This window comes from Canis lupus, chromosome 30, assembly GCF_048164855.1.
Source record: "Canis lupus baileyi chromosome 30, mCanLup2.hap1, whole genome shotgun sequence".
Taxonomy (NCBI): Eukaryota; Metazoa; Chordata; class Mammalia; order Carnivora; family Canidae; genus Canis; species Canis lupus.
Window position 1 is genome coordinate 29,177,794 of NC_132867.1, and position 144,179 is coordinate 29,321,972.

The 144,179-nt window shown below is 36.8% G+C and overlaps 6 protein-coding genes, 1 long non-coding RNA gene and 1 pseudogene across 18 annotated transcripts; 2 read left to right on the plus strand and 6 right to left on the minus strand.

Annotated features, from left to right (window-relative positions):
• Nucleotides 1-11,235: 11,235 nt before the first annotated feature.
• Nucleotides 11,236-46,905, minus strand: KRTAP24-1 (keratin associated protein 24-1). 8 transcript variants are annotated; one of them, XR_012021287.1, is made up of 7 exons: nucleotides 46,770-46,888; nucleotides 45,800-46,016; nucleotides 41,397-41,496; nucleotides 16,816-16,942; nucleotides 16,133-16,270; nucleotides 15,483-15,556; nucleotides 11,236-12,807 (listed from the first exon to the last, which is right to left on the minus strand). XR_012021287.1 is itself a non-coding variant. In XM_072806703.1 (2 exons), the coding sequence occupies exon 2, from the start codon at nucleotides 25,106-25,108 to the stop codon at nucleotides 24,347-24,349; it is 762 nt and encodes a 253-aa protein (XP_072662804.1). In that variant the 5' UTR covers nucleotides 25,109-25,210; nucleotides 46,770-46,884; the 3' UTR covers nucleotides 23,494-24,346. The 8 variants fall into 8 exon arrangements, 1 of the variants encoding a protein (XP_072662804.1); XR_012021290.1 differs by having other exon boundaries at nucleotides 16,133-16,296; XR_012021288.1 differs by lacking the exon at nucleotides 41,397-41,496.
• Nucleotides 31,806-46,905, minus strand: KRTAP25-1 (keratin associated protein 25-1). 5 transcript variants are annotated; one of them, XM_072806709.1, is made up of 3 exons: nucleotides 46,770-46,869; nucleotides 41,397-41,496; nucleotides 31,806-32,531 (listed from the first exon to the last, which is right to left on the minus strand). In XM_072806709.1, exon 3 carries the CDS (start codon nucleotides 32,479-32,481, stop codon nucleotides 31,849-31,851), a length of 633 nt encoding a protein of 210 aa, XP_072662810.1. In that variant the 5' UTR covers nucleotides 32,482-32,531; nucleotides 41,397-41,496; nucleotides 46,770-46,869; the 3' UTR covers nucleotides 31,806-31,848. The 5 variants fall into 5 exon arrangements, with proteins under 5 accessions (XP_072662810.1, XP_072662806.1, XP_072662809.1 ...); XM_072806705.1 differs by lacking the exon at nucleotides 41,397-41,496 and adding an exon at nucleotides 34,903-34,999 and having other exon boundaries at nucleotides 46,770-46,812; XM_072806708.1 differs by lacking the exons at nucleotides 41,397-41,496; nucleotides 46,770-46,869 and adding exons at nucleotides 34,903-34,999; nucleotides 45,800-45,818.
• LOC140621550 (uncharacterized) lies at nucleotides 32,242-57,871 on the plus strand. The gene is made up of 3 exons (XR_012021293.1): nucleotides 32,242-32,502; nucleotides 41,648-41,789; nucleotides 56,661-57,871. It is a non-coding gene; the product is annotated as an uncharacterized lncRNA (long non-coding RNA).
• A 9,745-nt stretch (nucleotides 57,872-67,616) lies between these two features.
• On the minus strand, nucleotides 67,617-68,423 carry KRTAP26-1 (keratin associated protein 26-1). The gene has a single exon (XM_072806416.1). The coding sequence runs from the start codon at nucleotides 68,395-68,397 to the stop codon at nucleotides 67,828-67,830; it is 570 nt and encodes a 189-aa protein (XP_072662517.1). The 5' UTR covers nucleotides 68,398-68,423; the 3' UTR covers nucleotides 67,617-67,827.
• A 19,207-nt stretch (nucleotides 68,424-87,630) lies between these two features.
• KRTAP27-1 (keratin associated protein 27-1) lies at nucleotides 87,631-88,251 on the minus strand. The gene has a single exon (XM_072806451.1). It carries the CDS (start codon nucleotides 88,249-88,251, stop codon nucleotides 87,631-87,633), a length of 621 nt encoding a protein of 206 aa, XP_072662552.1.
• A 7,190-nt stretch (nucleotides 88,252-95,441) lies between these two features.
• On the minus strand, nucleotides 95,442-95,966 carry LOC140621416 (keratin-associated protein 13-3-like; annotated as a pseudogene).
• A 20,291-nt stretch (nucleotides 95,967-116,257) lies between these two features.
• On the minus strand, nucleotides 116,258-116,692 carry LOC140621315 (keratin-associated protein 13-2-like). The gene has a single exon (XM_072806417.1). It carries the CDS (start codon nucleotides 116,690-116,692, stop codon nucleotides 116,258-116,260), a length of 435 nt encoding a protein of 144 aa, XP_072662518.1.
• A 22,914-nt stretch (nucleotides 116,693-139,606) lies between these two features.
• LOC140621316 (keratin-associated protein 13-3-like) lies at nucleotides 139,607-140,119 on the plus strand. Its single transcript, XM_072806418.1, has one exon. It carries the CDS (start codon nucleotides 139,607-139,609, stop codon nucleotides 140,117-140,119), a length of 513 nt encoding a protein of 170 aa, XP_072662519.1.
• The last annotated feature ends 4,060 nt before the right edge of the window (nucleotides 140,120-144,179 follow it).

The window sequence follows — 144,179 nt, forward strand, 5'->3', positions numbered from 1 at the left end:
ATTTTCTTTATTGTCCACAGTTTGATCAAGGTTTACTCTTTAATCTTTCTGAAGGAAGTTTAGGGTACTGAATCAGAGGTAAATCTAATAAAGCAATTCAGGCCTCATCATTTCCCCCGGTAGGTTATTTACCTCCAGTGGCTCAAAATCAGGACATTTCTAATATCTGAAAATGCTGCCCTTTCTAACTCCCAGATAGTAACAACAGGGCTTTTCAGTGGTCACCTCCCTCCAACCCCCCCTCCCCAACCCCCACTACAAAGCTTCATGCCGACCTTGATAAAACAATAGTCTTTCTCTGTCCCTAGTATCCTGGGCCCAACTCTTAGAAACAAAAATGCTTGGTAATGAGCTGTTTTCTGGGCTGTCCATCGCAAACTCAAAAGGTTAGTAACTGCCCCCTGCTGGTAAAATGTGTGTGCCTTTAGGAAAGCAAAGACTTGGTTACTTTTCTAGGGGCAGTAAGAAACACCCTTCGTTCTTCCTAAAAAGATCACTGTCACTGTGCAAAGTCCCATACAATTTCTCAGTATGAAGCTGATACTTCAACTTCTCATTCACTATCACTGCTTTATATTTCAACTTTAAATTCTGATGCAGTTACTCCGATTATATGCTCAAAGCAGCTCTTGGGTAAAGCCATTCAGCTGGGCCAGGTTTAGTGGCAAATGTGACTGGGGGAAGGGCAATCCTAAAGGCATGTCAGCCTGGGCACCAGACTCAAGACCAAACCCTGTTTTTCTGAATCCCAAACTCCCAAGTGATGTGGAATTAAGAAGCATGGACAAAAAGTTAATTGGTTGTTTCCAACAATTCCCAAGCCATGTTTAGGGCCCTGTCACCTAAAACTTTCAGGGCCTACTTAAAACATCTTTCAAGTGGCTGTGATTTTCCCTTCCAAGATGATGAAATGGCTGGCAAGCAGAAGAGTGTCAAGCAGTGGTTCACAACCAGGGTGATTTTGCTCCTCAGGGGACAACTTGGTAAAACCTGAAGATATTTTTTATTTTCACATCTTACAGGGGCTGGGGTGGTGCTGAAATCACTGGTGTCCAGTGGGCAGAGATCAGAGATATTGCTAAGCATCTTATGATACATTTGTCCCCCAGACAAATGATCCCATCCAAAATATCATTAGCTCCAAGGTTGGGAGACACTGGTATAGAGGATCAGAGAATCAATTACACTTGCTTCATATCCTAAATCTGCTATTAGGTTCTCTAAAGCCTAAGTGTCTTCACATGTAAAATAGGAAACATAAAAATTCTTACATTAGGGTGGAGTGATAGTGAAACAAGATAATCCATTCAAAGCTCTGGTCATGGTGGCCCCAGAATAAGCATTCTATATATATGTTATCACCATCATTATTTTTATTAACAATTGTCAATTGATGAAGAATAAAGAACTTCTTGGGTTTAAATGAGAGGAAAATATATTCAGGAATTCTAATAAAGATACATTTTATACACAAAATGTTTATGTACAATTTTAACCATCCTGCATTAGGAGTGAGATCTTTTTTGCATTGCCACTCATTGGTACCGTGACGTGCTTCAGAACCGTTTCTCACAACAGAAAGTTGTCCCAGAGGTATTTCTAACTTATAGCAAAGAAGTGACTGACTCAGTGTATTTGCAGACCAGTTGCTTTAAAATAGCAACTATTAACAAGTATTAGCAAACATATTGTTTCTCTCCTGTTTCAGCTCTACCTTGTCAAGAGTCAGTATTCTTGAATTTGTTAGAAAGACTCTATTGTCAGTATAGATGGTGCCTCCTTTTTTATTTTTTTAAGATTTACTTATTTATTTGAGAGAGAGAGAGAGAGAGAGAGAGAGCAGAGGAAGGGGTAGAGGGAGAAGGAGGAAATCCTAAAGTAGACTCCCCACTGAGCGAGGAGCCCAGGCTGGGGAGGGGTGCTATCTCATGACCCTGAGATCATGACCTGAGCAAAACCAAGAGTTGGCTGTTTAGCTGACTGAGCCACCTAAGTGCACTAGATGTTGGCACTTTTGAGATATCTTATGGCATAACATAACTTGCTATCTTTACTAAGGGTGCAGAACATGATAGGGTTTTTTTCTCTGATGCTGGGTGTCCTTTGAGCACAGGCCCCCAAGCATCTCACAAAGTCTGTCATGAGACTGGTTTCTTTAATTATTTCTTTCTTTCAGTCTTCATTTCTTACAAGCAACTTCTTATGTGCTTGAAAAAAGTTCCTTTTCATAGTAATAGCAAATAATTCAGAAACAACTCTGTGCCTACATCCCTTTAAACAAAACAAAACTCTATCCTTTGCAACTTCATCCTAATAAAAACATGCAGATAAAACAATAATTCTAGTGATATTATTTGATTAAGCATAAGAATTTATTTTCTCAAAAATCAAAGAACTTTATAATAGAAACTTGCTTCATATTTACATATCTAAAAGACTAATGGTTTATATAACATAAAGACACAGACTGTCCTGGGAACATGGCAAAGTCTTTATGTCTGAGGATAGAACATTGATTCTGATTTCTTTCCTCTCTCCCTCCCCTTTGCCAGCCCCACCCAATGTCAGATCTGATTAGATAGAACATCTTGTTAGGTACAGCACTTGTTCAGAACACAATCGTATGGATTTTGAGTGTTGTCTTCACTTTTGATAAGGTGGCAATCATGTCCTAGTCCACATTAGTTTATAACTCTTGCTGGTGGAAGTCATGGGGCCAGAAAATTCTGCATTGGAATGACCCTTGTAGATCAAAGAACACTGGATTGGAATATGTTTTGTAAACTACTGAGTTCTAAATTTATATACAAGAAAAGCAAAGCAAAAGAAAGGAGGTGATATAAACAGGCCCCACAGCTAGGTAGTAGAAAGTTCTTAAGTCTATCCCAGGTCTCTACTACCATGCTGCCTGAGCAGAAAAGAGAGAGATAGGAGTCACTGAACTTAAAAAAAAAAAAAAAAAAAAAAGTGTCTATATAAAAACCTGGCTTAAGAAAGAAGTCTAAGACACACCCTGAACACAGAATTATAGAGAACCTGAATCATAAACGCATACCTGCTAGCTGACCTGCTCATTTAGTCATAAAAATTGAAGTTTCAAAAGAGTCTTAAAGGTTATATCCTCCACCCTCTGTCACCCAATGGTTAGATGCCTTCTGCTACATAGAGAGGGGATAGTCAGGCACTATTATTGAACCTCTCTGAAAAAGACACATTCAGTTCAAATATCCCAGTGTCACCCTCCTACTACTTTCTATCTGCTGGTGGAGTTCTGATATATAAATGACTTCTCCAGATCCAGGGGGTAAATCCTAGATGTCTCAATTCTTCTGCCAGTGCTGAAGTTAGGCATGGACATGTAGCCCAGAGCTAGACAGTAGAACTAAAGCACAGATCATCTGTGAGTCTGGTATCTTTTTTGGTCAGCCATTTTGTTTGTATGTGATACATACATACATACACTATGGAAACTGTCTTGAACTTAGAAGGGAATAAACTTAGAATTTCTCCCCCTTATCAAAGATGGCGAAGATGAACAAAAGCAAAAATATTGATCCTTAATGATATCATACTGCTATCAGATTAATCCTGGCAAATCACTACCACAGAAATTTATTTTTAGTAAAATTATAAACCAGGTGGTTATAAGCCACTTTTAATTAGCTATTCTGTTACTTGTAGACATAAGCACCTTAATTAATATGCCTTCTTATTTTAAGGCTCCTACTTGCTTCTCAGAGGGCACTTTGGAAGGCAGGACTTGCAGTTAGTTCAGGATTTTATTTTTTCCTACTTATTGAGCTGAAATCTCTCTCTTTGACCTCCACTCATTGGGTCTAGCAAAGTCTGTGAAGGTCACACAGAACAATTCCAACAAAGTAGATCAGTGGTCAGTTTTTACTTTGCAAGATCCAAACACATGTAAGACATGGTCAGCGTCTGATTTCCAGGAAGAGAGCCAGGATGCACTTTTAATATAAAAATGATGTCAGCTATAGGAGATGAAAGATAAAGTGCACTGAAAAGTCATAAAAGTTTAAGGTTACTTCTAGCTGGGCAATCAGGTGAAACTATATGGGGAAGATAAAATCTGAACTGGACCTAAAAGCAAAGTAGAATTTAGTATTTGAAATTATGGGTGCAGATGGGAAAGGAAAAAAGAATTCCAACATTCCAGGCAGAGAGATAAATGGGTTGGATTGGACCTTGTTACAATAGAAGAAAAACTCTACCTTTTGATAGGGAAGAAAATGAAGAAAACACATATCAAAGCATAGAAGAAATCATGAGAGTATAGGGTGGGTGGGATGGGGGGAAGGGGGTAGGGGAAGGGAAGAGGAAGAAAGACCATTTCTGATATTTCTGGTTCCATTGGCCTTGTGAGGTCTAGCCATGCCTCTTGCATCTCTATAACAAATTCTTTGTTTTAATCTTCTTAAGTGGCTAAAGGGGATTCTGTTCTCTATAATTAAATTAATCTTGATTAACACAAATATATTCAGAATATGCATTTGGTCATGTGGTAATTTGGAGGAGTATATAATATATATATACATGTACATACACACATGCTCATACCACTATATTCTTTCTAAATTAGCTAATATTTTCTTTTTAATTAGCTAATACTTAACAACAGTTTGGTCTTCATTATTCCATCAGCTGTTGCCAAATTGCCTCGTTGATTGGTTTAGCTTTGGGGTACAGGCCTGGTACAGGCACTCATTTTCTAATCCTTACCACCACTCTTCGAGGCAGGTATTATTAACCCCATTTTTCATAAAAATGAGCTAAAGCTTAGAGAGGTTAGGGAACATCCTGAAGCTCCCATAGTTAGAGAGCCATTTTTGTGTCTGGTGTTTCTCATTGCAATGCCTCCATTCACAGAGCATATAGAAAGAAAGAATTTATTCTTATGGTCTTTGGACAGCAGAGAGCATTTAAAAGACAGAAAGAATCTAAAGTAAGGAAAAGTGGAATGAAAAACCATTCTGAGAAAGCTCCATGAACAAACAGAAAGAAATGTGACAATAGAAGGTATGTTTTCTTGATGTCTCAATTTGTTTGCTATTTCCATCCAAACTCTAGGCAAATTACAAAAACTCTCAAAGGCTTTTTAAGAAAATAAAATTTTTAGGGAAAAAGAATATTCTACAAGATTATTAGGGACAAAAAATAAAGCAGGGCAAAGGATTCCAGAAAGTTTCATATCCCCAGAATGAATGGCTTTCCATGCTTTGCATAGAAGAATCGAACATATCTGTATCAATTGGCTCAGGTTGCTCCTAGAAAGCAAAAATTGTTTCCAAATAATCCCTTCAGCCCCCATAAGCTCATGTGCAAAGCAGATCCTTAACAGACAAATGTTTGATCAATTATCAAATCAAAATAATAGTCTTTTGCATGTTCTTTTTAAAAGCCTTGCATCTCTGTCTGAAAAAAACATTTGAGGGAAAGTTAGCATTTTGGAGGTCTTCATATCACAAAACTTTGACCTTTGTCTATGTACTGTTTTATGTTAATAGTCTTGAACTAACCATAATCTGTCTCCTTAATATCCACCATTGACCTGCTGAGTGTCACAGAAAACGATGATGTCACAGTATGTTATCAGTTATGACATGATTTTATCTTGTTCTCCCCATATATTTCTGTGCCTGATATGATATTTATGTGTAATAAATACTTGTTCATTGAAAGAGAAAGACTGGGAAAAGAAAAATCCAGGGACAGATTGGAAGAAAGGCTTTGAGTTTTCAAAAAGCAAATATCTTTTTATTTTCAAATTCTAGAAATACAAAAGAAAACAAATGATTAAGCAAATAAGAACTCCTAATGCTTAGCAGTCTCAGGTTTAGTCTGAGCGTTTTCTCAGACTAAACCTATTTCTTGACTATTCTACATATAGTCAATCTCCTCATTCTCTCTTTTCTGTATCTGATGCCCACCTACTTCTGCCATCTTCCAATTATTCCTTTGCACTCATGCTTAAGACACAACCATGAATAACTTATAGGTCTTTTATGAAATTATTTATTGAGTTTTCGGAAGGCGATTCTATCCTATTAACTTCTGCAATGAAAAAATTGAGAGTCTGTGGTCTCCTTAAAAGGCAAATAATTTAGGAAGGAAAAGATTCATCAATTCTCTTCCTGTCATTTGCCAGGAAAAAAAATTTTTGAATAATTTAGTACCAAAGTTTCCTATCAGTAAATCAACATTCAGCATAAATAAATGGTTTCTTAAAGCTAGAGTTGCCCTTCTCATCAGAAATAGATAACCAAGGTCTTTAAAATTTGGTGGTAAATGAGCTTTGTCCCAGATATTTAGCTTCTTAAGTGAAGTTAAGTGTCCTCTGGTTCTGCTTTGGACACCTTGCCCTAGATTTGAACACTGGCAGAGGGGGAGGAGTATTGTTAGAAATGAAATGACCCCAGAGATCTCAGCCAATATTCACGATGAGGATCGGAGGTAGTCAGGATATAGGCAGGGCTTTGAGATGTCAGATACTTGGTCGATATGTTAATGCAGGCATTATCCACTCCATGGCACGATATATCATATTCTGTCTACTGTGCATGCAGTGGGCACTTATTAAAGATGAAGGGATGGAAGGTGGAGTGGATGCATGAATCAAGTTTTGGATGATAGATTTTTCATCAGAAAAAATCATCATGGCAGTTCTACATAGATTTAGCAATGATTAGCACAATTTACAACTTCTTTCAGGCATTACATAATACTTTATAGCAATGATGCTGGAATTCCTACTTCCAACTTGAAAATTTAGAAGGCAATTAAAAAAAATAAAGATACTGTCCATGGGGCCCTCCACAGAATCTGACCTATTCACACAATTGGCTGAAACTAGCGGGGACTCCAGGAAAGTATGTAATAAAATCAACTCCCTCATCAAGTAAAGTCTAGAAGGAGAGTAAGCACACCAACATAAACTCAATTCCATAGGCAACTGGAATTCTTATTTTAAATTATTCCTTAATAATGAATTTTATTTTGTAAATAATTCATAAAAGTGTTTGCACTGAAATAAACTCACACATACTGGTAAAGACAAGTAAATTAATACTCCTATCCCCCTCTCACGTCCCACTACATTTACTTCTAAAATCCTTGTTTCTCAGTTGCAAACAACATTCTGGTTTGCTGTGTATCTCTCCAGAACTTTATGCATTTTCATACATATTTATGAATATTTAGAAATTTATAAGTGTTTGAATTTTTCTCATCCTCCTTCATATAATGTGAATTAACTACACTTTTGTGCCTTGTGTTTTGTTTTCTCTTGCATCATGTCTTGGAAATCAGGTCAATATGCATGGACCTCACACAACCTCATCGCCAAGGCCCGTTAAAAAAGTATGGCTGTATTATAAGTAATTAGCTTTCCTCTTTATGCTTTTATGGAGGAGGGGCTTGGAAAAACTATATTTCTTAGTTCATGGTATGTTATAATCACTGGTGTTTGCAGGACCCTTTCTTGTTGGGTTTGACTTCTTTACCTTCCAACCTGATTTTCAGGAAAGATACTGAGATAATGTTGCTTGTCATGGGCTAAGAAATAATCTTTCCAGGACATTTAGGAGTAAGAATATTGCACAAATAAATCAATGTCCTCTGACCTTTCTCTCTATTTCTGGCACCCAACATTCTGTTCTAAGGTGTCATTTTCCTACACGTGGACAGAATTATCTACTCATTCCCCCAAGTGTTTCTCAGAGTGTTTCCATAATTTTCTCAGTGGTATCCTCATCCCTTTCTCTCTGCAGTTATGCCACACTTGGCTGGCTTTGTGAGAGTTAATATCATCTATTTGTGATCTATCCTCTCTTACTTTCCCATTTTAATTCCTCTTTTAATACAAATTAATCACTATTAGCTGACTTCTTACTATTTGCCTTGAAGGCTCTATTGAATGAAAATCCTTAAACATGTATTCCCTGAACATGTTCACATATTTACCAATAACAGTAATAACTGTTACTGAACCTTGGACCTTCCGACCTGGGGACTTGAGACAGGCTCTGCACTCTGCTGACACACCTTGGGGTTCCTGCTGCCAGTGGCTTGAGGACCCTGCACCAGAGCCTTGCCATTAGTTTCTAAAACCTCTTCTGCTGCCTCTTGCCTGGACTCACTGGGGCCTGGCCACCCACCCAGCAGAGACTCCGGGGGGTCACAGCCATGTTCCCTGTGGGCCTGCTCTGGCCAGCCCAGGGGAGGGCTCCATCCAGGACTTCCTGCCTCTCTGCCTCAGGACAGCCACAGGAGTGCCCGTGGGAGCAGCTGTCCAGTTCCTGCTGCTACTGATGGATGCGCTGAAGGCCCTGCCCAACTGGCGTGACCCCATACCCTGCCCTTCCACCCTCAGGGTCTGTCCTTGGCTCAAACACTTGACCCCTCGCCCTAGCACTAGGGCTTCCAGACCAGCCTCACCAGCGTTTCTGGACTTAAAAAAATCCCTTCCCTTTTTATTTTTCAAAAATAAATAATAAAAATAAAAATAAAAATAAATAATAATAATAGAAATAACAGTAGCAGATAGTATTCATTATGGCTACTTTATGCCTGGAACATTTATAGGTTTTTCAAAACATGTGTATTTCAATCGCTCAATGGAGTAGATATCATCATAATCCTTACTATTTTATTCCTCATTATAGATCGATAAGCTGGCCATGAAGAGGCAAAATCAACTGTCCAAGGCCATATTGGAAAAATTACAATCCAAGCCCAGTCAGTTCAGTTCCAAAGACTCGCAGTGACTATCACTCAGTACTTTACATGATACAAAGAGTCTACATAGTCCAAATTTTAACAATTAATGTCAAATTGCCCATAAATGGCTCTCTATAAATTTAATTCCCAGTGAGACCTAAAAACAGTGGCACATTTAGTCTTTTACTTTTGTTTATCTCATCAGAAAAAAAAAAAAATCTTAAGATTTAAAATGTGTATCCTGCTGTCAAATCTTTAGGTATACAAATACATTGAATTCTTCAGAGCATTAACCTGAATTGTTGAATATTGGTCTTAAAAGAGGATACAGAGATTTGCACTCTAGCCTCCTATTTTATAAGTGAGAAACCTGTCTGAGAGGTTATATGACTTCCATAAATTCCCACAGAGAGTTGGTTGCAAGATTTGGGTGGAGCTCAGGTGTCCAGTCTCTCTTTTTTATGCCATTGCTATGAATCCCCACTGCTTCTTCTCACAATCTCCCTTGGTAATCATACCTACTTATAGGATTCCATGTTGATTATCATATGGTTGCACCAAGATACTGCACTGGACTTCCAATACTTTATTAAAGTACAAAAGACACGTGGAAGGCAGGAACTAGGATAACAGTCTTGTTTTCTAATCTTTGGTTTTATCTTCAGGAAGAATAAAATACCAAGAGAATGGAAAATGAAGGGCAATCTACCCGTAGAATCAGCCCATGTCATTCTGACTGCCCACTAAACATGTTTATTTTAGCATTTGTTTATACTACAGGCTCCATGGTTACATGGTTGATTTTGTCAGCCATAGTTTCTGCACAACACTAGAGAAGCATAGAGAAGACTCAAGAATTGTAAAACTGGAATGGATCCCAGAATCCAGTTAGCGTTAGGCTTATAACTCCATCTGACAGATGAGTTATTGAGGTCTAGAGATGTCAAATGACTTGTCAAAAAGTAACACTGCTAGTTAGTATCAGACCAGAGTTTGAATTTAAGTTTTCTAAGTATGAATTTCCATCTAAGAATCAATCAACTAGGAATAAACCGATGTTTATGAAGTTATTATTAATCGTCAAATATTGACCAAGGCATTGAAGATTTGATAGTAAGACAATCATTGTCACTGTCTCCACAGAATTCTGTCCAGGGTGGAGACAGGATGAGGAAAACGACTTGTCCTCAGCTCTTGGTATTTATTTCCACATGGTGGGAGTTCCAACAGAGTGGACCTTCTAGGCTCCATCTGCCCAGCAGGCAAATGGATGGAAATTTTCTTGTCTGATTAGTGAGTTTGCATAAGGAAAGCAGCATACTTACACCTTCTCTCCTTCTTGTTAGGGGGCTTTTGTTCTGCCCTGCTTCCCTCCTAAATATGTTTTGGACTTCAGTGAGCCAGTATCATTGATTATGGGAACATCAGTCTGTTTAACTTTGTACTTAATATCAGGAGCACCACTTAGCTTCAGATAGAGGCCCTCTTCTCCAAGGATAATTATTTTAGTAGTAAATGTGGCAATTTACTCTCATTTGCTTATACTTTTGTCTTGTTTTTCTATTGATTCAGATGTTACTGAGGAAGAGGGATGCTATTATTTTTACCACCATTAAACCCTAACAAATCAATCCAGATCAGTTACTGATGATAAAAGTCTAAGGCCCTAGAGAAACATGTAACAGGGATTCAGAAGATAGGAAAGTTGTACAAGACAACTAATTTTAGGTCATACATTCATTTCATTCGTTTTTTAATAATGGGCCAGTCTTGCTTTAGAAACAGGCCTCTTTTACACTGAAATAATAGTATAATTCATTAGGGAGGGATTCATTATAATACGCATCTATCCTGAAACTCATAAAAGAGTTTCTTTGGTGACATAGCTATGGGGTGGTGACAGAGTTATGGCAAAGGGCTAAAGTATTTTGTTTTGTTTTGTTTTATTTTGTTTCATTGGCTTTTTAAAATTTATTCACTCATTTATTTTATTTATTTTATTTTATTTATTTGAGAGAAAGAGAGAGCAAGCAAGCAAGTGAGCATACAGAGGGAGGGGCAGAGGGACAGGGAGTCTGATGCGAGGCTCAATCCCAGGACCCTGGGATCATAACCTGAGCCAAAGGCAGACACTTAACCAACCTACTGAGCCACCCAGGCACCCAAGTTTTTTTTTTTTTTTTAAGGAAAAATTTTTTTTTCAGACATACCAATTACATGTACTTATGACTTTACAGAGAGTATAAAATGACAAATGTATAGCATAGACAGAGTTTACTCAGAAAAGTACAGTTTGTGATGGTTATTAAACTATCATCTCTTAGTTTTATTTATTTATTTTTTTGGTTTTATTATTTTTTTATAAATTTATTTTTGTATTGTTCAGTTTGCCAACATACAGAATAACACCCAGTGCACATCCCACCAAGTGCCCCCCTCAGTGCCTGTCGTCACCCACTCACCCCCACCCCCCGCCCACCTCCCCTTCCACCACCCCTAGTTCGTTTCCCAGAGTTAGGAGTCTCTCATGTTCTGTCTCCCTTTCTGATATTTCCCACTCATTTTTTCTCCTTTCCCTTTTATTCCCTTTCACTATTTTTTATATTCCCCAAATGAATGAGACCATATAATGTTTGTCCTTCTCCGACAAACTTCACTCAGCATAATACCCTCCAGTTCCATCCACGTTGAAGCAAATGGTGGGTATTTGTCGTTTCTAATGGCTGAGGAATATTCCATTGTATACATAGACCACATCTCCTTTATCCATTCATCTTTCGATGGACACCGAGGCTCCTTCCACAGTTGGGCTATTGTGGACATTGCTGCTAGAAACATCGGGGTGCAGGTGTCCCGGCGTTTCACTGCATCTGTATCTTTGGGGTAAATCCCCAGCAGTGCAATTGCTGGGTCATAAGGCAGGTCTATTTTTAACTCTTTGAGGAACCTCCCCACACAGTTTTCCCGAGTGGCTGCACCAGTTCACATTCCCACCCACAGTGCAGAAGGGTTCCCCTTTCTCCACATCCTCATCTCTTAGTTTTAAATCTTCCAGTCTAGTCTTGGCTTTAAGAGATTTTCCTGCTGAGATTCTGAAAGCCACAGTTTCTCCTCTGTGAACTGTTCCCGTTAGAGTCTGTCAATAGGGGGCACTAGAGGGAAACAAAGTCAGCCAAGAAAAAAGGAGACTGCTTCTTCCCGTCTGTTCCAGTTATCCTCACCCAGACAATGGCAGTTGGGTCCAGTCTTCTCCTTCCACCCTCTGAAGTGAAGAACACCCCGCTGAAACCTACCTCCCCATTGCTCCAAAGAGACAAGCTCTGCTGAGCAGCATTGCCCCCTCCTCAGGGGTCTAGCCCTGGGCTTCAGGGTCCTCCAAGCCCCACCAGGACACCAGCACCCCTCTTCAAGAGATCTGACTCTCAGGCACCTACAGCTACTAAGTTCCAACAATCTCAACTTCTCTTTGTCCCTGAATTCTTGCAGTTACTATTATTTGCTCTGTCAATTTGATACTTCTCTTTGTTTTTCAGTTCCATTACTAATACTTATTTAACCAGTTCTTTCTTTTTAATTGTCATGGCTTCTATTCCTCTGCATGGACCCTGAGCAGCTGTCAGAATGGGAGTCGTACCTTACATTCAGGAAAATAAGTTAAACTCTCAAATGGTCATTCTCCAACCATTCTGAGTCTTTAGTTGACAGATCACAATGAATTCAATATCCAGGGGCGCCTGGGTGACCAGTCAGTTTAGCATCTGCCTTCCACACAGGTCATGATCCCAAAGTCCTGGGATTAAGCCCCACATCCGGCTCCTGACTGAAAAGGAGTCTGCTTCTTGTTCTTCCTTTTCCTCTGCCCCTCTTGCTTAACTCATGTTCTCTCTCACTGTCTCAAATAAATAACATTTAAAAATCTTAAAAAAAAAAAAAAGAATTCAATATCCAAATGAGATCTAGAATCTGTCAGCATGGATCCTTCATCACATCAATGAACCATGTGCACGTCGTGGTGTGCAGCAACATCTGTAGAGGTAAAATGCTTGAGAAACAGTGAGCAACTCCCTTTATCTGCAATTAGAGCAAGGGTCAAAAGTAGGGATCTTGGCAAATGACCTGGTTGCTAGAAATTAGTTGAGAGTAATCATGCACTATTAAAACTTGTTTCTCAGATACATTATTTTACAACCCGTGTTGCCTCCAGGCAAGAGTAAATCTAGAGAAGGGGAAAAAACAAAATAAAACAAAACAAAACCACGTGTTCCTACTTTGCATTGAAATCTCATCACTTAGAGTGATTTAGCAACAAAAACTCACCCTAAGGTTTAAGGAACTAAGTAAAAATTCTCCACACTGCTTCTTAGCCTGTAAAAAATTGCACCACTTGAGGATAATTTATCCTGGTGTCTCTGCTCCTCTATCTGCCCCTGTGATCAGGTTATATTCTGGTGCCTGGTTACCATAAATGTTTCATCTTTGGTGTTCCCTTGAGTTTCTGAGTATGATGATTGCATCGATTAGCTTGCCTCTCCTTTCTTTGTGTTTTCTTTTTATTTTACACTTTCAAAAATAAGCAGATGATATCTCTGGATCTTCACATGAGGAAAAGAATGTGTGAATTAGTAATCTTTTTCACCAACTCTTGGAAGAAGTCCAGATCCCAGCCCAACCAAACCCGAGTTAATATGTTGCTTGAAAAAAAATGTGTCAGACTTTTTATTATTTTACTCTTTTGAAAGGTTCATAAGTGGTAGAGATTGAATGGTCAACATTAGTGCATACCTTATTATTTATTACCTTATAATGACAGTAGTGTTTTCAGTTGTGACATGTGATTCGTCAGATGTCAGGAGCTGGAATCCAGTGAAAAGCTATAGCAGTCTGGCCTGAGGGCTGAGGCTCATTTTACTAGTGTACCTGGTGTACATGTTTTACAAGAGGGGTGGGGTCTCTGAGTTAAAATGATTGGAGTATGTGGGTTCTTCTCAGAAAATTAGCTCATGCAGAAAATTCAGCTCTCCTATGGGTATTTCCTCTGTTTCTGCCCCTTTTCACACATAAACTAGCATTAGCTGAAGGCTGTGTCTTGTGGAAGCAGATAAATTAGGTGTAAAGTTTCCCATTGGTAACTCTTGGCAATTTAATAATTAGAATGTACCAGAACTAAGAGCATCTCTCATGATGTAATGATTTATTTTCCACATGTAATTAAAATATGCCTATATCATTAACAGACATTGGCTAGGCTTAAGTGGATCTTGATAAGCACCTTGGGAAAGGAACAGAGGGAAGGAAAGCATAGTCAAACACCATAAAAAATTTTAACACATATTATATCTAGAATGATAGAATCATCATATTTTACAGGTGTATGGGCTCATTAAATTTAACCTTTTCGTTTTACTGGAAAGGAAACTGAGGCCCACAGAGAAAACGTGCTTTTATCTTAGTCACACAACTATTTAGTGGCAAAATCCAAACTGGAGAATGGTCTCCTGACTCCACGCCTGGTTTCCTTGTATGATCAAGCACTGTTTTTGCTTAATCCCTAGCCATCTGTCCAACTTTGCTGCAGTGACAGGCCAGACTATACCCGCTTCCCACCAGCGTGCAAGCTTTCCCAGGCAACCATCCAAATGGCCCTTAGTATTTATACAGAAAAGTTGAAAGACTGTTCATTCTAAAAAATTCATTGTCTTTGTATTTTTTAAAGACATACACATACACACACAAACACAAAAAGACTTGGACATACATGACTTTGTTGGGAGTGCTTTTTGGCTCCATGTTCTCTAGCAGGATGGCCAAATCGATCGAGACCCTCATGTGATCAGAGGCAGACATTTTCAGGTCAACACACTGTCCCTGAAGCCCTTGTTCATTGACACTTGCTCCCTTTTGGGTAGTGATCATGAAAACCCTCTGCCTTTAACAGTTTGTTTTAGAACATGTTTACCTTGAACTTCCTAGTTTCTTATGAGGAAATAATGGCAAATATTTGCAAATTTTCATGTGTGGATTAAAATTGTAAAACTTGGGATCCCTGGGTGGCGCAGTGGTTTGGCACCTGCCTTTGGCCCAGGGCGCGATCCTGGAGACCCGGGATCGAATCCCACGTTGGGATCTCTGCATGGAGCCTGCTTCTCCCTCTGCCTGTGTCTCTGCCTCTCTCTCTCTCTGTGACTATCATAAATAAATAAATAAATAAATTGAAAAAAAATAAAAAATAAAATTGTAAAACTTGGTAAACAGATATTGATGGCATGAAGTGTTCTTACAACCACTGGAAACAGAGATCTTTAGGGCCTGAGACTCTGAAGTTGAGGTCTTCTTACACTATTGATTAGCATAGAACATGTATCAATTACATTGGAATCAAGAGACTGAAATTGAGTCCCATATTTAGATCAGAGAAAAAGGATTTGGGTCAATTTTGTGTCTGATTTAACTGTCATTACCTGAAAAACATTTTTTCCTCCTTCAGTGATGCTTCCTCGAGAGTATTTACATAAATTTCTCTTCCACTGTTCAGCTGTAATTGGTGGCCTTCACTGTGCCTTTACATTCAGGTGGGTCAGGAGCTTTTAGACTAAAGAGTTCATGCTTCTTCCAGAATGAGTAGAGATGGCTTCCTTGAAAATCACCACAACTATTTCTGTCAAATAGAGCTATCCTACCATTTTGGTGGATACTTATGCTTTTATATTATGTTTCCATTAATATTTTATAATAGCAGTCTATCTTACCTGAAAGCAACGAGAAATGTAGATGTTCTAAGCCTCAGGCTGGATTGTACTTTTATGCTTAATATCTCTATTACCTATATTTCAAGAGAGACAAGAAGAAAAGGAAAAATGTATCTTGGGTCAATTCTCTTTATCATCAGTTTTCTAAATTATGGAGAAGATACACTTGTGATTATTACACCCAGGTGTTAAACTGATAATTAAAACATAAGTGGTAAAAAAAAAATAAAATAAAATAAAATAAAATAAAATAAAAAAAGAAAAAAGAAAAAAGAAAAAAACATAAGTGGTGACTGGGTGACGGGCACTTAGGGGAGCACTTGACAGGATGAGCACTGGGTGTTATACTATATGTTGGCAAATCAAATTCCAATAAAGAAATATACAAAAAAAAAAACCTAAGTGGTAAATATGTATTTTCAAAATATATATTACAAAATATGTGGAACCAGGACTTCTAGATACACACACAGTTTAAGAATCATGATAAAAAAATAGATGTGTATATGTAGACATACACATATATCTATAAACATATTTATTCAGAAGCATTCATAAAGTTAGTATAACTATTACCTTTATTAGTTCTAGGATAATTGTCAAAGATCACACTGGTTTTAGCAATAATTCAAAATTTATTTGTGACCCACCTTAATAATCTTGCAAGAGATGAAATCCTGGGGAGTCAGATGTGGCCCACCAAGGCAAAGAGGCCCAGGTCAAGATGGCATTGATTGATCATGAGCTTAAGAGCTTGGTAGCTTATTAGGATGCCAGTTTAATAATTCCTATATAAGCGGAGGAAGAGGGATTTCTGGAAAATAATTAAAGAATACCTTTCCCTTCCCTTTTCTTTCTTTTCCTATCCTTTGCCTTCTCTTCCTCTTTCCACCCCTACTTCCATTTCTATCCCCATCTCTTTCCCTCTTTCCACCACACTGCCTTCCCCTCTGACCCTCCCTCCTTTTCTGTCTGCTTCTCTTACCTGTTTTTATTGTTGATGGTAATAAGTACATGCTGTGTGTTCCAAGCCAAATTTTAAGGGCTGTACTGACTCAAGTTAAATCTCTTTCTTTGAGAATGTGTTTATTCTCCTCCTAGACTATCAGCTTCCTCAAATGTATACAAGATCAGGATCACAAGTTCTAATTCTATACAGTTCTCCAAATATTTTACTCTGTTTGATATCCAATTTTAAAATATTTTTCTCCTATAAGTATTACCCCCTTTGACTCATTCCCATGTAATATCTTTCCCTGAATTATGGATTGTAAACTCATATGATTCAGTACCTCAGAACAATGTCCTAACCTAGAGGGGAAAGGTTACATACACTGGAGATTTGTTGTTCTTGGCATCTTTCCTGTAGGTTCCTTGCTTCACGGAATCAAATGAAGTTAAATGGCACAATCTGATCTTGGAATGACAAAGTTAGGTGGTTTATAATAATTTTATTGGATCTAAAAGATTTATACTTTCCTTATACAGTTCCTGTTCTGTCACCTATGCCTCTAGCCATAGCATTGGGCTAAATATATATATATATATATATATGATATATATGCCATGTGTGTATTCTATCAAATAAATATTTTTCCAGTTTAATGTTCAATTCACTTCCTATATTTAATAACCACAATGGGAAAAAGAGGCCATCATGAAATGTAGTACTGTTATCTGTTTTACTTTACCCATGAACTTGGTTTAAAATAATTACATACTGGTAGTATTCTAGAGTACATCTCTTCATTAATGAGTTGTTTCTTAGAGTATAGGTAATCTTCCTTAAGTGATAAGCTGTGTGACTTATTTTAGAAAGCACTATTGGAGTTCTGAGAGACTACTTGTTACTAAGTGAGTTCTGAACACTTAAAAATCAAAATTGAAGAAAATTGCAGGCAGAGAACACACATATTTATCCCCTTTATTATTGATAGAAGCCAAGTTGTAGAATTAGGACTTTTAAAACAAATAACCTTGCTGACTCTGAACCCTAGAATTTATTTACATCAGGACAGCTTGGGTCTGGGAGAAATTTCCCACAATGGAGAAAGCAGGAAGGAAGAACTCCCAAGATGGGAAGATCAAGGCTGAAAGGCAAGTGCCCCATTATTCTTCACATTTATCAATCATAAAGGTTACTCATTTCCCCAGGGGCCTAGTGAGAAAGGATTGAAAGAGTAGTCAGGTGGGCATTAAGGAAAAATTAATTCCTCATAGGAACTAGTGAGGATAAGACTGCCTGCCCTGCTAAAATACTGGACTAGTACAAAGGGAATCTAGATTTTGGTTCTTGCTACCCAACTAACTAGCCCTGGAACTTTGGATTCTGGTTTTCAATCACATCATCTGCAGAAAGACACCTGCTGTTTTAATAAGTTTGAGGATCTCTTTGCTTGTTTATGTAATAAAAATGCCTGCTATTTGTTGAGCACTATTCCCAGGTATTGGGTCCAGGTGTTTTATAAACTAGTTCACTTACTTGTCAGAAAGCCCCTTACTTTATAAAGGCCTAGAGGGTTAAGAGACAGCTTAAGTTGCATAACCTGTAAGTGGCAGATTCAGGATTTAAACTCTAGTTCTAAAAATAAATAAATAAATAAATAAATAAATAAATAAATAAATAAATACCCTAGTTCTTCTGCTAATCTCTGTGCTACACTCATGATGTGTGAGTCATGATGTCACACACAAAACTACATGATGAAACAAACACTTAGTATATATCTTTGAGTACGTTGGCCAAAAAAATATTCTTTGAAGTGACTCAAGATTCATATAGCACCCAGTTTTTGTAGGACAAAGCAGAGCTCCAATGTATTCCCCAATCCTGGACGGAAGAGCTCACAAAAGCCTATTCCTTGCTAGAGATGGCTGCTAGAAGATGCATATTGATAAAAAAAAGAAAAGATTCTGGGATAGTATGATTTTTAATCCACCCATCTCAGTGCCCACACTCCAGGTGAGAACAGTTCACAATAAAAAGCAATGATAAATGATAATAATAATTACCTTTGTCATAATTATTTCTTGAAAGAAAGGATTCTGGACTTAAAATCTTTATTTTTTTCTTTCTTGAAAAAAATCATTCTGATTTTAGAATTTTTATTCCTTAGGGAAATTTTAACATTATTCTTTTAGATCAGATTCCAAATGTAAACTTAGAGGTTATATATATATTATATGTAATATATGTCAATATATATTATATATTATATATTATTTTATATATTATAAATTTATAAATTATAATTTATGAATTATTTATAATTTATAATATATGTTTAATTAAAAGAATATTTCATATTTTTGGATAACATTTCCTTTAAGTTTTAAGGCCTTAGAATGAGAGCAGTCAAAATAGAATCATCTAGAAATTTCAGGACTACAAACGGTAAAGCATAGAAAACAATGGTGGGAGCTGAGATTCCATTCTTTTCCCATCTGTCAGTGACCTGATTATAGATACACAACTTGATAATTTCCTGAGTCCCACCTGTCAATTGTATTAAAATAACAAACAAAAAGAGCAAGCATAGTGAGCATAGTGAATACTTGAAGAAATAATTTTATTAGCTCTGAGACAACAGGTACACACATCTGATCAAGGATTCACTTCACTTCTGATTCACTTCTGAAGTGAATCTAGAAACTATAATTTCAGCAGGTGCTAGTGTAGGTGGAAATTTTAGTATGGACCGCATAGTGTCAGTGGTTATGAATAAATATAGAGTTACATGGTTTTGAGATATTCTCTGTGATATTGAGAGTGACAATATGGTTAATTGAACTGTCAGGTGAGACTGCTAATTCATCAAAGACCTCTTGGTGGATGAGATCCATTTTTCTTAAACAAATCATGTGTAGCACACCCACTGTATATTGAAAGCATTGATAGGCATTTCATGCAGAACTCAAAGAGAAAGACACAATTGAGAAACTCAATGGAACAAAAGTTTAAAAATCTATTAATGTTTACACTGAGCTTAGAAATGATATGGGTTTACTTCTGATCCATTAGAAAATATAGTAGTGAATGGGTGACGGGCACTGGGGGTTATTCCGTATGTTGGTAAATTGAACACCAATAAAAAATAAATTTAAAAAATAAATAAATAAATAAGAAAATATAGTAGATGAAAGAAAGATTCAAAAAGATATTGGCTAATTATATAGTTTCGAGATAGTAGATAGAAACAAACAGGAGAACTATGCAATTTTATTCAGGCCTTTAATAGCATGCCAAATGCAGTAGCTTCATCAACTATCTAAAATTTTGTTATAAAGTAAATTGTTAATCATCTAAACATAGACTTTTAAGAATATAAATTAGACTGGAGACTTTAATCATCCATTAAGTCAATTGAGCACTAAATAAATTCCAGGATAGAGTCGTTTGATATATAGCATTTAGAAAATAGATGTATATGTAAATTTATTGTATTCCTTGCTCTGCTGTGTATGAAAGAGGGAGATAAGCATAAAAAAAAGACATTTATATTTGGATTTGTAAAACTTTTACAACTATAGAAAGTAATATTTTAAGTCTATAAGTAGCTTGTTTAAACAAAAAATAGTTGTTCTCCTTTTATTTGGGAAGCAGAAAGTGTTGGTCAGCTGTGCAGTGAAATGTGTGGGAAAAGTAATAATTCATTTGTCTACTTTTAAGCGCAAATTTAAAAAGACCTTGTTGGATTCTACAAATTAGCTGCTATCGGAGCTATGGACATTGTATTTTATTTATTAAGCATATTTTATGCCTAAGTTAAATTGAACAGACATGTATGAGACTTTGCATTCTCTGGTTTTCTAGAAGACAATGTGTTATAGAGCACTTTGCTAATTAATATTTTTATTAACAGTAGTGTAGGATGGGACACCTGGGTGGCTCAGCAGTTGAGCATCTGCCTTTGGTTCAGGACATGATCCTGTGGTTCTGAGATCGAGTTCCACATCGGGCTCCCTGCATGAAGCCTGCTTCTCCCTCTGCCTACTTCTCTGCCTATCTCTGTGCGTCTCTCATGAATAAATAAAATCTTAAAAAAAATAGTAGTGTAGGAGAAGTTGTTGATTATATACTTTACAAAGCCATAGAATGGGACCAAATTTAATTACTTAGGGAATCAAAGCAGGACTGTTAAGTCTAAAAATCACTTTGAGAATCACCAACTACCATTTCTAAAACTCCCCCAAAGCTAACATAACTTAGGTTGTGTTTTTCTAGAATTTTTTTATTCTAATCAGATACATAGATGCCTAGATAAATAGATGATAAATAATTTTAAGAAATGTTAATTGATAAGTGTGAGATTATACATAAAAGTCACACGTTATCATATTTTTGTAATCTTATTTTTTATTTTGTAATATATCTTTCATCATACAACGCATATAGATCTACATGTTTATGTGTCATATGGATCCACTGTTTTTAATTCTTGTAAAATATTGATTAGTATGACTACATTACATTTAATTTGTTACCCTTTGGTGAACTTTTCCATTGCTTCTAATTTTTCAGTATCCAGGCAGTACTGAAATAAATATTGTAGGACTTGAAAGAATGTTTCTGTAGGGGGGACATTAAGAAGTGGAAGTATCTGGTCATACAATATGTACATTTTAAATATTCACATATAGCAGCTCTGTCAAATTCTACCACCAGCTTCAGTGTGTAAGAATATGTTTCTGAGTTGACAAAACTAAAATGTTTGCCAAATGGATGATTAAAAATAATGTCTTGCATTTGTAATACCAATGACTACTTGATGGAACAATTTTCAATATGTTTACTGGCCACTTGTATTTATTTTATGAATAATTGCTTATATTTTTTAAAATATTTTATTTAAGAGAGGGAGGGGTATTTAAGAATAAGCAGAGGTAAGGGGCAGTGAGAGAGAGACAAGCAGACTACTCACTGAGCAGGAAGTCTGACACAGGGCTCAATCCCTGCACCCAGATCATGACCTGAGCTGAAGGCAGACTGATAACTGACTGAGCCACTCAGGCACCCCTAATTGCTTGTATTCTTTACCTCTTCTTAAGTCACTAGGGCTTTTTTTTTTTCTTTTTTTGTAGTTCTTAAATATTCTGAACAATAATTTTATGGTGCAGGTTATAACTATTTTCTCTCAATCCTGCTTTTTTGTTTGTATGTTTTGTTTGTTTGGTTTATTATTATTATCATTTGGCTATAACTGACATATAAGAGGTGTGATGATTTTCCACTAGGACTGTTTGTTAGGCTTTAGATTTACAAAAAATTTGAGTGGAAAGTACAGAAAGTTCTCAGACTCCCTCTCACCCCCACCCCCCCATTTTTGCTTTAATTTCATTATAATGTCTCCTGCTACCAGGAGCTTTTGATCTTGTTGTAACCACATTTACAAGTCTTTTATTTTATAACTATTATTTGTCTATTCCTTTTTAAGTAACTCTTTCCTATCCAAGATATTTATTTAATCCAATGTCTTATATTTTCTCCCAGTTTTTTCCCTTACTGATGATCTTATGTTTCCTTCCCTTGATTTAAACTAATCTATGCCTCTTTTTAAGAATATATATTACCCCCACTCTCCTTTTTCTTCATTGCATACTCATACCCCAGTCAGCTCACATTCAGGTGTCACTCCAATGCTCTTTCTTCCACCAAGTATTCTCTAATTCTCCTGTTAGAGTCCTCCTTATGATTCATTTTATATTGTACTCAAAATGGTTGAAGCAGTATTATGTTTGTTTCAGTATATTACTCCTCTGTATAGTCCTTGAGAAGAGGATCTATAAATCTTGATATCCCCAAAGAATCTCATTCGACGCTTCAAAGAATAGGTTTTCTATTAAAGTTTGTAAAGAGAAAGAGTGTATGTTTAGTTTTGGACAGCTGAATACTCGGTCGGGACAACAGTAATTATTTTCAAATACTTGAACACCTGTTCAATGTTAAAGGAATTAAAATGGTCCTATATGGTCAATGGATGGTTGCTAAGAACAATCTGATTTGTGTCAATATAAAGAAGACATTTTCAACAAATAGAATTCTCTGAAAATGAAATGAACTCACAAAGGAGTGACTCGAGTGTCCACAGACAGATGCAAGCAGAAGTAATGCATTAATATTCCTTTTTTAAAAATTAATATTACACCTTTCTTTTTTTTAAGATTTTATTTATTTATTCATGAGAGACACAGAGAGAGAGAAAGAGAGGCAGAGACACAGGCAGAGGGGGAAGCAGGCTCCATGCAGGGAGACCGATGTGGGACTAGATCCCAGGACTCTGGGATCATGCCCTGAGCCCAAGGCAGGCACTAAACCACTGAGCCACCCAGGGATCCCCTCTATAAGCTTTTCTTATCCATAGTAGGACTACTGAATAAATAAAATGGCAGCTCCTTTTGTCTGCTTCAAGAGTTTTAACTTTAGACTCCTGATATTGATGACCATCTTCCATTCTTCCAATTTCCAGTTAACACCCATCCCCACAGGCCATTTTATTTGACTTTAAACATGATTTGCTTTTCATTTACAAAAATTCTTAGGATAGATGTTACTTTTTACCACTGAGATGGATGATTTTATTTTCACTTTTTGGAGAACTTTTTAGAGGTTAATTTCTCTCAGGGTTCAATATTAAATCTATTCCAAAGCCCAAACTTTATCTACAAAACCAATAAATACACACATTGTGCATGGAAATATATATACATTTAATACTTTATACAATTTGCACTAAATTGATTTATTTTATAAATGTTTCTCCCAGCTTTTCTATAGGCATATCAATCACAGACACTCTCAGAGAAATGTCACTCAGTGTGTTAAAAATAGAGCAAAACAAAACAAATACAAGTCCTAGGAATTCATATTCTATCTTCTTTATATTTTAAATTAGGCTGTTAAACTAAATGACAGAAAACTGGTACTTCTACAATGCTATGCATTTTGCCCAGAACATTGATAAAACTTTGGTGAATATGAAATAAGCACAATGCAAAATGTTATTTCCCAATAGAAATTTGTTTATTAACTATGAACCAGAACCTTTTGTAGAATCAGAAAGCATAATTCAGCAAGGGAAGATTATAGCAGAAACATGAACATAGATCATCACTAATCATGAAGAATCTATAAGAGTATTTTGTCATTCTTTCAACAAATAATTCTTGTGCTGCTGCTACTCCTGGAGCTCTCTCTTAGGCATTGGGAATAAAAGCCAAATACCAGACAATTGAGGGCTTTTGGGCTTCTTTGGAAGAGAAGGGTTGCTGAAGGTCTTCCGATTTTGAGCTGTAGTTGGACATTGCTGCTTTCACATCCTTATAATCAGTCAGTAGGGGATGGATGCAGTAGCTGAACATAACATATTTAAAGTAATGCTATCTCTTAGCTTCTTAGCACGATGCTAGTTAAGCAGTCCACAAAACCATTGATAAAAAGCAAAATAATCTGAAAGACTGTGCTGGAATCATCAGTCAAACCAAAAAGGCCCCTCTTCATCAAGAATGTAGGGGGTACTCCCATTGGCAGACAAGGGACAGCAACAGCCAACATAAAAAAAAAAACTGGCGATGGTTGTATTTTTTGTGGAATCTCTTCATTGTGTCCATTGTAGGAATCTCGGAAACAATACCACCTTCAGGATCAGCCCTCAACACAAAGGACATTAACAGAGCAACAGAGAAAACAAGCTAGCAAGTGATTATGGCTGTGGTTAATAAGTCCTGGAGTTGCACTTGAGGTTAATATAAAAAAAAAAAATTCTTAAGACACATGAAGTAATTCAGCAGAATATTAGAGAAGGTGACTACTTGGTAGAATCAGCCCCATGGGCCAATTTCCAGTAGCTATAAATGCAAAACATTGCTCAATAGCAATTCAGAGGTCTGCAACCACTGCATAAATACCTCAGAGGAGGAAAGGTACTTGGAATGCAGCTCAGAGACTGGAAGTTTCTAGAAAAATATCTCAGCGGTTGGCAATTCATTGGTCCATAACTTGAGTATCGGCAATTTCTCACTAAATAGTTTTGGGATTGGCAGCTTCTGGCAATATTACACGATGGTGAGAAGGCCCTGGGGATGCAGGGAAGATGCTGGTAGCCTCTATACCTCAAACTACCCAGTCCACAGTGGTTTAGGGGTCGGAAACTGTTGGACCAGCAATTAAGTTCCCCAAAGCATTTGAAGCCATTGCTGAAACTCTGGAAGGCTTTAGGTGCACATTGGCTGGGTCTGTAGCAATTAGATACATACCCCTTCTTCTGAGTGCATGGGCTGCAGCTGGGTTTGGGTCCAATGTTGGTAGTTTCACAGGCACTGCAAACTTGGCCCGCTGTTGGAGAGTTGCAGGGCACACAGGAGTTTGATGGGTCACAACTTGCGGTGCAGGTCTTGAGCTCACAGCTAGGAGATTCACAGCTTGGTGCTTCACCAAAGGTTTCTTGGCAGTTATCCAGGAGCCAGAGATTTCCTTGGTAACTACTGGGTAAGCAGAGCCCAAGAGTAGGGCTTACATCACTGGAGCAAAGAGTAATGGAAGGAGTTACTGGGATATAACAGTGAGTTCTGTAGGATGTGCTGCTGCAATTCCCAGAATAGCCTGAGAGAGACATGGAGCCTGACTGCATGTTCAGTGATGGCTGTGGAAGTATGGTGATACTGTGGCCCACGGAGTTTTTATATCTTTCCTGGAGATTGTCTGCAGCTTCTCCAGACTCTCTTCCTTCTCACTGCCTCGGACAACAACACAACATCTTATTAATGTGTTGTTTAGCTACAGCAGCTGACATCTTTGCACTCCTATAAAAATAAGTTTATTTTGATTCTTCAAAGTATCTCTCATCGCCACTTTGAGCATCACCCATCACCCATCATCTGTAGACCATAGCTTCAGTGAATAGTGATTTTAACATTAATAAGCAAACTCTCATCTGTCAATCATTGGTTAACAAGAGTTCACGTGTCTATGGGTTTCTGCAGCTAGTCGTTAGAGGGTTAATAAGGATTCCAGCAAAACAAGGAACCTGTATTTTCCATTCTTTTGGCTACTGTAAAATACTGTTGGACTTAATCCTATATTGTGAACTGAGCTGAATACTTTGTCTCAATACTGTTGCTTAAAAGAGAGGGTAAAGCATTGAACTATTAATAGAAAGAATTGTTCCCCCAAAATATGTACTATGCTCTTAACTGTGCTAGGCCATATATTGGTGATGACTTCTCATCTGACATATTTGGAGAATTCCCCCTCTAAGACACAGTAATCCACGTGAGATTTAGTGACCTAACTTGTGCTCATGGGTCAGTGGTTGCTAAGTAACCGAGACTTCTATGAGATTTCTTTCTTAGAGTTTCTGCAATATGTAGTATCAAAGAAGGCCAGTTTCTCAAGATTATGTCTTCCTAATTGGCTAAGATTATATATCATGCATTCCATTGTCCCAGCTGTAAAGCCCAATTCCTGCCAGATGTATACCATTTTTCTGTTTCTCCCAAAATAAGTTTGATTTATTCTTGATTTGCTTCTTTTTTGTACATAGACTTTATCTTATTCCTGTGTTGAAGAGTTATTTTTTTCTATACCCACAAAAGAGAATAGCTATGTTTAAAAGTGTATTTGAATAACATATAGTTCCTATAAGTACTGTACATCTTAAATGACACTTTTTGCTCCTTATGGTGAAAGTGGATGGAAATATTTTATTTAAAGATTTTAATTCAAACTGAAGAATTGGCATTTTGTTCTTGAAAATATAAACTATAATTCAAACTTACAACCTACATTGAATTGGAAACAGGAATGCATTTATTAACAGTGATGAGTTCAGAGAGAGGACAGTACCAACTTATTCAGGGAAGATAAGCTATGAGGATAGTTTTTAAAATACACTGTCCTTACAGATGACAATTAGATTTCTCTTCCTATTCTCTGCTTCTCAGCTAGATTTTTAAAATGCACACCAATTTAAATCTACAGACTTTCTCCATTTTTCTCAATCTGAGTTTTCTCCATGCTTCTCTCAATATTTATTCTGTAAGCAACTCTTTATTAAACATGTTTTGCTGTCTTGTGAAGTGTCTCTCAAGTGAAAAGGGTCAGGATCAGGGAACTATATTTTCAGCAAATTGTTTGGCTACAGAGTGTCCTGGGATTTTGTGCAGAAATGTTCAGTCCTGAGGCAGGCAAGAGAAGAAATCAAATAAAGAAGGCAGCTGATGGCCAACTTTCCACTGAGTTTCCAAATTCTAGTGATATATAGAAGAGCCCAGAGGTTGGTGGAACTTTATTTCTGTATTTCTATATGGTATCTCGTCTCATTTTTCCTCAAAGTAGATTTGAGGCGAGGGTAAAGGAGAACAGAATAAGTCAGTCAGCTGTTAAACCCACATGCTTTCCTTTGAATTTAGTGTTAAATAGTATTTTAAATTAATACCATTCGCACTAGTGTAAATCCAACAAAAAGTATGTAGAACATCACACAGCATAACCAATATTCACAACATGAGACTTTACAACATATTTAAATTTATTTGGTACAATAATATTCTAGACAACCAAATGTTGAGATTTGCAAAAGTAGTGTTAGCTCAACTCCTCTATTTTTTAAATTGAATTATAGTTAAAATACAATGTTATATTAGTTCCAGGTGTGCAATATGGTGATTCCACAATGCTCTACATTACCCTATACTCAACAGGATAAGTGTAGCTATTATCTGTCATCATACAAGGTTATAACAATATTATTGACTATATTCCCTATGCTTTTCTTTTAGTCCCATGACTTATTTATTTTGTAAGTGGAACTTTGTACCTCTTAATTCCCTTCACCTACTTCACTCATCCCCCCGCCCCCAAGCCCTTCTCCTCTGGCAACCACCAGTTTGTTTTCTGTATTTATGAGACTGTTTTTGTTTGTTTATTCATTCTTTTGTTTTGTTTTTCAGATTCCACATATAAGTAAAATCACATGGTATTTGTCTTTCTCTGTTTCACTTATTTCACTTAGCAAAATACCCTGTAGGTCCATCCATGTTGGATCAACTCCTGTCATTTGCTTTTGTTTTGCCATCTTACCTACCCATCACAGTCACGGGTAACCATTATAACCATTCACACACCATGTTCTGTAATTGATACCTCTACAGAATTGTCATCTATTTTAGTCTGCATCTTGGCAAGACACAGAGATGATAGCATCAGTGATAGAGCAAATAAGCTCATCACAATAATAAGTTTTAGCAGAAAGTAAAAACCATTTGGGTGTCATTGTCTTCTGAAGGATTTGGAGAAGCATATGAATACCTCTATTTTCACTGAATTATTAAAAAGATCTTTCCTTCCATTAATTCCTCTATTTGTATTGTTTTTTTCTGCATGAAAAGCTAAATAGAAACCTGCCCACTCACCCAAAATGCCCACTTCCTAATTCTTGGATACTGTGAATGTTATCCTATGTGGCAAAAGGGACTTTGCAGGCATGATTAAGTTAAAAGTTTTGAGATAGGTTTCTGGGGGAGCCTGATGTAGTCATGGTAGTTCTCCTAAGGAGGCAATCAGAAACCAGGCAGTCTGATGACAGAGGCAGAGAATGGAGTGATGCTGACAAAAGTGAAGGAATGATGACAATGCTGGCAACCTTGAGAAGCTGGAAGAGGCAAGGAATGGATTTTCCACTCGAGATTTCAGAAAGAACCAGCCCTTTTGACATCATGACTTTAGTGCAATAAAACTGATTTTGGACTTCTGGTCTCCAAAATTGCAAGAGAATACATTTCTATTATGTTAAGCCATCAGGTTTGTAGTAATATGTTATAGCAGCCACAGGAAGCTAATACATTATGTTAAAGAATCTAGGTCACTCAATTAGTTAGTCTTTATGTAGAGTTTGGGCTCTGTATCCAGGGCAAGTTTAAGATGCAAGGAATAAGCTCCCTAATATCAGATAATTCAGAGAAATTCCCACGCCTCTGAAGAATAAGAAACAAAATCCCTTTATCTAATGAGGCAGCAGATTCCTTGTAACTCATTAAAAAAGAATTATGGAACTCTTTCCCAATTTTTTTCAAAGGTTAAAAATCCTTTAGGGTAAACACAGAAGATCAAAGAAAGCTAAATTTTCCAGTAAATGGCCCTTAAAAAAAGTAATGGAGGTCACCTTCCAGCCTTTTAAGTCATGATAGAATTTTTATCTTCCTTTTTTGCCACCACGTATATATTTGTATTCTACTTCCATTTGCCCCAGTGCTATTAAATATTGCAACAGTGATCCCATGATTTAATAAAACAAAATGTATGCAAACCCATACTTACATAGCAATTAAATTGTAACTATTGAGTTCAAATGATTCTTAAATTTTAGTGGTAACCTAAGATGGTGGATACTGTAGCTACATTTACCCTATTGGCTTTATAGATCATTAATTGGTTCAACAACTGAAGGGCAGATGAGCAAAATTAAAAATTTAGGAAACAGGAGTAAATGAAGATGAAGTATTATGAAAATTATAACACAAGTGTGTGACCAGATAGAAATACAAGTCTGATTTGTGCTTATCTTTTCAGGAAAACATTGTAAGAATATCAAGAGATATTGCAAGTAAGAGTTAAATATTTTGAGATGGAGCTGTCAAGACTATGCCTTCACAAATTATGAATCACTCTCTTACTAAGTACTACTGAAACATATTTATTTGTGTGTGACCTTGGAAACTTGTTATCTCTCAGTACCTCACTACCTTCTGACATAAAACCCGAGCTAATAGCACCTACTTTGCAGGACTGTTGGGAAGACAGAATGAGATAAAAAATGTGAAAATACTTAACAGAGTGCTTGGTACATAGTAGATGCAAATCAAATATTACTTTTCTTTCTAATTCTCTGTAATTTAAAAAGAAAATTCTAGCCAACCATTAGACTAAAAAAAAAAAAAAATTCTCATTGTTAATTTACTTTGATGTTGCAAAGACATGTTCTTCAACAATCTTGTCTCTTCTAAAAGTTAATGCCATAATGGACATTTCTACCCCATGTAGTTAAGAAAAATGCTTTGCTTGACATCAGATCGCTAATGACTTCTTACTTCTGTGTTATGGTCATGAGCTAATTCCTGGAAGGCTGCATATACAGTTATTCAGAATAAGAGCTCAATACTCAGATTTCATAGATTTGTAATCTTATCTCTGATGCTCACTTAGAATATCAATTAACTACCAGATGTTTTCATGACTCAATGTTTATATCTTCAAAATGGAATTAATAACATTGTATTTTCTCCACAGATGATTCTAAGGATTAAATTAGTTAATCAAGAAGAGGTTATGCAATATACTTAGTATGGTTGATGTTAGCTTTTATCATTATCACTAGCCTACAATCTTTTTTAGTGGTATTATTATTATTAAATATTATTACTTTCATCATCATTATTATTACTGGATCTCATCTAAAACCTCCTGCATTTTAGGGATGCCTGGGTGGCTCAGCAGTTAAGCATCTGCCTTCTGCTCAGGATGTGATCCCAGAATCCCTGGATCGAGTACCACATCGGGCTCCCTGTAGGTAACCTGCTTCTCCCTCTGCCTAGATCTCTGCCTCTCTCCCTGTGTCTCTCATGAATAAATAAAATAAAATCTTTTAAAAAAATAAATAATAAATAAAAAGAACTACTGCATTTTATAAGAGTACATCATAAAAAGAGAAAAAGAAAAAGAGAAAGAGAAGAAAATGCACTAGAGAAGGCTAAGTTTTAGGCTAGAAAACTTGTATATATAAGTTCTATATCAAACACACACACATATTTATATATATATATATAACCTTCTAATAAATAATAATAACCTAATAATCCTTCTAATAAATGTGTGTATACATATATATAAATATATGATTTAGAGAAATTTAATATGATGAGGATATTTCCTACCATCTACATAGGAAGTAAGACTGCAGAGAGGACATAAATGTATGTACCATTAAAATTAGTCAGCATCCTAGAGAGATGGGTGGGCTGTGGCTGAGACAGAGAAGAAATAGTTTTGTTTTCAGTTTAGACTTGGCAGTTTTAGAGTTGAAGGTCATGGTTCCCAAGGTATTGACAACTTCTGAGAGGCTTCCAGATTGCTCATTAACTAAATGGAAAAGACTATAGGCCAATAAAAAAAAAGGAAAAAAAATAAAAGACTATAGGTAATATGGAGAATAAATGAATGCCTTTGGAATTCAACTTAACTGGGTCTTTTGGCAAGTTGCTTGCCCTATTGGACTTTTTCTTATCTGTAAAAATGGGGGAAATAACATTTTTTCCTAGTGGTGGTCATAGCAGGTTTCTGATTATGTACTGGTACCATGACGTATTGAAATTATCAGTATGGTAGATATGAGAAGTTGTTTGTAGGAAGAGAAGTCTCACTAAGTACATGGAAGAATTGAATTAATTAGTTACATACGTATAAAAGAGAGAAATAAGTTCTAAGTAACAGTGTTCTCTAGGTAAGAATCCATGAGGAGGTAGGAGGAAGCACTTGATAAGTTTAATTCAAGGGGGAAATATTATGTGCTTTCCATTGTTCAAAATTAAAATATGTAAACCTTTTGTGGATTATCCCATAAGGTAAGGTGAACATTATAACCTGCTCTGTTCCACAATATGTTGAAAGACATATATAGAGAGTTGACAGGTGACTCTCTTGCCATCTTCCCTCTGTCTCTACTGGCAACATTTCCTATAGTGAAGACTCCCTACTCCTGAATCTGAGAATGAGAATGATTTTGAAGATGAAACAATGAATGTGTATTATGAATGATAAATAAACCATTGTAATTTCAAGCTTTTGGAATTTTGAAGTTATATATAAGTTACTGTGATAAAACAAAGTCTGTTCTGACTCAAGAACCTTCATAATTCCCTGTTTAAGTTTTAGAAAATGCAGATGCATATTTAATGCTCAAGTGGTATCACATATTCAATCAGGACCGCAAAAGTATCTATCTTGTTCACTTTATTCAGACACTCCTTTTTTTTTTCTTCAAATATATTTGGTTTAGTATAACTAAAGGCTTTATCTTCATGAAGGATAATAAAGAATTCAAAAAGTATTGTTTTCTGAATTATTTGAAGTAAGTTTATTTAGAGATAACCACAATTTTTTTTCAGAAGAACACATTAATGGCATAGAAATCAAGAAACCAGATATCAAGAATATTCTAGTGAATAAGCAAACTATTAAAATCACTTAGAATCTGATCAAATAAGAGTACATTTTAAAATAGTAACTTAACTAAAAGCACGATGACCCATCAGCCTAAAAACAATCCATCAATCTAAAGAAAATACTTCTTTACTAGCAAGATGCAAGAATGACAGTTCAGCAAGATCTTCTAATAAATGGAGATTGCCAAGTCCCAAAGGAGGAGCACACTGGTTGGAAACTGTTGTAAATGTAGCGAACAGGTTGAAACCTGTTAGACACATAGTCCAGAGGTCTGAAGCTGCTTAAGGCATAACCAAGAGGTTGACTGTCACAGGATAGATATCTCAAAGGATGGCAGGCACTGGACACAAAATTCAGTGGTCGATACCCACAGGAGATGAAGTTCTGTGGCTGACAGCCATAAGAGAGGTGGATCTGTGGGCGAGAACGACTGGACAGACAGTTCTGAGGTCTATGATGCATTGAAGGTTGACAGAAACTGGAGAGATAAGAACTGATGGGAAAAAAACTGGTTCCTCTGCAGGGCCTGGAGGCACAGTACATAGTGGAAGGGTAGCAAGAAATTTCATAGGTTGTGGGCACACGGCTGGATGGTCGATACCTGGAAAGTTTACCACAGGTCTTCATGTTGTCCAGAAGCCATGTTTTGTGTTGGCTGGGCAAGCGGAGTCTATTACCACAGTTCATAGCAGCAGTGTAGAAAGTAGTGGATGAGGTAACAGGAACATGGCAGTAACTCCCGAGAGGAGAACCATAGTTTCCAGAAGAGCAAATGTTGGATGGCATGGTGATATGAACACACTTCAGGTAAGCAATGAAGAGCACCTTGTCTGAATCTGCATGGAAGTAGACCAGATTGCTTATATACCTTGGTGGTACATGCCCAGACTCTTCTCTACCCATAGTTTAGATCGGTTAGCATCATAACATCTCATTAGTTCCTTATTGTGCTGCCTGAGAAAATGACCTCCCACTCTTCCATAAAATAAGTCCAGTTTACATGTCCTATGTATCCACCATCCTAATCTTCCCCTGTTATCAGGCTTGAGAATTTATGATGCAATCACCTGTGTACCTGTTTTCCTTCTGTTCCCACCCCTAAATAATGCTTGTAAAAGGAGTCCATTTGAATGGATGTTTACCCCAGTTATTATCTACAAGAAAAAACATGGTTAGGAAGACAGTCCTCACCTTTGAAGAATTGACATAATGTAATACTCGGAGGAAGTATTTAATGTACTGAAATAGATCCTACTTACTAACACTTATGGGATTTTCCAGATGAAAAACCTCATACTATTCCATATTTTTAATACTCAGCTGACAATCTAATTATGTGGTGGTGTTCTCTGTGTATTTGTCTTGGCAGTCGATTTCAGTTTAGCATCTTAGAGTACATTTTAAAGAGCTACTACACCCTGACAACTTGATATTCTTCATATTTAAAAATTGGGTTTTATTTCCAAAGACTTGAGGGAATGCATGTGATTTTTCCTACATGGTAACACTGATGACATACTTGGTTTTACTAGTAAAAATATCATCCATGTCTGTTGGTGACATTCAACTAAGAAGATAAATGATATCAAACGTCATCAGCTTGTGTACTTGCATTCCAGAATTAATGGCTGCACCTGAGATAATTTACTAAGACACCTGTCTTCATACAATTAAAGTGAACAAGGATTAGGAAATATTTTAGTGTCACATGAAGAAAGATATGTGAATGGTTCTTACTTGGACACCTGTAAGGAACAGTCTCTGGGCCTTATTTTGGATTGTGCCTCTATCTATCTCTCTATCTCTCTATCATCTATCATCTATCATCTATCTCTCTATCTCTCTATCATCTATCATCTATCTATCTCTCTATCTCTCTATCTCTCTATCATCTATCATCTCTCTATCATCTATCTATCTATCTATCTATCTATCTATCTATCTATCTATCTATTCCCTTGGGTCAGTAGTCATCCAGAACCAGAAATATCTCTTTTCAAACTACAACTCAGGAGGTCAAAGACGATGTAGTTGGGAATAACTGGAGAAAGGTAGATATTCCAATAGTAACTTGATCCTTTTGGTGGCTGTTTTCCTATCACACTAACATCCCAGTTCCTTTGGGGAATACGGCCATAGGGAGGCATGGTAACATCAGTAACCATGAAGTCACTTCCCCTCTGCACAATTCTCTTTTCCCACCAATGTCCATCGTCCCTATATTATCCATCAAAGAGTCCAGAAGACTGCTGTGATTTTTCCCTGAGAAAAGATGTTTTAAAATGTTTATAGCTTTCATAAAGCTATGTAACCTCTATGTAAAGCTATGTAAAAAATGTAAGATTTAATGTACCCATGCAAGCATGCAAAGGGGAAGGGGGTGATATGAACACACTTGTGATATATATTTTTTAAATGTTTTATTTTATTTTTTAAATGTCACAGAAAGCACGACCTTGGTGCAAATGAAATATTAGTCTTTCTCCTGAATTTCAACTTTTTTTTTTTGTTTCGAGTAGTGGAGGAAGAAATATTTGATGTCTCATGTGGGGTGTTTTCCAATTCAGTATACCACATTCTTTCTCAAAGAAAGTCTCAGATAATTTCCCATTGTCCAAAGCCTGTTACTGGCAAAAATAACAGGATATTGAGTCATCAAGAGTTGAGAGTTTGAGAAGTCTATTTGATAAATTGCTTATCTCCTCTAAGAGCTTTAAGCCTTTATAGATAAATGAAATCTCTTAAACTCTTATTTGCTTCCAAAAAAGATTTCTCCTCTCACCTTGATAACTTTCAACCAAAATAGTTTTTTTGTGTCACATCTAAATTCCTCATGATTTAGTTCAAGATTCTCTTTTCTTCTTTTGTTCCTTGCTAAGTTCAAAAAGAAGTGATAACCCACTAGTCTATGAAATGTCTTCCCCAGCATGTAGGCATGCTGCATATGAGTTTCAAAAAGATAACTGAAGTCTTTCATTTTAGTCCATAGTAAAAAATAGATTTAGTCTTCATATAACTGCTATTGAAATGTATTTGATAACTGGGACACAGCAGAGGCTATAGTTATCAAGTTGAATGTGATCCCATCATTAATTATAAGTAATTAAAATGTAAGTTAGATGCAGGACATGGAACTGAGAGAAGCCTGGTATCATCAAATCTTTATCACATTTTCATGACAGATGCAGGAGAGTATAATACACATACCTAGCTGACATGTGTCCTAATTTATTATCTGTAATTCCCCTTGATGTCTACCAAGACTTTCTTCACATTTGTTGCAACTCTATATAGTCTCAAGAGCCTGAAATGGAAAAAAAAAAAATACTGAGGAATTCTATCTTGTGTTAGAGATGATTGGTTGAAGATATGATGAAATAACACAAGATAATGAAAATCACATCGAGAGTATGTGATATTTTCATTCTCACATAATAGTCAATTAACATTTTCAATTAATTAACAAAATATTATTTAGAGCCCATAAGTCTAATACATTCTCCATTTTTTCATTAGAGTTCATTAGAGGGAACTATTTGCATTAGAGTTTCATTAGAGCCCATTATTCTGCTCCACGACACCCATATTTCAGTTTTATTTAAATATTCAATATGTCCTGAACCCTCTTTTTTAAATCTCAGAGGCTGTACAAGTTTCTCCTTTCTGGAACATCCTTCTCTATTATGTCTTCTGGGAATGACTGTGCATTCTTTACAGCAGATCCAGAATCACTATCTCAAAGATATTTCTTCATCTTTTTACTCACTTCCATGCATGATGTTTTATTTATATTTATTTATTTATTTATTTATTTATTTATTTATTTATGATTTTATTTATTCATTAGAGAGAGAGAGAGAGAGGCAGAGACACAGGCAGAGGGAGAAGCAGGATCCATGCAGGGAGCCTGATGTGGGACTCGATCCTCAGTCTCCAGGATCACGACCTGGGCTGAAGGCGTTGCTAAATCGCTGAGCCACCCGGGCTGCCCCATGCATGATGTTTTAAACGTTCCATTTGATTCTCCCCACATTAGTATAAAAGCTGCAAGTCATTTTTATATTGGCCTATTTGTCTTGGTTGTTTGCAGAGATTAGGAAAGACTCCACTTTCTCAATTCCTCACCTGTCCTTTCTAGGAAATACTGTGACTTTCCTCATATGACCCCAGCATCGAAATTTGAATTTCTTTGTTCTTGTTATATGTCTATCAACCTGGCTGAGCACAAATAGTGTTCACTCAAGGATTTAGTAGCTCTATCCAGGACATTGCCACATTTTAATAAAATAGCCTAATAATTCTAATGTATACAGTAGGAAAATATAAACTATGAGTCATATCTGGACGATGAATGCTCCCTAAGACACTTTACTTCATTTTGCTTTCCTTCTTTTTTCCTTCCTCTACAGAACTTTATTTGCAAATTAACTAATGCACTTATGATATTGAATCTATATGCTTAAAGCCTCTCTTTCCTGGTATCACCAAAACATTGACTTGCTTGAGGTCAAAGACTATGTCTTATTCATATCAACATCACCAGTTGCCAGTTTCTTGAACACAGTAGATGCTCAATAAACATTTTAAAATGTTGAACAAATCACATATTCTTTATACTGAGATAAGATTTATTTTTAGTCCAGATGCTTATTAGACATCTTGCTTTTGATGACTTTTCTTTCTCTTTTAGTCAAATTTAGCATCCACAGTGGAATTCTTGATTTCATTCCTCCAAACGTTCTCTCATATACTTTCCCATCTTAGTAAGTAAAAAATTATCTACTGGTTTCTTAAGCCAAAGATCTGCACATCAACCTTGGTCCTTTCCTTTCCCTTACCACTTTACAAACAATAAGCAAGTGCCGAGTTTCTTTCTTCTCAGTAGATCTCAACTGTGTCTGTTTCTATCCATAAATATTTCCTCATTGCAGTTCCTCAAGTTGTCATCATTTCCACATCTCCACAACTTACCTGCTTCCACTTCTTATCCTTCTAATTTGTTCTTTTCACTATGGTCAGAGTGGTATTTATTTATTTATTCTCTACTACACTCCCTTTTTCTATGTAGATGCAAGTATGTGGCCTATATAACTTTCCTTCATTCTAAAGGATTTATTTTATTTCTTGCAAGGGAGGTTTACTGATGTTAAATTCTCTGTTTTGTATCTGACCAAATCTCTATTTCTCTTTCATTTTGAATGATAATTTTGCTGTATCCAGAATTCTAGGTTGATGCATTTTTCCTTTTAATACTTTAAATATTTCTCTCTATTCTTTTTTTGCTTACAAAGCATCTGAACAGAAATCTGATGTAATTCATATTCTTGCTGCTCTATAGGTAAGATGTTTTTCTTCCCTCTGGCCTCTTTTAAGGTTTTTAAGTTTGTTTTTTGTTTGTTTGTTTGTTTGTTTGTTTTGTTTGTTTTGTTTTGTTTTGTTTTTTTGCAGGTTAAGTATGGTATGTCTAAGTTGTAGCTTATTCTGGCATTTATCTGGAATATGTTCTCTGAGCTTCCTTGATCTGTGGCTTAATGTCTTATCATTAACCTGGGGCACTTCACAGTCATTATTGCTTCACATAATTCTTCTATTCCTTTCTCTTTTTCTTATGGCATTTTCATTACATGCAAGTATGTTACACTTTTTATAATTGTTCCACAGCAACAACTTCCAAGCTTGTTATATGCCAGACTGGAAACTGGAAGTCCAGAACAACATTTTAGAACCAGTATCATTCTCTTGTTTAAAACATAAACAACATTTTCATTTCCTGGGAATACAATGAAAAATGTACATTCCAAGACCTTGAATAGTCTATACCTTGACTACTTCCACAATCTCACATTCTACTCTCCTCTTTCTTCATCAATTCAGCCACTTCAATCTCTTCTGACCTTCTCAAACTTACCAAATTCTTTCAATCACTGGTCCTGGCACATGTTTCCTAATCTTTTTTTTTTAATTTTTTTTTTATTTATTTATGATAGTCACACACACAGAGAGAGAGAGGCAGAGACATAGGCAGAGGGAGAAGCAAGCTCCATGCACCGGGAGCCCGACGTGGGATTGGATCCCGGGTCTCCAGGATCGCGCCCTGGGCCAAAGGCAGGCGCTAAACCGCTGTGCCACTCAGGGATCCCTGTTGTTTCCTAATCTTGCACTATGCTTCCCTCTGCTCTTTGTACAGCTACTTCCTTTTCACCTTCCAGGTGTTAGGACTTCTCTACTCAGAGAGGATCCCACAGCCCTTCCAATCTCATTGGCAGCCCCTCTATCCAAATTTCACATTATCTATAAATGAATTTAATTTCTTTCATAATACTTATTATGAGTCCTAGTTATACATTCAGTTATTTATTTTTAAGTTCATTGATCATCATCTTTACTAGATGTCATGGTCCATGAGAGCAGGAATTATTCCTGTTTGCTCACTGCTGTATTACAATAAATACAATAGTGCATGTCACATAGTTGTTAGCCAAAAGATATGTTTTGAGTACAGCAATGAATGAAGAAAGTCATCTCTTTTTACAAAAAATTCTCTGTAATTTACTTTATATATCTACAGATCTGGAAAAATAATTATATGAGTAATTGACTCAGATACCATAAGTATGGACATGGTGAAGCAATCTGAATGTTCTACAGGATGACTGTAGCATTCCAAGACAGAGACTTCCAGTAAACTGAAAAGTATTTCACAGTTGAAATGTGCCTTTTGTATTTATTATCTAGTCACATTTTCACATATCAGCTTATATTTTGTAAATGGGAATGGAAAGAATCAAAATGAATGTATGATAGAATTAGTGACGTAATTCTGATGTTTACAAAGCATACTTATTATTCATATAGACTCAGCCATTCAATTATGTTGAATTTCAATTCTCCGTATGGTTGATATTTGATTTTTTCTTTTTTTTTTTTCCTCTTTGGGTACCAGCAACAAAATCAAAATTCATAATCAAACTGTCAACAGACTAATGTTAGCATTCAGCTACATATAAAAAGAGTAATAATACTGTTTTGATTTCAAATTTGTACTTTCTCACTTCTTAGTAATGAGATCTTAGGCTAGAAGTTTAATCTTACTGAGCCTATTTCTTCATCAGTAAAGCAGAGGTAAGACTTCTCAATTTGTGACAAAGATTAGGGTTAATATATATAAAATGCCTGGCACTAGCAATGTGGAATAAATGACATATATTTTTTCCATGATTTTCCTTCTTTTTACAATTTTTCTATAAATTATCAACATTGCATAAGGCAGTTGACATAACCCAATGGAGTAACTAGACATGAAGTAAGGTACAGCAGAACAGGAACATTTGAGACTCAAGTAAATGATTGCAAACAGGACATAAGTACCAGAACAGACAGATGTGGATTTGAATTTCAACTGTTCTTTGAAACTTTATATTTTACACACACATACACACACACAGGCAACTTGCTTGATTTTTCTGAACCTAAGTCTTCTAGATTATAAAAACAGTGATAGTTTTGGTATAAGAGAGTAGTGATGAGGATTAATGTGGTAATATAAAGAAGTGACTGGCATGTAGTAGTTGTTCTCTGTGCCCTATGTCTAATAGTAAACACAATGTCAGCACTGATTAAAATCAAGCCATAATACCTGGTTATGGACATCAAACTGATTTGGCAAAGGGTCATATTAGTTAGATTTGACAGTTTTAAGTTGAGATGAGCAAACAAGAAACAAATTTGAAAGATAGTAATTTTAGGAAACAGGACTGTATTCCTATAGCTGCAAGTTGAAAAATAATATGGAATACAACAGGATTTGGTAAACTGAAACAGGAGCATCAAATATCTGAATTCTGTAAAATAAATATAATCACTTTTTTTTCACAGTTAGAATTTTAGGTATAATATGGCAGGAAGTGGGGATTTTCTTTTTCTTCCCAAATCTATCTCAAATTAGTCCCTGTTCTAGGAAATTATTAGATGCTCTACTAATTATATGTAACCCTCGTCTTCATGAATACATGTTATATGTAACAGCCTCTCCTATGGTTATATAAGGCTAAGGGACTGAGTTCCATACTTGACTAAAATGGAATGCAACTCTTAGGGCCATGTTGGTAATCACAAGTCGAGTTTCTGTCAAGTTTCTGGAGTCAATTCCCTATCAGTAAACTCTAAAGACTGTATAGAATATGACTTCTCTTCTGACCTCTTTCTTTGCACAGTATTGTTAGAAAAACAAGGATGTGTTTAAATCATTATATATTTGGGGATTTATTTGTTATAATGCTTAACCTATTCTGACCAGTAGCATCCCATGAGGCTAAATTTACTATTATCTGAAGGACCCTAAAGCCAAACCCCAAATTAAGCCATGTACTACATGAATACTTCTGTGTCACCAAGTCACATTGGTCCATATACTTTAATATTTTTTTTCAAAGTCATCTTAATGAATCATTTTCTTAAATTCTGGACAATTTCAATACTCTCCATGAATAACCTAGAATACATAGCATAAGGCAGTTGATGTAACCAAGAAAATAACTAGACATAAAATAAGGTACACATAAATGATAACACATGTAAAGCATGATATGTATGCCAAGCTGTACTTTAATTGGAAAGAAAATAGAGAAAAGGAATTTCATCTAGGTAGAAAAGATCAAACTTTTTTATAAAAATAAGTGATAACTCCTAAAGCAAAGAAAATCCTTATTGAAGAAATTTAGTATAGAATTAAAAGAGATCACATAATTTATTGATGTGAAGCTGAGTGATCTCTTGAAGACAATGAATAAGAGGCTGTTTCCAGCTATTTATGATCATTTTTAATAAGGATACTTACTGCCAGTCCTCAAGGAAGAGGAGTATTATTGAAACTTGCTGTATGCATAACTTATGGGTTTCTAACAGTTGGACATGTAGCTTAGAGAACAGCATTGATAAGATAGGTAGTTCAAGGGCTGAGGATCATAAGAAAGCTCAGTGGCTGATGTCCTGGGTCAGTTAGCTCAATGCTTAACAGTCATAAGTCAGGTAAGCTCAGGGGTTGATGATCATAGGACTGGTAACTTGGAAGATGGAAGCTCAAAGGTTGTCTACAAGATGCTAGATGGCAAGAACTGGAACCACAGGATGTGAATGGGAGACAGCTAGTTCCTTGATCAGATCTGAACATGTTCGAGACAATCAAAGAGTGGCCATAAGGGCAAAGACACTGTTCTCACAGCTGGTCAGTTGGCCACTCATGGGTTGGCCACAAAGCTTGTGGCAGTTGTCATGGAATACGTTGCTGCCTCGGCTGCTACTAGAAGAACAGAGGGCATCCCCACAGCTCACCTCAGTGGAGCAGAGAGCTCTGGGTGAGGTGACAGGAACTTGGGAGGACTTCCCAAAAGAATGAGAGTATAGTTTCTAGAGCACCAATTGTGAGACATGATGGAGTTGGAAGATCAGTCCTTACTTAAATTGCAAACAGCAGGTTGCTGAAGTGTGACTCTTACTAGCTGGACATAGAATTTATATATCACGGCTGTTAAGAGTTGGCTCCCTCTATGCCTATCCTCCTGCTCATATTTCAAAACCATTTCTATGGCATCTCATTAGAATATTTTTTAGTTGTCTACCAACCAGTCCTCCCATCAACCTATAAAATACATATTATCTGAATCACATCCTTCAGATAACTATCATTCTGAAGTCAATCTTACCTCCCTTGCTAAATCTCTCTCCCAGTATGAGTCAACTGCTTCTTTAGGAATCAGGTTTGTTTACAGGCCTTGACAATTCCTTGAAGTTGCTGTTAAAAACCTTCAAATGGATCCACATAATTGGGGAAAGTTCATTTATGGCCATGTTTTTCATAAAACAAAAAAAAATATATGTAAATACTTTATTTTTAGAAGTGATAAATGTTGAAAACTCTTAATTTGGGAATTGAAATTTATTTTGTCTTCTTTAGAGACACAACCCAAATTTAAAGTCTAATTCATCTTCTGGAAATCTTGACATGGATATCATAATTCAAGTCTATCTCTCCCAATGAAGAATAGTGACCTGGAAAGTTTTGACAATCTTTGCTGAGATCCATACCCAACAAGATGGTATATCATTTTCTATCTTTTATTATTATGAAACTGAAGGTGTTAACATATCTATTTTGATAGATGCTATTTAAAAAGAGAGGTCATATCTCTTTGGATGCTTACCTAAGTGGATTTCAGCATATTATTCCACAAATGAAGAGAGGATTTACATTTGAAACCTGTTTCCATCTTAACATTTTTCAGTATCTTCCACACATAAACACTTTTGAGATAATTTATATTTTATGATTATTTAAAAATGACAATCTAATTTATGATTGATTTTCCAAATTTTCAGTTTATTTGTCTGTTAACTATGTGGACTTAGAATGTATTTACACATGGAAAGGAAGTGGAAATTCTTAGACTGGTCTGCCAAAAAGAAAAATGTCTTAGCTTAGTAATGTTACTGAAGTACATAACTCAACCTCAACTACATTATTTGGATAAATGGACTTTTTAAGTTCCTTGAGGAGTTTCATTCAGGAAGACTACTTGTATTATTGTGTCTCTGGAAAAATGCTTTTGGTGATATGTACTGAGGTCAGAAAATAATACATCTGGAGAGTAGAATTCTTTCTTCTAATTCTCAAAACTATTGGAATCATCCTGAATGGTGAAGCAGCAAGAGATAACATAGTTGGTCTCACTTTTCTCACATGCAAAGTGAGCACATTATATGCTCTCTCACTAGAATATTTCAGGATTTAATGAAAAGAAAACGTATATGAAGGACCCTGACCATTGTCCACCTAGCACAACCTGAGTGAAGTGGGTTTGTGATCACTCTGGCTGAGACATGAGACATAGCAATCATGGTCAAGGTGAATTTGACTGAGCCAGCTCTTAGGCTGCTGACACACACTGCCTTTTTAAAATACAGCTTGTGGAAGAGGCAAACCTTCCTGAGAGAGGGGGCATTCCTTATTAAGAGTCCCCAAAACAGCTGAACTTACCTGATGCTCTAAAAAGTGACTTATTTATGTGAATTTAGTAACTAGATGAGTCTCCTCTTCACTTGTAACATCAGGAAACTTGCACAGTGGCATCTAGTACAAATCTCCTTCCATGTATACATATTCAGAAGTCAGATTTATATGGAATCCCTGTGATATTGGTAGTTATAAACACATCTTATGATCTTTAGATAAACTGAAAATGGAGTGGGTTAGGTTTAATTGTCTTTATTGAGTAAAGAAGTGTCTGTTGTAACTAACAACATACTCTATCCTCTTTACATTAATGCTTAGAGAACTTTTTTAAGGTGAGACAACTAACCATTTAATCTAACAAATGGGTACCACAGGAAACATTTTTTCTAAGTCAGGAAAGTGATGTTCTCTAATGATACATGATCCTCAAAACAATTAAGGTCCAAAATACTTGCAATAGCTCTAAGTATTGGGGATCCCTGGGTGGCTCAATGGTTTAGCTCCTGCCTTCGGCCCAAGGCGTGATCCTGGAGTCCTGGGATCGAGTCCTGCATCGGGTTCCCTGCATGGGGCCTGCTTCTCCCTCTGCCTGTGTCTCTGCCTCTCTCTCTCTCTCTGTGTGTGTGTGTGTCCATGAATAAATAAATAAAATGTTAAAAAATGTTCTAAGTATCTTCATGATTAATGCCACAGGGTAGATTTATCCTTTAAATTCATTAATAGCCAATAATGGAATTGTGTTATTCTCTTACTGGATAGAGAATATTCTGGATTATTATTCTGTATAGTTAGATCCCTGCTATTAGATACCTGTAACCTAATGAATTTTGCTTAATTGTAAATATTCTGATTTACATCAGTACATTTATTGTTATTATTACATTTTGTTATTCAGTTAGTACACAAATCCTTATTTAGTGGATTAAATAATGTTGACTTAGGGACACCAGGGTGGCACAGTAGGTTATGCATCAGATTCTTGATTTCAGCTCGGATTGTGAACTCAGAGTCATGAAATTCCCCCTAACACCAGTCAGGCTCTGGGTTCAGCAGGTAGTCTGCTTGGGATTCTCTTTCTCCCTCCCACTCAGCTCTCCTTGAGCTTGTACATGTGCACTCTCTAGTCTTCTAAAATTAATCAACATATTTTTTTAAGATTTCATTTATTTATTCATGAGAGAAACATAGAGAGAGGCAGAGACAAAGGCAGAGGGAGAAGCAGGTTCCCCATGGAGAACCTAATGTGGGATTTGATCCCAGGATCCTGGGATCATGATCTGAGCAGAATGAAGATGCTCAACCACTGAACCACCCAGGTGCCCCAATCAATAAATCTTTTTAAAAATATTGCTGACTTTAATATATTGACCTGTTTCTGTATAGATAAAATGTCACAAATAATAAAAGAATAGAAATATTGTTATGGCTCCCCTGAGGCCACACAAATATAACAGGAAAAAAACTCTGCTATTTATCATCCATTCACTGCCCTCTAACATGAGTTTACTTAAGACTTGGAGAGGGTTAAATTTCTTTTAAAGGGAAAACAAGAAGATTTTGGAGTTCCCCATCAATCCAAATAAGAACAGAATAAGGAAATGAGTGCAGAGGAGCTGATTTGAGAAGAGATGTGATGTATGTATTATTAAATGACCCACGATGTGACCAATCTTCACAGTAATATCATTAACTCATTTTGGAAAGTAGTGAAGGGCTGTGTATAGCTTCTGGGTAGATGATGAGCAAAAGAGTGGCAGCAGAAACAGTAAGCAGATAGGACAGTAATCCCCAGGGAATTCATAGAAATAGCAGGATGGTGCAGGATTTTCATGAATTATAGAAATGGCAAGAATTAGAGTCAAGTATAGCCAAACATGGGAGGACAAAATTTTGTCTCCTACTGGAGCTCTGTCTGTATTTCATTTGTGAATTTGTAATGCTAGGAAAGATCTCAATACATCATCTTGTTTGTTCATTTTATTTAGTGTTTTTTGTTTGTTTGTTTGTTTGTTTTGCCCTGTTTCATTCTGGATAGTTTCTATTGCTATGTCTTAAAATTTATTACTGCTTTTTTCTACAGTGTCTAATCATCTGTGAATACCATTCACTGTATTTTCTGCCTCAGTCATTATAGTTTTTATCTAAGTTTCATTTGAGTTCCATTTATACCTCTTACTTGTCTATTTAACACAAACAATATTTCCTCTAACTTCTTCAACATATGAATTATAGGTATACTAGCTGCTTTAACATTCTTGTCTAATAATTCTATCATCTGTGCTATTTCTGGATAGTTTTGATTTATTTTTCTCCTTTATTATAGGTATTATTTTCCTGCTTCTTTGCCTCTCTAGTAATTTTTTTTTAATGTTTTATTTACTTACTTATTTTTGAGAAAGAAAAAAAGAGTGAGAGGGTGAGGGGGAGAGGGAGAGAATCTCAAGAAGACTCGAAGCTCTATGCTGGGCTCAATCTCAGGACCCTGAGATCACTACCTGAGCTGAAATCAAGAGTCTGAAGCTTAACTTCCTGTGCCACCCAGCGTCCCTAAATCAGCATTATTTAATCCACTAAATAAGGACTTGTGTACTAACTGAATAACAAAATGTAATAATAACAATAAATGTAATGTAATTAAAAAATAAAAACACAAAAGTAAACTAAACAATTACAAAGGTATGTCAAAGACACACAAAGTCAAATGAAAGAGCTCTTCATGACCAACACTGAAATAATTCAAATAAAAAAATAACATTAGATTATATCCCAAAGTATAAAATACATAGGTGTGTATCCATCCAGAAATAAATCAATCATAGTATAAATAATAAGTAGAGAAGAGACAAATCTCCTATGTAGAAGGATTCCAAGTAATATATGTACAAGTTTCTCCTTTAAAGTAGTGGAGCACAACTTCCTCTTAAGCAGGGACTACACACAGTAACTTCCTTTCAAAGAGCACAGTTTAGATAGAGGGAAAAACAAGTACTTTACTGAAGAGAATCCTGACAAACACTATTTCAGCCAAGTGATCAAGGTTAATATCAATAATGATAAGTCATATTGATTGTATGTGTTCTTGATATGGAACTTTACCTCTATGGTGTTTCTCCTTAAAACCCATAATCCAGGTCTAATCTTGAGGGAAAATGTCAGGCAAATCCAGATTGAGAACCCTCTACATAATTCCTGATCAGTACCTCTCAATACTCTCAAGGGCATCAAAACAAGAAAAATTTGAGAAACTGTCACAACCAAGAACATCCGAAGGAGACTTGACAATTAAATAAAGTGTGATATCCTGAATGAGATCCTAGAATGTAAAAAGGACATTAGGTAAAAATAAGGAAGTCTGAATGAGTATGCATTTAAGTTCGTAACAATAAGTCAACATCAGTTCACTAATTGGGACAAATGTAAGTACCAATGTTAGCTGTTAGTAATGGAGAGACTCTGTGTGGAGTATATGGAACTTTCTGTATTACTTTATCACTTTTCTGTAGATCTAAAACAATTCTAAAATAAAAGATTTATTTAAAATGCAAACCTCAGGCTAAATTCTTTACTACTGAAAAATCAAAGAGATTTGTTTATTTCATCTCTTTATCAGTTTATGCCATAGGCTTTGGGGATTTCTTTTGTCAAATAAGCTACCATTTAATAACTTACATTGTGATATCATTCAGATACCAAAATAAAGCCCTTTCTCATATTTGCATCATTTAATTTCTGTAGCAGCTTTCAGAGGCAGGATGGCAGGTTTGTTTCCCTGATGAGAAGATAAATTTAAAAATGTATTCAATTTGTCCAAGTCACAGAGTTATTAAGAAGCAAAGCTGAGTCTCTAAGCCAGCTCTTACAGACTCTTACTCAGTATTTTTTAGTATTTCCCTCAAGCATAAGCCATTGTTAAAGGTGATTTTTTTTTCCCTTTGAATATGGTCAGAGTGCAAAATAATATGTTACCATACTGTTTTTGAATGTTAAATAGCACAGCCGTAGCCTGAGAAACAATGATGCCTATATACTTTGCTAGGTAGCCACCCCCTCATATTTCTCTACTTACACTCTAGGAATAAGAATGGAGCAACTGATTGTAGCTTCACTTATATTTCATTTCTCAGGAATACAGTGGGCTTCATGGTGAGAAATCTTGTTGTTAAGCTTCCAACATACCACCCAGATGTATCCAAGCAAAGAAGAATTTAACATTTGTGACAAGACAATCCATGGTTCTATTTGTGATGAGTGGACAATAGATTAAACACACCAGTGGATGGGTATCTCTCAATGTCTTCATGAGTTTTGGGAGCTATTACTTCAAAAACCACACGATTTCCTACTTTTTAATAGAAAAATTATCGAAAACCAATGCATTGTCAGAAAGTTGAAATGGGGCAACTTGTAACATCACTCTGTACCAATATGTACACATGTGACTAATTTACAAACACTAGTGAATAAAACACTGAGAAAAATATAACCTTCTGTATATAATATATACTTCTCTGTCAAATTCTATTTCTATTTAAACTCCCAGGATGCATACTCTTCAGTAACTGGTACAATTAATTAATTCTACAATACCACTTTGTAAATATTTTTCCCAGATGCAGAAGAGTTGATGGAACTTCAACACATACTAATTTATTCTGAGGGATTTACACATACATTTAATTCAATAATCACTGAATGCTCTTTCACACGTACACCCCACAATATTTAGTTAACAGTTTTTATATTTTTAACCACAGTGGCCACTTGGAGACCCATCAACAAGATTACACAACTTTAATTACCTGCCATCTTTGAGAGCCATAATTAAATAGAATAAACTCCAAGTACTGTCCTCCTCATCGAAGCCTGTGAACTACCACTGAATGATGTTTAATCCTTTCTGCTCTTATGCCCATGAGAGCCTCAGAATTAGAGAATGACTTTAATCAGAGTAGTGCATAAATGTTAAAAATATTGATGTTTAGGATTACCAACATCCAAAAGTATCCAAAGAAAATAATAGAGCATAGGTATCTGACACAACTTTGAATTGAATAAAACTGAATACAACCATGAATAAGTAAAAAAAAAATCACTCAGGTTACATTTGTCATTCATTATTGAGTGGACAGAGCCCTTTCATTAATTAAAAACATTAAAAATTCAATATAATCAACAAATGAATTTTAGCAAAAGCCATAGTTATAGTACTTGAGAAAGCACATTTAGTAAGAGTTAAAGCATGTGTTTTTTCACATTCTGGAAGACATGCAAACAAAAACTGAGTTAGAAATTGTCATGTTCAGGGATGCCTGGGTAGCTCAGCAGTTGAGCATCTGCCTTCGACTCTGGGTATGATCGTGGAGTCCTGGGCTCCTTGCACGCAGCCCGTTTCTCCTGTCTCTGCCTCTCTGTGTCTCTCATGAATAAGTAAACAAAAAAATCTTAAAAAAAAAGAAAGAAACTGTCATGTCCAGGAACATCTTGAAACAACTGGTACCAAAAAACTCCCCCCAAAAACTATTGATCTATTATCTATCTCTTCATCTTCAGAAGAGTTTTATAACTGATATATGGAAAGACATTTTTAGCAAGAAATCCCAATCCAAATACTGATTCTACTCAACCAAACTTACTGGAAGATAAGTGATACCAGTGTTTCAGATGGGACATGAGCTTTAGAAATTGCCAGATACACTGGCCAGAGGTATAAAGTTACTGGACAATAAAGTTAGTGGTTGGCCACTGCTAGGCACTAAATGATTCCAACAACAGAGTCATAGATTAAAGGTAAGCCACTTACCAGATATATAGTTCTAGAGACCTAGAAGAAACAGGAGAGGGAGATCAGGGGGTGGCCACTATTAATTGGGACCTTGAGTGTCTGGTGTTTGTTGGTATATTGGTTCACAATCCCCTCAGGAGCTTCCCTGGTGTAATTTAAACCGGGCCTCATACTCAGAGAGCAGGAACAGACTGAAGAAAGAGGTACAACACTCCAGATTGGTAGGTATCAGGTTTAATGAGCAAGAGAACCTACTTATTAGGCTTGTCTTGGGCATCACAAGATGAATAGATTCTCTTCACCCTCCCACAAAATTTTAAATTTATATAGAGGCCTTAATTGAGTTTAGTCACATATACCACCTAGATAGTCTCAACACTGCATATCTATCTCAAGACTGTCCTTGGGGCAGCTTCTAGGATCAGGGAAGGCAAGCAAAATGCACATTCCAAGAACAGAGAAGAAAGTGAGGAGTCTCCAATTGCCCATAGCTAGCTCACAGGTCAACTGGCAGTCATGTCTTTTTGATGACCTCTCCCAACACTCTACCCCTCTACAATATCTCATCTTCTCTTCTGCAGTGTGCCCTGAGCTACTAACAAGAAGTTTCACTAGCATGGAGATGGTTCATTTGATGGTTATCTGACTGCACTGGAGACAGAAATCACAGTACCAATATAGGCACAGACAAGACAAAATATAGGTTAAGACAATATTTCCCAAACTCAGTGACAACTCTTCTGCCATAAGCCTCATGATCCAAACCATTGATTTATTAAGTTCCCTAGTCTGGGGATCAGATTACTCAGGGCTTTCATTTGTGTTTTATATGATTTTATAAAGACAACACATTAACAAACTCATCAGGTATAAACACACCACACTCTGTTTGGTTAGTGGCAGAGACGCAAGGAAGCAGTGAAAATGCCCAGGGCCATTCTATTTTGGAAGACAGCTTCTCTTACAGACATTTCAGTGTTTGATAAGGACACATTTTGTTGGCTATCATTCAAGTGTTGTTGGGTAAATTTAGTAAGGGCTATAACATTCTCAGGCCAATGGAGGAAACAGAGGTGGCAGCAAAATGATTATACCAATGAGAAATAGAATATGTCCATATGGCCTTGAGGAGAAGGAGGCTGACAGCTCTAGAAACTTGACTTGGTTGTATATATTGTACATCCTGACCAGGGGAGGGAGCATTGTCAGGGATGAGGAGATGGGGATGGGGTATGCCAGACTAGAATTCCCACCTTTTCTCTCTTTTAATGGTGCTTGTTCCATTTCAGGTATAATGCATTACAACATATCTAGTTTGTGTTTCAATCAGATCCCAGTGGAGATTCAGTAGTACCCTCTCTTCTAGGGGCACAAAAGTAACTCACCCATTCCAGTAGGATGTCCCGTTGTGAATTCTACTAAATGATTCTTTTCTCAGATGATGGAGCTTAGTGTTTTCAGCAGCATAGCGTATTGATCCATGTTAAGAGTCAGGCCAATGGTTATTTCCTGCCATTTCTATATCTTTATGGTCCTGGGTACTTTGGCAGGAGTCCCCTATCTGGGGGGCAGGCCTACTGGTTGATCAAATTTATCAAAGCCTGGGATAGTACTTTAGTCCACCCAGCTGAGGTGGATTTACCTGTTAGCAATTTAATCCACTGTTTGTTTGTTTTTCAGTAATCTCTACACCCAACAGGGGCCTTGAATTTATACCTCGAGATCAAGAGTTGCACAGCTGTTTTAATATTCCATTTTTTTCCCCACTAACTTTGCTTCTTACAAGTTATAAGGGAGACAGAACCTCCATTCAGTGTCATGTTCTTTGTCCAGTCTTGCATATTATGACCTTTGAAATGTGACCCCCAATGTGACTTATTTGCATGCAGTAGCCAGTGTTTCTAACCCCCTAACAGCAACAAAGGAAAGCTTGGTTTAGGCTAGATGCAGTGACCACACAAACTAGAGCATATTTAGAACCCTCACTTAGAGGAAGGGGTCAATATAACCAATTGCCAAAACCTCTTTAGTTGGAAACTCTGGTAGGTGGCTTCAGATTATTTTGGCAATTGCCTTGGGCATTGTTTAGAATACACATGAAATTCTGTTATTAAATTAACCAAGTGATTGTATTTCAAGGCCCTCCATCATCTTTGACAATATACCACCCCACCCAGGTATTGCAGTTGCCACTCTTTCTATGCGTCCGATCTGCTATATCTGCTAAAGGGTCAGTTGTTAGGGCTTATGCTCTAGTTAAGAGATCAGCTTCCTGATTACCAGGGAGTGTCAATGCCTTATGAGCTACGAAGAGGAAGAAAGTGAGGATTACCTCAGGCTTCTGCAGGTGAACCCAAATGTCCCTCCACGTATTTCAATCCCACAAGGGCCTATTCAAGAATCATCCACCCCTTCTCATATCCAAGCCACAGGATTAATCTCTTTATAACTGCGTGTCACGTGTCCATGTGAAGGGTTCATGGCCAGGGCGCAGGAGTGATCACCAGCCAAACCACTCTGAGTTCAACCCATTGGCTGCTATGGTTGTTCCTCCATGAGAAGCTCCACCTGGAGGAACACTGTGTACACTTGCTCTATGGGGTCATGTGGAGGTTTTGTCCCCTTCTAGACTGGGACAATATCCTAGGAACATACTCACTCCTCTTGTTATGTCTCTGTCACAGTGCCCGATCCATAAACTTTAAGAGCTATGGAAACATCTAATTTAAATGATAGCCTTGTTTGGGAGATGTCCAGAGCTTTAATCTGCTTCATTAGTAGTTTTGCTTTCTCAATAGTGGCCTGCTGCTGTGATCCCCAGTCCCACATGTCCCTTTCTTTACCCAGAGGCATAAGGGACAAAGGCACCATTGCAGGGAGGGAACAGAGTTATTTAAAAATCCCAAGTCCCTACAAAAACTTGTATCTCCTTTACATTCTTAGGGGTTGGATAGGCTTGTGTCTTATCAAATATAGCTTCTGGAGCAACATATATCTTACCTGCTCAAATAACTCCCATAACCTAATGGTAGTACCTGGGGCTTGAATTTTCTGTGGGCTCACTACCCACAGAAAATGGTAGTACCTGGGGCTTGAATTTTCTGGGGCTCACTACCCACCTCCTTGCTAATGTTCCAGCAAAACCTTCATAGTGCCTTGCAGCAGAAGGAAGTTTTCACATGTTACCATTGTATTTTACTTGTGTGGGGATAAGTCTCAGGCTACAATCCCACAACAGATGGTAAGGTGTGCAGGTAGTCTTGGGGAAGCGCTTGAAAGATTCTTTATTGTCCCTCCTACATGAAGGCAAATCGATCTTAGTTATCAGAAACTTGTCAAAAGTCTTTTCCATGAATCTCCTTGAAGAAGAAGTGTTTTTGTGGGAACACCTTTGCCAAAGCATCAGAGTAAAACAATAAGTGTCTACAAAGGACAAAAGATTTAAAAATGACCATGGTTAAAGATTTGGCAAGAGTTCATTATAAGGCAATTGATAAGAGAATTTGCTTATTTCTGTGGAATACATTTTAAAATTATGATTGATAGTATTATACCAGGACATATCAGATTTTTAGAATTTTATGTAAATAGGCCCTAAAAAAGTTTAGCATCACTTCTTATGTTTCCCATGAAAATTAATGTATACAAAAGTTACACAGTTGTAAAAAAAATAAAATAAAATAACTCTTTTAATAGAGAAGACTCCATTTTCTTAAGTAATCAAAGACCAGATAAAGACAAAACACAGAATCTTTGTTTTCTAGGCAGATTACATTAAAGGTAAAGAAAACTTTTGATTACAGTTTCCAATTTAAAGCAGAAGAGTAATCTAAAAAACTTTGCCCTTTTATCAGAGAAAACCAAATTCTCATTTTGTACCAGTCTACTTTTGATATTAACCCCCTACTTTTTTCTTTTTAACTTAAATAAATCTGTTCCAATCTTAGCCTGACTATGCATAAAATTCCTTTCTCAATATTCCTTTTCCATAAAACCTTCTGCGACTTTATATATCCATTCAGTTTTTGCCCTGTCCTCTTTATCCATCCTGGAACAAACCACTTACTTTAGGAAAAATTACTTTCTTTACCAAAAAATCCTTATGTCCTAACTCTTTCTTTACCCAAAAATCAGCTTCTATTTTTCTTACCTACTTTCTATATACTATCATTTTCTTTTACCCTTATCATTTTAGTAGTTTTGAAAAAACCTAAGCTCTTTTATCAATCAATTTTGGCAATACATTCAGAAGTAGAAAAACATCATATATACATGATAGGCGTGTCTAGATGCACCTAACACAAACAGAAACAGCATGAATCAGGTGCCCAGTCACAGGGCTAAAGCTATTTACTGATATTTCTGGTCTGATGGAGGTTGTGGGCCTGATTATTTTGGTCAAATGAGCTTCTACAATAATCTATTTATAAAGCTTCATGTCCCACCCCGTTTTCTTGAGTCTTTTTGGTCAATGTATGGTTACCTGGAGTGTTTACATCTCAAAGACATGATAAGATCTACAACTCCAAAGGATAGAAAAAGAATGTAAGTTTTCTCCCAGGTGTTTGGGGATAAATGCCATTTAAAACTTTCCTTTGGGGCAGCTGTAAATGACCTGGGGCATTTTGCTTTATTTCTCCATTAATCTCCACAACATCCTGTTCTTCATTCTCATTATTTTCCCTGGGATTCTGCTTCTTAGGGTCCCAATCAGGCTTTGTCCCAAATTCTCAGACCTTAACCTGCTTGAGCCCTCCTAGCTTTGTAAAATGACCCACTAAGCTCTCCATCTGATTCTTATCTGCCAGCCCTGAAGCCAATTGAGTGGGAGATACCTACAAGTCTTTCTTCAATTGCTCTTCCTACTTTCTAACATAAGTTTTGGCCTTTGGTCTGGCATCAGTGTGCAGCCAACAGTAGAGGCCGGCCGCTGTGCAGCCATGCTCTCCCCTTCTTTCCTGTGCAGCCATGCTCTCCCCTTCTTTCCTAAGGAACTGCTCTGCATAGTTCCTCAAAGAAGTGCATTAGGCTAGACAGAATTTTCAGGGTGTCCCCATACTCATGCAGTGATCCACAAACATCCAGCAAATGGGTCACCCCTCTCAGAAATTCCTCACCGATGCCTCTTTCACAAGGCCTATTTATTCTGTCTCCTGGCTGGCTCATCAGTTGCCAGTTCCCAACCTTCCTGGGAGCTTCCTGGGTGAAATCTCCAACTGAGACCCCCTAAGCAAAAGGCAGGGAGACATCAAAGAAAAGGGAGGCCACTCCAGGTTGACAGATAGCAGAGGTTACTTTCCTATAAGGCTTATCTTGGCTGCTGCAAGATATATAGACTCTCTGACCCTGCCCATGAAATCTTAAAATTTTATCTAGAGGCCTTAACTGAGTTCAGTTAGATACTCAGGTCAGAGGCCTCAACATCATATTTCTATCTCAAGGCTGTATCCTTAGGACAGTTTCAGAGAGTGGGGAAGGCAAATGGAATGGACAGTCCACAGACAGGGGAGGGGATGGGAGCCTCCAACGCCCTCCAGCTTATGGTCAACTGGCAGTCATATCCTCTCGATGACATCACCCAACAGGGCAGATGGCCTGAACTGAAGACACAGAAAGTAATAGAAACAAAGTCAGTTTCTGCAGGGACATACGGCAATTAATAAAAGGACATCAAGTTGCTGGGTCATAGTTACCTGGTTGGCAGTTGGTGGGCTCACCACAGTGCTCTTGACTGTAGTCCAGAAACCAGGGTGGCAACTATTGATTAAACAGAGGCTACTTACACAGACTATTGTTCTAGAGCAGAGGACAAGAGATCTTTAAAAAAAAAAAAAAAAAAGTAATATAGTGATGACTCCCAAAAGAGATGGGGCTACCATTTCCAGAGCAGCAGTTGTTGAAAGATGTGAAGTTATCAGAGGGAGTTTCAGAAGAATTATAGAGACTCTCTCAAATGTGATTGTTTCCTGTTAGGCAAATTTTCTATATATCCTCTCTGCTTCCTGGCAGTTCCATACACACACTACCTTCTGTCTTGCTGAGATGCTTTTACCTGACAGCATTACGTTAATGGTTGTCCAGATGCCAGTGAAAATACCCTCCAACCTTGTCATAAAGTCTTACTTGTTTTTTTCAAATATTTCTGTCCCAGATATTTACTCTCATTCTTCCTATGACTTGCAGCAAAGTGCAGGGTCAGAACTAGCAGAAAGGGAATTCCTTCTCCACAGTCTAGTCTAAGAGGGGAGGGAGAAACATAAGTATTTGTATCCCTAAGTGGTCAAAGACGAGGCAAGGGGCTTACAAAGCAAGAATGACTAGTCATCTTTGATGTTATCACAATTCTGGTTATCAGCAAAATGAGAAAAATATGTACAATGTGGTGGAATTTTATAAGCAACACTTTTCAAAGTGAAATATTGCATTTATTCTAAAACTAAAACCAGGTTATATCTACATGTAAATTCTCCATTAAAAAATACTGGCATATAACAATCCAAATAATTAGAACACGCACTACCTGAGGTGAAGTGGCTTTGAAAGGCCTGACAGACTTTGCAAATGTTTCCATAGATCCCCATAACAACGAATGAATCCATTAGGATTTGTTTGGAGGCTTGCCCATATTTCTGCTTTATTTCTGTTTAGTTTATTATTTCTTTAAAAAAAATCTAACATAACCAAATCGTGATATATTTTAAAAGCTCTTGATATGTGTTTCTAAATCCAATTTTTTAAAAAGATTTATTTACTCATTTTAGAGAGAGAGAGAGAAAGAGAGAGAATGCAAATGGGGGAAGGGGCAAAGGGAGAGAATCTTCAAGAAGACTCTTCCATGATTTTGAAGCCTGACACAGGGCTCAGACTCATGACCCATGAGATCATGACCTGAGCTGAAACCAAAAGTTGGTCCTTAACTGACTGACTCATCCAGATGCCCCCCAAAGCCACATTTCTAACACGGTAGATTATTAGACTTACCAAATGCTCAGTACTATGGAGTATTGTTACTATTATTTGTTTTTTGCCAATTTGATAAGAAAAATGGTGTTATTATTGATCTAATAAAATTTTTGGGTAACTGATGAGATTTCCTATTTTGGTATATTTGTATTAATAACTTAACTTTCTAGTTTTTGGATCTTGATTGTCAGTTTTAACATCATTTGTTAAACATATTTCATAATATGAGATTCTCTTATTCTCTTAAGAACCCAGAAGAACATGAACATCTAGAAAAGGTAGTTTAGATTATTTATTGACAAATCCAACTTTGCTTTGAAAAATATGGTGAGTTTTTAGGGGGAAAACTAAAGCAGATTCCTGGACCTATGACTTAGAGGCTTGTATTCTTAGTCATAATTGGCCCCACGAACCTGATTTATTTTTGCAGATGCCTCTACAAACCTGGTTAGGGACCTACTGGACAGGAAAATTCCTTAGGCATTCACCAATTCTCAAAGTCTATAATCAGCCATGCCTAAATAAAATAAAAACAAACCCACTGCATTCCAGATTTTAAGGAACTCTTTTCCATTTTAAAAAGTTTATTGCTGGTAAAAGTTCTCATAGAACGTTCTGCAACTTTTAACTTTTCCAGACTTTTCCAGAAAATGTCCCCCTCACCCCCCAGTCAAATTGCTTTGCTGTTTGCTCGGTAGATTGTACAGCAATACATTGGATCAAAGCTTTATGGAGATCTGCTTCCAAATGCCAAAGCATCAACATGGTGACAATACTGCTTGTTTAGAGACATACATGATTCAGAAGTTTGTCTATCCATGCAAATAAATCATGTCCAGTGTATAATAACAACTCAAAAATATCTGTTGAATACATGATGTTGAATAAATTGCATTTGGAGATACAATGTTAAAGATATATGTGGTAGCCCACCAACATAGTTTGAGATTCACCCCTGGGCCATCTTCGTTTTTTCCTTTCAACCTCTCCCTCTTTTTATTTCTTTTTCTTCTTTTCCACCCTCTCTGCACCCGACTGTAAAGGAAAAAGAAGTGTTGTATGTTACTGCACTTTCTTCCTAATAATAAATGGAATAATGGAGAATAGGTTTCTCTACAAGAAACAAGATGCCAAGTATGATTTAAAATATAGCAGTCTTTTCACCCTGCAGCTGAGAAAGTTCTATAATCAATTCATAAATGTGTATTACAGATATATCTTGCAGGCCATCATCACCTCCAGAGATACAGCTTATGCTGACTTGACAATCCTGGATATTTATCAACCAATACGAATTTCATAAAGAAAATGGAAAAGGCTCTTCTATTAATGAAAACGAAGGCTCATCAATACAACTGCTGATGGAGTAAATAGGAGCCGGCAATGTGTTATGTGTGGGCCACCTAATATTTCCTTGAGTGTTCTCTCTTTTCCTTTGAGTTGTTAGATCTGACAATGGTCTATTTACATTGGGAAACAGAGGTAGTTTGCACTTGCAAATGGAATTTAAAAAAAATAGAAAAGTGGATAAGCAGCAAAATATTTTTGCGTGTCCTTTCAATGTGCCTCTGAAACCATTGGCTTTAAGTGTCTCAGTTGCTCCTCTGAAGGTTCAGTACACAATTCCTTCATTCCTTCCTTAATGAGTAAACTCCATTTCCTTGGATCACAGAAATAAAAATATTTTCACATTTTCAGTGAAGTTCTGATTTGAATTCAGAAGAAAATCTAGTCTGCTCATCTAAGTATGTCCTATGCCATGGTCCTGACAATCTTTTCTTTCACCTCTAAATAATTGTCAAAGAGGCAAATAATCAAAGAATAAAATTTATTTTTTTAAGATTTGTTTCTTTTTTTTCAAGGAATCATAGTATCTTTCATCTTTGGATCAGAAAATAAGACAAAAGTAGAAGAAATACAAAACTAAGACCCCTGTGATCCTGTACTCACTATGAATGAGGATATTTTACACATTTATGTCTAGAGTCAGATGATTAAAGAGACTTGTGCATCAGAACCTGTGAGCTCCCATAATTGAATTTTCTATTGCTTTAAATTTTCACATGGGCTTATTTCCTACAATCCTTTGAATGTAAAACGTTTTGTTTAAAAAAGGACATGTTAACATTTTGCTAAATGATTTGACATATACATTGTGTCAGAGCTGGTCAGCAGACCTGTGATTAAGAAAACAAAACATAGTATATTCAACACTGCATTGGTTCACAGGTATAATTTAAAAGGCTTGACACTATTATGCAATATAATGCAACGCAATATAAAATAACGTAAAAGGCATTAAATACTGATATGGTGTTTATCATTAACTTCACATTTAGATTAACAGCATGAGACATTAAGGAATTTACTAAGTGGGATTAAATATGCTTTTTGGAGGTATATAGAGTTCAACGATCTTGTGATTAGATTAAATTTTTATTAAAAAGTATGTTTGGATGAGTTTTCTAAAACTAAGAAATTCTAGTACCTGATTGAAAGATCTATATATCAGATGTCTGATTTGCAGCATTGTTTCTCCAGATTCAAGTGAGGGACCTTTATCAGAGCGGCATGCTTGACATTAGTGTCCACAGAAGTGCTGTTCCTCAGTTCACTTTGTTGGAATACAAACTGGGAAGATTTTCTGTTAGTTCATCCTACAACTTCTCAATGGCAGCATTTTTTATGCATGACACAATATGTAGGCTCCTTGTGTGATTAAGTAAACTGCCTTCTTATAACATCCTGGAGGCCCAGATGTCACATAAAGGGCATTCATCCACTGGGAAAAGGTCACTGCTTTCCACAATGTAAAAATATCAGAGTATGCATAACATATGGATGCTTTCATTAACCCACAGGGTTTTCCTTAATTAGTTGTACTTATGAAGGCAATTGCTAGATACCTTAGAGTATAAATAACATCATGTTTTATTTATTTATTATTTATTTATTTGAGAGAGAGAGTGTATGTGTGTGTGTGACTAGGGAGAGGGGCAGAGGAAGAGGGAGAGAATCTCAAGCAGACTGCCTGCTGAGTGCAAAGCCTGATTCAGGGCACATTCTCACTACCCTGAGATCATGACCCAAGTTGAAACAAAGAGTTGGAGGCTCAACCAAATGAGCCACCCAGACACCTCTTTTCTTATTTAAAAGATTGATTGATTGATTGATTGATGATTGATTGATGATTGATTGATGTGAGAGAGAGAGAAAGAGAAAGCAAGCACAAATGGGGAAGGGAAAGAGGAAAAGAATCTCAAACAGACTCTCCTCTGAGCACAGAGCCCAACATAGGGCTCAATCTCATGACCCTGGGATCATGACCTGAGCTGAAACCAAGAGTCAAAGTCTTAACAACCAAGGCACTCAGGTGCTCCACATGTTTTATTTTTTAAGGAAATCTTTAGTTTTAATTTTTATATATTTTCCAGCACAAATTAGGTAAGTAGAGATAAAACCTGCTTTCATTTATTTTTATTTTTTTATATTTTATTTATTTTATTTATTCATGTGAGACAGAGAGAGAGAGAGAGGGGCAGAGACACAGGCAGAGGGAGAAGCAGGCTCCATGCAGGGACCCAGATGTGGAACTCGATCCCAGGACTCCAGGATCACTCCCTGGGCTGAAGGCAGGCGCTAAACCACTGAGCCACCCAGGCTGCCCACCTGCTTTCATTTCAATGTACAACCTAAACTTTTAACATCTGTATGCCCCCCCCCCAAAAAAAAATAGAAAAATGGGGCACCTAGGTCATGTAGGCGGTTAAACATCAAACTTGGTTTCAGCTTAGGTTGTGATCTCAAGGTGGTGAGAACAATCCTTGCTTCAGGCTCTGTGCTCAGTGTGGAGTCTGCTTGAGATTCTTCCTATGCCCCTCTCTCCTATGCACTCTCTCTCTCTAAAATAAACACATAAATCTTTTTTTAAAAAATAGAAAAATTATTATGACAAACACATTAGAAGTAATGAATACCTATTAACGACATATGTTTGTTTGACCAAGAAAGTACATTAACATATGCTGAGCAATTTCCCATACAGAAAAAGTAATGCAATCAGTAAAAAGGAGCAGAAATATCAAAATAATGGAGAGGGAAAAAAGTTGGACTTTAAACAAGCTTATGAAAATATTTAAGTATTGTCATGGTAAATATGTCAGAAAAAGTGCAGAATTAAGAATGTTTTCCTTTAAATATTTTTTGAAGTTGACAATCAGGGTTACTCTGACATCTCTCTCTATATATATTTTTTTCTTTTTTTTTTTTTTTTCTGTGAATGTTAACCTTCAAAAGTGAGCAAGACATTCATAAGTATTGCTTGAGTACCTTTGGCTTGAACCACAATAGCCAAAGGTATTAGAAGGTATTGGACATTGTAAAGGAGAGATAATTAAATATTCTTACTAAAATATTTTTAGTAAGTAAAATATTTTTAGTGCTATAAAAGGCACTTCCATACCATGTCCCTGTGATCTCAAGCTATGTTTCTCATATCTGTTGGTTTGAGAGTTACCCACATGATGTATTATTCTATCACATAATAACTCCAAAGGATCTATCTGAAAGTTCAAGCCCTGTTGTTGCTATTTTTATTCAGCTGATTCAATAAATGTATAAATAACTGGCAGAGATGATGTTAAAACATCTGGAGAAGAATATAATTGTTTATTCCTGAATGGCCACTGACACATTCCATACAGCAAAATTCTGTGTTTTGCATCTCCAGCTCCTCTTCCTCTGAAGCTTCTACCTTGGGATCCCTGGGTGGCTCAGCAGTTTAGCTCCTGCCTTCGGCCCAGGGTGGAATCCTGAAGACCCGGGATCGAGTCCCACATTGGGCTCCATGCATGGAGCCTGCTTCTCCCTCTGCCTGTATCTCTGCCTCTCTCTCTTTGTGTCTGTCGTGAATAAATAAATAAAACCTTTACCAAAAATTTTTTTTTAAAAAGAATATTTTATCTTATGAAATCTTAGGTCAGAACCTAGTGTTACTCCAGTAAAACATGAGATTAGTCACTGTTTAACAAATACTAAAAATTATAGCTGAAGATTATTCTTAAAAGATCTTCTTGTAAGATAACCAGTCATTTTTATGTAATAGGAACCACTCTGAGTCTTACTGTCCCAGTAAGATGCTATGATTCATTGTAAGTATGGGTGAAATACCTGTCTCTAATTGGACACCCATCCAGTTGACACTCATAACCAATGCTTGTTAAACACAGTGTAGGTATACCCGATAGAGTTGATGATCGTATTGTTGGCAAGAGTGTCTAATAGATTGGCAAACATATTGGCAATTTCACTCACTGCCCCGAAGCCACACTAATCTCATTCTGTTCTAGATCCGTCCCAAGTATGTGCCTTTGATTTTGTCCTCCTTGCTCCAAACATCTCCCTCAGTTCATCACAGGATGCTCTTCTTCTAATCCTACTAGTTACAATGCATATGTCACTTTTTAAAAGACAAAAATGCTTCTGACCTTGTTGAAAGTAGCTATCTCCTCCTGTTTATAGTACTATTTTCATTCCTTTTATACTACTTTATCCACTCTAATGTTCTCATATTCTTGATCACTATTTACTATCTATTTCTGTCTCTCCCCCAGATTGAGTGTAAGCTCCAGAAGAGAAGGGATAGCATCTGTCTTGTTTTTTTTTGTTTTTCTTTTTTAATATTTTATTTATTTATTCATAAGAGACACAGAGAAAGAGGCAGAGACACAGGCAGAGGAAGAAGCAGGCACCCTACAGGGAACCTGATGTGGGACTCGATCCCAGAACCCTGGGATCATGCTCTGAGTCGAAGGCAGATGGACAACCACTGAGCAACCCAGGCATCCCTGCATCTGTTTTGTTTATCACTGTTGCTGCAGTGCCCAGAAGAGAACTTGGCACATAATAAGAATTCTTTATTATGTACTGAACAATAATGTACACCAAATGCTGCAAATGTATTAGTCAACTAATACAATGAAATATTGACAGAGTTGTAAATCTGAAGTAATTCTTATATTTAAGTAGACTTTCTCAACCATTTCAGGGGTAATATCCACCACTCTTCCAAAAAAAAAAAAAAAAAAAAAAAGTTAGCAAAAGACTGGTTTGATTCAAATGATGAAAGGAATTTTAGCTAAGCAGCCCTGCCACTGTATACATTCTTTTTAGATTAATTAAGGATGGAAATATGAAAACGTTTATTTTATATCTTTATTTCTTCTCCACTCTTCTTTTCTTTATGTGGAGCAGAGTTTCTTACAAACATAATTTTCTTCTCCCCAAAGAACTTCTTTTAACAAATTTTTGCAGGAGAGTTCTACTGCTGATGAATTCCCCAGAATTTGTTTGTCTGAGAAAAACCTTAATACTTTCTCACTTTTAAAGGATAATTTTATTGGATATAGGATTCTAGATTAGTGTTTTTTTTTCTTTCAATATTTTAAATATTTCACTCCATTCTTGCCTTCATGCTTTCTGACAAGAAGTACACTATAGTTCTTATCTTATTTCCTCTCAATAAGTTATTTTATCTCTGGCTTTTTGTTTGTTTGTTTGTTTTGTTTTTCAAGATTTCACTTTGTTTTTCTGTGACTTAAATATGACATGAGAGGTATAAACATTCTTTTTGTTTGGTTTTGGCTTTGGTTTGGTTTTGATGCTTCTTGATGTTCTTTGAGTTTTATAAATCAGGGGTTGGGGCTTTTCATTAAAGTTTGAAAATTCTCAGACATTATTACCTCAATTAATGTTTTCTTTTCCTTTCTTTCTTCTCCTTTTGGTATTCTAATTATGCCAATTATGCCAAAAGTATACCATCATTTCAAAATTGTCCCACAATTCTTAGAAGCTCTGTTATATGTTTTCTCTATTCTCTTTTCTCTGTGCATTTCAGTTTGGGAAGTTTCTATTGATCTATCTTCAAGCTCACTGATTCTTTCCTTGGCCATGTCCAGTCTACTAATGAGATGATCAAAGGCATTTCTTCATTTTTGTATGGTATTTTTTATTTCTAGCATTTTTTTATCCTTTCTTCATATTTTATCTCCACTCACATTAGCCATATATATGTTCTTGTATATTGCCTACTTTTCCACAGGAGCTCTGAACATAGTAATGAGAATTACTTTAATTCCCTGTCCGATAATTCCAACAACTACATTATATCTGAACTGAGTTTCATGCTTATTTTTTCTCTGGAGACAGTGGATTTTATTGCCTTTTGGTGTGCCTTAAAAGTTCATTGAAAGTCAGACAAGATGCATAGAATGTTAGAAACTGAGGTAAATAGGCCTTTAGTGTGAGGCTTCCAATTAATCTGCCTAAGATATTGGCCGTGTTAGATATTTTCCATAGCTGTAGGTGCCTGAGGCTTCAGATTTCTCTAGTATTCTTTTTTTCATTTCTTTTTTTTTTTTTTTAATCTCTCCTTTTGGCTTTGGGCTTTCCTACATATGCTTCTCAGACAGAAGCTGCATCATGTAGCTCTTTTGACTGCAACCCACTATTATTAGGCTGCAGGGCTGTTGGCATGGTGATAAGGTAGGGGAGAGTGGGCACCTTCTATTATAATTAAAACTCAACCTTGCAGAGGACCTGTTCCTGAGTTTGACCTTCACACATGTGTCTTAGTTTTTGCACCTCCTCCCTGCCACTTAGGTGAAAGAGGAAAGCTGTGGGGAACTAAAAAGAGAGAAATGTCTTTTCCTCAGGTTGGGAAAAGCTCTAGCAAAGTTTTTCTTCCTGGAGAGTGGGGATTGTTATAGAGGAAGTGGCTCTGGGTATGCTGCACTAGGATTACTCTGCCCCTTCCTTGGATATGGCTGAAAGAGCATCTTCCTGGATTCTTCATTCCAAGAAACTGATGGAGTTCCTGGAGGTAAAACACATGAAATATCAGACATCCCTAAAACTGTGGCCCTTAGGATATACTTATCCTCATGCTGGTTCATACTCAGCCCCCCAGTGACTCAAAATTATTAAGTATTCCAACTGGGTTATGGTTTCAGCATGACTTTCTGCTCCATGTAAACAAGCTCAGCTGTGATTCTCTGGATTCACTTGGTTCTCCAAATTTTGAGATGGCAACTTACTGTGTAAATTCATCTCTCTGATGGGTCCAAGAAAAGTCATTGATTTTCAAGTAGTCCTAATTTTTCTTGTTGTAAGACAGAAGTGATGACCTCTACATTCTTTACATGTTGGAGCTAAAACTGGAAGTCCACATGTTCCTTAAGAGTTACTCCAGTGGCGTCACCTTTTTCAATTTCTAGAAAATTTCCCTGTGAGAAATTATGTCTCAGTGGAGAAGGAAGAAACTACTGTTTATATTGAGAAGTGATTATACAGAATTAAGCCTTGAGGAAAAAACTCAGATTCCAATTTCTACCCTCAAAATATCTGAACAATCTGTCAGACTAACACTGCATTTTTTCTTTTTGGATGCCTGATTTAAAGACTTAGCTCATCATTACTCAAGTTTAAATATTTATTTTTCCTCAATTTACTTCAGGCAAGAAAAAGAACGAGATGATTCTGTCTGATTTTGAACTTCAGGGACAATGTTTCATAGTTAGTTATGCTGGAGACCTAACATGTATTCTTGGTTAGAGTTCATATAGGAAGGGCAAAGCAGTATTTGAGTTCATGGCTTAGCAAAAGTAAGTTTGTTCTTGTGACAGCCAGTTCGAAGATGACAATACCCAGAGGGTTAATTGCAATCAACACATTGGTGCTTGGATATTAATAAAGAATAAATATGTGGAAGAAAAAGCTTAAGCACCTATTCTCCCCTTACATTAGCCATAGGAAATATATCCATGAAGCTAGAAAGCATCTAGCTTCCTATCAACTTATTTACTGACCTGAAATTAACTGGCTTAAACAAACACATTTTTTGTATTATAATCATAATGTAGTTTACTAGTAAATAATAAATAAATCCCAGATCAGTAACTTACAATCTGTATGATTTTGTCTAAATTAGGAACAATTATAATGACCTACTGCATGTTAAAGTAATTAAATTAATTAAATAAGAAACATGATCCTGGGCTAGCAATACAAAATCATCACTTGCAAGCTAATATATAAATATTAGCAGGTTCTATGTAGTCAGGAGATATTGGGTATAGAATTTCCCTTAAAATCCTCCTGTTTGAGTTCTAAACTAGGGAGAGATGAGAAGTGTATACCAGTTTTCAGCCAAACTTCACAAAAATAACACAGAATAAGACTCCTCTGGAACAAAACTGAACATGTGCAATTTCTCATCAGTACTCTTCTAAATCTAAATACCTCTTTCCCTAGCTTCCACAACTATCTAACCAAAATATAACTTATTTAAGTTCAAATCAACAAACATTTTCAGTGAGCCTAGTCATTATTGATACAAAGGCAGCCTTTGAAGACCTCAAAGTCTAGAGAAGAGTTCAGAAATATAAATAAAACAAGGAAAAATTAAGCATGATTTTGATGTAAGAACAAATAGTGAATAGAACAGAATAGAATCTAGATATAGACACATCCATATATAGATATTTGATTTATGAAAAAAAGGGCAGTAGGAAAAGGAGAGTCTTTTAGGAGAAGGTGGTGGTTCAACTGGACTTTTGGCCTCCTCTGTGTAACATACACACATCAACTTTACATTGATGTTATATACAAGTGCTGAAGGCAAAACAAAAGTTTCTAAAGTTACCATGTAGTATAGTATCTTCACCAATTTGGGGCAAACAGAGATTTCCTAAATAGGAAACTAAGAAGTACTAACCATAAATAAAATATCGATATATTGGATTAACTTAAAATAAGGAACTTCTATTAATCCAAAGACACCAGTAAGAAAGAGAAAAGATAAGCAAGGATGTGGAGGAAGGTATTCAAACTACATCTACCCCACAAAGAATGCAGACACTATGTAAAGAAATTCTTCATTCTGAACACAGACATATCAATTAAAAACATCCACAAAGGACACGAATGGATACTTTACAAAAAAAAAAGGCAAGTGACAAAGAAGCATTAAAAAATATTCCTGATCTAATGAGTCACTAAGGGAATCAAAATAAAACCAAAATTTTCATAACAACATACTCACTAGAATAGCCAAATGTAAAAATACTGACAATTACAAATATTGATGAGGATTCAGAGCCATGAAATGCTCATGCTCAGATAGTAGAAATTAATATTGGTATAACTGTTGGGCATTACCTTGTTGTGGCACAGAATAAAGCTGAACAGGCACATCCCTTGCAATTTATCAATTCCACTCCTAAGTATATTACCCAATAGAAATACCTCCATATGTATAGCAAAAGATAGGTACATGAATAAAAGAGTATTCTATACATTATTCCTAACCTAAACAGGAACCAACTTGTTATGATCGTCAACAGCAGAATGGTTAAATAAATGTTGGTGTTTTACTACCTTGGGTATTATATGTATCAAAAAAAAAAAAACTAGACTACTGATATTTACAAAACATGGACAAATCTCACAAACACAGTATTTAGTAAAATAAGTCAGAAAAAAAATGGGTAGATACTGTATAATTTCATTTTAAAGTTCAAGGATAGGCACAACAAACACATGGGTTAGAAATCAGAAGAATGGCTTCTTCTGTGGAATAATGATTTGAGCACAAATTAGTAAGTTTCATTTCCAGTACAATACCACTTAAAATTGTTTTTAAAATAAGCAGTCCAACAATGTCAACAATAGAAGTATGTCTGAGATAAAAACGGGCTAAGTCACGATTTACTCTTCAGGGTAAAGGGCAAGGAAAAGGTTGAGAAAAGCTTCAAAATATAAAGAGTGCAGATGTCACAAACTTGAAGACAGGAGAGACAGGGTGGTTAGGCAGAAGAATGAACTAGAATGGATTTCACAACAGTTGCATGAACATGAATATGTGAGGAACTGGCATTCCACTTCAGTGTCAGAAAGTCTACAGGGGAAGATGGATTCTGAGAACCAGATGCATATGCCTTCTCTAAAGGAAACAGCTACTTGTCAGCCCATGAAGATCATTGTCTTTCTTGCATGCTGATAGTTTCCAGATATTTCAGTTCTCCAGAAATGTTAACATCATGCCTTTACAATTTAGTGTTTTTTAATTTGGAAAATATATACCCTACACATTTTACATTGAGTGAGGGAAAAATGTATCTTTAATACAGATATGTCCCAGAATATAGGCTTCTGGCAAAAACTGAGATGGTTCAGGTTGATCTTGTCCAGCTCTTTTTTTTTTAAGATTTTATTTATTTATTCATGAGAGACACAGATTGAGAGAGAGAGAGAGGCAGAGACAGAAGCAGAGGGAGAAGCAAGCTCCATGCAGAGAGCCTGACGTGGGACTCGATTCCAGGTCTCCAGGATCAGGCCCTGGGCCAAAGGCAACACTAAACTGCTGAGCCACCTGGGCTGCCCTGTCCAGCTCTTTGTCTCTGGTGCAGGATGGTTTAAGATATAGTAGGTAGGCCATAAAGTTGTGCTGAATAAACCAACAATTACTAAATGACATTGGTTTCTGTTTTTACAACTGAGGACAAGTTTTCAAGGTAGATTGATTAGAAGTGCATCCTGGCCTTGATGATGACATGCAGAATGGTAGATAATTATAAAATGTTGCATGTTTGAGGACCTACGCATAAGTCAGAATTGCAGAAGTTTAGTTTGGCAACATTGAGAAAGGGATGAAGCCAGAGAGATGGCATGGAGGAACACAATGAGGGAAAACAATGTCATGGTCAGGGGTTTGCAATTTTATTACATGGGAATAGAGCATAGGAACCCATCAAAGGCTTTCGTAGCAGGGGAACAGAGTTCAGTTTGCAATGAGAAAGGACATTTTGGTGGAAGTATGTTTATTGGATGGGAGAGAAAAGGAAAATGTTCCTAATCTTGCCTTCTTAAAGTTACTTCCACCAAGGGCTTTTGGGGTGTCTTAAGTATGTAGGATCAGAGATCTAGAAAGAAGTTTGAGGAATAAACCACTAAGCCATTCCCCTACTGTCAGACAAGAACATATGGTTGCATATCCCATGTCTTATTCATGCGCACAGTTGAGGTTGGTCATTTCTGTGTTCAAATGAAATAATGAAAGACAAACTGAAGAACCAGATTCTTAATTCTGACTTAATCTCATTTATTGCAACATGAACCAAATAAATTCTTCCCACACCTGAGTGACAATGAACAGCATTGTAAATCAAATAATTTTATGCCAAAGAGCGATAAAAAGAAAAGATAAAAATATGAAAGGAGGAGCACAAATTACGTCAGGCAGAGTAAAAAGCAAGAAAGGGCACTACTAGGAAAGAAGCAAAAGTCCACAGTTTGAATTTTTTGTCCCAGATCCTTAGCATGATTAACTGGAACAAGGAAGCCACTGCCCTCCCAGAGCAGAGCAAGATGGACGGCAAGTGCTGTACACATGGTTCAGAGGTTGGGATCCACTGAAGACAGGACGCAGAGGTCTGAGGCTGCTGGGTACAATGCTCAGTGTTTGAGGACCACAGGGCAAAGAACCCAAGGGGCGGCATCCATAAGTGAAGAGGCTCAGGGGTCGGCCACTGTTGGACGCACAGGTCAGAGGTCTAAAGGATACGGGGAGGCAGGAGCCAGAGACGTAGGAAGCAGCAGGAAGAAAAGTGGTTCCTTGGCAGGGTCTGGACACGTAGTAAGTAGTAGAAGGGTAGCAAGATGTTTCACAGTTGTTGGGCTCACAGTGGCCTGGCTGGCAGCTGGTTGATTCACTGCAGGTCTCCTGGCAGTTGTCCAGAGGCTGGGGATGGTCTTGACAGTTAGTAGGCAAGCAGACGACATCACCACAGCTCACATGGGTAGAGCAGAGGGCCATGGAGGAGGTGAGAGGAATATGGCAGGGATTTCTGAGAGATCCCAAGCTGTAGTTGGCAGAGCAGTTGTGGCAAGACATAGTGAGGTTTCAAAAGCAGGCTCTCGTTGAATGGAAAGAAGTGAGTGTCCCCCCTCATTTAACTTGATCCCTTATATATCCCTGGAAGGTGGTGATTGGGAACGCAGACTCTCTTCCTCCTTGTTGTAGGAAGCTGCATCAGCACTCTCTATTATAGCCCTGAAAGGGGAGCTCCCACCTCCCATAAACCTGGATGTTCCTTCTATGGATTAAGTATATCTATAAAGAAGTGTGACTGAATTTTAATAGGATCTCTCCTTAAAATATCCAATCAAAACAGCTATGTCTGAAGGTCATTCATGTAATCCAAGTATAACCACCACTATGTAAACGTTCTTAGAATTCCTGTCTTGGAATTCCCTTTAAAAGTTGTAGCAAAACTCTCCGGGAGAAAAAAAAAAAAAAAGGCGTAGCAAAATTCTTTGAAACAGTGGCAAATTCTTTCTCTTTGAGGGGAAATTCTATTCTTTTTGGAAATCGCCAATAGTAAGAAACTTGAATACAAGTATTTTGTAAAAGGATGTGGAAAATCTATAACCTAAAGATGTGGAAGATCTATAACCTAAATGATTTGGGGCAGAAAAAGTTTAAAAGCGGTATAACACAGAAAATGTCAATGTGCCTAAATTTATGCTTTGCTTTATTTTTAGAATCCTGGTGGAAATGGCTTCCTACCAAAATATTTTTATTTTAAAAAGCGATACTCATTTTATGCATTTCAATAAACAGAGTCATGCTGAAAAGCTTGGTTTATGTTTAAAGTATTCTTACTATAGAAAAATAAGATGATTTCAGTTGAAAATATAAATACTACTGTGAACAACAGCAAGTAAACAACACCCCTCAAAGAAAGTTGAACAGCATGACATTTTTTTTTAATAGTTAGTATAGGTTTATATATTTCATGCTTACTCATGTTCCTAACAAAAACTAATGTTCTTGATAGAATAAAAAAAGAAGAAAGAAATGATGATTAGGACCTGGAAATGGGTTTGGTTTTGCTTCTTACATTGGTTCTGATGTCAATTTCCAAAAAAAATAGCTTCTAAACTGCTTTACATGGGAAATAACATCATATATATATGAAATCATCATATATATAGCATTAGTGCTTTCAAGGCTATTTGGGAATATATTTTCCTGTAAAAATTGGTTTAAAAATGCTTCATTGTGTTTAGCTTCATCCATTCCACTGTATTTTTATATATCAACATATCTAGTGGCTCTAGTGACTACTTTAACAGGAATTTTAATTGCCTTGCTTGATCTACTTTCCAATTCCCTTTAGCTAAAAATTCAATGTAAATCACAACAATTTCTTCCATTTTAATGTTCAATGGATACACCCACACTTAATAAGTCTCCCTCCATCCAGGAGGAGCCAAATCTCTGAAACAGAAGATTGGTTTCTCTATGAGCCAATATAGGACTATGTTTGCTACTAGGGATAGAAATATGAAAAGAAAATGATATTGTCTCTGAGGTCTTGTACTAATACGTTTAAATTATCTTAGTATTTTAGGTCAGAGAACATTACCCTTTGATGATTTGTACCTGAGGAGCTTGAGGAGTTCCTCCAAACTCAATCTCCACCCTTCCGTCTTAGTCACCTGATACTCTGTACACATTGCTAGAGTCTTCTTGTGAAATCCTGGATACATCAACTGAATGGCGTTAGTAATAGGTGCAGCCACTATATTTAACTGAATACTTATCTCATTTATATGTTGGGGTTTTTTAAGCCTGTTCTTCTCTAAAGTAAGCAAGAGCCCAAGATCAGTATCATTAGTACATCGATATATTCCTGTTTATGCATGTATATGTATTGTTTGTGTTGTATGTATATATGAATGTTTTTCCATGAAAACGGGTGTGGAATGAGGAAACTAGCATTCCTTTAGTGTCTATGTTGTGCAAGCCTTATAGTATGGAAATCCACATGTCACATCACTTTATCCTCACAATGCTTTACAGTCAATTTTACTATTTTAAATATTCATATGAGAAAATTTGAAATGTAGAAAATTACACTAACTGATACAAAAAAATATTTGAACAAAGGAGGTTCAAACATTTGAACATTTGTTTTGGGGTAACCTTGGCCCCCAAAGTGTTTTTGGTATCATTATCTGATATGGCATTATTTAGAAATATTTTTATAGTATCATTTATTAATCATTTTCAATTAGCATAATTGCTCTGATTCCCAGTCCCTATCAGTACCATTCCATGGCATTATTGGAATATTAATAATAATCTATTTTTCAGTTTCATTTTTAGAACTCATTGAGATATAAGAAAAACTGAAATGGTAAACTGAAAGACAGTGTAGTAGAATAATTTATTTTCTTGCTTTAGCCTTCTTATCCCATTCCAAAAAGTATCACCTTGAGTCTAATTAGTTTAGAGCACTACTGAAGACTCTCATTTTTTTCCTGTTATGTGTAGGTAACATTGCAAAAATATTCATGATATCTTAGAAGATAGGATTCCCCAAATGTAAGTTGCACCTTAATGTAGCAAATGTTGAAATAATGCTGTTTGGTAGAGACTGTAGAGTTCAAGTGGCATAATAGGTATCTCATTAGCAGGCTCCCATAAGCTATAAACAGGTTTCACACTCTTCTGACGCAGAAGTTCAGGGATAGACTGAGGAACAAGGCATCCTTTGTGCTCCCCCAGATTTACTCACTTTTCTGCTTTTTCTTCAATGAACCAGAGGTCCTTACCCTTCTTACTCTATAGGAACATCTCTGAATCTCTCTCTCTCTCTCTCTCTAACACAAAGGATCCTCAGACCATTGCAACAATATAGTTAAGACAGTAAATGATATAGTTTTGTGTTCATTTAGCCAACAAATAGTTATTGAGCATTTTGTCTGAGCTAAACATTATGATAGATGCTGCCAATAATACCAAGATACTACTGATTTTTACTTTCAAATACACCCAGTCTTGTAGATGTGATAAGACAGGCCTCAATCCATGTCAGTGTTTACGAAGTTCTATAAATGTTAGATAGAGAAGGGTAAACATTGCTCACTGACTTTACATAGAGTTTGGATTCGATATTAATTTTGGAGCATAGAAGGAGATGTCAGTGGGCTTGGCAAGGGGAAGATGCTTCAGGGTATATGGTGGCAAATGGCATAAACACAGAAAAAAAATGACCACGTAGTGCTTTCAGTGGAGGATTCTTAGAGACAAATTGTAGCAACTAAACTTAGATTCACATGCTGAATTTAATTTAATCATCAAAGAAGCAGTTAAGATTTTGTTCTACAGGCATGGTGCTGTAGTACCTGATTTCAAGAAGAGAGTGCTATGATTGAATATTGGAAATAGGGAAAACCTATTGTAATGGTTTTCTCCCTTGTTCCACTAATAGTATGTCTTTTCATCCATTTCCCTTCCTATTATCACTGCCATCCCTCAAGTTGGGTTTTGTTCCCCTTCAGTGAATATGAACATTTCTTACTGCCATCTTGACTCATAATCACTATCATCTTCTCTTTAGCTTGAATATTGTATTCAAATTAATAGCCCCTGAATTAATTTCATCATATGACTCTTACTCGAAAACATCAATGACTTCTTTTTGTCCGTAGAGAATTGTCCCAACACTTAGTGAGCTTTCCTCTGCTTCCCAGTAGGGATTCTCTTCCGTATTTTGGGATTGTCTGTTCATGTTACTGCACATTCTTCCTCATTTCACATCCCCTCCTCATCCATGCTACCCTTCCTCTCCTTTGCAATGATTCTTTGATTTTATCCATCATTCACACCACAGTTAAATTAGCTCCTTCTTTGTAAATATCTTCCTATCAACATAAATCTCTCCAGCCTTCAATCTGTATGGCTATCATTATTTAATGCACACGTGTGTGCGCATATACACACACAGACACACACACATTCCTTTGCATTGCAAGCAAAACATTCTTTCTGTATGTGCTGTAGTGTCTTATATTTTGACTACATTAGAGAACCCTTATTAGCTACTATTTACTGAGTTCTTATTATATATCAGACATGATTCCATGTGTTTTTTGCATATTTACCAATTTAATCCTCACAGCATTCCTATGCGAGTAGGTGTGATCATTATTATTAATATATGTGTGGAAACAGTCAATCCATAATAAATATTTGCTGACTAACATCATAGCATTCACAAAATATAACTTAGGTTTTCTTTATTAAATAAAAGTTGTCTAAAAAATAAATAAATAAGTGAAATGAAATAAAATAAAATAAAATAAAAGTTGACCTTTACTTAGTCCACTCAATAATCTCTTTTATATACTTTTCTTACCATCTATCCAGTTTCACCAGGGAAAGTCAGCTTTCAAGATATATAAAAGAATATGAACATAGAAGTTCAGGGGGATGGGAAACACTTCATCAAATTTCTCTCCTGATCATTCTGCAATCCCTGGTTAATACTCAACTTGGCTTAAAAAAGACAACCCATTATCTGTAGTCAGTCCACTTCAACTTACAACATAATGAAGTGGCCTAATTATATAGCATCCCCTGTTGGATGCCATGTGTAAAATCATTAAATCATAATCAATTGGAAGTACTAATTCAATGATCAGCAATGCAGAGTTTTGGATAACTAATAAGGCAGTAGTCTACTTTCAACTGAATTTTCATATATTATAACATTCTTGAGTGTGGAAACTATGGTTTACACATGATTTGAACAAAATTTGCTTCACTCATTCTCACTTCATTCATATAAAGGAACTTGCCATAGATGATATCAGAAAACTCTTTTTTATTAGTACATCCTTTTATATCTGTATTAAAGACAGTGTAGGTGGAGGTATCCCTTCTGCTATTCATAGTTAAGCCCTTGAATTGTGTCCTGTTCACCTTTACAAGGTCTTTTTCAACTTGCTCCCTTTGTTCATATATTTTATAACTTTAGTAAGGTATAATTGATACAATAAGCTGACATATTTAAAGAGTATAATTTGTTATGTTTTGGCATTTGTATGTATTAAAAATCAAGATAATAATAACATTCATTATCTCCCCAAATCTCCTCATGACTGTTTGTAGTCCTTCCTTCCTACCTTTCTCCACCTCACCCCACTCTTACCTTTCATCCCCCAAATATCTCTGATCTTTCTGCCATTTTGGATTAGTTTGCATTTTCTAACATTTTGCTAAATGAAATGAAATGATACAGCATACATTCTATTTTTTCTCTCTTCTTTTACTCAAGTATATCTATTTTGAGATTCATCCAAGTTGTAGCATGTATCAATTGTTCCTTCTTTGTATTTCTGCACAATGTTCTATTGTATGCATATACCATAATTTGTTTATCCATTCATATGTTTATGAGCAATTGAGCTATGTATAGGTTTTGAGAATTACAAACACAAAAATACTATGAACATTTTTGTATAAGTTTTTTTATATATTTTATTTATTTTTATATATATAGAGAAAGAGAGCACGAGTAGGAGGGCAGAAGAGTGAGAGCGAATCTCAAGCTGACTCCTAACTTAGCACAAAGCCCCACATTGGGGGTGGGAGTTGTCAATCTCATGACCCTGAAAATATGACCCTGAGATCAGGGTCCTGAGATCATGACCTGAGCTGAAACCAAAGAGTCAGATAACTTAACCGACTGTGCCATCCAGGCAGTCTTCACGTACAAGTTTTTGAATGCATATATAAATTCATCTCTGTTGGATAAATACCTATGAATGGAATTATTTGCTCACATGATAGGTCAATGTTTAACTCTTAAGGAGTTGTCAAATTGTTATTTAAACTAACTACAACATTTTATATTCCCACCAGAAGTGTACAAGAGTACAAGCTACTTCATGCTTTTCAGCATTGGTATATTCAGACACGTGGTAGAGTCAGATTGCTCTTCTACTAAGTATATGGTAGCATTTCATTCCGGCTTTAAAATGTGTTAGTAGTTGATGATGCTGAGCGTATTCATTTCTTATTTTCCATCTGTATATCTTCTTTAGTAAGGACACTGCTCAATGTTTTTTCCTTTTTCTTTTTTTTTTAATTGGGTTGTCTGCTTTTTATTGTTCAATTTGAGGTATTCTTTAAATATTTTAGATACAACTTTTTAATTAGATATAAAACTTATAAATATTTTCTACCAGCCTGTGGTTTGTCTTTACCTTATAATAGTGACTTTTTGAGGAGTAGATATTTTTAATTGTGATGAAGTTCAAGTTATTAATTTTTGTTACAGATTGTGTTTTATAGCTAAAAAAACCTTTACCTAATCTCAATATATTTTCCCTATGTTTCTCCATCCATATTTTTGAAATCTAAATTTTATCCTTACCAATATTTTGGCTGTGATCTTCAAGATCACCCATGATGAATTCCCTGCATGCAATGGCAATTTTCCCCTCAGTCTTAGATCCATGGCAGGTGACTCTGTCTTTTGATACCATGTCCTACTTTTATTCAGCAATGCTCTGATTCCATGGTTCTGTTTCTATCACACAGACCACCTGCTCTGTCTTCATATCTACATCCCTTTTTTCCTTCTATTCTCCAGAATAGATTTTTCTCAATCCTCTTCTTCTGCATTTTCCTTATTCTGCATTTCATCTATCATAAGCATTCAATTAACAGCTCTACATAAATTACACAGTATTTTAAATTACAGGCTTACTCTCTTGATCTGTGTTCCTGCATTTGTAGTTGTCTGTTAGATCATTCCATTGGGACACCTTACCTTTCAAATTAAATATTTATATATAAATAGTGCTTTCTCTAAAGTTGGTTTCTCCTTCCACACACTTGATCTGTACTTATGGTACCATATTCTCTCAGCCACATAGGCTTAAAATATTATAAAACTATTCTCACAAAAACTTCTATCTTTATCATATTCCTAAGGACAGATTAGTAATAAAATATAGCTCAAGTAATATCTTTCCCTCAGTTGCAGTTATCTCGAGTACCTCCCCATTGTCCACAGAATAAAATCAAAGGTCCTTAAATTCTCACTCAAAGCTATTCAGAATATGGATCCCATATACATTGCCAGGCCTGAGTCCTTCAAGTGTTTATCTGGAACTACAGATGACCCTATTTGCCATTCTCTGTGAGTGTCTTACTTATATTGCTCATATCTCCTTTGCTGTCTCTAATGCTTTTCTACCCTCTCTAATTAACCATATCCTACTTACTCTTTACAGCTCAAGTCAAATATAATCCCTCCCAGGAAGTTTTCATTTCTGCCCAACCAGAAGCCACTTATTTTCCTTGGAATTTGTTTCTACTTTACCTATCTCCTATTGTACTGATCATTTCATACTTTATATTTATTTAGTTCACCTCTTATTTTTGCTGCTTGATCACAATTATATTAAAGACATTATAGCCTTATTTCTGTGTGTATTGCTAAAAATGCCCAATATTTTGTTTTTGTAAATATTTATTCAAACAATAAATAAAAATGTTTTAGTCACTGTTTTCTTCTATTTAGTTCATGCATTTAGTTGTCTTTTATCTCAAATATTTCTCATATCAGAATGAAGATCAATGTATGTGATGGTAAATGGCTGCTGAGAAGACTTTGATTAGAGGGAGGCCTGGGTGGCTCAGTGGTTGACCATCTACCTTCCGCTCAGAGCATGATCCCAGCGTCCTGGGATCGAGTCCTATATCAGGCTCCCTGTGAGGGGCCTGCTTCTCCCTCTGCCTATGTCTCTGCCTCTCTCTTTGTGTCTCTCATGAATAAATAAATAAAATCCTTAAAAAAAAATTGATTAGAGATTGGTAGAGTCTGCCTTATTTTCAGTCATTCTGTCTGATAGTTCCTAACTTATTCACTTGGATGTGCATGTATATCTGCAATCCCTTTGGCCCTTAGTTTTAGAAACTAGAAACAATTTGTCTTTGGTTCTTTGAGAGCTTTTCACAGCCAAGACAAAGATTTACTATAAACCTCCTAAAGAAAAGGAAGGTCTAGGTCTATTATAGTGCTTGTCCTGGATTTTTCACATAACACACTTTACAGCCAGGGGAAGACTGCAGTTCACCTCTAGGTCACAGAGGATCCTTGTTCAGTTATTTCCTTGCATAGAAAAAGCACCTCTTCTGGCTCCTTCTTACTCTAGACTCTGTGGGCACACTAGAACTCTGGGGAAAGACTTTATGATAAGAAATATCACTTTAGAATACAAAGATTTTCTAGTTTTTTTTTTTTTTAATAGAATATGAGATCAAAATGTCAATATTTTGACTTGTCAGCAACTCAAACAGTCCCACTGAAATCAGTAGGTGCTTTTTGGGAGTTTGGCACTAACAAACCTTTATCCTGCCACATAGAACAGAACTTAGGGCCAAATGAAGACTCTGACTTGCCTAAAACATTTGTTTCCTCTGAAGTATTATTTTAGAACACTTCATAAAAGATCAAGAAACACTCTTCTTCAGTTGAAAGACATTTAAGTGATTCAAGTCTTTATCTTGATCTTTAGCACAGGCTACTCCTCGGTTTTGATAGAATTGTTTTGTTTTGTTTTGTTTTCCAAGTGGGGGAGATTTTGTTTTTTCTAAAAGTTTTCTCATAATATTTGAAAACCTTTCATCTCTTTTCTTGACCAGTATCTCTTGAGGTGGTCTTATTTTGTATTTAGGCAAATTAATCAATGGCGAAATACTCTGAAAACACAGGAGTTGGTTACCACAAATGACAACTATCTGTTTTTCATATTAATGGTAAAGAAAGGAGGACTGTTCTATTCTGATCTACCTTATCTCACCAAGAATCTTCTGGAGGAATGTAGAGCCATTCTGAAAAGAATGGAGAACACTCTCTTATCTGAAATGCATATAGATTGGATTACTTAGCAAATGGTCCTTTAGTTTAAAAAAATCTTAAACCCTTAAACCAGCAGGTATCTTGAAAGTGATGTGAAGTATCACAAAGACTATAGAATGCTTAATTTTATGATTAAAAAAAATCCTTTCGTAATAATCATCCATTGCCTAGCATTTTAGCATTTTAGCATGAGAATGAGTAAACTGACTTTAGACTTTAACGATCATGCATAAAACTGAAATAATCCAGAAACTGAAGAAGCTCAAGCTGGAGTAACCACAGGTCTTTCAGAGCATTTGTTGACTACTTTGCTTGCCTAGTGGTGACCTTCCTTGGAGGTATGGACTTCAAAATCAGAATATTGAGAAAATAAAGTATTGCCAAACGTAATATCTAAACCAGAAGCAAGGGGTTAGGTTATTCTATGAGAAGTTTAAAGATTTTTCAGCCAAACAACCGCAAAACAAAAACAAGAAGTGGAAATGAGTTGGATGTGTTAAGCAGTCAGAAGAATGTTGGGACTACTCTGGATCACTTACCCATTTGACTTGAGGAACAAAGGCAAAGAAACATAGAAGAAAAATAAACCTCTTTATAACTTACACCCCATTGACAAGTACTTGAAACTGGCCGAGTGCCTTCCTCAAGGCGTTTAGCTATCTCAATGTGAATACTTTGCTAGAGGCAAAAGGAAACCTTAGCCCAATTTCCAGGATCTTATAAAAATCCTTTTGTAAAGTTCTGTTATCTGTACCCTCCCTAAGATATATGTTAGCAATCATTTTCCAAGCATATAGCCCACTGATATACATCTGAGGGGTCTCATGACTAAGGTTTCACTAGATAGTAGTAAATGACCTTTTCCTAACAACAGCTAGCCCCTCAAGGTAGGTCCTGGAAACCTTGCTTCCAAATTCCTTAGAAACTTACACTATCCCTAACCCCCTCCCAACATGAAAGTATATAATCAGTAACTCCTCACAACCCCAATGCAGCTCTCTGCCCACAGGTCCTGTCCCTGTGCTTTCATAAAACCACCCTTTTTGCACCAAAAATGTTTCAGGAATTATTTCTTGACCATTTGCTCCCAGACCCCAACATTTCACATCACATTCATCTGCTCCTTCCCCACATTTACCTACATCCTCATTTTCCCCATGGCAATAAAGATGGGTTGTTAAAAGAGACATCACTTTCTTGAAGAGGGAAGAAGACCTCATAGGTTGATGAATTTGAAGGCAGTCTATTGGAATCAAATGAACATGTAGACCAACTTGTATGGTTAATAGGGCGATATTTTATTGTCTGTTAATTGTCTATTAATTAACACTTTATTGTTTGTTAATAAGGAGGAATTGGGCAAGCAATTAAAGGCCACCTCCTGGGAAACAGATTCACAAAGAGCTGACCAACAATGCCTGGCTTGAGCAGGATGAAGTTTTCTCTACTCTGACAGTCCATCCCAAGTTCTCCCTAATAAAATCACTAGTACAAAGATTCATCTGAGTGGGCAAAAATTTCCACCCTCTTTCAGATGACAGTTATAGAGATATGCACCTACACTGAGCTTAAAATGAAGAAAATTCACTAATGGTATAACCAGAAACTAGCTACATTGTTAGAACCTGAGCTGGTTCTCTTGGGGGATTAAGGGATGATATGCTCCTTCCTGTGAAGGAAGAGTGAATAGTTAGGCCATCTCCTAGCTCAGACCCTCCTGCAGCCTGACTACTTGGAGGTGATGGTAAAAGGTCAAAGAGTTTTTTTCAGTGGGTTCTGTTCACTGGAAGGAGGCTTTTGTTTTCTCAAGGAAATTTCCAAATAGACTCCTGTGGGACACCACAGATGAGGTATTGAGTGCCTTGATTTGGGTTTATAATGCTGATAAAAGGTGACTTACTATATAATGAAAGACTGACTTTCTCCTCTCTCTCTGTCTCCCATATCCTGATAACAGTCACTTTAAAGAGAGAGACAATTCAGGGTAAGACCCATAGGAATTATGTCTCTCTTTCCCCAAGGAAGACAGAGGCCCATGTGAGTTCCTTTCAATATGCTGTGAAACTTCTGGGAAAGAGGGATTCACACTTTTATAGCTCCTTTTGGGACAGATGCCCAAGTCACCTTTCTACCCAGTTCAGTGGACAAGAGGGGAATGCTTGGATTCAGCCAATCAGATTTTAAAAGATATCACAGTAGAGAAGAATAGGTAAGGTGATCTTGTGGGTGGGGGTCCTTGGGGCCAATTCAATGAACTTTTGTTGTTATAAGTATCATGGACCTATACATCCCCATTCCATAAATTCCAAAGGGGATTCTCCTGATTGTGAAGAGGTATGTTTATATAATTGTTAATACTCCCTGGAACCCAGTTTGAGCTACAAGTCTCTGTGATTGATGATTTTGCTGACTGTAGACTTTGGCAAAGGGAGACAGCCTCTACCCACTGATTGCTGCTTGAAGACCTAGACTTCGTTGCAACTTCAGACTACTCAGACTGATCTGAGTAGCCAGTGGAGTGGAGTGCCATCCTCACAGGAAAATTCATCAGAAGCAGTGCAGTGTAGAAAAAAGAGTTAGATATTGGGTGGGGGGAATGGTACCTGTAGGACTTCAGCATTTCTATGTGTCTTGAGAATAGACTTACTGATTCCTTCTTCTCTAAATTATCTTTTCAGTCATGTTTGCATAGTAAATAATTTTGGAAAATAAATAGCATTTCTCACTGAGGCAAAAAAGGGATATGCTTCATGTCCATTATTGTAGCCATGATCCAGCTTCCTGATCTCAAGACTTCTCTCCTATAAAACAACTCACTGCAACTGCAAGTACCATGTGGCTTCCTGTTATGCTGAGGGAATTGAGAGTCAGGGAATTGGTGCAAATGCTAATACTCTGGCTTCTGTTATTGCCATGAATAATAAAGCCTTTGTCTCTGACCCACGGGTGTCATGTCTTCTGCCAGCATCCATGAATCTGTGCTAGGCTAACTTGTCAGTTTGCAAGTAAAATCTCAGACTGTGCATGGTTCTCATTGTCCCCTTCCAAAAATTTCTGTTTTCTAGTTGAAACTGTGGCTCTGCAATGTCATAACTAACTCTATTTGTTTTAGCAATCATTTAATAAGACAGAAATTTTAGTATAAGTACAGTAATTATAGTACTATTGAAATAATCATGAAAAATTAGGCATTTATGCAGCAGTCACTAGCATAGATTAATCAAATTTATTAGAAGATAAAACAACTTGATGCCATATTGAAAACATATTTCAAATCCTTAAAGGGCATTAAAAGAAGAAGAAAATTGACAAAAATAATAAATATGAGCCATGGCTTAGTTAATAAATAATCTTAAATCCGAATAGTAAAGCAATAGATGGGTATGTTAAATTTTTCTTTAAGACAATGCAGCCAAGGAGAGCCTGGATGGCCCAGTGGATTAAGCATCTGACTCTTGGTTTTGGCTCAGGTCATGATCCAGTGTTGTGAGATGGAGCCTCACATCAGGCTCTACACTCATTGGGGAGTCTTCTGGAGATTCTCTCTCCCTCTGCCCCTCTTCCCTGTTTGCTCTCTTTCCCTCTCAAATAAATAAATCTTAAGCAACAACAATAATACGGACTTATAACATGGTCTTCTAAGAGATTGTCCACCTCTTCTAACTAAGCTAAGTAGAAACATGTAGGTACTTTATTTAGGAATCAGCAACTATGAGAGATTACTCAAAATACCTCAAGTTATAAGATATGGAACTCAGGGACAAAAGCTATTGAATTTGTAGCTCATTTGTTAATAAGAAAAGCACGCCACTAGGGGTCAGTGGCTGCTATATCCAATCATGCTGAAGCATGAGACCTGTGAACCCTAGGACAGTTATTATTGCCTATATAGCTCAAAGTTTTGAGTGCAGGTTGTTGGGTCGTAGGGACCTAAAGACTTCAGGAGAAAAAGGTAGGTGATGATTATGTGATAGGCTCTGGACATACCAAAAGCAGAGAAGTGTAGGGAATGGTTCATGGAAGCTGGGCACAGGCATGCTGGTTGACAGCTGATGGTTCCCTTCTGGTTTCCTGGCAGTCCTTCAGGAGCTGGGTTCTGTTACAACTGCTACTGGCTAAGCAGAGGTCACCTCCAAGGCTCACGTGGAGGAAAGAGTTATTTGAGGAGAAGACAGAAATATAGCAATAACCCCTGAGGGAATCACAGTTGTAATTTGTAGCTGAGCAATTATTAAAAAAAGACAGGATGTCCTAAGTGCAGATTCTAGGCAAAGTACCCACACTTTGTGCTATTCCCCCTTTTGTGCTGTGGCTTCTAAAACTTTTTAGTAATGAGTATTGGCATCCATTGCAGGCTTTATTCTGACTCATGGTTTCATAAATGTCAGGGAAGATAGCTATTTACAGCTGAATCTCCAAAACAAGGGACCTATTGTTTTATTTACCATTCAACAAACCATGCATTTAGAAAAATAATATTCTAATCTTCATTAAAAGATATTTGAAATTCTGTAGATAGATTAATGTTTATTATAGCTGGCATATTAATTTAAGATAGGTCATGTTTATGATCCAATAAAGGTTTTTATGTGTTATGGGTAGCCTTTAATGCACATACAGGGCTCATGAAAATTATTGTGCTTAGTACATTTAAATATTTTTAATAAACTTCTCATGAGGGACACTTTGGAATATGGTCAGTGGGGCACTGAAATGGTAATCTCTAGGCTTGATTTCTAACCCTGACTCTGCTTGAGTAAATCATATAACCTTGGCAAGTATATTTGCTCAACTGTATAATGAGTGAAGCTCACCAAAGATCTCTTACACGTTGAGAAATAATTATGATTCTATGAAGATGTAACTGTGATAGAAATGAGAGAGCCTAAGAAAATCCATGTAAAAATGGTCAGCTGGTCTTCACCACAAATACATAGGCCATCCACATTTTGCTAAGTAAGCTACTTGATGGATATATGGGAAACACGTAACTCTGATTGGACATCTTTCAGAACAAACATAGTTTGGGATGATATTTGTCCTCCAGAGGAAAGCTCAACAGCCTAGAATGTAGCACATGTTTTTTTTTTTTTTGATTGCCTAGTGTTCCATTTGTAGCCCAAGGGCCCCCCAACCACTGGCCTTGCATTAGGAGTCCCTCCAGGACCACCTCAAGATCAACATTTTGATTGCTAGACTTATTTACTACAGGAAATTAAACCAGACTCCTGGGGATCAAGCCACAATCAGCCACAGCCCTGGGGAGACAGGACACAAGAAACTGGGAGCAAACCCACTTTGAGCAACCTGGTGAACAAATCTAGACTTAAAACATGATAGAATGGCACTGATGGCTGTTTTTGTTTCCTGAGAAAATTTTTTGAAAAACGTTTCTCTCAGTAGTAATGGATGTTCTTTAATCTGGTAAGTACCATCTGTGATCATTACAAACCTTGACTGATTTACTGTAAATCTGGTCATTAGATAAATACATTATAGCACTTGTGAATATCAATATGGCTAATATTTACATTTTATTTGATTCACTCTCTCTTGCAACTTAATAAAATATGAAGTCTAGAGGAAGGTACTTTGTTCTTGAGACTTTCAACATGCAATATTACATCCATTTCCTAACACAGAAAGTGCCAGAGTGAATGTAGCTCATTTCAAGGAGAAACACGAACAACAGTTAATAACCCTACTGTAAAGGTTGACAGGGTTTATGGTGGAGAGGGCTTTTTAATCGAGGTGTCCCACTCTGCTCATTCAATTTAAATAAGCAGCCTGCCACTATCCACAAAGCACTCATGACAAGACAGTGTCCTGATAAGGGAGGTGTTATACTGAGCCTTGTCTTTGGTTTTCAGTATCCATTTGTCATTATCTTTGTCAATCAGTAGTTACTGAACTCCTGCAGGAGCATTGGCCTTACACTTGAAGCAACACCATATTGAGTAATGAGAATAGCAATGGGCTTAACCATTTCCTGTATTGACTTTTGAGATTTCTATGTTCTTGTGTCTGGGTATAGCCACATTGGTTTTGCCTCTGGGCTCCAAGGAATAACTCTCTTTGAATCCCATTAGCACCTTTGTTTCCATAAATACAGAGAAAGTTATACAAAAAGTTGGTCAATTCTTAATAAAAAATGTGGGGTTTCAGGACACCTGGGTAGCCCAGTGGTTGGGTCTGCCTTTGGCTCAGGGGTGATCCCAGAGACCCAGGATCAAGTCCCACATTGGGCTTCCTGCATGGAGTCTGCTTCTCCCTCTGCCTATGCCTCTCTCTCTCTCTCTCTCTCTCTCTCTCATGAATAAATAAAGTCTTTAAAAAAATTGTGGGGTTTCTGAATTCAAAATTTCATTTAACTTTTAGATCTTTACTCTATTTGTACCTCTCTCCCTATGGTGTATGTTATTGCTAACCCAAGCCGTAGCTCTGATCCAGTATTAGCGAGTTATCAATTGCCTAAAAAAAGTATTCTTGTTCTGTGTTTGTCGTTCCTTTTTTTTAGCTGTTTTTGGAATTGATTATCATTATTTCCACTTGGGCTTCAAGGGGAGAATATGTAACAGTTCCTGAAGTGAAAGAATTTTGAACTGAGGGAAGAACAGGAAGTCTCTAAAGGGAGAAATGGGAAGCAGAACTGGAGAAAGATACTCTGGGTTCAAGAAAGGTGTCAAAGAATCTGGTGCTACATGGAACAAAATACTGTCTTCATATCCCATTAATGCCTAAAACAGGATCAATGTTTTCAAAAGAAACATATTTAGCCAGAAAGACTAACAGTATGAAAAACAATTACTAACAACATCAAGACAGTCAAGCTTAGTGTAGAAAAATATGACTCCATGCTATCTAAACACCTTCCTTGGCACTTAGATTATGTCATTTCACATGATGTGAAGTTCATGTTCTTTTCTAAGGCACTGGAAATCTATATTTCACAAATTCCAGTGTAATATGCTTAATTACTTTGTAGCACTTATTCCTGATTTGGGATTAAACCATCCAATCAACTAGAGTCTTCTAATTGTTTCCTTTATACTCTCACAACAATACAATTTGGCTGGGCCAATAATTTTCAAATTGTATAGACACTTCATAGGACACAGATTTTCCACATATTTAGGCTGCTCTAGTGACAAAGCATGTAATGTTATCAGGTAGCCAGGATTTAGCTCAAGTTCCCAAGTCCAACTCACTATATTAAAATCCTAGATCCACCATTTACTATCTGCATTAGACAACCTACTTAATTTATCTGTGTCTTCATTCTCATTGAAAAAAGTGAAGATTAAAAAATTGTACTCACCTGATTGTATTGTTTGGGTTTCAAGTTAAAAATATATATATACACAGTGGCTGGTAAATAGTTAGGACCAAATTACTAAGAGCTATCATTGCCTTTGGCACAGTATTACATAGACAAGAAAACGTTCTTGAGATTCATTATGTTTGGTTTGAGGAGAATAGCATGCTATTAAAATATCCATGTCTTTAAGAGTCGGGTGAGTGATACCAATGCAAAAATCCTACCATAGCCTTTCTGTTCAAACAGGAAGAAATTCCTTGATCTATGAAGCATATTCTGTAGCATGTACCCATTGAGTCATTTCTATAATTTTTGAGAGTACTGCATACACTATCTAGATTATGCTCCATACTACTTATGCCCTTGCATCTATAATGGAAGGGCTTTTCTTGGTCTCTGTTCTGAAATTTTAAGCCTAGTATAGAGAAGTCATGAGAATAAACTGAGGCTGAGCCCCAAGAAGGAATATCAGCTTAAGTGTCAAACAATATTTTACATATATTGACACAAACACTTCATTAAGCATTTAATGGCCATGATGGCTTTTTTTTTTTTTGCCACAATCATCCAATGAAATTAGGCATTATCTCCATTTTCTAATAGAAAAACTGAGCCTCAGAAATGCTAACTTGTCCCAGGACACATAGCTAGTAAGGGACAGAATTTGGATTTGAACAAGGTCCAGTACAATTCAAAGCCAGTTCTCCCCCCTTACGTAAATAGCCTACAAAACATCTCTTCACATCACCACACCGTTATCTATTCCAATACCAAGAATCTTTAGTTCCTGAATCCACACAACTTCTCTCTATAAAGAATTCCTATGTGCTCCATGGTGGGTTAGATTAGATAGATACTGACATCTTCTTCAGCTAACTCCTCCTCAGAGGATGATTACACTTGGTCTGGAAAGAATGAATTAAGGTCTAGGATGATAAACAGAATAACTGGAAAAATGAAAACTTCATTTAATGCTGCTGTTCCTCTTTCCTGCTTCTCCCTGCCCACCAGCACCACACATACACCCTATGCTTAGCCACTTGTCACCAACACCCTGTGTCCCAGCAAGCCACACCTCTTAACGGAAAGTATTCTTGGGAGACAAATGAAATGGCTGTTTTCCTCTTCTCTTCAGAAACAGTGGCCAAAATGCATTATACTCTTCCCAGACCCTCCTATTTGAGTTGCATTAGTAACATTTTCACTGTGCATGAATTTCAACTGTGTTTGCATGATTGGCTGTGATAGGAATACTGAGAAGCTGCAACGCAGATGAAGTCTCTCCTTGTCGTTGCCAATGCTCTGTCACTGCTGTGCCCAGAAGCTTAATGTCAATGTCTCTTGCTGTAGGAAGGCTCTGCTGTTGTGGCTGCCATATGTTCTGTTACTACTGATGGGATCAAACAGTGTTCATTCAGCCTCTTTCAGACCTGCATCAGCCACGTCTCAACTCCACCCCTCTATGGAAGCATCTGTGCAAGTTGTAGTTTCTAGATTTTAGACTTAAATCTTTATTTTTAGGATGACCTATGTCTAACGCACCCTCATAACTGACAGGTAAATCAACATTAGCTTTGTCATAAACTCAGCTATTTGCCAGCCCAGCTCAGCAAGGCATGGAATGTTTCCTAAGCATTTCCCTTGGTAAAAAGTGCTACTTGCATTGTTCAAGATACAAAACAGCTAGTCTTTCATTTTTGAGATGACTAGCTTTCCTAATCTGTCATAGATTCTAGGGTTTATCTATAAATCCCTGCCTCTGCTCTTCATATTGAGTCTCTGAGTTAGCTAATCATGTTTCTATATCTTACTGTTTCCTATATACAAGGTCACATGCTGAGCACTTTCAAATTAACTTATTAAGTCTCACAGTGGAACCATCATTATTATTTTGGTTTTGGAGTTAAGGAAACTGAGGTGAGAGTGGTTAAATAATTTGTGCATAACCACACAGTTGCAATTCAAGCAGCCTTCACCCAGCACAGTGAAGATTCAGACCCCGGAACATCTTACTTTAGGGTTCATGCTCTTTGCCATTACCTTATGTCGTCTTGTGCAATGAGAGCTCCATTTAAGAGCACACCCACAGCTTCACAATAGCCAAGCTATTCTAAACAAAATTCATGTATCTTCACACCTTCTGGTGCCATGGTTTTATGATCTTCATATTGAGCATGTTCCCCATATTCTGCTGACTAGCACAACTGTACTCTCTTATTCTGGTTCATACTGTACAAACAATTGTAAGGAAACATAGTCTCCTTTTTTCTTCCAAATATTTATTCAATTTTTATCTGGTCAAAAATCAATAACATAAAACCCACAAAAGTGTTGATCAAAAATAATGGCATGACAATTAAGTTTGTAATTTTAAATGAAGTAAGTTTATTTACTACAAAGAGTATTTTTCCAACTCCTAAAGCACTTAAGAAATAGTGAAAAGAGGAAGAAGAATAGGAGAAATGTAGTGGGTATAGTAAGCTTGAACTCATTATATTCAAAGGTCTCTGGCTACTATGTGGTTATGAAGTCCGTGGAAGTGAAATTAAAAATATTCTTGCGCTTTTCCAGCAATAGATTCAACTTCATGTTGATTACAAGAGTGCTGTGATGCAGCAGATAAATTAGAGTTGAATCCATCAGAATTCATGCGACTAGACAGGGTTCAGGGTCCCTTTAAACTCCAATATTATATGGATTTCTGATATTGGTAGCGCATTATATTTATATAATAGGCCAGATTCAATGCTAAGTCTTTCCACTGATAATAACCAGTGGCCAAAATGTCATGTTGACTTAAGTACTCACATGAGTTCTTAGTTGCAACTCTCAGTGCTCTGTAACAAATAGTTTGACCTAAAATATTTAACATGCTTTCCAATCCCAGCTTACTACGAGAAATGCCCCAAAGAGCAAAAAAGAACATTTTTCTCTTTGAAGACAGTGGAAGACATCTCTATTCACTCACAAACCCATGCACAATAATATGCATTTAGAGAAACAAAATTTCCTAGATATCTTAAGAAATCAATTTACCTCTATTAGAATATGTTATCTCCTATCTACGCACTCTACTCATTCTTCACTTACAAGGTAGTTGCAAACCACCAGTAACACAGCAAGTTGGATCATAAGTATTAGAAGAAGATTCCAGGAGTTGTGACTTTGTTGCAACAGAGACCGGAAGCCTACAGGAACTGGATTCGGAGCTCTGAGATTGACATTGGCCAGGTTCACATTCTAGAGTCTGACAACTCTTAGACACATACGCCTTTGGTGGACAACTCTTTGCCACGTAGCTCACAGGCTGGCAGTTCTGGACTACAAAACCCACTTGCTGGTTGCTTCCTGACTGGCAAGGCTGAGAAACACACTCCGACACTGCTGAGGAACGTCCTGATTGGCATATTGTCTTTTCACAGGGCCTGGAATTGGAACAAGTTGTTTGGACAACTCTGGGGAGGCCGGCACTTTGCATACAGCTAGGCTCAGTGCACAGTTCCTGTTTACGGTTGGGCATTTTGCAGCCGGTAGTCTCACTGCAGGTTTCTTGAAAGTTGTCCAGGAGCCAGGTCTTGCCATGGCAGCTGCTGGGTAAAAACAATCCATCTTCAAAGTTTATAAGTTTAGACTCATGTACGATGGCAGAGAGTGGTGGGACATTGTAGGAGCTCCTGAGTGAGCGGCCTTGGCTCTGGGGCATACTGATGAAACCCTTGATTGAAGTTGGTCATAAGGACTCAGCATGCCAGGTCTGAAGATTCTTTTTTGGCTAGATTATATACTCAGAAAACTGGGTGTTGGCTTCTTCTCAAGACTCCTTTCCACCTCATTGCCTAAGCTAATTTGAAGGATAACATCTCATTAGCACTTTGTTTAGTAACATATGAAGATGACATCTTATTAACAAAGAAGCCAGTCCATTTTCAATCTTCAAAATGGCTTTCATGTTAGCCCCAAAGCTGACTCATCAGGGCAGAGTTTCTCAAATATGAGTCCCAACATGCCACCCAAGCTAACATTTTTTTTTTCCTTAGTTGCCGTGACTCTCCATATTGGTAAATGGACAAAACAAATGGATGTGGAAACAACTGATCAATATTCAGCACTAGAGTTTGGAAAGATGCTCTTTTGGCAGAATAGAATAATATGATCAAGACATTTTCAGTCAGAAGCCAATTCAATTAAGCTCATTCTACTTAGATCTTGGTCTGTTCAATTGATCAGGATGTGTGAAGGACTCAACAATGAAATCTCTTTTTATTGCTCACCCAAGGTACTGAAAGTGGCCATTGCCTTATAAACATCTTTCCCTTTGTCTAACATTTTGTTTCCCCTGTCATATTGAAGGTCAAAGATAAATGTTGCCTCTTTATGAAGCTTTTCCCTGATCTTCCTATTTACAGGTTACTACTTCTTCCTCTGAATTACCAATGGACTTTGACATATTCTTTATTATGTCTGTATTTATACCAACTAGTGTATGTATTTCTATCTGTGCTTCTCAACTTTGATAATTTGCTTTTGTAACAAACCTGTTTCAGATGCACTTTTCATTTTTTGTTTATTGTGTTTTGTTTTTTGACTGCAGAATGATGACAGGCAGCTGCATTTATCACATTTGCAGCTGTATCAGCTTAGGTTCATCCTTATAACACAGGACCTGGCAGCACGATTTTCGATAGCACATTCTATAATTCACCTAGCTTAGCTCATGGCAGTGAAACAACAGAAGCACATTTTTAGCAAAATGCTCTGGCCCCTTTCTCAGATCTGAAGAAAATCAAGAACATTCAGGAACCCAGAACAACTCTGATACAAACTCCTCCTTAACATGGGATAGACTGGGGATATCATATATTTCAAAGGACACATCAGAATATATTCAACCTGACAAGCTGCACACCCAACCTGTCTAGGATGCCTTTACCACACGTGCAAGTTACTTACAATGTTGAATGACCACTCCTGTGTGTTTAAAAGGAATACCAAGTATGCCCTCCACATGACCCCAACAACACCCTGTTTAAATCATATGCATATTTGTATTTATCATCATAGAGGCTTCCACTGTCACTTGTAACTCTCCTGCTTAGAAGTATTAAATGGATTTTCACTACCCTGAAAATAAGATCCCTGGTCCTTAGCCTGGCTTACCCAGTGCTTGCTAAACCTGGGTGCTGCCTATTTTTCTAACTCCGAATCTTGTGTTTTCCCCCTGCCCCACATCCTCCATTCACACAGGCCTCTACTGGGCTCCTGAGCATGTCAAGCCTCTCTCTACCTCATTACTTTGTGTGTGCAGCTGCCTGTCTGTCTCATCCCTTCACTGCTGTCTCCTCCACATGCAGCTCCTCTCTTCATCTTTTGTGTCTCAGCATAAGAGCAACCTTGAATAGTGGCTTTCCTTCATCACCCTGTTTGAAAGAAAATTCCATCTCAGAGTCTGTTTTTCATCCTTCAAAGAACTTATCTCAGTTTATAATGATTTTATTTGTTTCTCCACTATACCTTTGCCACTGCACTCTGAGTTCCATGAAGGCAAAAAGTATGTATATTTCCCCTGCTATTGTATCTCCAGCACTGAGCACAAGGCCTGGCTGGCATATAATGAGAGTTCCAAAAATGTAGTTTGAAAAATTAATGAACAGAAGCTGCTAAATAAATGGAAGTTGCTAAATGTATTCAAATTATAGTTAATGTCTGAATGGATAGAGTTCTGAAAACTTGACAGACCCAAGATTTTCAAGAATTGGCCAGGGTACAGAGTTTAAAGGAAAAAAATAAAATAAAATAAAACCTGTACCTACCTTTCAGCTACTCCTTTATGAAATAAGAGCAAAATCATTAAGGAACCACTTATTAGCAAGGCACAAACTGAGTCAATTATTTCAAAATAATGTTTGATTATATGGAGGCATGTATTAAAAAGCCTTCCCATGAAAAAAGGGTACCACTTTTCACTGTCAGCACAACAGAGCCCTGTTGCCAGATTCAGGGGTGGGGGAACAGAGGCAGGACATCGTCCAGGCCAGCATTGACATAATTGTCTCCAACAGACTGCTTTCTTATTAACCTCACAATGTATAGCAAATTAATGAATACCTGTGCAGTTTCCAATCTCCAAATGTCAAATAGTGATGCTAGGTCTGTCATTTGTGAATAAGGCCACCCCGTGAATTCTTTTCTCTTTGGGTTGAAGCATTAACTTGCACATGCTATTTAAGTGAGTGCTGAATTAATAGGTGTTTCAGCATGCAATTTTGGTTCAATGAGTAAACACAGATTTTTAGCTGGTGCTGGATTTATAGAAAGAGTTACTAGGTTTATTACTGTGGAATGACATCTGCTGGGACAACCCGTCACCTTCTGATTGTTTTCAAGCAACCTACTAAAAACTAAGTGTTCACTCTATAGGCACTTGAACAATGATAATTATGTAGTCTATCTTCTAGTTTTCTTGCCAAATAGGTAGAAATAGTCACCTGATTGCTTATGATGACTGGATACTTTGGGCTAAATGGTTGAACAATTCCAAGTCTTAACAATATAAAAATGATCATAGCTGCAGTAGTACTTCAGTGCCACCAGAGGGTGGAATATCAAAAATTGCATGAAGAAGAAATCAAATACGAGAAAGAGTTCTCCAGTTAGGATTCTAAGCCAAGATCTATAATAACAAACCTTGAACATTTCCCTTAAATGTCTATGCCTTGGATCCTTCATCTTTAAAATGAAAGTTGTAAGAGCATCAGCCTCATAAAATGGTTTTAAAGATGAAATGAGATGATATATATGATACCTGATTGCCTGCCACATTTGGAATGGTAAATGAATAAAAGTAGCAATTATTTCTGATCAGGTGAAGGATCTTTGTGAAAACAAAAATGTTCTGATGGCACCATCAATCTTGGATTGATATAAAACTATAAGGTAAAATAAACAGTATCTTTTCTGTATGTTTGAGATTATGGTTTCTTGTGTCTGTAAATGTACATTCCATTCTTCTAAGGGTTGGATTGTATTCATCGCACCCATTAAATGTCTAGTCAACCTGTTTCTATCTCTCAAGGACTTAGAACTTGATGATGATAAGGTTGAACAGTGTATATTACTTTTATATTTGATTAGGTTGCTATGTTGGACTTCTAATCACTTATTCAGCTGTATTAAAGTAAAACATAAATAAATTAAAAAATTAGAATTCAATTCAGTTCTACCACAATTTATTTCCTCTATCCTTGCCTTAGTTTTATTTTACAAACCAAATGACTGAAGTTAATTTAAATCTATTCTTCTTCTCTAACCAGAAAGTCACTCATATAGATAGATTGCATAGCGATGAAAGAATACTAGACCAAGAGTGAAGAGATCTGGCTTTTAGCCCTGGTTCTATTAATTCACTGCATGAATTTGGACAAGTCGCTCTGCCTCTTTGGATATCTCCTAAGATAATGACTTTAGATGAGAAGATCTCAAAGGTCCTTTCTAGGTGTCACATTCTATGATTTTCTATCAGAATCTTAATATCCTAGAGTTGAAAAGGACATGAAATGGCATCTTGTCAAATCTACCTACTGAATGAAATCTGTGCTTTCCTTTAAGCCATTTAATTTTTATTAAGATTACTTATAAAAATTTTAACAGGACAGAACAAAGACTGAAGTCAGTAAGCTATTAGTTGTCATGCATGCTGGTAGAAATCCATCACTTAAAATGAATAGTCTGATTGTATTTGAGGGTAACTCTGAGAATAAAGAAAAAGTATGTTTCTCATTGGTCCACCTCAAAAGAGTGTGCCAAGGGGAATGACCAACTTCCTTTAAATACAAAATTTTGTAAAATAAGTCAAGTCCCATATAACCCCTCTCAGACACTGTAATGAATACTGAAAAAAAATTTTAGTCTCTGAAATACTCAGAATTAGATATCCATTATAATGATACTATATGGAATATGGAAATGCTCTCTTGCCAGCCTTATCTGTTTCTAATGGTAAATAGATTCTTATAGAACACTGTAATAAAAGTATTCACATGCAATATCATTTTATTTTCTATGAAACTATCTCTATATAATTTTGCTTCTTGGGATAATTCTTGATATTTTACAAAGCTATGACATCAGACTTTGATTCAAATAGCCAAGAAAGGAAAGAAGGAAGGAAGGGAGGGAGGGAGGAAGGGAGGAAGGAAAGAGAAAGTTAGAGTACTACTCACTGTCTATGTAGCCCTTAACAAAAAGTCATTGGAAAGAAAGAATGGATCATAGTACCTTGGCCATTTGAACATTAACTCCCATCTTTTTGAATTCTTTGTTCCATTATGTCTTGGATGTGAAAGTGTCATGGTTTATTATAGTAATTATGCACTTACTTTTGTTCCTTTCCCCAGATGCATTTACTCTGGCCTGTCTCTGAGGTTAGCTTTTTTTTTTTTTTTTTTTTGAGGTTAGCTTTTGGTGAAGTTGTTTTTCTGCCTTTGTGTGATCCAGAAGTGGGAATTTGTTTGTTTTGAGTTCTCCAACTTATCCTATAGCTACCACTGTTGTGATAATATCATTAGATGGTACTACGTCATTTTTTATAATGTGCTGATTAGGATATTAATTACATTACTGACAACTAGCTTATCCAAATTGAGTTTAACTAGCAAAAATGAATGAATGCTTGTTTCTGTTGACATAATACATCCTGGAGACTATCACTCTAGATCTATTTTATTCATTCATCTATTTTATTAATATTTATTATTTACTACTATTTAGAACCCGTTAGGTAAGATTCCATCAAGGTTATAACAAAAATAAACAGTACTGATCAAACAAAATAATCTTTAAATAAAATATAAAATAGTGAATTTGTAATTAACAAAAATATAAGCAATTTAGTGCTAACATTGTGTAGGAAATAATCAACTCTATTGATTGTGGACTCTACCAAAAAGGAGTGAGAGAAGAGATAATATTTCTGTGGGTTTTGAAGGGTTAGAAAGACATAACACTCCTTCTAAAAGGTGTAAGACTGTAAAAGAGCTCAGTTCTCTGCAATGTGTTTCAGGAAACAGGAGTAGATAGCATTAGTGGAGTGCATATTGGTGGAGTGAATGCATGTGGGGAGTAGTGAGGAGAGGAATTAAGAAAAGGTGGGTTGCAAACAATCTTTAACATTACATAGGGCCTTTATTGGGAAAGAGTGTTGTTTCAGCTTTTAAATGAGTGTCTCATTTAGGAAAGCATTGCTTTTCACAATGGTTTAAGTAATAAGAAAAATTTATTGGCTCATATTTACTAAAATCCAGAAATGAGACGGTCTGGGCTCTGCTCCTTGCATTTCTCTTGGCTTTGCTGTTTTTCATGTAATGGTTTAATTTTTAGGTCTTATACAAGATGGATATAGCATTCCACACATGATACAACAAAGTCCAGGGGCATCTAGGTGGCTCAAATGGTTAAGCATCTGCCTTCGGCTCAAGTCAAGATCTCTAGGGTCCTGGGAACAAGCCCCAAGCAGGGCTCCTGGCTCAGTGGGGAGTCTGCTTTTTCCTCTTCCTATGCCTCTCCTCTCCCACTCATGCTCTCTCTCTCTCTCTCAAGTGAATAAATAAAATCTTAAAAAAAATGAAAAAAAAAATGATATGACAAAATCCAGAGAAAGAGATGGTTGCTCAAAAAAACTGCACGAGAACTTTACCAGAAGCACCTGTTTACATCACTCCTTGTTTCACATTGGTTTAAGTCAGATCACATGCTCCATCCAGAACCAATCACTTTCAGGGAAGATTCGGGGTTTCCCAGAACTAGGCAGATTCCATCCTGAAACCTGGAGCATAGTCACATTCTTTTATAAAACTATGTGTAGGTTAGAGGGGGTACAGACACAAAACCCAATTCTTTTGAGAAGATGGGAGAGAAATACTTTGTGAGGGCAATGAACAATGAGTATCTGTATCTACTTAGATATTTTCTTCACACTTAACGTATTTTCAAATGTTGATGACTGTGTTTCCCAAAACAAGAGTTTAGTAGACTATCTAGTTATCACATCCAGATCTAAGCCCAAGATATCAAGAGATGAAGTCCTCCTTCTCAGGTAAAGAGTGACTAGACTGAGGAAGGAGAGAGTTAAGCACCGAGATGAGAAATAAGTCTTAGAAATTGAATTAATTGTATTATAATAAAGTCCACAAATGTTTAATTTTATCCTTATTTTGGATGTTTGTCTCATCATACCAGTTACTACTGTTAGTTAATATTCCATTACCACTTGCTTAAGTCTGCAAAAGGGACTCATGACAACTATTTTGACATTTCCTCATCTAAAGTAGCCAGGATAGTGCCCTTGAAGCACCGCTGCTGTCTCTGAAACTCATCTTCTGAAGGGATTAGATTTATTAGTAGTTTAACCAAAGCAAGGTACCTAATAAGGCTGAAATGATTATACAGAGAAGTGCTTAGAATAACTCCCTGCCCAAGCTGTGATTCCACTTGCCAAAAATTTCAGGGAACTAATTCTGTGTTGTCAGAGAATTTTGCCTACCAGGGAAACTACTTCTGAAATATTTCTTTTTAGACAGAGAACAGTGAGTTTGAAGTTCCCAATGGATATCTTTTTTCTTTAAATTAATATTGACCTGTGGCAATATCAAATTACATGATTTTATTTGAAGGCAAAAAAAAAAAAAAAAAGACCTCTCGGTTTATTTTTAACTAAAGAAGTAAGAAGGAAAATAGAAGAAAATAGAAGGAAAACAGAATAGGTATCTAAGAGATAAATGATTTCATATTAATAGGATTTTTATTTAATCATACTTTTCTAGGTGGCAGAATATAGACTCTAGCCAGACAATAGCCAAGATTGACTTTGAGGAACTGTGAAGTCCAGGTCTAGAATCCTTAACAAGTCGGTTTGTGGGAGAAGCCAGATCTGCAGGTTGGTTGGCATCAAGAAGTTTGACAGCTCCTAGAAGCCAAGTAGGTTGGGCAGTGGAATCTGGATTCATAGACCAGGAAAGGGAAGCTGTGGACTCCATAACCCAGGGGTCTAAAGCCACTTGGTCCACAGCCCAGAGTATAGGAGCTTCTAAGTTCATAACCCAGGCAGTAACTTCTGCTGGATCAACAGCTGGGGGTATAAGTTGGCTGGCAAGGATCGCAGAGCATGGAGGTCCTTGGCCAGTAGTGGGATGTCTAGCAAGGGCTGAAAACCACACAAAAAGTCTAGCAACTAGTGGGCTCAGAGCAGGTCTCCTGAGAGCCACTGTAGAGGGAGGAGCCCAGCTGGCAGGTGCTGGGAGAGCAGAGGTCAGTGCCTTAGACTGGGTTGCTGGGGTAGGATGAGCTACAGAGGGAACTTAGGGGGTGCAGGTAGCCTCCAAGGGAGTGGATGGAGAAGTTTTCAGAACAGCAGCTATAAGACATGTTGGTAGGAGATGTGAGTTCAGCTGAGTGACAGTGAGAAGATGTTCTTATATCCTCTCTTTTTACCCAGGCATGTTTATATATGTACCCTAACCGGAGTAGATGTGATTCAGACCCTCCCCATTCTTATACATGTCTCGTCATGAAAATGACTAATTAACCTAGGCTATAATTATAACTGAACACATTCATGTGTTCTTAACTGCTGTTTAATTATTCTGGTTTATAGAAGGCACGCCTCACCTATTTTTTTTTTTTTTTTTTCCTTCTGGAAATAAGATGTGGTTTGTCTTCAAAAGACATTTGTCATGATGCACATAATGCCCTCCCTTCTTCACAAGCTTGACTCTGGGGATTTTTGAGCATGAACGTATAAATTGTGGCCAGCAATGTACTCCTAACAGTCATCAGCACCTGCCTCCCAAATATTTGTGTATGTTTTATTGAGAATGTACAATGTGTGAAACATTGAAAATTATGGTATCATTTAATCCTTGCAACAACCCTATGAGATAGGGATTATCACTAATTGAGGAGAGGCATGCCTATCCTCAAAGCCAATAGGAGCCACATAGGTATGCCAACAACTTGAGAAGCTTATCCTTTCCACTCCCAGACTCACATGAACGGTGAATGGCCAGGTGGGAAAACAACATTTCGGTGTGATAACATGTGCATTTTATCTGAGGTGCCCGCCTATGAAGTTCTACCTCTTATGAAATTCTGAAATGTAGTCATTGAAGGAACAATTTCTTAATTCTTTTAGTTAATGTTTTTTAGTATGCCAAGTTACCATGGAGATGGTTGTTTCAAACTATCTTCGATTTGTCCTCTCATTTAGCTTATCATCAACAAGCAACTCATGCTTTATCTAGTATGGAGTTATTGGATTCTTTTTCCAGGTGAGGCAGAGAATTCTTTGGCAAACACTTAGACTATCACTGAGAATAATTGCTAAAAACTGATATACCTTTGGAGTGAGTTGACTACCAATGAAATATATTTGCAAAAACTTGAATTTTAATAGTGTGCTAACCTTTGCCAACTCAGTTGGGAGTGAGAAATGAGACACCTCAGAGAGTGATTCATTTCACTCCCTGCTGAGCTTCTCTTTTTGCTCAACGTTCTAGGAAGACAAAGAAGCATAAAACTTACCTTCATAATAAGTAGTTAAAATCCTTATCACTATATAAAAAAATCAATGATATAAAGAAAAGTCCTGGAATTAGAGATGTCTTTTTTTTTTTTTTTTCACTTATTATAATATCCAACTTCTGCCTTAAAGCAGCTTTTAGAATTTGGAAACAAAAAGCTATTTATGTAACTTGATCTTTCCTATTTGTTTCCCAGCTGATTGCTTTTTTTCTAATCTCCTATAGTATTTGCTTATCTGGCACCAGTAGAATAGTCTGCCCATTGTTTGCTTACAACTTTTGACCAAATGTTTTGCTCACTTCTCCAGGTCCTTTTCATCCCTTAAAGCTCAATCAAATTCCTACTATCTGACAGATGTTCAGCTCAGCTAAGCTTTGACTCTTCTGACACAGGAATCTTAGTTTGTTTTAAGCTATTGGTTTGGTGCCCACAGAGGAGAAATTGCAAGGGATGTCTTTTGATATGGGTCATGCAGAATGGATAAGGCTTCAGTCTTTTTTTTAAGATTTTATTTATTGATTTGAGAGAGAGAGAGCGAGCATGCGTGAGCAGGGGAGTGGCAAAGGGAGAGTGGGAAGCAGACTCCCCACTGACCAGGGAGCCCTGTTGGAGGCTGGATCCCAGGACCCTGAGATCATGAGCTGAGCCAAAGGCACATGCTCATCCAACTCAGCCCCTACTTCAGTCTTTTGAATTTGCAGAAGAGTCACATGTGGGGGAAGTACCTCAGGATCTGCAACAGGGTTTAGTCTTCTTTGACCCAGTAACAGGCACATGGTGGGTACTCCAAATTATTTATGAACTAAAAGAATATACAAAATCATTAACTTTCTATCCTTATACTTCTGGAAAATAAATATATGCAGGTGAATTATTTTTTCTTTTAAATTTACCCTTAAGAAAATGCTAAGTGAAAATAAGTATCTCTTTCATAATTAAATGTAATGCTCAAGTTCACCATAACAACTTCAACGCATGAAGTGACCCTAGATATCTGTCGCCCACCCTCACTCCACACGAAGCTGGCTTTGGGGCCTTGATCAGTTATTATTTCCTTCTCTTTCAAATAGCTTCATTCTCATCCATTCTAATGGTTCTGTTTTCTCAGTCTTGTGACACAGTCAACTTTCTTCAATCCAAATATGTCAAACAGTGTCATTTCCTTCATGACAATATAGCTTTTCTAATTTTTAAAGATAGAATCCTCTAAGAAGTTTGTCAACTAAAAAAAAAATAATAAAATAAAATTAAAAAAAAGAAGTTTGTCAACTATCTCACTTCTTATTCTCTTTCCAATGACCATATTGTCTCTATCTGGTTTAACACACAACTGAGATTTCATGGCCATGCTCAGCAATGGCTCTATGCTGCTAAATGTCATGGACACTTTTAGGATGATCTTATGTGAACATTTAGTCACATTCAACACAAGTGACTGTGCCCTTGGTTTTGAAACATGTTCATCTGTGTTGTTGCATGACATCCACTCCTCATTTTCCACTTAGTTCTCTGTACCCTTGTTTGGGTTCCTGGGCATAATGTTTCTTGACACTTGGTGCTCATCTCTTGACATATTCTCTATATAGGGGAGGTCCCTCCCATTTATGGCTTAAAACACTGTCCATATTCTGTGTCATTCAAATGTATATTTCCATGCACACCTGTTTTTATTTTTAATTCTAGACTCAGATATCCAATTACTTACTAGATATTTCAATTTGGAGGTTTTGTGAGGGTGTCCAACTTTTATGTGTATTAAATTGTACTTTTGCTCTTTACTATGGAGAATAAAATATTTCTTTTCTTATCTGAGTAAGCAGCATTTCCATGCATCTAGTTGGAGTCCTCCTAATATATGCAATCCATCCCAAATGTGGCCCATGCTGTCTTCCAAACTCTCCATAAATCTATCTAGTCCTTTTACTGCCTACCTTCTAGTCTAGGGTTTCTCAATCTCATCATCACTGACAATTTGGAATGTGTAATTCTTATTTGTCAGAGACTATTCTGTGCATTGTAAGGTATTTGGTGGTACTCTTGGCTCTATCCACTAGATGAAGAATCACTGCTCTCCCCCCCAACACACACACACACACACACACACACACCCCACAACAATTAAATATGCTTCCAAAAGTTGCATGGGGGCAAAAGTAGTTTTTGGAAAAGAAGATCTGCTCTAGTTCAAAGTAGTTTCCTTTCTTGGTGGGCTGTGGAATAGTGCCAAATGGCCTGTCTCATTTTCAGAAATTGTCCCCTCCATTCTTTGCTCCCTACCCCTGACTGATAAATGTTAAAATGAAGGGGCACCTGGTTCAGTGGTTAAGCATCTGCCTTTGGCTCAGGTGTGATCCCAGGGCTCTGAGATCAAGTCCTGTTACAAGATCTCCACAAGGAGCCTGTTTCTCTCTGTCTCTGCCTCTCTCTGTGTGTCTCTCATGAATAAATAAAATCTCGAAAGAAAAAAAAAAAGGAAATCTTAAAATGGAAAACTGGTCATATCACTCTCCTAATGAAACTTTATCATTGTTTTCTAATACACATGTGATAAAATATAAATCCTCTACATGATTTGTGAGGCTGCACTGTAGTGTCCCTGCTCATGTCTTTAACTTCATCTGCATGCTGGACCCTTTCCCTCTCTCACAATTAAACTATTTCCAGCTTTCTCCTACCACAAGGACATGCTATTTTTTCTGCCCTGCATGTTCTTCCTTCATCTGGATAATTAAGATAATTAAGTCTTTCTTCACTTTATAACCACCATATCCCAGGATAAATTAGGCTTCCGTTTATGATATCTATATCATCCTTATACTTAATTCTATCACCCTTATAACATATTTATTTTTTTAAACTGTCTTATCTGACTAGGGCAGTGCTACTGAAAACAACTAGTCCATGGAGATCATTACTATTTGCCATGAGATAAATAATGTATACCAACAGGTAAATCAATGCATCGCTTCCTTCATTAAGAACATTAAGAAGTCTTGCATGATTAAAAATGTCAGCTTAACTAAATCATAGGTTTTGTAACACCATTGATTTACCTTGGTAAATCACTCACTCTTTGAATGGCACATCTCTGCTGTAATCTCGGGGGAGTGGGAAGGCGGGTAGTCGATAATTCTAATCTTTCTTTTTTGTTCAATGCTGAATCTTCAGCTCACAAACAATCTAAGTTATATAGTTGTTCTTCATTAAATACCTCCTTAATGGATAAATTAGGGAATTGGTGGTTTTATCACTACCTAAATATCTATCTTATTTTGTCGTTAGACTTCCAAACTTTTCCTTGCTTCACCCTGGGTATTTCACAAAAACAGCAAACCCAGCAGAAGCTTCAACTGCCTTTGTAAACAGTCTTCTGGCCCAGACTTTCTTCTAATCCTTTGCACCCACCTTAGTTATACTACACCATCTATGCCACACTGAAAATGGGATGCCCAGGAGATATCTATGACCTACCTTTTCCTCACTTCCTTTCTCCAATCTCAGATGAGCAGATTTTCCTATTTTTTTTAAATCTCTGAGACATATTAGAACACTTTACTTTCATATCTTGCTGCATCTCAGTTATTCTGCTTTTGCTCTTGGACATGGTCCTTAGTGCCCCCATGCCTTTGGTCTTGCCTCTCTCAACTTGGTGTTCTATGTATTTCTCTGAATGCTCTTCTTAAAAGTCTAGGTTAACCTTTGTAAATTTAAATTCAATTTTCTAAGTATTTTATGAAAGTTATTCTATGATCTGACCACTAATTATCTCACACTCAATACCTTTATGCCTTAATTTTATCTTCAAAAGATAGTATATTTCTTCAGCTCAGTTAAAGGATTGAAGGCAGAAGAGTTAGTCAGGCAAAGGGGTCTTGTTTCAAGACACTCAGCTTCATCAAAGAATGTTAGAAGAGAGGAGTTGGAAGATGAAGCTGGAGAGAGGAGCCAGATTTCAAGTGGCTCTGGAAGCCACAGTGGGAGTTTAGACATTCTTCAAAGGTCCCCAAATCTTTGAAAATCAAAAATTCTTTGGGATTAATTTGGAAGTGAAAGACAACATGATATATTCTCTTCAGATGGAATCACATGGCTCAAACTAATGGAAACTATGCATATTAATTTTTTCTTCTTAATGTGGATAGCTTATGTTGTGCCTTAGAAATAAATTAATATATATGATTATGACATGTTGTCCCAGATACTGCCTGAGGCATTATATAATATACAGCTTATCCATTCTATTATTTTTCTAAAATCAGAAAAACTCTGGATTCCAAAACTCATTTGTCCTCATTGGCTTAGACAAGGGAATATGAATCTGTAGCAGTGAGAAACCATTCATAGGTTATAAATATGAGTGCAACTAGATCAAATTTACCTCCTGTAAGATGACTTTGGCTGCAATGTAAAGAATGGATCAGAGGATCCCCTAGGAGAAAGAGTGGGCCCCAGGGTTCAGAACATGGCAATATGATTCAATAGCCTATATTCTTAACCACTGTGCTTGGCTCCCTCCCTTAAATGTGATTAAAGCCCAAGAACAGGTAGAATGAGATAATCAGGGGCCTATGATGGCATCCTGAGAAATCTTATGTTTAAGGAATTTGCAAAGAGAAGCCCATGAAAGACCTAGAGGGAATAGCCAGAGAAGTAAAAGCAATCTGGAGTTTAACAAACAAAATCAATTTGAAGTTATGTTACAAATAGAGGGAAGTAGTCAAAAAGCATCAAATGTTGGAAAGCAGTCAAATTAGGTAGCTGCTGCCCCTGGGTTTTAAGCATCTCTCCATGGGAGACTCCATACATTTCTTTCTTTTTATTTCTTTTCTTTTCTTTTCTTTTCTTTTCTTTTCTTTTCTTTTCTTTTCTTTTTTTCTTTTCTTTTTTTTTCTTTTCTTTTCTTTTCTTTTTTCTTTTCTTTTTTCTTTCTTTTCTTTTCTTTCTTTCTTTTCTTTTCTTTTCTTTTCTTTTCTTTTCTTTCTTTCTTTCTTTTCTTTTTTCTTTCCTTTCCTCTCCTCTCCTCTCCTCTCCTTTCCTCTTTCTTTCTTTCTTTCTTTCTTTCTTTCTTTCTTTCTTTCTTTCTTTCTTTCTTCTTTCTCTTTGGAAATGGCCACAATTTCAACAGTGGGCACATAGAGGATACTGAATAAACACTGGTTAAACCGAAACATCTTGTCCAATTTTTAATATATAGATTATTTTTATTGAGTTCTTCCTGAATGCAAAGGAATCTATGTACACTATTTCATTTAATTCCCAAAAGAGCCTTGCGAGGTAAGTGCTATTATTATCATCATTTAGAGGCCCAGATTAAATACAATGCCCAAAGTCATGTGGCTAAAGAACTGTAGAACCAATACTTGAATCCTGTTGGAATTTGAAACTCATGCCCTTAACCACTGTCCTGCCCTGTCTCTCCAAGGAACAAAAGACCACACATTTGCAGACCACAGGGGCCTCTGGAGTACCAGGCTTGTGCCTCATATTCAGTTCTAATCTTCTTAGATGTCAAAGACAAAGGGAAACAGTTAGTATATAGTACTAATGTCCTCAGATCCTCCAAGTCTTTGCTCAAGTGTCACTGTTCTTTGGAGGATTTTGTTTGTTTGTTTGTTTTTATTTATCTATTTTTTCTAGTGTTACAGGGTCACTGGGTTCTTGTCTCATGGAACCAAAGAATGAATCTCTCAGACACAACAGGGTGAAGTGAAAGTTTATTGAGTGAAAATGAGTGAGAACAGAAGGGGAAGAAAAAAGCTCTTTAGAGTGAGAGGGGTCCTAAAGGGGTTACCACTGAGCACTTTTAGTGGCAGTCTTTTTTCAGAACTGACCAGGAAGCTTGTGGCCTTGAAATTCTTGTTCCATCTTGGTTTGAGCAGGAAGTATTGATAATATCCTTAATGGCTTACTTCTTTGAGGACTGGTCATTTTCTGTGATTACAATGTAGCTGCCAAAAAAACAAAACAAAACAAAAAACAAAACAAAACAAAGAATACTCTCTAACATTTATGGCCAGGCAGTCTGGTTTGATCTCTTAGTTCTGGTTTTGAATGCTTCAGCATTTCTCCACATTTGAATTTCTGTGAGCCTGGTCATGTAGTCCCCTGTGCGGGCCTAGTCCAGGGAGTCAGGGGCATCCTATCTCTCCCTGCCCATACCTTAACCCTTTCTTTACTCATTAGTATACTCCACACACAGTGTTACATTAATTTCACAACTACAACATAGTGATGCCACAAGTTTATGTATTATTCTCTGTTCACTGCAAGTGAAGCTTCCTTACAAATAGGCTGTCCTTATTGATTTATATAATATATATATATATATATCAGAATCCAAAGCTATCCATATAGTAATTTGTAATATAAAAAAGTGCAACCCCAGTAAGCCAGTAAGTCTTAAAATGTACAAGAAAAACATGAATATGTTCAAAATCCATAAAAGTTTAGTTTAGTAAACAGAGACATACCTGTCACATTGTAGAACAAGAATATGAAATAACAGTATAATTTCTTTTATAGATTTTCTTATCATCTGACATAAGATAGTTTCCCAATTTGACTGTTTTTTTTTTTTTTTTGACTATTCTTTGATTGTAAAATGATGATAGAACATGTATCTCTCAGAGAAACTAAGTAGTTGATGGCCAATTTCTGAAGTGAGGCGTTGTAGTAAACAAATATAAGTGGCCTTTCCCATAGGAGTTTGAAGAGCCATGAAGCTAATTTATAAAAGCCAGTCCTACAGGCTGGTCTGTATTAAGTTGTAGAGAAGTAGTTTTCACAGTAGAAGCTGGGATAGTAATTCAGGTTTTCAGAATCATAAGATCTGTAATTTAAATATTGGAAGCCATTGAATTGATAGTCTCTGGAAGAAGGTTGGCTCCTGGCTGCCAGTGGGCTTCTAGCAACTCTCTCTCAGGTCACTATAGAGAGACCTATTTAGGTGGAGACTGGGAGAACAGAGATCAGTAGGTAGACATAGTAGCTGGGGTATAAAGGGCCACAAGATAAGATGGGGTAGATGAATTCTGTAAGAGAAAAGGAAGAGAAATTTCCAACTCAGCAGTTGAAACATATTATCATTATACCTAATTCATTTGTTATCAATGTTAAAGAGTGTCTGAATATTCTCTGCTGGCTCAGACAGCTTATGTGCTCACTCTGTTGGTGAGACATTCTTGACAGCCAATTTCAATATCCTTCTTACACTACCATTTGCATAAAAGCCTCAGAGTATTGCCTAATTTCAAACAAATAGATTAACAATATTATGCCTATGCTTACTTGTATTTTGTAGGTAAAAGCTAGCTTATAGTTTTGCCTTGGATTTCAGATGATGGTTGTATACTCAAAGCAGTTGGTCATCATTCCTGGTTTCATTGGACTCGGAGGCTCATTTACAGGATGCTGAGATATAGCTGTCTTCTTTCCTCTCAGCTTATGGTATTATATTTTGTTGTGATTCTTTTCTCAGTCACTCCTAATGTGGCTTGCCATATTATAAAGCATGTACTTCTGTTCAGTAACAACTAATGTGTGCGACAGAAATCTTTCATAAAAGACAAAGATCATTCCATGATCATGATACTCCATGAGAATCAAATGAGTTTTATGGAAAAATAATTCTGCTTGGCTCTCTTTACCAGCTGGATGAATATGGAATGTCTCATATAAGTGGACTTAAATTATATTAACTAAGAAAATGGAAATTTCAGCCCAAAGATTTTTAAAAAGTAATCTACCATCAAATTTATAGCGTGTAAATTTTTAATGGCCCCTTAGGGGCTGTATTCATAAGCAGTAAAGCAAATACCAAATTATTTTCCTCAAGCACACTGAAAATTGCTGAACAAATAAAAATTTCCAAAGCGATGTTATAGATATCACATTTTCATGTTATGTGAGAGGTGGGTATTACGTCTAAAGATCCCTGATTGACCTTGATAGAGGAATGTGGTAGCTTAAAGACCAGACAAGCTCCAGTGAAGATCAGAGTCAAAGGCAAAGAGGTAAGACTGCCCAGAAGTATAAAAGAAGTATGTATTTTTAAGATGAATAGAAAAGCATTATAAGGACATTCTGAACTAGGTTGCAAGCAGGATTATATATTATATAATATATATAATATAATATATAATATATAATACATAATAATATATAATATAATATATATTATATATACACACACACATATATATACAGGATTAATATATGTATATATATAGTATTGGATTAGATTATGTTTATTTATATATTTATATATTTCTGATGTTTGGGAGGGAATAGAGTACACTATTGTGTACTTCAGTGGATATCTGAAATGTTTATGAATTGAGAGAATAAATATTTGGTTTTAGACTATATAAAGGATGTGATGGGGGCTCCTGGGTGGCTCAGTCACTTAAGTTCTGCCTTCGGTCATGATCCTAGGATCCTAGAGGGGAATCTTCTTCTCCCTCTCCCTCTGCCCCTTCACCTGCCTGGCTTGATGTCTCTCTCTTTCTCTCTCTCTCTCTCTCTGTAGCTCTCTCTTTCATAAATAAATAAATAAATATCTTAAAAAAATTAAAATTATATGATGTTTATGGCTCATGCAACAAGTTAGGTCAAGGGACTCACATGTATTTATTAAACTTGGGGGACATAAGTTCTATACAAAGTCTAAATAATAGTTAACATTTATAGAGTGCTTTCTATATCCAAGGAACTCCTTTAGTTGCTTTGGATATCTTATCATCCCTTCCTGATCATAAACTTGTGATATAAATACTATCATTATCTCTTTTTTACATTAAAGGAATTTGAATTTTTGAGAGATCCTACAATAGATACAAGACAAATAGCCAATAAGTGTTAGACTAGTGGATTCAAACATGCATGTTGTTCCCTCAGGAGTCACATGCTTAGACTGTTTAATGTTGGCTGGAGCAGGGCACAATTGGGATGTCAGTTGATTAACAGATAAGAGAGCCCTGACTCCTCTGTACCAAATCTGTACCTACCCCTGGAAGGAGCTATCCTAGTTCTAATTGCATTTGGGGAAGAGGGAGTTTCTGGTAATAATCAATTCATGACTTACAAACATGTCTCACCACTCAGGGATCAAAAGCCTATAAACAGGCAGGCGCGCTCAGGACAGTATCAGCTGGTTTATGTGGTTTCAGCAGCTTCAAGGCGATGATGTGCCTTCATTCTCTACTCATTTGTGAAACTTCAAAGTTCAACAGGCAAAGATAATAACTTATGTAGCTCATTCATTTTGAATTTCAAGACTATTAGTAATTTTTTGTTTGGCATTCCCCACAGAATCACTAATAGAGTAATGACTGCAAATATTATCCCCAAGAATAGGATCTGGTGGGCTAATGGGTGCCAGGTGGTTCTTTATTTCAATAGTCATGTTTTTCTAACTTTTCAGTGTCTCTCATCACATACTGCATTGATGTATAGGGATTTATCCAAAGTGGTATCTCAGCAATAAGGACTCTTTTAAAGGTTTGCACATTTTTGCCTGAAATTTTTACTCATTTTTACTCTGACCTAACACAGCAAAGAGTGAAGATTTAAGCAAGGAAATATATTAAATTAGTCACAAGTAAATTCTGGGACACAAAATTGATATTTCTCCATGTTGGAAAAAGCAACCATTCTTTTGTTTCTGCTTGAAATAGTGATGTCTTTTTCATACATTTTGGAATCTCAGTAATGCAGACCAAAGTCTATTCTATGCTCCTCCCACTTGCTAAAAGACAATTAATATGTAATCTGATTCACAAATTAATCAGATGCCATGCATCTGATAATCACATCATATAGCAAAGGGAATGTGCTCAGAACAAGGTATCTGAAGCACAGTACCTTCAATAAATTAAAAATTTAACCTCCTACTCTAAATTATTATGTAATTCTCATCTATACATTCTTCATCTTAGTCCTGTGAATTAACTAATATTATTTCCACTTTTCATATAAAAAAGAGTGTGGTGGTATGTGAAGTCATGTGTTAAACATTTTTTTAACAAAAACTTTATAAAGCCAAAAAAGTAAGACTGGGCCTGTCTCCAGATATTTCATTACCCACCCTTACCTTCTATATTTGTTAAGCCACAATATGAAGCTACAAATGCGAAAGACCTATGCATGATGCAGTTGAGATAAAATCTTATTATTAAGCTTTTTGGCACCTAAAACCCCAGAAGATAGAATTAAAGTGGAGGTGATAGGAGACAATCCCAGGCAAAGTGCTAAACCCTCTACAAAAGGTATGGAGTAGGAAAGTAAAAAGTAAGTCATTTAAAAATTCCCAACCATATTCATTTCCCGTCAAGAATGTGAAAATGAAAAAACGAATAGGATTCCATCTCCTGACTTCAGTAAACGCAGGCTTGCTGTACAAAGCATTCTGCTCCATGTGTTGACAATCGATTAGGAGACCATTTCTACATCATTCTCCCAGAATGAAGTTTGCCGCTCCTGAGGATGTGCTAAATGTGGTTTGACTGTTTGTTTTTCCTGCTTTACCTAGCATGATAATAGACCATGAGAAATCACCCTAAAATTGTTGAAGCTAAAGCATTTTTCAAATTTGGTTTATAAGTTAGAGAATATGAGCAATCAATGACACCTCTTCACCTTGCAGTATCCATAGGACACAGAAAGTGAAGTCCTCTGGAATCAATTTTATAGTCAAACATTAACCTCTGTGGTCGTTTGCCCGGGAGGAAGAGTAAGCTGTTAAAAACATAGAATCAGCCACTATTCAGTCTTTTTATGATTATGAGTGTGATAACAGCTTCCCTTTCAATTACATGACTGGGATTATTTTGTTGGTAAAGTACCAAAGAGAGTGTATATCAAAAACAAATTTAGATTTTATCCATTTGCAAAAATTCCCTGAAATAAGGACAATACCTCATTGTCTGGAGTATAAATTTTGACTAAAACTGATTTTGACTAAAAATTATAATATTATCTGGCCTAAAGAATTCAGGAAAGCATATGGAGTGTCACTATCAATTCCACCATGGAGAGCGGGGAGGGGGGACTGTAATCTTTCCTTTGGAAATTCATAATATACTTAAGCATATTTTAAAACTGAAAGGGGAAGAAAGCAAATCTGATTGAGTAGTCCAATATTCATCGCATAAATGTAAAATTGTATCTAATCTATTATGTGTCCCTTAAAATCAGTGTTCCAAGAGATATGCATTGGGAAATGGGGCTTCAGTCATTTGGAGTAGAGGAATTTTACTGACTCCGTCAAGAAATAAAATGAGGATTGTTGGGAAACCTTACAAATTCTGAAATAGACACCTGGTAAACATAGAAAAAAAGAAGAAACATAGAGGAAAAGAAAAATCTCTAATCCTTTGACTTCATTTACAACCCATATTATCTACTCTTAATGGATTAAGAACTTCCATATGTCAATGATGACTGCATCTTGTCTCTTTTAGCCACAGACATTAACGTGTCCCTGTGAATCTTCCAGAAATACCTGGTATAAACCTTGTATCACATCTTACCAATGGATAGTCTAATTATAGTGTCAACATATGGTTAATTTTCATTTAGCTGTGTTTTTTTTTGCAAATAATTATAGACTTGTAGTAAGTCACAAAAATTACACATAGAATCCCTTGAAAGTTACTGTTTCCTCTGATGTGACAACTTTTTTTTAAAGATTTTATTTATTTATTATTTATTTGAGAAACAGAGAGAGAGCACACAGAGATAGAGAGGGAGAAGCAGGTTCCCCACTGAGCAGGGAATCCAATGTGGCATTTAACCCCAGAGCCCTGGGGTCATGATCTGAGCCAAAGGCAGATGCTTAATCTACTGAGCTACCCAGGTGCCTCTTTCTTTCTTTTTTTTTTCTTTTTTTTAAATAATAAATTTATTGTTTATTGGTGTTCAATTTGCCAACATACAGAATAACACCCAGTGCTCACCCCGTCAAGTGCCTCCCTCAGTGCCCGCCACCCAGTCATCCCCACTCCCCGCCCTTTTCCCCTTCCACCACCCCTAGTTCGTTTCCCAGAGTTAAGAGTCTCCATGTTCTGTCTCCCTTTCTGATATTTCCTACCCATTTCTTCTCCCTTCCCCTCTATTCCCTTTCACTATTATTTATATTCCCCAAATGAATGAGACCATATAATGTTTGTCCTTCTCCGATTGACTTATTTCACTCAGCATAATACCCTCCAGTTCCATCCACCTCGACGCAAATGGTGGGTATTTGTCATTTCTAATGGCTGAGTAATATTCCATTGTATACAGAAACCACAGCTTCTTTATCCATTCATCTTTCGATGGACACCGAGGCTCCTTCCACAGTTTGGCTATTGTGGACATTGCTGCTAGAAACATCGGGGTGCAGGTGTCCCGGCGTTTCATTGCATCTGTATCTTTCAATAGTGGTGTCTTAATTAACTGTACTACCATGTCAAAACCAGGAAATTGACATTAGCTCAAAACTGTCATTTTTGTCAGTTTAAAGATGCACACATTGTGTGTATGTACATTTGTATGTGATTTTATCCCATGTATAGACTCATGTAACCATTGCTGCAATCAAGATGGAGAACTATTTCATCAACGGCTATTTCATGTTAGAAAAATTTAGGGACCCTGGGTGGCTCAGCAGTTGGGCGCCAGCCTTCAGTTCAGGTCGTGATCCCAGGATCCAGAATCGAGTCCCGCATCAGTTTTCCTTGCGAAGAGTCTGCTTCTCCCTCTGTCCATGTCTCTGCTTCTCTCTCATTCTGTGTCTCTCATTAATAAATAAATAAATCTTTAAAAAAAAAAAGAAAAATTAAAAGAGTTGTGAACCTGAAATATGGACTCTCTGTTGTGGCTATTAACGTTTACAAAATGTTGTTTAATTTAATTTAATCTGAGGTTTTAAAGGAGTAAAGCTTGTTTTTCCCAAGCAATGATATCAAACAGTGATAACAACTGAGGTGAAGTGAGTGGTGGGGCAGGGCAGGAAGAAAGGTCAAGTCAAAATATCCTACCCCTAGGCTACCTCAGTGGCTAAGTGGGTTAAGCATCAGCTTAAGTCCTGATCACAGGATTCATGATACCAGAGTCCTCGGGTGGGACACTATATCCTGTTGGGCTCCCTGTTCAGCAAGGAGTCTACTTCTCCCTCTGCCCCTTTCCCCACTTGTGCTCTCTAATAAATAAATAAGTAAGTAAGTAAGTAAATAAATAAATAAATAAATAAATAAATAAAATTTTTACTTAAAAGGTAAATTATTACATAGGGATGTGATTTTTTTTTCCTCAAGTCACAAGTAGGCACAAAGCATAAGTTGAAAGAATGGATCCTTCCACATATTCGTGTATATAACTTCCTCTTCTTATTTTCTATATTAAAGAAAAATGTTGTTAACATTATTGTATGTTTTAGTATGTCTTACAATTAACAATTCTGATTTCACATACTGTTGTCAGAAGTCTTGAAAGACTTTGAATTAGGGGACCTGAGAATGAGTTCCTATGTGGCCTGCGTGGCTCACCTTTCAGAGTATCTACACTTTTTATCGCTTTCGATGTGTTTTGTAGTAGAAAATTGATAATAATGCAAATTATTCTTGTCCATAGAAATGAAAATGATTTCTGTCCAGTGCCATGAATCTCCACTCTATAGAGTGGCCACTCTACACTGATCTTTGTAAATTCATTTCAGCATTTCTAACAGCTTACATCAGCATGTCCCTTGAATTCTCCTTCAAGCCACTTGCAACTTTGCAATGGTTCCCTCATTTATTAATGGGTTCAGGAAGATATTTCATTCATTTTTGGTTTTTATTTACATGTGAATCATGATGTTACTGTTTGAAGTTATTTCTTAATGCTATTGTTTAATATTGCATCCCACTTTACACATTAGCTTTCTGTTCCTCTTTTTTGTGGGCCACATAAAAGAATCTAAACTGTAGTGGGAACATTAACAGCCCACCCCCACAGAACATTATTATCATATAATATGAATAGGTCTGTAATGCTGAAAGAAACTAGAGATCACAAATTATCAAGGACCATCTCATTTTACATATATGCAAGGTAATACCCGGAGAAGTGATGATGGATACAAGATCAAGGTCTGGTTAATCATAGAACCAGCAGTAGAAGCTAAGTTCCAACATATTTTTTATTTGCTTTATTTCTCTGTCCATAAAAGCAAAAGAAACTTAGAAGATTTCAAAAGCTTAGTCTACCTACATAAAGCAACATTCTCCTAAGTTGGAAATTTAGTGTTTTTTTTAACAAAAAATCAATATGTCTTTAAAACCTAGAGCACCCAAAAGATATACCAGACCACACACACTAATGAAAAATAATAGAGTGCACAATGTTGGTTCCAGTAAGTTAAATATCCACAATCTAATTTTTCTTCATTATTTTCTACTTGCTTATAAGGATCCACTTCATTGCAAGGGATAAGCGTTCAAATGTAACATTACTAAAATTTAATAATTTCTTAATGGATGAATCAAAGGGAAAGAGTGATGGGGAAAAAAAAGGAGTGATGGGAAAAACTTATTTTTCTCTAGGTAGATGGTTGCTTGTCCAATTACAAGGGGTACCTTAGAACAGGTACATTTTATCCAGGAAAAGTCCACAGTCCAATAAGGAAATATTCATTATTTGACAATTGTGACTGTGTAGAGAGGTTTCAACATCACCAGAAGTTGGTGTAGTCTATGCATGAGACATATGACCATGCAGCAGTTTGAGAAGTAATTTATATCTACAGACTGGTTGGCAAAATATATAAACAATTTCAAAAGCAGGTAGATTGGGTGGTAAAGGCAAGATCTGTAACTGAGAAGTGACAACTATTATGTCCCCAGACCCAAGACTCCATGTCACAAATGTGGTGGGGCCTGCAGAAAGCAACGGTGCTTGGCTGGCGTGCATGTGACAGTCAACGTACATGGTAATTAGAGGGTAGAGGTAAATGCACTCCAGGACTGGGGCTGGGGTGAATGAGGAAAGGCCTGGGGTACATAATTTAAGAAGGCAGTTCCTTGCCTTGGGACGCCTGGGTGGCCCAGCAGTTGAGCATCTCTCTTTGGCCCAAAGCGTGATCCCGGGGTTTGGGATGGCGTCCAGCATCAGGCTCCCTGCGAGGAGCCTGCTTCTCCCTCTGCTTGTGTCTCTGCCTCTCTTTGTGTCTCTCATAAATAAATAAAGTCTTAAAAAAAAAAAAAAAAAAGGGACGCAGTCCCTTGCACAACTCTGATGGTGAATGTCTCCTTAAAAATGAGTTGTTGCAGTAAAACAAATCAATGGGATGAGAACAAACATAGCAGAACACTAGGAAATCAGAAAACCCCTAAGGAGGCAATAAGGGGAGCTCCTGGGGCAGTGGTAGGTAAGATATGATGAGATGTATGATTTCCTGTTGAATAGCTGTGTAAAGTATTTAAGTATTTTGAACTTAAGAAACACCTCATGTTTCCTTAATTCAGAGTACAGTGCCTCTCAAGTTATCGTCTGCATCCCTGAACTCTACCCTGTGTGTGTTAGCATTTTATTAGATTGTTAATTGCAACTGAATGAGTCCCTAGTCACATAAATAAGCACACTAATTTTGCTTCCCAAGAATAACATGAGCCCAAAGATCTAGTCCTGTGTATCAAATGTGAAGGTTGTTTTTTTGTTTGTTTGTTTGTTTGTTTTGCTTTGTTTTGTTTTTTTATCAATGATATCTCGTCATTCCAGACATGAGGCTCAGGCTTTCTCAAACATCAGTGCTGCTACTGTCTATTTCTAGACCTGTAGGATTGCAACTAGCTCATTTTTAATTATTATGTAATCTCTTATCTATTTGCTGCCCAGATTTCCGAGTTTAATAAAAAGAGCTTGCTGTTTTCCTCCTTGAACCTCACACAATATTCTTCCAAGTGATGTGTCATGCTTATGCAGTTACCTCTTCCTGAAGCTCCCTTGGTATCCCCCTTACACCCACCCTTCACACAAGATAATGGGAGGAAGTTTGTCTCCTCTAATACATGTCAACTAGCTCTTTAAAAGCAAAAGTCTTTGTCTTTTCTAAGTTCCCAGCATTTTTCACAAAAGAATTATAATGCCAAGTTGAAGTGCAAAGTATATTTAGTGAGCTAAATTCAGAGCAAGGAGCTGACATCATATAATGTAGTAAGGGCATAAGAAGTAGAGTAATTATGAATGACCACACTGAGCTTGAGAAGTAAGCTCCCCCTCTCCATTCTTAGTTTCTTATTAGCCAACAACAGAACCCAGCCTTCCATCACACCCTGTCACCATCACCCAACAGACATTGACTAGTGCTACCTGGTGCCCAGACTCAATAGGACACCAGAGGGTGGATGTGGAAAAAAGCAGAGTGCACATAAGAGGTGAAAAGTCATGGAGGAAGGGAGGGGGAGAGAGAGACAGAGAGATGGATGGAGATGGGGGAGAGATGGAGATGGGGGGAGAGAGAGAGAGAGAGAGAGATGAAATAGAAAGAGATGGAGATGGAGGAGAGAGAGAGAGAAAGATGGAGAGGTTGAGGGACAGAGAGATATGGAAAGGGATATGAAGATATAAGAAAGAGAGGCAGAGGCAGAGCTGGAAATATGGGGACAAACAGAGAGAAAAGAAAAGCAGAAAAAGAAAAGTGGAAAATAGAAACTAGCAGTAATGAGATATTGGGAAAAATCACTATTCCGAGAATGAAGGATACCAACGGTATTCATTTTGTCTGCTCCCTGAAATCTGAATCTTCATGTTATACTTGGAAAAGCGTACATATTAAAAGTATGCCACTGTATGCATTTCCTCTCCCCTCCTTTGCCTCTCTGTTTCAGTTTTTGGCCTCTCACCTCAAAGATTGCATGATATTGGGGGTAAATCTCCAAGTCATTCCAGAACTAGACCCTTCTATGTCACTGGATACCCTTTCCTTCCATTTTGGGATTGTTCTCAGTTTTAAACATTATCTGTACTCATCAGTCCTTGTTGGGCCCTGTGACTTCCTTACTTGAAGATAGAAGCTATTAGTTGTATTAGGTTTGCTGACTGTGACCACAGGACTTCCCACTGGCCATGCTACTGTGACCCTTTTGAGTTTGCTTTCCCGAATGTTTTCCTTAGTCTACATTTTACTCATTCCACATTTTTCCAGAATGCATCCACCCTCACTGCTAATGGTAATGGTTCAGACTCACAGAATCTTTTTGTCTTACTAAAAAATTTTTAAGTGTTTATTTATACCAAAGTCAATGATGACACATTTTTATTAATTATAACTCTTTGGCTATGAGTGACAGAAATCTTTTTTAAATTATTTTTATTCATTTAGACCAAAAGAAGACTTTATTGGCCTGTATAATTAAGGTAGATGAAGGGCTACTCAAGCTGGCTTAAGAAATGATGGAAACCAGAGGCTCCTGTGTAACCAAGAACTCCTATGTCCCTCCTATTTCTCTATTTTCTTTTTTTGAAAAAAATTTATTTATTTATTTACTTGAGAGAGGGAACACAAGTGGGGAGGGGCAGAGGGAAAAGCAGACTCCCTGCTGAGCAAGGAGCCTGATGCGGGACATTATTCCAGCACCCCAAGATCATGACCCGAGCCAAAGGTAAACACTTCACCGACTGAGCCACCCAGGAGCATCTCCTTTACTCTATTTTCTGTCTTCCCGGCAGGTTCCTGTGCACAAAAGACCTGGTTTCCATGCATCCATGCTTAGCCCATTATTGTCTTGCATATAAGAGAAAAGGAGCCTCTTCTTTCAGCTTCGGTTAGAAAAAGCTTGAGAAAAAGGTATCAGGAAAGACAAATCAATAAACACCCATTACACGTGGTTGAAGCAAGTAGTAAAATTTTGTTGGTGATTTCTCCCACTCATGATTAGTTATCACCAAATATGTTACGAAAAAGTTATAACTGAATTCTAGTACTACGTTTAGCCTCTCAGACAAAAACTTGCTCAAATTAAAAATAAACACAAAGGGTGCCTGCCTCAGATTTGTATTCTACAAGGATGTGTCTACTTTTCACTACTACTGCTGAGCAGTTGATCCCAAGGATACCTGCATAGGTTATAAGATTCAGAACATCAAAAGTTGTCTAATCCTATCTCCTGTTCAATGCAGAAGTCACTAAAACAGACAAACAAACATGAGATTATTCATCTACTTGTTGAGAAACTGAATAGCTTCAAAGTACCGAGGTCATAATAATTTTGTCAATTTATAATTCACAAATTTATATTTCTTTATAATAAGCCCAATATTTCTCCTTAAAACTCCTTCCATTCCTCATAGTTTTAAACTTTAAGACTCCATCTGTCTGTCTCTTGCACATAAACACACAAATACACACACACTGAAAAACCCATTTTTTATATATATTTAAGATAATCATAATGTCCTCCAACCCCAAACACTTCATATTTTCTCTTTTTTATGTCAATATATTAGATTCATTCAAATATTTTATATAGTTTCTAAATGCCTTTTCACCTGGTTAACATCTCTGGACAAATTCTAATTCAATACTGTTTTGAAAATGTGACCTCAAAACCAAATAAGCATAAGGTGTCCTCACTGAAAACATGATGAGAATGTTGACTTTATATGGGCATACTCTCAATAATAAAAATCCTACCAGCTTTGGAAGACATGCACACTTATTAACTCTTAGTACACTGCCCAGAGAATTTCACCATGCATCAGGCTGATGCCATTTCCTAGGGAAATCCAAACCCATTTCCTAGGGAAAGTATCCTGAGGGCCTGGGGCCCCAAAAGATAGATTACAAATCAGACTTTGAAAATCAATAAAGAACAATGCAAAATATCAGATTCAATAGTGAATGAATTTATTAGGTCAAACAAAACTGGACCTCCATACATTTTGTAAGAAAGATCTATGTAATTCTGAGCCAATTGTTTAAAATTGTAGGCACACACTTAATATTGTGGTCATTCATTAATTTCACTGTCTGAAGGAAGTAATCTATCAGCTGGTATTTGATGCCAGACAAAGGGTGAAGAGCTGGTGATAAGAGGCTTTAGCTAACAGGCCTGAGAAACTCTATGGTAGCAGCTCTAAGTAGAGGCTGAAAAATTTTACTCAAAGGGTCTGGAAACTCAAGTTGATTTACAGAAAGCTGATATATAAGTTGGCCTGTAACAAGACTGGAAACTTCTAGAAGCCAAGGAGGTCAGGTAGCAGCTTCTGGATCCATAGCCCAGGGAACGGCAGCTGCTAGACCCCAAACCCAGAGACCCAGAGCAAGTCGTCTGGCAGGGACTGCAGAGCGTGGAGGTCCTTGGGCGGTAGCAGGACGTTGGGCAAGGTCTGGACACCACACAGGATGTCTGGCAGCTGGTGGGCTTACAGCAGGTCTCCTGACAGCCACTGTGAAGGGAGGAGCCCACCTGGCAGGTGCTGGGAGAGCAGACGTCAGTGCGGTAGACCAGGTTGCTGGGGTGGGATGAGCCACAGGAGGAGCTGGGGTAGCGCAGGTATCCCCCAAAGGAGCGGGAGGAGGAGAAGTTTCCAGAGCAGCAGCTGTAGGACATGTTGGAAGGAGATGTGAGTTCAGCTGAGGAGCAGTGAGGAGATGCTCTGAGTTTCAATGCCATGGTCTGGACTCCAAGCTATATATACTCTTAGACGTGAATGTGTCACCGTCCAGATGCTCCCTCCTCCTCACTTGTCACCCTATGTCAGAATGCCTCTCTCGGTTATTGCTTAACTCTAATTTATCACATCTTCACATAGTTAATTGTGTTTTAATCACTCTGATACACTTTGGGAGAAGCTACTCAGTCTTTCCCCAGGAATTCTCTGTGATTTGACCTTTGAAGTCCCATGTCATCACACTTCCGAATATCCTCCCCCTTTTAATCCACGTGGACTGTGAGTCTTTATCCCACCAAATGGACTTGCATAAACTTATCCTTTATTTCCTTAAGGCTAGCAGAAGCATCAGTGGTTACTATTCAACATACTTTGTCCTTTTCTTCACAAGCATATCACAATGGATTTCTCCAAATACTAACTATACTTAGCAGTATAGCAGTGAACCTTTTATTCTTTTCTCTTTGAATTAATCCATGTAATTACTGATATCCGTTAATTTATCTTAATTAAATTGTGGATTCTTTGGCAAAGCACTCAGCCTGCCTTTTCTATGATACACTTGACTTTCTCATATCTTGAATTAAGGGGTATGGATATCATCCCTGCTGACCATGCCATTGGACTTCCTTAAAGGGAATGGGAGCCTAAAAGGCTTCCTTAGAGGATGCTCTTCTTCTCCTTCTCCTTCTCCTTCTCCTTCTCCTTCTCCTTCTCCTTCTCCTCCTCCTCCTCCTCCTCCTCCTCCTCCTCCTCCTCCCTCTCCCTCTCCCCCTCCCCCTCCTTCCTCTTCCTCTTCCCCTTCCCCTTCTTCTTTCTTCTTTCTTCTTCTTCCTCTTCCTCTTCTTCTTCTTCTTCTTCTTCTTCTTCTTCTTCTTCTTTCTTCTGCTTCTTCTTCTTCTTCTTAAGATTTATTTATTTATTCATGAGAGACATAGAGAGAGGCAGAGACACAGGCAGAAGGAGAAGGAGGCTCCCTGCGGGGAGCCCGATGTGGGACTCAATCCCAAGCTCCTGGAATCATAACCTGAGCTGGAAGTAGATGCTCAACTGCTGAGCCACTCAGGTGTCCCGAGAGGATGGTCTTCTAAGAAACAATAAACACAATCCTTTGAGTGAGACTTTAAAAGGAAGTGTTTGCTGGAACTGAATTTCTGTGTGTATTTTCTGAGAAGCCTATCTTGTAGCAGGCATTATTCTCTGCTTATGCCCTAAACCAACTCAGTTTTTATTGTTGTTGTTATTTGGTTTTATTTCTGAGTGAAGGGACATATTCTCAGTTGCAGTTATTAATTTATATCTGAAATTATACTTCAGGAAAAAACGTCTAACATTTTCTGAAGCAGCTAACTTGAAGCATTAGAGCTACATGGGTCTTTGATATCTGTGGTCAAACCATACATTGAAAAATTATGCCAAAGAAAGTTCAGTAAATTCCTGCTAACTGCTAAGAAAGATAGAAGCTCAAACCATGGTCTCCTTATGCAGCATCAAGATCTGAATACTCTGCAAATATAAAAGCAAATTTAAATTTAACTTGTCTCAGAAAAGAATCTATTAAGTTTATTTATACTAAGATATAAAAGCCTAATAAAGCCTTATTTACCTCTCTTAAGAATATTTGCATTAAATAGTGTTCAACAGAATTCCATGCATCACTGATCTTTATGCATTTAAAATATATTATACATTTTAGCACAGAAAGAGAAAAGAATCTGGATAATCCATACTTAGGTTAATGAAAAACAAAAACAAAAACAAAAAAACCAAAAAAAACAAAAAAAAAAGGAAGAAGAAAAAGGGCTTCTTCTTATCTGGTTTGTGCCCATTCATCTTCTTTAGAATCTGACATTTTATTTGGTTTAACTAAGGGGAATGGCATTTACAATTGTCATTGAAAAGAAAGCTCCTTAACCACCTGAAAATTAACTTGCTGAATTCCAAAGCACGCTGCTTCGGAGCACTTAGTTACTTTGTTTTATGATTATCTCTCCCATGCAGAATCCAAAGTGTGGCATGCATCACATGAAGTGCCCTTGTGCAATACTTAAACCATCACTCTGATTCACAGAAGTAAAATAAGTTATGCTTTATGAATGGACACCTATTAAATTTACTGAAGAAATATGTGCCATCCCCAACACATGGGATTCCTTAAAATGCCAGCCTTTAAACTCCTTTAGAATGCACAATATTTCTCTCTCCCTATTAATAATTGATTCTACTAAAACTAAATAAATAAATAAAAAAGATCTTGCTTTTTCAGGCCAGCTCCCCATGCCTGGGAATTAACATTAAAATAACTCGAGAATAAGTCAATTCCAATTAACATCGCCCCACACCCATTCCTAATTAGGTTAACACTTTTCATTAGTCATTCGTGCACTTTGTACAGATACTAGTGAATAACTCAGAAATGCTAATAAATGTGTTCCTCTGAAAGGAAGAAAAAGCAAAACAAGAGTGGTTTTAATAGTTCAGAAGTGGATCCTGAAACTAATAAAATGCTCTGTGTACTCTACAAACACAGGCAAAGTTTTCAAGAAAACAAAAATCACTATCTGGATATGTCAAAAAAAAATGCTATATTGCAATTTTTTTTTCTTTTTTGGAAATGGAAAAATACCAGTAGTACATAGAACAAACAAGCATTAGAGGGCTCAGAAGCCACAAGGAACTTTATGACCTGAATTACCTGAATCATGATTATTTTTCCAGGTCATCACTTTAATAGAGTTCACTCTTTACGCTGACAGTCCCCTTTTGCAATGTTTTCAGAAATTTTTGAATACCTTTCAAATCAGGTGAATATTAGTAGAAATAAAATAAATCATATATTCCAGCCTATACCTTTATCTTTCCCTTTCACTTCTTTCTTATATTCTCAAAACTGCCTCCTCAAGACCTACAAGGGCCTTTTATTGCCCTGTCTGCAAAGGTTCTTCTTCCTAACAGCTATTGCTCACTTGGATTTTACTTTCCAAATTCTCTCACCGAGGGAGTGATTTGTCTGTTAAAGGTTATCGCTAAGTATAGGCTGAAAGACCCATCTGTGGGTAAAGGAGAAGAAAACCACTCAACCTCTCTGCTCTGGCTTCTGGCCCAAGTACCAAGCAAGATGGCCATGAGCCACTACTTTCCCAGAGGTCATCCTACCCCATGTCTCTTCCTGCTTCAAACTGACCAAACGTTTTAAGTCTGCAGAATGCATCGTCCGTAACTTGTATTTTAAATGAAAAAGCCAGTGTAGCTGATTTCTGGACTCTGCTTCCAGACCTCGCTGATCTTCTGACATTTGCCTTTGCCTGATTCATTTTGAAAATGGAAAAAAGAATATGTAGAGTGATTAAGCAAACTCGAGTGGTTTTCTAGAATGCCTAAACTCCAATTGTTACCATTTTATCATACTTGTTTCATCTCTCTCTCTCTCAATTAAAGAAATACAACACTACAGATATGATCCCTGGGTGGGCCAACCTCAGTTTCCTGCTTTTTCCTATCTTTCCACTAATGCATTCAGTTTGAACGAGTCTTCCAGGAAATTTTTTGCACACATATTTATAAGTGTATACACTTTATTACTTTGTTATTATTATTATTATTATTATTTAAGATTTCATTTATTTATTTAAGAGAGCGGTGGGGAGAGGTGCAAAAGGAAAAAGAGAATCCTTAGACTCCCTGCTGCGTGCAGAACTTGTGAGGCTTGATTCCATGACCCTGAGATCATGACCCGAGTTGTGTAGTCAAGAGTCTGATGCTTAACTGACTGAGCCACTCAAGCACCCCTGTTTCTCTATTATTGTTTTACGTTGTAAGAATGCAGTCTTATTGCACATATATTTGTAAATGTCTTTTTATGAAAGAATACTTTTTTATTTCTAAAAAATTCCTTTAAAAATATATCTATGTTGATATTTATATATTTGGGTATAGTTCTATTATCACTTCAGTGGTGCTTTTGAGTGCCAGACACTGTTCTAAGCACTTTATTATAAATATTAGTTCATTGAATCTTCATAACAATCCTATTCAGTAAATATTGCTATTGTTCTTATTTTAGAGATGATAAAGTTGAGACAAACAAGTTGAGTTTCTTGCCCATGGCCACTCATGTAGTAAGTGGCAGAAATGGGATTTGAACCCGGAGATTGGAACCATTGTCAGAATTCATGCAAATAAGCACTTTATTATAATATAAAGATCTAGTTTCTTTCTTGTTATTACTGTATAGAGTTCTTCCATAATACCAATTTTTTTTAATTTTTATTTATTTATGATAGTCACAGAGAGAGAGAGAGAGAGAGGCAGAGACATAGGCAGAGGGAGAAGCAGGCTCCATGCACCGGGAGCCCGATGTGGGATTCGATTCCGGGTCTCCAGGATCTCGCCCTGGGCCAAAGGCAGGCGCCAAACCGCTGTGCCACCCAGGGATCCCCCATAATACCAAATTTTATTGATCTATTTCCTTATTATTTTTGATTTCTTACTATCACAAATCATGTGACAAAGAACATACTTGTACTTAGGCCTACATCTAGGATTTCCATCAGGTAAACACTTAGAAGTAGACTTGTTAGGTATTTTTCAATTTCATTTTCAATTTTAGTATAGTAATTAGGAGCAGGGATCTTGGACTCAGAATCACTGGATTTGAATCCTGACTCCATCATTTGCTAGTTATATAACTCAGGCTCATTCAAGTTTATTCTTTTATTATTACCTTTTATCAATTATTCTATAGAGTCATTTCCCCTTTCAAATTAGCTTTTTTAGGAGTCTTTGTATATTCTTTATTTTATGTCCTCATCTTCCATATGTTATAAATATACTTCTCCACTCAGTTTGACTTTTTTTTAAAGCTCAGCTCTATTGAGGTACAATTTACACATAATGAAATTCACCTCTTTTAAGTATACAGTTCAATGAGTTTTGACAAATGTATAGTCATGTAACCACCAACACAGTGGAAATATAGGACATTTCCATTATCACCCAGAGGTTCCTCATGCTCCTTTGTGTCAATCTCTTCCCACCATATATCTGAATTTCTGCCTTACAGTCTTTTCTGAAATGCACCGTAAATGGAATTGTCCATTACACAGTTTTTGTGGTTGGATTCCTTCACAGAGTACACTGCTTTTGAGATTCATTTATGTTATTGTACAGTTCAATAGCTCCTTCCTTCTTATTGCTAAGTGGCATTTCACTGTATGTATGTTCTTCACTCACACCATCCATGACATTTCGATGATTTCCAGTTTGGGGCTATTAGAGACCAAACTGCCATGAACATTTACATGCAAGCTTCTTCATAGACAAAAGTTTTGGGTTTTTTTTCTGGATAAAAACTTGGGATTGGGATTGCTAGTTTACATGGTAACTGCATATTTAGCCTTACAAAAACACTGCTATGCCATTTGCCACTGTGGCTATACCATTTTGCATTCCCAACAGCAAACTATGAAAGTTCCAGTTGTTCCAAATCCTCAATAGCACCATGCATATTATTATTATTATCATTACCATTATCCGTTATTATTTTGCCTAGCTAGGAGGCATGTACTGGTGTCACATGTGATTTTAGCTTTCATATCCCTAATGATAATAATCGTGTACAGCTTTTGATGTGCGATTTGCCTTCCATGTTTCTCCTTCAATGGTATCTATTCAAAAAATTTATTTGAGTTGTTTCTCTTTGTGTAATTGAGTTGTAATATATACCAGATCCAAGGCTTCTATCAAACAGGTGTTTTTCAGATATTTTCTCCAAGGTTGTGGCTTGTGTCTTGTCATTTCATTTTATTGAAGTGTTTTGAAGACCAGATGGATTTTGTTTTGATTAGGTTCAGTTTACAAAAAAAAATAATTGGTATATGGTACAAAATTTGAGTCAAGGAATTTTTTTTTTTTTTTTTTTTGCGTATATCATATGGATGTCCAATTATCCCGATATCATTTGTTGAATAGACTGTCCTTTTCCCACTGGATCACCATGACACCTTTGAAAGGTCAATTAATCATATATGTATAGAACTATTTCTGGGGTCACTCCTCTGTTCCATTAATGCACATCTCTATCCAATATTATCATGCCTTAATTACTATAGCTTTGTAGTAAGCTTTGACATCTGATTGTAAATCCCCAAACTTTGTTCTTCATTTTCAAAAGTATTTGCCTATATGAGTTCCTCTTTATTTCCATATAAATTTTAGAATGAGTTTGCCAATTTCTACACAAAACCTGATGCTTTTTTTTCATCAGGATTATGTCAAACTTACATCCAATTTGGGGGAGAGTTGAAATCCTAATAGTCTTTGTTTCATGAGCATGATATATCTCTTCATTCATTTGAATACTCTTTAATATCTCTCATCAATGTGTTTTGGCTTTCATTATACAAACCCTGCAAACATGTTGTTGGATTTACAGCTAAGTACTTTGTGGGTTTGGTGCTATTTTGAGTAGTATTTTAAAATTTCAGTCCCTATTTGTTCATCATTTTTACATAGAATTACATTTTTTTTTATGACTTTGCATCCTGTGACTGAACTTCATTTATTAGTTCTAGCAGATTTTTGTGAATTATTTCAGGTCTTAGGTCATCTGCAAAAGATAATTTTCTTCCTGTAGATATGTATGACTCTTTTCTTTTGGTCTTATTTTATTAGGTAGAACATCCAATACAATGCTGAATGGAAGCGGTCAAAGCAGATACCCTTGCCTTTTTCCTGAGAATTCAGTTTTTCTTTAACTATGACACTAATAGTATGGTTTTCTAAATGCCAATTATTAGGCCTAGTAAATTCTCTTCTAAATCTTGTTTACTGGGAGCTTTCACAGTGAGTACATGCATGTTGAATTTTTCCAAATACTTTTTCATATTTATTGAGATTACTATATAGTTGAGTTTTTAATCCTTTAATGTGATAAATTGCACTAGGTGATTTTGAATATTAAATAAACTTTGTAGGGTGCCTGGGTGGCTCAGTTGATTAAGTGTCTGCTTTTGGGTCAGATCATGATCCTGGGGTCCTGGAATCGAGCCCCTCATCAGGCTCCCTGCTCAGTGGAGAGTCTGCTTCTGACTCTGCCCCTCTCTTTTGTTCATACTTTCTCTCTGGCTCCCTGTCTCTCTTAAATAAATAAATAAAATCTTAAAAAAACAAATCAACTTTACATTCCTTGGAAAAACATCCTTGATTATGATGTATTATACTTTTAATACATTACTGGAGTAGATTTACTGACATATTTTCTAAGGTTTTTTAAATGCCTATTGTTTATTATGGGTATTGGTTTGTGATTTTCTTTTTTTTTTTTTTAATTGTTATTTATTTATGATAGTCACACAGAGAGAGAGAGAGGCAGAGGCACAGGCAGAGGGAGAAGCAGGCTCCATACACCGGGAGCCTGACACGGGATTCGATCCCGAGTCTCCAGGATCACGCCCTGGGCCAAAGGCAGGCGCTAAACTGCTGCGCCACCCAGGGATCCCGGTTTGTGATTTTCTTATGACAGTGTCCATGTCTAGTTTTCCACCAGAGTAAGGTTGGCCTTATAGAATTAGTTGGAAAGTATTTATGCTTCTCTTTTCCCAAATATTTTATGTAGATTTTTTCAAATACTTTGAATAATTTTCTAATGAAGCCAACTCAGCTTGGACTTTGCTTTCTTTATTGAAATGTTTTTAATTGTCAGTTTATTTCTTTTATAAGTATAGGGCTATCCAGGATGTCTCATTATTCCTGATTGAGCTGTTAGTGGGTATCTGTCAAGGAGTTTTCCCATTTCACCTATGGTGTTCAGGCAAGTGACCTCAGAATCCAGCTACAGTGGTCATATAAATATGCTTGGGTTATAAAAAAAAAAAAAAAAGCAGAAATAGTGGTGACCTGTCTCATGACCACATGGACAACGTAAAACTTTGCTAGGGCCACTCTGGCTGGAAAGCAAAGTGAGTTCAATGATACGAGTTTGAGTAACAATTGAATCCAGAAGATAAAAAACCAACAACCCCATATGTATTTTTTTTTATTTTTTTATTTATGATAGTCACAGTGAGAGAGAGAGAGAGGCAGAGACATAGGCAGAGGGAGAAGCAGGCTCCATGCACCGGGAGCCCGATGTGGGATTCGATCCCGGGTCCCCAGGATCGCGCCCTGGGCCAAAGGCAGGCGCCAAACCGCTGCGCCACCCAGGGATCCCAACCCCATATGTATTATCTCATTTGTTTTATTTTCATGCTAATCATTTCTACCATGATACTAATATACCTGCCCTCACTCAGATGTTCATTCAAATGAAATTTTATTGTTTCTCTTTATTAAAAGTATTTTAAGGAAATCAAACATCTTTTGAATCTTATTAAACTTGATAGCCTCAAAGCAGAATACATGCTCCAGTTGAACAGATGTCCTAGTTCTCTCCTTTCCATCATTTTGTGCAGACACTCATGGGCACTTTTCTACCCTACTTTGCTCTCAGTGCCTCTTTTAGCTGTGGGTTACTTAGGTGCAGAATGTGGTGATAGGTTTCACCTTGCAAGTAAAGATTATTACCTGGGTGTTGGCTGGATCGTTTACCTGGAGGAGATTCAGTCTTCAGTCTCCTGGTCAGTTGATAAACACAGCTGGTTTTTCTATGAGAATTAGAAAATATCCAACTCATTATCTGTTTCCAAAATTTAGTTCTCAAATCCCCATCTTGAAAGTTTTCAAAGATGTGCATAATCTACAAAACAAAAATTAGGGGACCTGGGATGCCTGGATGGCTCTATGTTTGAGTGTCAGTCTTTGGCTCAGGGCGTGATCCCAGGGGGCTGGGATGGAGTCCCACATAGAGCTTCCTGCAAGGAGCCAGCTACTCCCTCTGCCTATGTCTCTGCCTCTCTTTCTGGGTCTCTCATGAATAAATAAATGAAATCTTAAACAAAAATTAAGGGACCGGAAAGGGAGTCCAGTATTACATTCAATTTCTATGTTCCTTATTGTTTGAATTCAGCACTGTAGACAAAAGAGAAACACAGGCTAACTGGGAATTGAACAAAATACAGATAGAGTTTACAGACCCAGATATTATCAAACATACCAAGGGAATGCTAGTGTGTGAAACTACAGATTACAGTATCTGATTTTTATACTGATAAAGGTGAGTTTTAGTGTATGATGGTGGAAACAAACCCTGAATTACAGCAGTTTATTTTAGGTTGTTACATAGATCAGAGGCAGGACCAGATGGGTGCTGAAGGTCTTGACAATTGTGAAATTCAATGACTTTAAGGTAAAATTTACTTTCTGATAATTCAGTCTCCAAATCAGTTTCCATATGACCGCATTTTGTTGTTTAATAGTTGCCAAAGAACAACTATTATTAAACAACAAGGTACATTCCTCCCTAGTGAAGTATAAGCAAGATTCAAGAAATACATGATCAGTTTGGTTAGAGGATACTGATAGCAAACATGAAGAAAGTCATCTATTTCTTAGAGAGTGTGTTAGAGTTCTCCAGAGAAACAGAACCAATCATATGTGCATGTGTATGTATGGATAGTATGTTTATATTAGATATGTATATGTACACACATACATATGTGACATGTATGTTTGTGAGTGTGTGTGTGTGTGTGTACAGAGGCAGAGAGATTTATTTTTTTTAAATTAGCTTGTGTGGTTGTGGGGCTGATAAGTTTGAAGCATATAAGACAAGCCAGCAGGCTGGAAATTCATCCTGTTGTGGAAGTCGTGAGTCTGAATTCCATAATATGGCAGGATGAAAACTCAGGCAGGGTTTCTATGTTGCAGCCTTAAAAATTCCTTCTTCGGGAAACCTTGGTTTTGCTCTGAAGGGCCTTCAACTGATTGGATGAGGCTCACCCACAATATGGAAGTAATCTGATTTACTCAAAATCTACTGATTTATATGATAATTACAGGAACATCTTGATTGATGTTTGACAAATAACTGGACACCACAACTTAGCCAAGTGGAAACATTATAGTTATCACTGTAACAGATAGTTATTAAGGCATTATATAATACCAGCAAATAAGGCATTATCAGACATTAAAGTGTTAGCAGACAATTCTTTCATCAGAAAAATGTAATTATTTGTAAATAATGTAAATGTCATCCTTTTATTTACTCCTTATGTTGATTTATTATTTCTTCTTTTATTTCAATAATATTAATAATACGGAACTTATGGATATTTTAATATCTTTGAGTCATTCTGGATTAAATTATATTTAAAATCACAAGCTTTAAAATCTCAATAGCACTTAAAGGAAATCAAAATTTCTCTCAACACAAGTGTTTTGAAAAGGTAAAACACCATTTAGGCAAGACATTAGTCTTGTCTATTTATAAAAGAGAATGGTTAAAGATATTCATAAGTCAGTACCATTCAGTATAAATTAAATCTATACATACTCTATATCTTATCATAATGACAGATATATTCTATGTATTTACTTACCAAAAGTACAAATTGATTTCTGGTAATATTGAAATGTTTAGTATAATTGTTTTAAGAACTCTTGACTTGAAACATGAGACTATGAATCTTTGTTACAGGAAACCACACTTGTTAGGATGTATTTGTTGACTTAAAGTTGTAAACTACATTTGCCATTTGCTGTAAGATGTGAGTTTTTACACATTATACTTGTAATTATTTACATCTTAGCTATGACATCACTAAGTTGGCTATCATTAACTCATTCAAGCTATATGAAAGCCTTGAAGAATTCTCTGGAACTAGAAACATACCTAAAAGCATTTCTAATTTGTTTGTTTTTAATATGCAGGTAATATAGAGAGTTTAATGATTAATTTTTTTTTTTTTTTTTTTTTTTTAATGATAGGCACACAGTGAGAGAGAGAGAGGCAGAGACACAGGCAGAGGGAGAAGCAGGCTCCATGCACCGGGAGCCCGACGTGGGATTCGATCCCGGGTCTCCAGGATCGCGCCCTGGGCCAAAAGCAGGCGCCAAACCGCTGCACCACCCAGGGATCCCTAATGATTAATTTTGAATGACAATACAGAATCTAAATTTTCTCTCTTAATAAAATAATAGTGGTAATATTTAATAATCATTTTATAGGGCCCAGGCCATGTGCTAAACATTACACATGACACATATAAATGATCCTATTTAACTCACAGCAGTTCTGCAATAATTTCTATCCTCTTATAGATGATCCACAATGTAGCAGAGACCATATACCATATAGCTTTATCTGAGTCTACTCTTAGTTCTTAACTGTACTGCCTCAGTAACAAGAACGATGGATAAGATGGTAGAGTGAAAGACTGGAAGCAGGGTAAGGAATGAAGAAATATTAGGAGAACAAAATGATATCTATTGGAATGATTAGGATTCAGGCATGCTCACAATCTGTTTTTTGGTTTTCTGTTATTCAGTGCTGTTAAAAATAAATTTTAATTACACTGTTGTCTATGCTTTACTCATCCAAACCAGGAAAATCAATAAGATCTACTACAACTTCATGCCATTCCTAGGCTTCAATGATACTCTAATCTTTTATCTCCCCAACAATAAAAAAAATAAAATTTGCATTCTGATTATATAAACTTTTACAAATCCTTCTATCTTTTCTAAAATATATCCTTCTTCTTTTGCTTCAACTGTAACTCCAAAAGGTTGGACTTTAGATCTCCTTCAGAGAATGGCTCCCTTGAAGACTTTCTTAGCTTTTTCTCTGACAAGACCCCCTTGTTTAAAAAACATTCATCAATTTACTGTGAGTCAACCCTGAAAATTACTTTGTTTTAATTTCTAATTGACATGTCATAGATTATGAGCATACAAATTCATAAAAAGATAAATTAAAGACTGCTAATAATCAAAAGCAAGTTCATTTGGGGGAAATCCCAGATGCAAATACTAAAAAAGTTGAGAAAATTTCATCCAAAAAGTTGTCCTGGGTAAAAAAGAGATTTCCTGGAAGAGAGATCAAAACAAAGGGAAAAGGAGTAACATAGAACTTAGATGGAAAGGAAACAACATATGGTCAATATGTGTGAAAAAAACTCTATACCAGGAATTTTGCATTTATAAATTATTTCTCCTAAGAAATATATGCCATTATCATTTACATTTTCCGGATGCAGAAGCAGAGGCAAACAAAACCTTTATAAGATCACTTCACCTAAGAAATGGAATGAAGATTCAAGTTCATTTTTGTCTCACTCTAAACTCCATTCTTTACATTCATTCATTCACTCATTCATTCACTCACTCCATTCACTCACTTATTCTATTTATTTCATCTGCTCCCATAAGCATGAGTTACTTGAGCAGGATAGATATTTACTAATTCTGAATAGACAAATTAATATATAGATACATAAACAAGTGAGCAAATGACTAAAGTCTATGAGGTCATTACAGTCTGATTATTAGTAGCAAATCTATTCCCAAATTTTCCAAAACTGACTCTCTCAGGAGCCTGAAATATATTTCTGGATGACAAGAACTATATTCTGATCCTAGGTTGACTTTGGATTCTGCTTCTTTGAGATAACACTTAGGTCTCAAATGGAGCACGTAGCACAAAAGAAAGATCTTTTCTCAGCACATTTCTTAAGCTGCACTCTTTGCTTTATCTCACTAGGAATGGAGAGAAGTTAATCATTGTTGGGCTTAAAAAAATATATCTTGCTTGGGGCTCAAATTTTGGAAAGAGACCAAGAGAAGTAAAAAAGAGAAAAAGGAGACATAATTAAAAATCTAACTATAGCAGTGATTTCAATATCTGGGGCACCTGGCTTGCATATTCTCCAGAAACTCTATACCTTGCATTTAAATCATTGATATACCTTAGGGAAAGCAGGACCAATGCATTTTCATGCAAAAGAAAACTGATTAATGATACATAAACACACTGAAGTAAATAAATAGAAACATGAGCTGGATTCCTGTTAAGTTAAGCAAATTATTGTAAAATAAGCTAACATCTTTCTATTCCTTTGTGACATACTAGAAAGAGATGATCTAGAAAGTAGAGAAAATTAACTGTGTTCTAAGAAAGGAGGAGGAAAGGGAGTGGGGAGTGAAGTAGGGAAGAATGAGAGAATTTTGGAAGTAATGATTTGTAGATTTCTAGTTGTAGCATAGATTATTGATGAATTAAAATGCTTCAGTTAATGACAGAAGATGGCTTTTGAAGGTTTCATTTCTTAGAAACGGATAGGTGGTTCTTGAGTTAAAAGATCTAGTACTTCCTTAGCAATAATTTTTTTTTAATTCATTGTTTGAGATCTTAGAAATGCAACATGCTGGTTTATAGACTTCTGAACACATATTGGTCAGGAAAAAGGTGACTGACCTTTCCCAGAGAAACAACAGGAGTGTCAAAGAAGCCCAATTCATCATAAGAAGTGGGGAAGGTCCCAGATCCACAGCCTCTGGACTAGAAAACAGAGTCCACAGCCCCAAGCTCACAGTCCCATCCCCTGAAAAGACTGATGTGAGGAAGGATACTCATAAGTGGGCACAGGATGGCTGGAAGGTTCCCTGGTAGCTAGCAGAAACTTAATAAGCATGGGCAAAGGGAACCAATCATTGTGGTAATTCAATTCTTGGGGAGATAGGACTCTCTTTTGACAGATGGAGTGTATTAATTTGACAAAGTGCCACAAACTGGTGCTCAAACAACAGAAATGCATGATGTCACAGTTCTGGAGGCTGAAAGTCCTATATCAAGGTATTGGCAGGGTTGAGTCCTTCTTTTTTTATTTTCCTCATTTATTCCTTTATCCTTATTTATTCCTTTTCAAAAATTCAATTAACCACCATATAGTACATCATTATTTTCAGATGTAGTGTTTAATAATTTATCAGTTGCATATAGCACCCAGTGTTCATCACATCATGTGCCCTTCTTAATGCCCATTACTCAATTACCCCATGCCACCACCCACCTTCCCTCCAGCAACCCTCATTTTGTTCCCCAGAGTTAAGAGTCTCTCATGGTTTGTCTCTCTCTCTGATTTCTTCTCATTCAGTTAGTTCCTTCTAAGGGCGGTGAGGGAAAGACCTGTTCCAGGCGATTCTCCTTGGCTTATATGCATCCATCTTCTCCCTGCGTCTCAGCAGATCCTTCCTTCTATGTATGAATATCTCTGTGCCTAAATTTCACCTGTTTATGACAATAGTCATATTGGATTGCAGCCTATCATCATAACCTCACTATATAACTTGATTGCTTCTCTAAAGACCCTATCTTCCTGTAAAGTCATATTCTGAAATACTGGGATTTAGTACTTCAACATATGAATTCTGAGGGACACAATTTAACTTATAACAAGGACAGGTAGTCATTAAAGTGTGGGGGGAAAGCATTTTAAGATTTTGATTAGATATTATCTCAAACTTCAGTTTTCCCTGGGTTTAATGAAGAACTGGAGTGAATTTTCTCCTAAGGAACTTTATAAACCCTTTCCATTGGGTGCGGTATGTGAGGAAAACAACCCAGCAGAGTCCTTTGAGGTTTCACTAATCAGTTATCTAATTAAAATGAAATTGATTTTCCTTTGCACAGACAGGACTGAATATGTTTTATTCATTTACTAAAGAGACATAGATCATTTCTTTCTCATATATAGGATGGAGGTGACTATTTTCACCAGTAATCACCATGCAATGCTGCAGGGCCTGGCCACATCCTACTCCTTAGCGTCTCATACTGACAAAATACTGTGTTTTTCTATTTCCTGTCCTAAGGTGCCAGGCAGCAGAATCTTGGTTCTTGAAGTGATGATCACATATTTTCAATTGTCAAGAAATACAAATAATACAAGCAGTACTAAGAATGCCTGTATTCTTTTTCACAAACATTGCCACAAGTCCACTATAAGCCAGTAACGGAGGAAGAATGTCATCCTTTCTGGGTTCACTCTCTGTCTGAGAGATTAAGACAGGATGAAAAAACTCAGGATTCCTAAAGTACACTGTAAGAGCAACAGACTAATGACTATAGAGACCAGATATGTACAGTTGTGAGCAAAGTTGCATCAAGGCCTCATTTGCAAATCATCTTGAAATTGTGTGTCTTGGGGCATATTTGATCAAAAAGACATTATAACATGGAGATTCCCAATTTTTATTTTATTGTTTTAAAATATTTTATTTATTTATTTTTAGAGAGACAGAGCACACAGGAATGTATGAGTGGGGGAGGGGCAGAAGGGGAGAGAGAGGGAGAGAATCTCAAGCAGAGTCTATGCTGGGCAAGAAGCCCCATGCCGGGCTCCCATCTCACAATCCTGAGATCATGACCTGAGCCGAAACCAAGAGTTTGAGGTTTAGCTGACTGAGGCATCCAGGTGCCCCTTGAGATTCCAAAATTTTAAATGGAACTAGAAACCTTTCGTTCAGATGAATGGATAAAGAAGATGTGGTCTATGTATACAATGGAATATTCCTCAGGCATTAGAAATGACAAATACCCACCATTTGCTTCAACGTGGATGGAACTGGGGAGTATTATGCTGAGTGAGGTAAGTCAATCGAGAAGGACAAACATTATATGGTCTCATTCATTTGGGGAATATAAAAAAATAGTGAAAGGGAATAAAGGGGAAAGGAGAAAAAATGAGTGGGAAATATCAGAAAGGGAGACAGAACATGAGAGACTCCTAACTCTGGGAAACAAACTAGGGGTGGTAGAAAGGGAGGTGGGTGAGGGGTGGGGGTGACTGGGTGATGGGCACTGAGGGGGGCACTTGATGAGATGAGCACTGGGTGTTATTCTATATGTTGGCAAATTGAACACCAATAAAAAATAAATTTATAAAAAAAAAGAAACCTTTCATTCAAAGATGTCTATCTGATCCAAAATTAAATAAAATACCAATAAAACTAATTAAACTGCAAGCATTTTAAGAGAAATGAATAGAAATGGTTAACTACTCTTAAAAATAAGCACAGAGGAGAGTCAACTTTAATGAATGAGACAAATGGAAACATTTCTTTGGTTTGACAGTATTGCCAGTTTAGAAGGCTAAACCAGGATAAACGGTGTGTGAAAGAAAGATGGAGGAAAAGACATAAGGAAGGGGGAGAAAGGGATGTATGGAAATGAGAAAGAAAGGGACATTCTAGGATAAGAAACACAGCATGGGAGCACAGCATTAAGCCATTAAGTTAGGAGGTCAATTATCACGAGTTTTGTGGTGTTGATTAGTCCCGTGAAGGTTTAAAGCTGTGCTTTCTATATAGGGTTATAGTTGCTACGCTCTTATTTTTAAACAAGCATACTTTTTGGAGTCTCAAGTTTCTCATTTAATTATAAACATCTTCCTTTTTTTGTTGAAGAATGACTCAGGCAATAAAAAAAAAAAGAATGACTCAGGCAATAAAAATGTATTTAAGATATTTACAGTAGTGATTCTCAAATTTGATATCTCAGTAGGACTTGGGAAGTGTTTTCTTTGATTCTTTGAACAAAGATTCACGTGTACTCTTTACTAATTGCCAGGCAATACTGTATTTTACTTATATTATTATCTCATTTAATTCTCATAGTAACCCAATGCAAGAGATACTATTTTTTCCCATGTAACAGAGCAAAAAAAGTGAGGCATGGAGAGCTCAAGCTGATGGCACAAGATCACAGTGCTGGGAAAGATAGTGCCAGGGTTCACCTTCCTGGCGTTCTGACAGCAGAACTGGGGCTTTGAGCTTCCATGTTACCTTCTTCTCAAATACAAAAGTGCTCTCCACCACCTCCCCACCACACACACATACAGCCACGCACTGTGCTGGTGGCATCCTGACATGTATGTTTTAATAGGCATTACTTATACTCACTGGAGTTTAAGATCCTGAGTAATCACATATAGTTCATTCCAGAATGCCCTAAGATTATGTTGTTTGTTTTAAATTCCAACCATCTAGGGACACCTGGGTGTCTCAGTGGTTGAGCATCTGCCTTCGGCTCAGGGCGTGATCATGGAGTCCCGGGATCAAGTCCCACATCAGGCTTCCTGCATGGAGCCTGCTTCTCCCTCTGCCTATGTCTCTGCCTCTTTAATGAATAAATAAATAAAATCTAGATAGATAGATAGATAGATAGATAGATAGATAGATAGATGATAGATAGATAGATGATAGATAGATAAATTCCAACCCTCTAAAAATGAATCAAATTCTGGTATTAGGATAAGTTAAAAAGTCACTATCAAGAAAGGTAGCAAACAAGGAAAAAAGGAACCTGTATATAAACATTTCTCAAAGAATACACAGGCTAAACTCTGTTTTACAGCCTTTAACCCCTCCTGTCAAAACCTTAGTCTATTTTGAATGGGGCAGAACTTGCAAGGGAGACTTGCCCATTAGTCTCTCGGCACAAAAACCAAATTTTAGCATCATAGAATTTGAGCACAGAAATGGGAAAATGAGTAAATGGAGTTAAGCAGTTTATTCCACTAATAAGTGAGATAACCAGAGCAAGACCCTGGATTGGAGGCATCCCAGATGTTGGCACTCTCTCCAGTTGCTTCAACAGACACTGGGAAGCCAGGACCTCTGCTATGTTTGTGTCTCCAGCCATCCATCAATGAAGCTCAGCCAATTGGGCAGCACTATAAAGGTCCCCTCCAGAGAGAATCAGGCTGTCTTCCTGTCAAGGGCTCCTACCTAATTACAAGGGTAGATAAGCTGAGGGAACGAAGAAACCTTAAGTACCCTCTACTGAGGCCTCTGAAAACCCAGAAGTACTTTGGCATAATTTCTTCCTCTTTACCTTTTCTTTTCCTGTTCTTCTCTCCATGCCATACCCCATGCCCACATAGGTACGTACCCTCCCCTCCACCCCTGAACTGGAGATGAAGGAAATTTGTGAACAGAGAGCTCACCTAACCTTATGTCACTTTCCAGAGGCTCACCTAACCCTATGTCATCTTCCAGAGAGAGCTCACCTAACCCTTTGTCACCTTCCAGAGGTTAGGTGAATAGATGCAGAGTAAATATGGAGTTGCTTCCTCATATTCTACTCCTTCTGCCTTCAGTCAGTAAAGTCTGGGGAAAGAGAGAAATGAGGCAGGAGATGGTGATATTCCACCATGAGGAAGAGGCCAAGACCTCTTCTGTGGCAGGAGACAAAGTTGCATACACACACACACACACACACACACACTTCTGCTCACCTGTGCTTTTTCTCCTCCTCTCACTACTTTCCACTAGGTCAAGACTTGATATCATCTGGAAAACTTTAAGCCCGTGGGTCTTAGCTGACCTGTGACATCTGAGTAGAAAAACTTCCATGTCGATTAGATACATATAGTCAACCTTCATTAAGCTGCCAATCAAAGAAAGAACACACAAAAGTAGTTAATATTTACATAATTTTCTTAGGTGACATATCTAGTTCATTTAAGACATTGAAAACATTAAGAAAATTTCCCTTTTCATTCAATCAACATGTCTATAGAGTGCCTACTATTTACCACAGACCGTTTTAGTTCCACTCGTACATTTAACATCTGATTTCTAACTCAAATGCCTTTTTTATTCTGCTTTCCAATTTTAGCTATCACAGTCTGTCAAAATCGCTATTCTTCTCTCCTGTATTTATGGTGAGTCGTTACTACTCATCATGAGGCCATCTGCACAATGTCACTGGGTAGTGACACAGAGCCTTTGTTCAAACCCTAGGATGCTGCATCTTGCAGGATGGATATTAATGCTACTAAATCCATCTTCAACATTTCCAAACAACAGCATTCATAACAGCTATTATATCTGCACAGCAGCAAGAAGAGAGGGTGTAGCATATTATTAGAAGGAACTGCCCATTACAATAGAATTATGACGTTATAAAGAGAAAATAGATTTCCTTTTCTCTGTAATGTTATACTTCATATTCTTAAAAGACGATCCCTGTACAGAGATGGTTACAGTTGTCAGGCATATAGTATGATGTCACACGGCTATGACATCTCCTGTGGGCTCCTGACTAGATGTTAACCCTTTAGTTTAATAATTTAACTTAATTTAATTAGTTTAATTTTGTTAACCCATTAATCTAACCATGGTTGTACATCAGAATCACATATGGAGCAGCCTGAGGAGGAGTACAATCATTTGGTTTATAAAATTGTGTATTTATTTTCTGATTGGTTTGTATGTTCTAAAATGATTCGTTTGTTAATTCTGTTGCATATTCAGAAGTAAGACACCACTGATTTAAGTCATTGCCCAGTATATAAAAACCACGTCAAATTCTGCAAGCATGTATTTTAAATCGAGGATCATGAGCATCAGTGAGTTGGTCCGGTTGACCTGTCATTTGTTTCATGATTGGTGTTTTATATTCCAGTCCACCAACACAGACGCATTATATTTTCCTATTAAACATAGAAGAGTATCCTTCAAGTGCACAGGGAAGTTGTTTTCACAAAATATCTTAAAACCCAAAGCCTCTCAATTTACCTCTTGTTACTACTCGTTACTACTTATTTATGAAAGAGACATTAATTAATACAGGAAAATGACAGCACATGCTTTATGACTAATGACAGTTGAAATTTGGTCCCATAGCTATAAAATAAAGAGGAGTAGCTGAACTTGGGAATTTTGGAGAGCCCATCCTCTGTGAATGGAACTGCTTGTAGTGAGTTCCAGACACCTGCAAGCAAGGATCCCAGCATAGCCAGATTTTCATAATTTTTAAAAGATGTCAGAAATCGATATATGCATGAATTTTTTATTTTTAAATATTGGCAAGTAATTTAGAGTTTAATAAAAAAAAAACCTGTGTGTGGGGGGGTTCCATGCTTATGTGATGAACAAACATGTGTGGGCTGGATTTAGTAGAGGACCTGGGAGTTTGTGATTTGTTATTTCAGCTGATATCAACACTATCACATTGACGTGAGGAAGGTCAGATGTATAGGGAAGAGGACAACATCGTGTGCCTGTGAGGGCAGCCAAAAGGTTGTGTCACCATAGACAAATTTTGCTGACTTTATTATTTTGGTTAATAAAGTCCTATCTCCAGTGAGCAAAAATCACTCTTACTTGTGATAAGACAACTATTTTCAAGAAGTTCTTTGAAAAACAGTTATTTGAGAAAGGCATGGTGTTCACAGCATTGAGTGCGCTTTTATCTCAGTGGCTAGAAACCGTTAGGAAAAAAAATCTAGAAATTTAAAAGATCATAACATAAACTTTTTAAAAGTATTTGTTTGATGTGAATCAAGTTACTTCATCATTTCTTGGACTTATGGAAGTCCTATATACAGTGTTTTCTTTTGTAAAATTGCAGTGAAACCTACTTTTACATTGAGGAAAAGTTGTTAATTTAAGCACATACAGTAGAATTGTATTGTAGTTTTTTCAAATAGAGTTGCAACTCAATCCTTAAGCCATAGCAGTATACTTTCTGAGTGCCTGATACCACATAATTGACTTTTGGTGTACGTTACATTGGTGTATTCATCTTGAAATTGGCAGGAAACAGCAATATACTCAAAAAATGTGATAAATCTATCAGATATTTTCCTTTAAAAAAAAAAAAAAAAACTTGGAGTTAAAGAGGACCAGAGGCAAATAACAAAAACAATAACAAATCACAACAATACAATTACTGAAAGTTAAGTTAGGGCTCTGGGCAGAGACATTTCCATGGAAAGTATATTGAAGAGAGACCTGGGCACTCTACATGAGTCCCTGATATCTCAGACAGAACATGACCAGCACATGTTCAAGCATCTTGGATAGAGCAACTTAAGTGAAGACAGAGACAGATTTAACCCAATGAAGCTTCCGTGGGAGGGTCGTCTTTTGTCTGACTTTTTCCAAGGGAGGTTTGGAGGAATCCACTGCTCCAGTTGTGCTGCTGTAGTCTGAGAGTCAATTATTTGCCCTTGAAGTAGTTCTGGAGCTCTGGGTGGATCCAGAAAACTGCCTGTACTACCTCTAGCCTCTAGAATCAACCTGATGAACCTCAGCACTTCAGAGAGTTTTGACTTTAAGAAGAAGGATTAGAACCAAGACATTACTCTGCTACCTGATAGATCACTAAAACCAAGGGTCCATAGCCATTTGTAGCTGATTTTTTTAAAAGATTTTATTTATTTATCCATAAGAGACACAGAAAGAGAGGCAGAGACATTGGCAGAGGGAGAAGCAGGCCTCCGACAAGGAGCCTGATGTAGGACTCCATCCCAGGACCCTGGGATCATGCCCTAAGCCAAAGGCAGATGTTCAACCGCTGAGCCACCCAGGCATCCCTATAGCTAATTTTTACATAAGTCCACAACCTCTAGGGCCAGCAGACTGGGATAAGAAGGTGAATCAGGGACACCAGACTGAGATAATCATAATCCCAGGATTGAAGCACCAACTGAGAAGAAACTATACAGGATGTTATAGATGTGGCATTAATAATAAATAGTAATGTTGAAAGGAACTTTTCTGTGTCATCAAAAATAATTTTTTGATTCATAATTTTAGAAGAAAACCTGAATTCTATTCTATTCTTTGTAAAGAAAATCATGTTTATAAAATTATTGTCATATGTAAAAGTGATCAAAGACTATGTAGCCAATAAAAATAGACGAAATGTTATAGATGATGGTAATGATTATGATGATATCATATTATTGTCTTGATTTTGTGATATTTGTTTTTGTCATCTTGTAATTTATATTTATTAATATTGTTTTATTCTAAATTAGTGTTCATATTTTTATCTACTATTATGTTCATAATGGTGTATTCTTTTTCTTAAAAAAAGTGCCCCCAAGTTATAAACTTCAAGATTCATATAACCTGGATCCCCTCTAGTAAGAAAGCTGAGACAGAAGCATGTACCAAAAGTAGGAAGAAAATTATAGGATCTGCCATGACCTTGGAAATACTCAGAGAACATTCAAAATTTTGAGGTATTGTGGGAGGGTAGCCCTCACAATGTTTCACACATATAAATGTATTGCACAAAAGTCATGAATTAAGTTCATTTTGAAACAATTTGATATGACTGAACTAAGAAGTAGAATATTCATAAATCACCCAATGGGGTAGAAGAAAATCTTGACAGTCTTGTCCCTCTCTCTACCACTGTCCCTTGTTTCCTCATTTCATCTCAATAGCATCTCCTACTTCAGTTTTCTTCACATGTGTTCATGTTGGTCTCGTCTTGCTTTGGATTAGATTTCATTTTTCTAAAGACTAAATTTTTACAACATATTTGATCAGGATTATGCCCACTTCTAATTGTCTCTGTCAATCCTCTTGGCTTACTTTTATAACAGCCCTCTAGATTGGATATAGTAAGCATTTCTAGTAGGAAGTAATAGATGCAAAATTATATTAGAGAGAGTGAATCAATGGTTGGATGTAGGAGCAATCTTTAGAAGGTTCCTTAAGACCAGATTTCTGCTTCTCAGCTACTGACACAAAAGGGAGATGACTGCACTGTAATCCCCACCCTAGGAAGAAAGCATTCCTCAGCCAAAGCTGAGCACATGTAAGTAGTCATGACCAGAAAAATCAGAGGGGCTTCCCTGGCCATGATGGAGTAGATATTAATTACACACCATCATAGCATTTGTAACATAGATTTACTTCATTGGCATAGAGCTGTAAAAACAAAATGAGTGAACCCATAAACGAAAGATGAAGAGAGGTAGTGAACTCCAATTACAAAAAGGACTACTGCATTAAACATATGCAGATGAGGGACTCCAAATTTGGAAAAGATGACCCTGTAAAGTGCCACACCCATTCCTGAGAGTATATAAATGCCTCACTTGAGGAGTAGTGATATATTCAAACGTAGAATCTTCTGTCAGTCAGCTGAACTCACATCTCCTGCCAACATGTCCTACAGCTGCTGCTCTGGAAACTTCTCCTCCCGCTCCTTTGGGGGATACTTGCGTTACCCCAGCTCCTCCTGTGGCTCATCCCACCCCAGCAACCTGGTCTACCGCACTGATGTCTGCTCTCCCAGCACCTGCCAGGTGGGCTCCTCCCTCCACAGTGGCTGCCAGGAGACCTGCTGTGAACCTACCAGCTGCCAGACATCCTGTGTGGTGTCCAGACCTTGCCAGACGTCCTGCTACCGCCCGAGGACCTCCACGCTCTGCAGTCCCTGCCAGACGACTTGCTCTGAGTCTCTGGGTTTGGGGTCCAGCAGCTGCCGTTCCCTGAGCTATGGATCCAGAAGCTGCTACTCAGGCTGTGGATCCCAGGGTTTAAGACCCATGAGTTACAGAGTCTGTGGCTTCCCTTCTCTGGGCAATGGATCCAGATTCTGCCCCTCAACCTACTTGGCTTCTAGGAGCTGTCAGCCTTCTTGTTATAGACCAACATGTGGATCTGGCTTCTTCTGATCACCTTATTAAATTTCTAATCTTGTTGTCCAATCTCACCAATGCCTTTACTCATAATCTTTATTATCTCTGTCACCTACAGGAAGATCTTTGATTATCAAATCTTCACCTTGTCTCTGGCCCCAAATAGTGGCTGACAGACTTTATTTGAAAAATTCTGTAATTAATGTACTAATTGAAAATAAAATCTAAAGTCTGCATTGGAGATAAAATTTGTTATTGGATTTTCTTTCAAAATTATATTAAAAGCCAAATCATTATAATCTAACAAACTTACTAGTTCTGATAACCAGCTATGTTTATTGTTGCTATTAGTTATTTCTTGACTAGGCTTTTGATTGTGATAGATAATGATGATATTATTAAAAGATCAATATGCACCTGGAAATATTTTGAAATCCTAAGAAATTGAGGATTTGAATTTTGAGGGACCTCAGATATTTTTCTTTAACTACAAGTAGTAGTAAACTATTCTTTAAGTACATAGACTTTTATGAATTGAAATTTGACTCAGGAATTAAATTGATTCCCTCACAAGATGTGGGAACACCAACAAGCATAATGCAGCAGACTAGTTGATAGTTATATAAGGAATGCAGAGAACAAAAATAATATTTACATTTATATGGTAAGGCTTATACATAAAAGAAAAATTGAATAGAAGACAAATGAAAATGATTATGTATGAATTTTAAGTTATTTTGCTTGAAGTCACCTACCATTTCTTGATAAAAGTGATAAACACCTGCATCTCACTGATGAGTATTCAACATGGTCTTATCTCCATATGTGTAATGAACAATACCACAAAATTTGAGTGAAGAATCTAAAATCATAAGGATAATTTCCACCTTGGTTTTTACTCATGTTTCAAACTAAAAGATAATTAACATTTGATACCATCAGGAGTGATGATTTAATGTGTATCTCAACAAAAAATGGGGAAATATTACTTCTCTTTTTCATGGTAATATTGTCTGTTATCTCAGGCAAAGTATTTTCAGGAATAACAAAGTGCAAAAATAGATTTTGATAAAGAACCTAAAACTGAGAACAAAAAGAGTTAACATATGTTTAGTAAATGTGCCTGCACCTTATTTCTTTAAGCTGTACAACAGCCCTTGGAGAAAGATACCCATTATGAATCTGTTATGTTAAATGCAAGAAAAGGGAGATGCAGAAAGAATAAGGAACTCATAAAGAATACCTGTCCCATAGCATCTTAAAAGGTGAAATTTGTTTAGAATTGCAAAGACATAACAGTATTAGAAGGGGCAAAGGGGAAATCTGGGCAGATGAAATAAAATAAGCACAGTAGAAAAGACTGAAAATTATTTTTATATTCAAGGAATGAATGGAAATTTGGTTAACTTACAATTGAAGATTTTATACAGTGTGAGAAAAACAAACATGGTTAAAAATAGTTAAGTAACTGCCCCTCAATCATTTAGAGGTATTACATTTTCTTTACTTCTTTTTTTAAAAGATTTTTATTTATTTAGGAGAGACACAGAAAGAGAGGCAGAGACACAGAGAGAGGGAGGAGAAGCAAGCTCCATGCAAGGAGCCTGATATGGGACTCGATCCTGGGAATCTGGGATCATGCCCTGAGCCAAACACAGACACTCAACCGCTGAGCCACCCAAGTGTCCCACATTTTGGTTACTTATTTAGGGGTATTATACTTTAAATTGCAATAATTCTTGTTTCCATTGCATCCATTCAAACTTTTAAAATAGGTTTGTGGGATGCCTGCGTAGCACAGTTGGTTAAGCCTCCGACTCTTGGTCTTGGCTCAGTTCCTGATCTCAGGACTATGAAATCAAGTCTCAGGTTGGGCTCAGCACTCAGCTTGGAGTTAAGACTCTCCTTCTGCTTTTCTCCTGTCCCCCTACGCTTTCTAACATAAATAAATAGATATTTAAAGTAAAATAATTTTGTGATTGGACACTCTTACTCTTATTTCTCACCTATTCTAGCCACTCTTTAATATATTATAAGATAAATCTTTCATCCAAGAATTGGTTAGGAATTTTAAGCTTATTCCTAAAGGGGGAATAAGATAAAAATTAATATACTTACAAATGAAAATATTATTTGGAAATTTCTTTTTTGTCTAGAAAATTTAAGCAAAGAAAATATATGTGAAAATGTCCAGAAATTATTATGGCCAAAATGTCGGGGAGATTTTAACAACAACAACAAAGTCGTAGAATTTGTGACTACTTTTAGATTAGGGATATTGTTGAATCCAAAAGAGGCTGATGAGACTCATGAGCTCAGGTAACTCCAAATGAAAGTTAGAAATTTCCAATGATTTTGACCAAAACTGAGACTCTGAACAATATGTTAGGACTAGGGAGAACCTTAAATATTTACCCCTTCCTATGAACTGAAATTAAGCTCCTAATCATGTCAATGCTTGATTAGATTAGCATGGTACACAAACTGGAGTAGCCACCCTGAAAAACAGTATGGAAGATCCCTAAAAAATTAAAAATAAAGCTATGCTATGATATGGGAATTTCACTACTAGGTAATTACCCAAAGAATACAAAAATGCAGATTCAACGGGATACACAGACCCTGATGTTTATAACAGCATTATCAACAACAGCCAAATTATGAAAAAAGCACAAATGTTCATCAACTAATGAATGGATAGAGAAGTTTTAGTATGTGTGTGTGTATATTATATATATATATATATATATATATATAATATGTGTGAATGGATAGAGAAGTCATAGTGTGAATGGATATAGTGTGTGTGTATATTTATATATATATTATGTATGTGTGAATGGATAGAGAAATTTTATAGTGTGTGTATAATATACATATATATATGGAATATTGCTCAACCATGAAAAAGAATTAAATCTTGCCATTTGCAGTGATGTAGATAGAGCTAGAGAGTATTATGCTAAGTAAAAGAAGTCAGAGAAAGACAAATACCATATGACTTCACTCATATGTAGAATTTAAGAAAAATCCAGATGAACGCAGGGGTGAAAAAGACAGAGAGAGATAGAAGCAAACCATAAAACAGACTCTTAAATATTCAGAACTCAGACTGAGGGTTGATGGAGGGAAGGTGGGCAGGGGGATGGGTTAAACAGGTGATAGGCATTAACGACTTCACTTGTTGTGATGAGCACCAGATAGATGTTGTATGGAAATGTTAAATCACTGTATTGTACAGGCAGCCCGGGTGGCTCAGTGGTTTAGCACCGCTTCAGCCCAGGGTGTGATCCTGGAGACCTGAGATCAAGTCCCACGTCAGGCTCCCTACATGGAGCCTGCTTCTCCCTCTGTCTGTGTCTGTGCCCCCCCCCCCTCTCTCTCTGTGTCTTTCATGGATAAATAAATAAAATCTTAAAAAAAAATCACTGTATAGTACACCTGAAACTAATATCACACTATATGTTAACTAATAGGAATTTAAATAAAAACTTGAAACTACAAAAAAAATTATCATGGTATAGAGGTGAACTTAAACTATTTCTTTACATAGATAAACATAAATTATAAATGCAGGTATAGATTTAGAGGTATAGATATAATTGTATAGTTTTATACATAGATGAGTATATAGATGGTATACATAGATGACATAGATATAGATCATCTGATACCTTAGGGAAATTTACCAGACTTCAATAAGTGAAGAAATAACAAAATCCAAACTATATGCCAGGTAGTAGAATTCACTTTAGAAATAAAAAGATAGATTTAAAATTTTAAGAGAGAGAAGCATATTAAAAGAACCAAGTAGAGGGATGCCTGGGTGACTCAGTCTGCTAAGTGTCCAACTCTTGATTTTGGCTAGGGTCTTGATCTCAGGGTCATGAGATCCTCCTTCTCTCTCTCAAAATTTTCCCTCTTCCTCTGCCCCTCCCTCCACCTCTGCTCATGCTTGCTCTCCCTAAAAAAAAAAAAAAAAAAAAAAAAAAAAAAAAAAAAAAAAAAAAAAAAAAAAATTCAATAAGTTAAATGTAAATTGTTGAATGGATTGAAAATACATTATACATAGCTTGAGAGACAATTAGAGATTGTT

Excerpts from the sequence above, each read along its gene's own strand:
- KRTAP24-1 (XM_072806703.1), bottom strand. The coding sequence starts at position 25,108 with ATGCAGTCAGGCTCCATGTCTCTCTCAGGCTATTCTGGGAATTGCAGC.
- KRTAP25-1 (XM_072806704.1), bottom strand. The coding sequence starts at position 45,827 with ATGGGTTTTAAGGAGAAACACCATAGAG. Across the intron at positions 32,532-45,799 it reads TAAGGAGAAACACCATAGAG|ATTCAGACAAGGTGCTCTTC; the intron begins GTAAAGTTCCAT and ends ACTTCCATGCAG.
- KRTAP26-1 (XM_072806416.1), bottom strand. The coding sequence starts at position 68,397 with ATGTCTTGCCACAACTGCTCTGCCAACTACAGCTTGGGATCTCTCAGA.
- KRTAP27-1 (XM_072806451.1), bottom strand. The coding sequence starts at position 88,251 with ATGCCCCAGAGCCAAGGCCGCTCACTCAGGAGCTCCTACAATGTCCCA.
- LOC140621315 (XM_072806417.1), bottom strand. The coding sequence starts at position 116,692 with ATGTCCTACAGCTGCTGCTCTGGAAACTTCTCCTCCTCCCGCTCCTTT.
- LOC140621316 (XM_072806418.1), top strand. The coding sequence starts at position 139,607 with ATGTCCTACAGCTGCTGCTCTGGAAACTTCTCCTCCCGCTCCTTTGGG.